This window comes from Polyodon spathula, chromosome 10 (assembly GCF_017654505.1).
Source record: "Polyodon spathula isolate WHYD16114869_AA chromosome 10, ASM1765450v1, whole genome shotgun sequence".
NCBI classification, from domain to species: Eukaryota; Metazoa; Chordata; class Actinopteri; order Acipenseriformes; family Polyodontidae; genus Polyodon; species Polyodon spathula.
This window is the reverse complement of record NC_054543.1, coordinates 36,845,241-36,989,419: the sequence shown is the minus strand read 5'-3', so window position 1 is coordinate 36,989,419 and position 144,179 is coordinate 36,845,241. Positions and strand designations below refer to the sequence as shown.

At 36.3% G+C, this 144,179-nt stretch overlaps 7 protein-coding genes and 1 long non-coding RNA gene across 18 annotated transcripts in view; 6 read left to right on the top strand and 2 right to left on the bottom strand.

Moving 5' to 3' along the window:
- LOC121322290 (glutamate decarboxylase 1-like) overlaps positions 1 to 13,318 on the top strand; it is a 19,630-nt gene extending 6,312 nt beyond the window's left edge. The window contains exons 4-17 of the mRNA XM_041262062.1: positions 376 to 528; positions 1,485 to 1,727; positions 3,316 to 3,406; positions 5,909 to 6,021; positions 6,491 to 6,606; positions 6,760 to 6,839; positions 6,990 to 7,044; positions 7,183 to 7,299; positions 7,774 to 7,838; positions 7,925 to 8,003; positions 8,515 to 8,664; positions 9,602 to 9,709; positions 10,511 to 10,600; positions 10,854 to 13,318. Coding sequence (XP_041117996.1) covers positions 376 to 528; positions 1,485 to 1,727; positions 3,316 to 3,406; positions 5,909 to 6,021; positions 6,491 to 6,606; positions 6,760 to 6,839; positions 6,990 to 7,044; positions 7,183 to 7,299; positions 7,774 to 7,838; positions 7,925 to 8,003; positions 8,515 to 8,664; positions 9,602 to 9,709; positions 10,511 to 10,600; positions 10,854 to 11,027 — 1,634 coding nt within the window. The 3' untranslated portion in view covers positions 11,028 to 13,318. The remainder of the gene's footprint in view (positions 1 to 375; positions 529 to 1,484; positions 1,728 to 3,315; positions 3,407 to 5,908; positions 6,022 to 6,490; positions 6,607 to 6,759; positions 6,840 to 6,989; positions 7,045 to 7,182; positions 7,300 to 7,773; positions 7,839 to 7,924; positions 8,004 to 8,514; positions 8,665 to 9,601; positions 9,710 to 10,510; positions 10,601 to 10,853) is intronic.
- Positions 13,319 to 20,238: 6,920 nt separating this feature from the next.
- Positions 20,239 to 21,318, top strand: LOC121321618. Its single transcript, XR_005950962.1, has 3 exons — positions 20,239 to 20,537; positions 20,897 to 21,031; positions 21,211 to 21,318. It is a non-coding gene; the product is annotated as an uncharacterized LOC121321618 (long non-coding RNA).
- A 1,505-nt stretch (positions 21,319 to 22,823) lies between these two features.
- LOC121321948 lies at positions 22,824 to 25,967 on the top strand. The gene is made up of 6 exons (XM_041261336.1): positions 22,824 to 23,056; positions 23,213 to 23,363; positions 23,460 to 23,620; positions 24,537 to 24,666; positions 25,519 to 25,622; positions 25,962 to 25,967. Exons 1-6 carry the CDS (start codon positions 22,916 to 22,918, stop codon positions 25,965 to 25,967), a joined length of 693 nt encoding a protein of 230 aa, XP_041117270.1. The 5' UTR covers positions 22,824 to 22,915.
- Positions 25,968 to 28,545: 2,578 nt separating this feature from the next.
- LOC121322231 (Golgi reassembly-stacking protein 2-like) lies at positions 28,546 to 42,733 on the top strand. Of its 2 annotated transcripts, XM_041261897.1 has the most exons (11): positions 28,546 to 28,703; positions 33,658 to 33,738; positions 35,407 to 35,445; positions 35,657 to 35,860; positions 36,860 to 36,946; positions 37,306 to 37,436; positions 39,840 to 39,972; positions 40,669 to 40,792; positions 41,183 to 41,269; positions 41,362 to 41,484; positions 41,731 to 42,733. In XM_041261897.1, exons 1-11 carry the CDS (start codon positions 28,641 to 28,643, stop codon positions 42,015 to 42,017), a joined length of 1,359 nt encoding a protein of 452 aa, XP_041117831.1. In that variant the 5' UTR covers positions 28,546 to 28,640; the 3' UTR covers positions 42,018 to 42,733. The 2 variants fall into 2 exon arrangements, with proteins under 2 accessions (XP_041117831.1, XP_041117833.1); XM_041261899.1 differs by lacking the exon at positions 35,407 to 35,445.
- A 1,069-nt stretch (positions 42,734 to 43,802) lies between these two features.
- Positions 43,803 to 61,655, top strand: LOC121321565. 2 transcript variants are annotated; one of them, XM_041260569.1, is made up of 11 exons: positions 43,803 to 44,041; positions 45,462 to 45,600; positions 50,771 to 50,914; positions 50,954 to 51,008; positions 55,853 to 56,011; positions 56,713 to 56,827; positions 57,320 to 57,396; positions 57,933 to 58,063; positions 58,994 to 59,124; positions 60,129 to 60,220; positions 60,533 to 61,655. In XM_041260569.1, exons 1-11 carry the CDS (start codon positions 43,930 to 43,932, stop codon positions 60,854 to 60,856), a joined length of 1,479 nt encoding a protein of 492 aa, XP_041116503.1. In that variant the 5' UTR covers positions 43,803 to 43,929; the 3' UTR covers positions 60,857 to 61,655. The 2 variants fall into 2 exon arrangements, with proteins under 2 accessions (XP_041116503.1, XP_041116502.1); XM_041260568.1 differs by having other exon boundaries at positions 50,771 to 51,008.
- Positions 61,656 to 67,652: 5,997 nt separating this feature from the next.
- On the bottom strand, positions 67,653 to 108,753 carry LOC121322230 (serine/threonine-protein kinase tousled-like 1). Of its 6 annotated transcripts, none has more exons than XM_041261892.1 (24): positions 108,655 to 108,753; positions 108,369 to 108,499; positions 89,085 to 89,206; positions 88,727 to 88,798; positions 84,263 to 84,340; positions 84,010 to 84,048; positions 79,601 to 79,676; positions 78,838 to 78,881; positions 78,317 to 78,412; positions 77,865 to 77,954; positions 77,671 to 77,763; positions 77,402 to 77,512; positions 76,547 to 76,683; positions 76,047 to 76,235; positions 75,660 to 75,726; positions 73,655 to 73,752; positions 73,038 to 73,119; positions 72,269 to 72,360; positions 71,303 to 71,392; positions 70,863 to 71,032; positions 70,233 to 70,368; positions 69,890 to 70,001; positions 69,657 to 69,764; positions 67,653 to 69,381 (listed from the first exon to the last, which is right to left on the bottom strand). In XM_041261892.1, the coding sequence occupies exons 2-24, from the start codon at positions 108,490 to 108,492 to the stop codon at positions 69,214 to 69,216; spliced, it is 2,394 nt and encodes a 797-aa protein (XP_041117826.1). In that variant the 5' UTR covers positions 108,493 to 108,499; positions 108,655 to 108,753; the 3' UTR covers positions 67,653 to 69,213. The 6 variants fall into 6 exon arrangements, with proteins under 6 accessions (XP_041117826.1, XP_041117827.1, XP_041117825.1 ...); XM_041261893.1 differs by having other exon boundaries at positions 108,369 to 108,496; positions 108,655 to 108,722; XM_041261891.1 differs by having other exon boundaries at positions 108,645 to 108,716.
- A 3,103-nt stretch (positions 108,754 to 111,856) lies between these two features.
- Positions 111,857 to 126,154, bottom strand: mettl8 (methyltransferase like 8). Of its 2 annotated transcripts, none has more exons than XM_041261890.1 (10): positions 126,120 to 126,154; positions 125,198 to 125,364; positions 124,633 to 124,724; positions 123,439 to 123,812; positions 122,805 to 122,854; positions 117,417 to 117,477; positions 116,283 to 116,422; positions 114,911 to 115,017; positions 113,994 to 114,059; positions 111,857 to 113,705 (listed from the first exon to the last, which is right to left on the bottom strand). In XM_041261890.1, the coding sequence occupies exons 2-10, from the start codon at positions 125,359 to 125,361 to the stop codon at positions 113,551 to 113,553; spliced, it is 1,209 nt and encodes a 402-aa protein (XP_041117824.1). In that variant the 5' UTR covers positions 125,362 to 125,364; positions 126,120 to 126,154; the 3' UTR covers positions 111,857 to 113,550. The 2 variants fall into 2 exon arrangements, with proteins under 2 accessions (XP_041117824.1, XP_041117823.1); XM_041261889.1 differs by lacking the exon at positions 126,120 to 126,154 and adding an exon at positions 125,910 to 126,111.
- A 164-nt stretch (positions 126,155 to 126,318) lies between these two features.
- dcaf17 (ddb1 and cul4 associated factor 17) lies at positions 126,319 to 134,025 on the top strand. 3 transcript variants are annotated; one of them, XM_041261887.1, is made up of 15 exons: positions 126,319 to 126,390; positions 126,876 to 127,177; positions 127,878 to 127,930; positions 128,322 to 128,412; positions 128,977 to 129,113; positions 129,333 to 129,411; positions 129,649 to 129,738; positions 130,291 to 130,398; positions 130,927 to 131,032; positions 131,293 to 131,435; positions 131,712 to 131,821; positions 131,995 to 132,076; positions 132,396 to 132,476; positions 133,098 to 133,244; positions 133,549 to 134,025. In XM_041261887.1, exons 2-15 carry the CDS (start codon positions 127,040 to 127,042, stop codon positions 133,675 to 133,677), a joined length of 1,494 nt encoding a protein of 497 aa, XP_041117821.1. In that variant the 5' UTR covers positions 126,319 to 126,390; positions 126,876 to 127,039; the 3' UTR covers positions 133,678 to 134,025. The 3 variants fall into 3 exon arrangements, with proteins under 3 accessions (XP_041117821.1, XP_041117819.1, XP_041117820.1); XM_041261885.1 differs by having other exon boundaries at positions 127,878 to 127,981; XM_041261886.1 differs by having other exon boundaries at positions 126,355 to 126,414; positions 127,878 to 127,981.
- Positions 134,026 to 144,179: the final 10,154 nt, after the last annotated feature.

The window sequence follows — 144,179 nt, the reverse complement described above, 5'->3', positions numbered from 1 at the left end:
CAGTGCATTCATACATCATTGTCCGCTTCGCTCAGTCTATAAATTCTGCCTGGAGGCTTAAGTTGCATCAGCTCTTTCCACAGTCCCTTCTAAAGGCTGCTTTTACTGCAATGAAATCTGTCCGAGGGTACTGCTGCACTAAATGACGAATATCTGTTTTTGCATGGCTGGTTTTTAGTGCTGATGTCACTGGGCACAACCTCTTACAGGCAAATAGCGACCATAAATACACTTTCCCTGGACAACATAGGGAAAACTCAAAACAAAGCAACTTACCAAAAGTAAGGGGAGTGTTTTTTTTTTCCTATTAACAAAACACAATGTTGGGCAGTGGTAACAGGCTGCCTCTTACTTCTGCCCCGTGCAACAATACAGGGTTCCTGCAAAAGAACAACAATCTCGAGGACAAGAGCCGCATCGTCAGCATCCTGAAAGAACAGTCTTCTAACCTGCTGGGTTGTGAAAACAGCGAGAGGGAACGCAGGTTCAAGCGCACCGAGACCGACTTCTCCAATTTATTTGCAAGAGGTAACTTTCTGGTTATAAATAAATATAAGGTTTAGTTTAATATGCATACATGAAAAAGCAACAGTTGGAATACTATTACACAAATATGTTCTAGGCAATACACCACTGACATGTCCTAATGTATACTTTAATGCAGGAGCTTTGAGGGGTAATGGGTGTATTTTTTGTTTTATAATGCTTGTTATTATTTACTTGAGTTCTTCCCAATCTTTATGAATTATATTGTAGAACAGTAAAACTGAAGCTTATTAATGATCACTTTGCTTTTGTAATTTGTACTTTGATGGGGGTCGTTTTTGTCTGTGCAGATAAAAATATCAGTTGCATTTGTTTTTAGCGACACTTGTGGGAAAGCCAGCTGTTAAAAACGTCATACCTTTCACATATTTATTTGTTCCAATTCGAAGAAAGGGGAAATGGCAGTCAAGGTGCACTGAATTGGAATCTGTCTTCTATGTTTACGAATCGTTAAATGTTGGTCCTTTCTTATGTAGTTGCGTTTTGCACTGTTGAGTATTTCCATTAAGGTGGCTGTTATAAATGCGATGCTTCTTATAGTCTTCTAATGCAGTCGACCTTATAATTAATAATATATTAATGCACCCCAAGCCCTTAGAGCAAAAGATGAACACATATGATATTTTATTACAATATTTATTGCTATGGAATTTCTAAAGAAATACACAGTATCATAGGGTTACGTCTGTTGAGCAGCATCAGTCAATATTAGCTGAAAAAAGGATTGGGAATTATTAAAAATAAAAAGGTTTGTTTTAATAATTGTTATATTTGAATGTATCTTATCGAAGTATTGAAATGTGATCGATTAAGGAAAAAAGCAGGTTTCAACAACACATATAAAAAAATTACAAAGAGCGTTGTCCGAATTGCATAAAAATTGATGTACAACAAACGAATGTCTGCAAAACGTTTAACACATACTGCTTGTTAAACAGATTTATTACCCGCCAAAAATGGAGAGGAGCAGACTATGCAGTTCCTGCTGGAGGTGGTTGACATTCTCCTGAATTATGTCAAGAAAACCTTCGACAGGTCCACCAAAGTGCTGGATTTCCATCACCCCCATCAGCTCTTGGAAGGAATGGAAGGCTTTAACCTGGAACTCTCAGACCAGCCCGAGTCTCTGGAACAGATCCTGGTAGACTGCAGAGACAGTCTGAAATATGGAGTGAGAACAGGTAAAGACCTTTCGAGCACAGTCACCTAACAAATGGATAGCAGCGTTAATAACTGCACCCTTCATTATTAATCAGTTTTATAATCTATATTAGGTTATACAATTATTTATTTGCAATTGTTCTGTACATTTACTTCAACAAATTGTATCTATCTATCTATCTACCTATCTATCTATCTAGATAGATAGATAGATAGATAGATAGATAGATAGATAGATAGATAGATAGATAGCTTAGGTTTTCAATGGTTTATTTACTAGCCCAAGTATATATCTGTAATGACAATTTGATGGGCCTACAATTATGGATATATAAATTAAATACGTCAGTATACCTGGAATATTCACGCACAGAAAAATGTTCCGGTTCATTTTTTTTTTAAAGAGGTGACATGTGTGCCTCTCAACATTATGTGTACAGAATGACATTATTTATTGTCGTAAGTGTAAACAAATTGATAAAACGTTTGCAGTCTTTATAAATGTGGAGGTGTTTTTATGGGTGTGTGGATATCATCCTGCAATCCCAGTCTCTGCATATTAACCAGTTATATACCTGTCACTTCATACTAGCGCCGAAAAGTTATGGTATACATTTTGAGACCGCGTGGGTTCCGGTAATCTCTGTTGCCTGAACAATAGGTTTTTTTCCCGCACTAAATACTTCATTGAGCCTGAAACCGAATCTATACTATTTAATTAGCACCTTTATAGAAAATACGAAAATACTTTTGCCAGGGCTTCTCGTTTTAATCCTTTGTTGAATATCCACGTATTGTCTCATTTAAAGGCGTTGTTATTGCATCTATCTATCTATCTTTTTTGCCATTTTAGTTAAGAGTGTCTCTTCATATTTACCAAGCAACATGCCATACTGCGAAACCTGGCTGTTTTTTTTTTTTTTTTTTTTCTCAAGCAACACAGTTCCCTTGATAAGTTTGATGGCCATAGCTGTTTATTGCACCCTTGGTAATGCTACTGACAGCTATTTTTCTTCCACAGTATTTAACTAGAGTCTGGCCTCTGGGAATCCAGATATAGATTTATGAGCTGTGTAAAACAGCAGACAGGTTGCAGAAATGAAACACAGCAGAGACCCAGCGGCATGAAGCACTAGATTCTTCTTTTAGTTCACTAACAACCAAACAATATGAAGTAAAAATGTAATCTATTGGTAGCTGTCCTTGGTCCTGAAATGAAAAGCGCTGTGTCGTGTGTGGGTCATTTCGATAAAAAAAAAAAAAAAAGACGTTTTCCTTTCAAACTGTTTAAAAGACATTCAGTATCTATGGAAAAAAAATCCTTATTAAATAAACAATAACCCTGACACTATTTAAACTGTTAAACAATCCTGTAACCATTTTTTTTTACAATTTGTGTTTTATGGCAGATTTTGTTTTTGTTCTTGGTGTGTTATAGTGTTGTAAATAAATACATGATTCATTTTAAAGTAGCTACGCAAATATGTGTTTTAAAATCCCGTAGTTCAACTCCTCACTCTTTCTGGGTCATGTAATAGTTCAGTGTATATAGCCGGCTGTAGAGTCTAGTGTTAAAAGCTGTTGGTAAAGCTCCTTATTTCTCTGTAGGTCATCCTAGGTTTTTCAACCAGCTTTCCTGTGGATTGGACATTATTGGTTTGGCTGGAGAATGGCTCACCTCAACAGCCAACACTAATATGTGAGTTAAAAAAAAAAAAAAAAAAAAAAAAGTTATTCATTTCACGCAGAACCCTGAGATAAAACTTATATTTTTAATATGTTCAGTATGTTTCACAGGTCACCTGGCTTTTTAAAAACTCCTCAGTGTTAACAAAGATGTATCTTGGTTCTCTTTACATTATGTACCCTTGTAAGGATCTAAATGGAGATGGAAACTAAAAAGCTCTTTGGTATGCAGTACTGTAGGAGATTCTTAAGTGGTATAATTACAGTGCCCCCTATTGTGAAGAGAAACAGCCAGAAAAAAAAAAATCTGCTTTATTAAGACCTGTCCATGAGGAATTGTCAGATTTCAAGTGAATTTATACTTTTATTTTTTAGAAATTGAAACGTGAGGCTTTTGCTTCCCCAGAATATGCTAATCATTACTGTTCCATAACGACAAATCTAGATGTCTAAAATTAAATGTGTGTTTTATTTTATTTTATAATTTTTTTTTATTCTTTTGCGCAACACATATGTTAACCCCCTACAGGCAAGTTAAATTGAATATTGATTTACATTTTCCTGCTATACGTGGAGTTTGTGTGATTTCATGTTTTTTTTTTCTTTTATGATATATTAAGCACCTTGAAATAACTTTGGACTTTGAGCCTTTTTGTGTAGGCCATTATTAGCTGTAAAACAAATCAAGAAAAATAATTGCATATTGGTTTTTGCTTAAAAAATATGAGCAGAATGAGATTGAATACTAATATGTAATACATGCAGAAGTTGTCCTAGATAAAGGTTTACGGTCCATTGACTTTTTTTGATTGTTAGCTGGTCTTAACAGACTGCCAGATGTGACCATCCAGGGACTAAATTTGCTCCCCCAAAGCTATGCAAGAACTGGTCAGAGCATATCAGACCATGGTAGCACTTATTTCCCAGGCATTGATTGACTTTACCGTCATATAAAATATAAAATGCTTGTTGATAAGCCCCTATGGAAATTTAAAACTGCAGAAACAATACTTCAAAGACATAAAGTATGTAAAAATGTGTGGCATTACGTGACATGCTGGGTAAATTTCAAATAGTTATCTTCCATTTTGAGCCACTACATAAGGATGGTTAAGATCCATGTATTTCCTAAATCTGTTTGAACTATATATACACTACTTTATCAGAAAGCAGACCTTGTTGACGGTACATATTGTTTAAATTCTCCAATGTAAGATTTAATTGTAGAAATACAGATTCCTTCTACTTTGAAACCCACCAAATCATTCAAAGAGCCAAAAAGACAGGTTCCTGTTATTGCTTTTAACAGTGAGAGGTTATAGATAATATATCCAGTACTATTCTAGCTCAACACGCAAATCCTTGTAACAACACATTTGAAACCATACGAGGAACTACATGTTTAATTACTGTCTAACTTAACAGAATTTCTGTTCTGGAGTGAATTAACCTTTTAAAACCAGGTATTTCATTTCATTTTTTTTTTTGTTCATATCACCTGCAATGAATAGCTGAATGTAGTAGGAAAATAAAACACAAACCTACAGTCCAACAGGGAGCTATGTCACAATATTGAAATCCTTTTTTTTTTTTTTTTTTAAATATTTAAATTTCCTTCATTTTATAGTGTGCTTTCCCTTTTCTATGCATTAGCTTGGTTCTTTGTTAATCTGCAGGTAAAATATTACAAATGACAGAGATGATGCGCCAGACAGCCCTGTGCATCACGGCTTAAGGAGACGTATTTAAAGGCTGACTGCTCGCTTGTTATTTGTAATGACTAATCAGAGAATCGTTATTTATAATTACTCCTGACACTTATTGACTGGCACCTCAAATAAAATTGGCTGGGGGGGGTGGGGGGTGGGGTGGGGTATCAGCAGGATAATTTCACATGAATAATTGCATTTAGATTTTTGTGACATTGTTCAATAATCTTAATTATCTTTGCTGGTCAGCTGCAGCATATGTGTCTGCAGGACTAGTTATCAGACTGCAGTGTAACAGTTATGATCTTCCTTTTGTGTAACTAACCCTGTAAAATTCCAGTCCAGATCCATTAGTCTGAGAGGCAGTCTGTGCCAGAAAGACATGAAACAAAACAAACAACCCTCAGCAGGAGGTCTGTTAGTTGCATGACAGTGAAAGATACGTGTGGTAATATAAATCTATTGAACTGTTTCTTTGTGTTGTTGGGTACATAGGACACTTCATATAACAATCAAGTGGAAAATTATACTTTTCCTATAAATTAATGCAAATATGATTTGGTAAATAATAGTGAAATAGAAAAAAAAAATTACAATGTCAAGTAAGATTTAAATGACAGTTTCCTGCAGAATTTCAAGTTGACTTGGTTTTGAATACAGAGTTCTTCCCATTCAAATTTCTGTGTCTGTTTCAGTGTGTTCCCAGGGATAGTTTGCACACATCTGAAGATGATTGAAATAAATACACCTGTCAGTCTTGTGTTGTCTCTGGATCAGTTATAACAGGAAGCTCTTTGCCTTCCCAGGTTTACATATGAGATTGCTCCAGTGTTTGTCCTTATGGAGCAGCTCACCCTGAAGAAAATGAGGGAGATGATTGGTTGGCCAGGTAGAGATGGGGATGGTATATTTTCACCTGGTGAGTAGTTAATGGCCTCAATCACATATAGTGTTGTCAGATGTCAATGTAAGGGTGATTTAAGGCGGTATTGATAATTGATGTTTTAATTTACAGATTCTTGTTTCAAGATATTTACATTCTAATGACAGATCTCATGAAGCAATTAAATATTACCATCAACCAGGAATGCTGGCATTGTCTTTGAATTGAATACATCTCTGCCACTTCATATCACCAGCTTTCCACAATATAAATGTTCAGTATTAAATGCATTGCTTGCATTGATATGATACTGACTTTTAGGTAAAAGAAAACCCATTGACAATATAATATTGCAACACATAAAAAAGATTTGATTCTCAAATTATGAAAAACCTGCAATACAATCGAGATAGTGTTTTTAAGGTGGCTTTGCAAAGTGAGCAAGAAATTTACTTGTTTACTTATAAAAAATTGCAAAATCTTCTGATTGATAATCTCTTCACAGGCGGAGCCATATCCAACATGTACAGTGTCATGGCTGCTCGGTACAAATATTTCCCTGAAGTCAAAACCAAAGGCATGGCTGCTGCCCCCAAACTGGTCCTCTTTACATCAGAACATGTGGGTCCCTTTGTTTTAATTATCCCTTGCATTGAATTTATAGGAGCCCTTTAAAAAAAAAAAATAATAATTTGGTGGCCGTAATCAATTTTCCAGAAGTGTCGTGCAATCATTAAAAATTATTTTGTGTTTTTTTTTTTTTTTTTTTTTCAGAGCCACTATTCTATAAAGAAAGCTGGTGCTGCCCTTGGGTTTGGAACAGAAAACGTTATTTTACTGAAAAGCGATGAAAGGTATGATGTTTAAGAAGCAAGCACATGATAGTCCTTTTAAGCAGTATAAAACATCTTTACTCTGCATTTCAAGCTAATTGCTGCTTATCTGAGGTGTAAAATATATCTTTCACATTTGTTTGACACCTGTGTCTGTCCATTTTATTACAGGGGAAGAGTTATACCAGCTGATTTGGAAGCCAAGATTCTTGACGCAAAGCAAAAGGTGAGCAACTGTATCAACCATAAACACAATTGCATGATTGTTACTAAAGCTTGTGACTTTATATTGAGTTAAAGCTCTTCACAATGTTGGGACGGCTAATTCTGTGGAATGAATACAATGATTTCTATTTATTTCTAGGGACATGTTCCAATGTTTGTGAATGCCACAGCTGGCACAACAGTATACGGTGCTTTCGACCCCATCCAGGAGATTGCAGATATCTGTGAAAAGTACAACCTGTGGCTGCACGTGGATGTATGTGAACTTTATCAAACTGTCTATTACACTTTATAACAGCAATACTATGAGAGAACAGCTAGCACCTGCAGCCAGTGCGAATTCCTCTACTGCTGACAGTATTTACTTCATGTAACAGTAATCTTAAATGACAAACCTGCCTTAAACACTTTCAACACTGCAGACCTGTAAAGAGGCCTAGGAAACATGATGCCACTCAAAATGGCAGAACACTACACCTAATGGAGTCTAGTAACAAATATATCTACTCTGCAGTTAAAGGCCCTCTATCATTTTTGTATGACTTCTGTAAAAGACACTAACAGTTTTTTTTAATCAGTTATGGTATAGCTGTCCTTTGCAAAGATACTGAAGTTCATAATGTACCTGCATTTTATGCATATTAAAATCACTCATACTTGGTGTATTGGCTGATTAACAGTGATGCCCATTAAAACCCATGCTTTCCATTGTGCTTTCTCCCTCAAACAGGCTGCATGGGGAGGTGGATTGCTAATGTCCAGAAAGCATCGTCATAAGCTGAATGGCATTGAAAGGTATTGAAAAGCTTGACTTTTGATAATGATTGTAGATAACATGCAGCCTATGGACTGTTTTACAAACATACTGTTTGTTGTTATAGGGCCAACTCTGTGACCTGGAATCCACACAAAATGATGGGAGTTTTGTTACAGTGTTCGGCCATTCTTGTCAGAGAAAAGGTGGGTTCTGGATTTTTTAAATCTAATAATCTATAACCTCTGTGCCATGTTGTTTTGGAGCTCACTGATTTTCAAGTTCCTTGAAACCCAAATTCAGACAATAAATAAATAAATAATTTCCAGCTATTACATACATCTGCCCACCGTGTGTCACTGTTGCTCTATAATTTCATCTGAAAAGTACTATTTTTACACAATCTGTCTGATTCTAGAACATTCACCTGTCACACTTTACAGTTAACAATTTAATGTAATAAAGGTTTTTCAGAATATAATTTTTCACTCAATACAATAAAATTCCAAGGTACCAAGGATTACTTTTGACCATTATTGTTTTTAACATTTCCAAAATCATAACAATCACCAAATACACTATTGTGCCACTGATTGTCCTACCACACATAAAATCATGAACCCATGATGGAGCATGACCCCTTGGTGACAGATTTTTATTTTTCTATTGTCAATCATAAGTGCTTATCATGGTACTGATGCAGTGTCTTGTCTGCAGGGAATTCTCCAAGGCTGCAATCAGATGTGTGCCGGATACCTCTTCCAGCAGGACAAGCAGTATGACATAGCCTATGACACCGGAGATAAGGCAATACAGTGCGGCCGTCATGTGGACATCTTTAAATTCTGGCTCATGTGGAAAGCAAAGGTAAATATGCTGCCATCTGCTTGTTAATATTTCTAAACACGATTAGCGAAGCTATGGTTGGATTGTAAAGTTCAGCCTATATTACTCCCAAATTAGAGTTACTACCTGGCCCCATAGTTCCAGAACACTTTGGGATGGGACAGGGTTTTTAAGCTGCCCTTAATCTGAAAGAAATGAACACGTGAATGGAGCACTAAACACTTGCTTAATTTATACTGCTTCTTAAATTGACAAATCATTGTGATAATACAAATCTTACAAAATAAATAAAAAAAACATATTAAATAAACATGTGTGTTTTGTAAAATTAGTATTTCAGTTCTCAATATTTAAAAGTTTATATTTATATCCTGTTAATTAGTAATATATAGCCCTAATTTACAATGACTCTGCCAATTAAATAATAACACTGATCAGGTGTTCACGCTGTCTGGTGTCAGGAACAGTGAACAGCTGCTCAGTATTAATGATTTGTGTGGGAGAAGGCGATATACTGTTACAAACTATAAAGAAACTTTAAAAATATATATTTTAAAAACTATTAATAAAATAAATAAATATTGATGATGGTACTTATTTATTTAATTTGTTAAAAGCTATTATTGTATTGTCTTGCTGCCTCGAGATAATTAATCAACAGATATCAATTTAGCAAAGGTTTAGCATCAATTCATGTGTTGATGTCCTTCAGTTTAAAGGCAACTTCAAAATCCTCTTCTGTCTCGCAGTGTTCCGGAATTATGGAGCTAAGTGGCAACTCTACCCCAAATGCTTGCAACTCAAACTTCATACTGAAATGAATAGTCAAACACAATTGATCACTGAAGGGGCTGGATATGAATTTTAAAGTTCATATCCAGTTAATTTGAAGCAATTAACTCTTGACTGTCTTAAAGTTCATACTGAAATATAACTTTTCTTGCGTTCTTGTTTAAAGGGCACAATAGGATTTGAGCAGCAGATTAACAAGTGCTTGGAGCTCTCTGAGTACCTCTACACTAAAATAAAGAACAGAGATGGGTACCAAATGGTCTTCGATGGAGAGGCAAGTCATCATTTGCTGGTTGATCATCCTCACCCCCCCCCCCCCCCCCCACCCCCCCTAGACTGACTGTGTAAAGCAAAATGAGCAATGCATTATCTATATAAAACATCAGTGCAGAGAGATGTGTGATGAATATAAAGCAGCTCCTATTATCTTGCATGCTTTAATAACAGCAGTAGATTGCTCAGTGGATTAGTAATGAGATATGAAGCCTTCCACCTCTAGGTCGCCCATTTGATTTCATCTAACTGCATCAGCAGTGATTGATGTGCTGGCAGAGTGCAATGATTTCTGGCAGTCTCAGCCCTGTTCCTAGCTGACACAAACTGATATCACCAATCCCTTATCAAAGGTGGCACTTAGTTTCCCTCGGAGTGGGGCCTGGGATGGAGTGGGCATGTTGCCAGAACTATTCTTTCACTAGTTTTCAGGCGCAATACACTGGCATTGCCAGTTAGGTCACAATGCCTCCACTGATACTCTACCTCCTTGAGAACTAAGGATTCAATCACCAGTGCTTTAGCTGGCACCTGACATCATCTCCTAAGACATTCTTTTGGCCGATATGCTTAGGAATGTCTGTAAATATACAGTACAGTAAATACCAGTTGTGGCAAAGTTATCCAAAATGTTATCAAAAAATAAATAAATACATAAAATAAAAACAAAACCGTTTAGGGTGACGATTATAATAAATTAACTACAGCATTTAGCAAGCTCTGCTATCAAGACAGTGTATAATTAAAGTGTATAATAAAACAACCTTTCTGGTGTTTTTTTTTTTTTTTTTTTTTCCTACAGCCTCAGCACACAAACGTTTGTTTCTGGTACATTCCACTAAGCCTCAGGAATATGCCTGATTGTGAAGAGAGAAGGCAAAGGTTGCATAAGGTAGGAAACAATGTCATTGTTGTTAATATCCCAATAACATTTAAATGCAAAAAATGTAACCCGATATTTAATTCTAGTCTGGTGGGAGGTTTTCCAAATGTACCACATACAATTTTGAACCCCACAGTAAAACAAATAAAACACTTGAGGTATTTATAAAGTACCTTAAATGTGTTGTTACTGATTGCACTATGTTTTCCAGTGTGTTGCTGAACAGTGCAAAGGCTTATTCTTCATGTTGTTTCCTGCCCAGGTTGCTCCAAAAATCAAGGCACGTATGATGGAGACAGGCACAACTATGGTAGGATACCAGCCTCAAGGAAATAAAGTCAACTTCTTCAGAATGATCGTCTCTAATCCAGCCGCCACAAAGTCAGACATCGACTTCCTCATTGATGAAATCGAGAGACTGGGGCACGATTTGTAAACAAAGACAGAGCCCTCACTCGCGAGCAATCAGTGTCTTGGTCAAAGGCACATTTTTAACCAGTTTTGACATGACCAGTTCTAACTAGACCTACAGTGAGGTTTCAGGTTCCCCTTGCATCTGGAGCTGTTAAAGTCTGTCTGTAGGTCTTTTGAGGGAAAAAGCAAGCTGCTGTAACTGTAATATCCAGGTGTGTTATGTCAATATGTATTCAAGTTTGTTCTGTCTTTTAGCAGTGACTATACCGTATTAGAATTAATGAATGTATTTAAGAATTCTTTTAAGGTTTAAAAGTATCCATCCTGTACTTGACTATTTGAATAATCCTCAGCATGCGTGCCACATTGAGAGAGAGCTAGGGTCCCTGAACTGTTGAGTGCTGTGGACAGTGCCGTGAATCATCCCTAGAGGCGAGGTATAGCGAAAACATTAGATCTATTTCAATCAACATCATTTCTCTTTCACTGTATTATACTTAATATTGGCGCTCTTGCTATAAATGTAATTACAGAGCCTGGAGCACTACCTTATAGCTTCGCTGTACTGCCCCTTTGGTGTGAGTAAAGGGGATCACTGTAACACAGTCATTGTCAGAGATATAATATTGCTGTGTTTCTAGAGATAATGATTTTGTGTAGATTGTGTATATTATTGGTAATTGCCTTTGTGACACAATAATATATGTAATAGTTTTACAGTAAGAGATGTTTAAGAAAAAAAATATATAGGTATATAACAAAATATTTCCTTATTTATATTCAGAAATGACTAGTGTTAAAGAGTTGTCTAGTATTTTCTTCCATTTGTAATTTATCTTTATTTATATAACACTGTATGGTCAAAGTGAGTTTTAAATGATGTTTTTAGCCAAAGAAACAGTGGCATTTGCTAATATATTTATTCCGTTGCCCTTAAAATGTCACATCTGTGGATATTACAGCTTATATTCTATTAAATTATCACAATGTCTGTAAAAATCGAATATAATTATATAACACCCTAGACCTTAGTCAAATATATATCTTATATAACTGGGATATTTCACTGAGTATTACAATGTATTAATGTTCCTAGTTTATCAAACTGTATAGGTGTCACTTGCACAAGATCCCAGATATTTACCTTTAACAACTATTAGCAACTATTAGCAGGACTATTTTATATGGTAAGAAGCTCAATCTGACAGAAACTATACAAACATATTGAAAATTATTTTTCTTTAATAAGATTTATTAGTTAAAATGTAACATGTGGAGGATAGGATCTGCAGATGCTAAACCTAAAAGCATACTTTGCAAAAACACTGTAGTCTTTACAGCTATAATAAAACAAATATATTTAAAACACTTTATTTTCTTTTAGTTGTTCGTGTTAAAACTGCATTAAACATAATTAGGTATGTCTGGATTCATTATTATATCTCTTTATATGGTGATGTGTGTTGGGAAATCAGAATCCACAATGCATTTGTCAGTTATGTTTTAGAGCCGTTATTGACAATAATGCTGAAATTTCTGATAATAGATGTAGTTCCAAGAATTCTTTAATCAGTTAGAGCTACTGAAGATGCTGCATTTGTACTATGCTATACTAGAAACATGTGTCGTCGTCCCCCCCCCCCTCCCCCTCCCCCTTCTGCACAGCTATCAGATAAAAATAACTTCCAGCTGTCTACTTTGCACCATCTGAAAAGACTTCTGCAGTCCTAACTGCTGATCGCCTGGCTGGTTGTATTCTTACAGTGGTCATGACATTATGACATCACTAATGCATCGTAACTGCTTGTGCTCTTCGTGGGCGCTTTGTCTAAGATAAGGTGCTGACTATGAATTAGTGGGTTGAAATGGGTTAACGGTGATAACATTGTCTGAGCTAAATTACATTTTTCATAATTATGCAGCTAATTTGGAAGCAGGTGTTTTAGCCCGTGAAAATAATTGCATGCTAATGAAAATAAAGAGGCCATATTGCCATTGTGTACCTGAATCAGCTTTGCTATTAGTGATTCTTCATGACTCATGTCCTGTTAAAGATCCAACAACCCAGCTAAGGTACATGAATATGAAGAGCTCTGTGTTTATCTAGATAGCTCCCTATTCATTTACACTGGGAGCAAACTGTTTAAACAAGCTGCTACTCAGCTTTCACCAGTATTTTTACAATAATAAACGACAGTTACAAAAACATGCTATTCTAGAGTGCAGGGATTTGAAAAAGCCTAATTGATTCAATAACATAACTGTATTATATAATATATACTGTATTTTTCATGTTAGTAATATATACTACACACACACACACACACACACACACACACACACACACACATATATATATATATATATATATATATATACACACACACATACCATATTATTCATAAATACAATAGGCGGATTGATTTGAACAGTAAGTCGATATTTTGGCTGAACGATTGAAGAAACGATATATGTAACTTGATTAAGCTTCACTGAAACTTTAACAAGTCGATTCAGTACTTCAAGAATAACATCAGTATAGATAATCATTTTCCACAAAAGTTATTTTCGATACAACACTGTTGCACAATTAGAACATCTGTGCACAATTATAATATATATATATATATATATATATATATATATATATATATATATATATATATATATATATATATATATATAACATAAAAGTTTAATTTACTTGAGAATCTTATGCATTTTATATTTATTGTACAAGTAAAAATCTCTTCAGGCGAAACAAATTATTTCTTTTCTGAGAGCCCTACTGCAGGCATAAAATATAAACGTCATTACAATTCCAGTTGCAGCATCACATCTACCAATAAACCATCAGTTCATCAATTTCAATTACAAGCACTGTTAACCGTTAGTTAAAAACAGCCCTTTGAAAACAGTAAGCCTCACTGATTCTATACATCTGGGGGTCATCCCTAGATCAGTGAAATATTATCCACTGAGTAATCTGAATGAGACTAAATTTCAGGTGTTAAACGTACTGCATTGATTGTTGCTGTACCTGACTAACGGCACGTCTAACATCAACGGGCCTCTTTGGAAACTGGCTCTCTGGAGTATTGTTCTGCCCTTCTCAGACGTTCCTTGGACACGGCTTTTATTGTCTAAATATGCCCGCCAAAAAGATCCCTTGGTCAGCACCTGGCAATAACACATCACTCCGAGACAGGACCAGCCGAGTGTTACCAATCCAAATGGGATCACAGCTGTCTCTGGCGCGCCTGACTGAATGTCTGCTTACTCATTGTGTCTAACTACATTTACCTACTACAACATACAAAAATGTGGTGCTAAGAGAGGATAGTATATAAAGCGTTATGAAAAACCAGACAGCCCCGACAATACAAGTGAGCGGTGTGTATCACAGAGTGGTCTGGATGCTTGTTTTTGTGTTATCTGAAAAAAAAAAAAAAGAAAACATATCTAAATACCATACATCTGGTCGTGTAAGCACTGCGTGTCATTTACTTTAGAAGTCGCTACGATTCACACATTCTGGAGAACAATGCTATATGTGTCAATGTGTTTAGAGTTTGTGTATTTTGAATAAACATGACTTATTTCCTGTCTCTATGGAATATTGTAAAAGCTATAGTTTTAAACGATTGAGGTCATTCACAATAATATCATCACTGTACTAAAATACTATCTCATTAGTGTGCCAATGGTTGAAATTTATCTACTGCCAATTAAAATCACAGCTGAATTAGCTTTGTGATAAATGTTGACATTCGTGTCTTGGTTCTTGATATGTGAATACGCTTGCTGCCTTCAAAGATTCACATTTGAGATCTATATAGAGGATGGAAGATAATGACAGGTAGTTGCTATTGTAATATTAGTACATATTATTTGTTTATTTATTTATTTTGTGTATATTTATCATGCACTTAGATATCTACAGAAGGACATCATATTAATAATTTCAAACATATTTCCTTTTATACTAGCTAGAAATCCACAAACAAAAAAACAAGCAGTGCTTTTCGAAATAATGCCATATCCTATCTTGTGGTTTGAGAAAAACCTAATGAGCTTGTCATTAAAGCTGAAAGCCCTCTATTAGTGCCACTTTTTAGACATTTTCTTATGACAATCAATAATGCTATGTGTGATTAAGTGTTCTTTATGCAGCTGACAAGCAACTTAACAGTGACCCTGTTGACCCTGACTAAAAGTATAAAGCAAGATGACGGTGTTTCACATATTGGCCTGTAATATGAATCTCTCCGATAAAGAGAGTACGATAACAATTAAAGTTACAACGATCCTCTATTATAAAGCATTGAAAAATACAGTATACACACTGAGAAACAAAGATATCTCTACAAAACCGTTTAATGCAGGACTTGTTTATTCACTATGGTGTTATTAGTACCGGTAGGAAAAACAGATCTGTGGAAATATGCACTTCTTTAATTAACCTCACACTAAAGCACACTAAAATTAAACCCTTCATACTAAAGAGATGTTTTGTCTTTAGCACAGACATTGTCCTAGAGGTAATGAAATGTGGCAACAGATACATTAAACAAACGCCATGAAAACATCAATCTGGGGCATAACCAAAACCTATTTCCCCCCCCTCCAAATTATACCAGTTGTTAATTGTGTCAGAGTATATTATGAAGATTTTCATTAACTTCAGATTTGAACAGAAACCCCAAACCATAAACCCTAACTGCAGGACTGAAGATAATCAATTGCTAACAGATATGTCAAGACAGCCCAATCCAACACCGCAAACAGCTGCGGGAGGGGGGGTGGAATGGGGGGTTGGTGTAGCCAGGAAGTGGTTTTGTCAGACTATTATGCCATCTGTATGTGAACCATATTAACTGTGAAGGAAAATTGAAATATTGGTTAGTATTAATGCAAAGACTAACAATGAAGAAAGTATATTATTCTATTATATTTCTGCATAAATCTATATTATTACTCTCTGCCAGGCATGCATATACTTTGTGACTAGGATATCACTCAATCAATCTTTATTTTATATAACGCCTTTCATAGTGGAACACCATCACAAAGCACTTTACAAGATGCAGTAAATACAAGAAAATCCATTATACATGATATACAGTAAAAAAAAAAAAGCATAATACATTAAATACAGTGGAAAGTACATAATACATGACAGTAGCATAATACATGAAATAGTACATTAAATACAGTGGAAAGTGTAGAATATTGATAGAGCAGAAACTGATGAACTAAGGATCTTCTTTAGCAGTTGTGCACCACATCCCATGCTGAGGGTATATGGAGGCTGTCTGTCAACTGCCACACCAATGAAATTGGTTAGAATGGTAGAAGAATTGTACAAGCTTTAGGGTTAGGGTTAGTTTTATTAACCATGTTGTGACATGGCAGAAGCTCTGCTATGCATATATTGTAAATAAAGATTAATTATTTTCAATTTAAGTTTGGCAGGGATGGGGTTAACTGTCTGTTTTGGTCCCTGTACCTTGTTTATTTTGTGCAGGCCTTGTTTGTGCTTATTTGGTGTTAAAACACATGGGCAACTGCACTTTACCTGCAACTCTCTTTATCTTTGAGTTTCACTCCTGCTGGTAACAGCTTGAGCTGTGACACCGTCCTGCCACATTTGGAAAGTGTTATAAGAAATAATAAATCAATGAGCTAAATGAGTGTGAGCAGTAATTTGGGCCCAATGAAATGTAGAAATAGTCCTAGCATAGCAATCGGTTTTCAGATCCTGTAATATAAATAGAAGAGAATGTAGAAAACTAAGGTATTCCTCTGTTGTACATGGATGAAGACAAACAAATGCACAGCTCAGAACAGACCCAAAAGCATATTTTGCTGCTATTTAGTGCTCTAAAGCTGGACAGTTAGACTGAGTGTGATGTGTAAGGCAGGCCTGCCACTCAGTGGCATTGTTAGGAGTTGGCCACTGAGAGACAAATATGTTCTAGTGCTGAAAGTTGCAGATGTTCTTAGATTTGCAGCTCAATCTAAAGCTAACCAGAATTCTCCTATGGGTACAGTCCAGGTTTTTAAACAGTTTTCAGTGTTCTTGTTACGCTTATGACATCAATGTTTTTTTAAATGCATACAATGGAATACAGCAAAATGACAATTTTAAACTGTGTTCTGATTTGTTAAATACGGAGGTAACCATTGTTACTGGAAGTTGTTAAGTAGGATAGCAACATTACCAATGGGTTCATGATTTTACTGTTAATATCCCTAAAGTGAATTCTGTATTGCAAAGCTTTGTGCAAGTGGGTCAGCCAGACAGTATAAATGAGGTCAGATGTAACAATTATCAAACATATTTGGCAGTTTTATGGAGCCAATGAAAGACAAAATGAAAGACCTGCAACATTTCCCTATGCAATTGATATGGAGGTCACTGTAAAATGCTTCCAATTTCAGGAGCCAAAATAGGCTTAGAAAAAGATACAGTGGGTTATCAATGGTAATCTCACAGCAGGGTTCATGAAGCAACTATTCTGTTGATATACAAACTAACCTCTCATAATACATTATCAGTAGCTCTTGGAATACCAAAGGGAAATTGCTTTGCATTTTTCAGCCAGATCGAAAGCACTCATGATTCTGTCAGTGACTATCACAAACACAGTAAAGGTTGAGTGTAGGGATCTAAAGACAGATTGCTTCTCACTGATTAAGACTTGTCTCTGGTAAACTGCAATACATTTCTACAGTTTAGTAAGATGATAATGACTGACATGGAGGTCTTTAACTGAGTCATTTGATATCCATTACCCCTCAAGTCATTCTTAATGATTAACTACCCAATAAGGACCAGCATGACTATTGTTGTTATAAAATGTTTTGTTTAATAGCAATGTTATATACTTCTGTTCTCATACAGCGGGACATGTGATAAATTATATGTGTTGCCATCATACAGTGGTGTTACCAATAATTGATTACCATTAATTAAAACTGATAACATTGTGTAAAGTTCATTATTTGCCACTTGTTTTACAAAAAAAACCAACATGTTCTCATTAGTTTATTTTTAAATCAAAGACGGTTGTCATACAAGATTTCATTAACATTTTTCAACAGTGACCTGCAGCTCTCTGTCTGGTTGATGTGGCTTACAATATTCTGTTATGTTTATAAGAGCCCATCATGTTTCAGTAAATTTAAATATTCTTCTATACAAATGATTATAACAAAGTACTAGATCAGGGCTTCTCAAACTCTATCGTAGGGACCCCCTGTGTCTGCTTTCATTCCAACTGAGTTCTCAAAAACTTAACTAGACCCTTAATAGAACTGATCATTTGCTTAATTAGACTTATTTTTTTAATTGTTTTCAGCTCTTGAACAGTTGCCTATTTCAAGTTAGCTATAACATTTGTAACAAGTAACTTGAACTGCAACTGTTTAAGAGCTGGAGACAAGTAAAGACTCATACACTATTGTTATGCTTGTGTGTATATAATGTGGATCTGCATCGGCAACACGAAACTTTAAAGTTTAACTGGCTTTCAATTGAAATGTGTCGGTTCAGTGAGACCTTAAAAGAACATTATTCAGAACCGCTGTATTTGCCCCGACCCTAGTACACAGTGACTTTATGTTTCCGTAAATCAGATTTGGGAAAGCAATATCAGTATTGTATTCTAATTCTAATTATTACAGTTTAGCAAAGTTGCTGTTATAGAAATTTGATTATTGATCGGTGCAAACAATATTTGATTTTATCACAGCAGATTCCATTAATCCTAATCAATAGATGGATCAATAATATATATTGTTGTAGTGCAAAGGTGAGATTGAATACCCAGTGTTCCAGATGTTGTGAGGCATGTTGATTTCTTTGTCTAAGCTGGGTACAAACATGAAAGCTATTGTGAAAAATACCTGCATTCTGTAGTGTCAGTATATTGCATTAAGAATCACATTAAAACCTAATAATACACAGCACGCTGCTTGGATTTGATTTTTGTAATGTTTATTTGGTACTTTTACTGGTTGCTTTCTTTCAGGGAATGGTGAAGTAACCCACTTTTTTCATACTCCTGGCTGTCTATAACCTTAAAGAGCCAATAGTGAAATAGAAAATTGTAAATGTTTTCTTTTAGAAATGTCAATTAAAAGCCTTGAAACCTACTAGCAGAATAATTTCTTCAAATAAATAGTGGGTAATGTTTGAAAAAGGTTTGCAGATAAGGAAAATGCCTTAAGACTATTTGGAATGTTGTGGAACCATTGGTATTTGTATTAATGGTCCCATTTGTCAATATAAACTAGACATTAACCAAGAAACAGGTTTTATATACTAGAACCTTGTCAACAGCTCTGGGCCATAGGTTGTGTAAATAGTGAAGGAGGCTAGGACAATAATAATAATAATAATAATGTGTCTGAAATTAGTCTGCTTTGTTTTCAGGTCTTTTTTTGGTCCACTCAGCCCTATGCAGTCACGTTGTCATTGCTGAAGTGTTAACGCTAATCATTTTAATGTGACATGCCACAGGAAACTGTGTGGTAACAAACCACAATGAAGGTTTGAAACAGCTTGTCATTGATAGAAAAGTCATATAAAACTGTGGTTTGACTGAAGATTAGATGTCATTTGAACACACACCTATAATAATGCATAGCAAAAATATATGAATATATAATTTAAACTAAAATGTCTCAGGAGGAATGGTACAGAGCAAATGAGGTAAGTCATTTTTAAACATTACTAAAGAAATGATGCATATTTATATGCATTCCTCTATGTGGAGTGTAAAAACAATTGCTGATTTTGGCGTGTGTTATATTAAAATTAATTGTTTTAATAGCCTATTATGCAATGCAATACTACATTTAGAAAAGAGTGTGCCAGGGCATTATGAAATTGTAGTGTAACTGCCAGCTTTTTAGGTTTTATATAGAACCATTCTTATATATTGGACAACATTTATAAATCCTTAAAAATAAAAATGACCTATTATCTAATATACACCTAATAATAGGTCTCAAATGTGAACATTGCAGTACAATTGGGTTCATACTGCTAGAAATCTGAAGAACCTGGACAAAAGGCTAACAGCAAAAGACTAAATGCACCATGCAATTCACTACAGAATGCACAGGAATCCTCTTAAAACTGGGACTAATATATTTCTGAATGCAAATAATAAAATGTACTGTCTACTGTGAAAATAATCCAGATTTCTGTTATTTGTAGGTTTTGGACACATTTTCTTCATCACATCCAGTAGTCTATTGTCCTTTCTCTGGGGCTTTCTTCCACCTGTCTCCCTCAGACAATGCCCTCTATCTGTACCTGAATGATACTGCAGGAGATTCTGGTAAAAGCGTGCCAGCCTTGGAGAAGGACTCAGACTTTTCATCCTCTAAAGATGATCCTGCAGTGATCTATGGAGGTGAAAAAGAATTGCAACAGTTTGGTGTATTTTGTGTTGATCTTCAGAAATTTAAAAAGACCCATAAAAAGAAGGACTGGCATAAAGGCATATTGTTAAAGAAAGTGAGTGAGTATTACATACATTCAAAGAGGTTAATTATTTTCCAAAAATAATTGTGACTATATGTTTATATGTATAACCTTTGACCCCTTACTAATAATATTATTATTTGTATTTGATAAACCAAATAACACAATGACCTTGAAGTCTCATCTCTGTGTATTCAATAAATGTTTCGAGACTTTTGAAGTCTGCAGTGTTTGGGGATCATGAATCTGTACATATGAAATATAATGTATATCTTTACTTGTTTGGCATAATGGTTGATTTACATACAACAAGACAAGTATAGCACTAAAAAAATCTGAAAGGTTTTACCTGAATTTGAATTACATTTTCAATGTTGTTCCACATCCTGAAGCTCCTGGTTGCAGAGTCTGGATTCTACAGAGAAGGAATAGAGTGGTTGTTGGGACATAATTTGGGGTCTGGAAAATTTGGCACTGTCTTTGAAGTCATTGATAACAGTAGCCAGTTTAAATGTGCAGCAAAAAAGGTATGGTATACAAAGAAAAATTACAATAATTGGCTTTTTTATAGTCTCTCAAAAAAATTATTAAATACAATAAAAACAAATAAATCAAATCTTCCTTTATTGAATTCAGTTTTTGAAAAGTTATAGTTTTGCTTCTCAGTCACCACACACTTTCGAACATGTTTACATCTTTTTTTAAGGTGGAGTTGAAGGACTTTAAACAGGGAGAGCTTGAGATCTGGAAAGCTTTAAGTGGTCCCCATGTTGTGGAACTGTTTGGAGCTGTTTTGGCAGGAGAGCATGTGATATTCTTCATGCAAATGGCTAATGGTATAAATACATACTCCAGTATGCACTCATTGTAAACACTAAGTAAGCCAAATGATTGTACTGAACTCATATAAAATGTATTGAACACAATGTACAAAGTACAGTAGCTGAAGTCTATTTGCCGCTAGGGTCCTTGAGTCTAATACTATAGCTAGACAAGAGTCATTTGGTAAGAATTGTTAATTTCATTGTTGCAACTCTGAAGTTCCAACACACTGACAAAAGACACTGACTTCAGACAAAATATCTTTTTTTCATAAGTGCAAACAGTATTTCAATTATCAAAACCAGGAGTGTACAAGAGTCCAAAATGATCAGCAGTGACTGTGCGCAGAAATCTTGGAAGAGTACTTCCTCATTAAAATGACATGCATATATAAAGCCAGGTGTGTTTTGAATAACTGTATTTAGTTTTTAATTATTTAATTTTTTTTTTCAGGGGAGAGGAGGTGGGCGACTTACATTATCAAATAATCTTTTCAGTAAAGTGTGTACAGAAAGGTTATTGAAACTACTTAAAATAGCAAATCTGTAGTTGTAAATATTGTCAGACACCTGCAAATTGAAAGATAAGAATTCATCTTTTTAGTGAATTGTGCTTCTGGTGGAACAAACATAACATTATGCTAGAGTATGTTCGATACAAACAATACCATGTTGCTTAAAAGCATAAGAATATATATATATATATATATATATATATATATATATATATATATATATATATATATATATATATATATATATATATATATATATATAAAATGACTACTTTTTATTATTAATTTTTTATCATCATCAAGCTACATGTATTTAATTTTCTTTGGACAGGAGGCTCTCTCAGCCAGCTAATAAATAAACAGGAACGACTTTGTGAGATGCAAGCTCTATTCTATTTCAAAATGATTTTAGATGCCTTGGAGTATTTGCAAAAGCAAGATATTATTCACAATGACATCAAAGGTGAGCTTACTAAATGATTACGAGTTTTTTTTTTCCAGTTCTTTGTTAATCAATCAGTCAATCAATGTAGTGTTGTAACACAAACATATCATTTTTCTTCCAATTTAAACCGGAAGTTTAACCTTAACTGTAATTGTGTAGCCTTTAAAAAACAACAACCCATTCTGTAAATGGGATCTTTATCTGTGGTTACTTCATCTGTGTTCAAATTGTAGGTGACAACATGCTCCTCTCAGACACAAGACAGCATCTTTTCCTTTGTGACTTTTCTTTTGCTGAAAAACTTTGCCCTGGACAGGAATTGATTTGTAAAGGTGAGGTGGCAATCACAATTCTATGTGTAAGCAGCTGAAGATGGTTTCAGTAAATACAAAGTGAACATTTAAAAATAAACTATTCAACCATCATGCACAGAATAGATGGTTTACTTTAAAATATGAATACTTTCTGTGTATTTACAGTTAATCTTAATATTAACCCAACAGAGTACAGAAGAAAGGAGAAACAGGTATACAAACTGCAAAGTCTAAACTTTCCCTAGATTGCTAAAATAGCCTCTACTCTCAAGTTCTATTTCCCAAAGGCAAGTTGCAAGGGAGGACTCAGACACACATGGCACCAGAGGTTGCTAAAGGCACTGGTCACGATGGTAGAGCAGATGTGTGGAGTGCCACCTGCACACTGCTTCACATGATCAACGGCAGGCACCCATGGATAAAGAGATACAACCACCTTCCATCTCTAGATGTGGTGGTAAGTATAGATGCTGTTTATTCTTTAGTGGGGATATGAATGAAACAACATACTGGCACTGACGGTGCTTCTTGGTTTAACCATTTGGCTAATCCAAATGTATAGATAACTGGTTGTTTTGAAAAGTCCTTATGTAGATTCCCTTTTGATTTCTAGGTGGCAAATAATAGCCCACCGCTATTTGAAATTCCAAAGAATTGTCACAGGGAAGTGAAAAGACTCATTAGGTGGGGGCTGACAGTGGATCACTATAAACGCCCATTGGCCGGTACCTTACGAGATGAAGTTGATACAGTTCTGTCTAAATGTAAGAATTGTTAACAAATATAATAAAATGCATACTGTCTGTGTCTATTTGTTATAATCTTGAGTTGTGTTTACTGGCAGTATATTTTTCTTCCAGTTGGATATCTAGCATCCTCACCTATTGAAGAGAATTGTGAAACTCTAGAAGCCTGTCAATCCTTGGATATGAAAGACCCAATCGATCCAGTAGAGTGTCAGTCATTCAGCTTCAGATCAAATCCAATGCATTTTTTGCTGGACCAGGATGAAGCATTAAAGGTAACACTTTCATCTGTTTTTTAGGAAATATTGTTTCTTCATATTTGTTGTTTGTTTAATTACAATCTTCATTATTGGTTTTAACTTTTGATTGTAATTGTCTTGTTACTTCAATATTATATACACCTATATCCTATGTACAGTGCATTTCAAATGGAAAATAGCTTTTTTAACCTTAAAATGTTTTCAAATTTGAAGGTACTGATAAATGCACGCTATAAATCCAATCAGTCCATATTCTTGTGGCACCACAGAACCTTTTGTCACAAGTAATCACATTGTTAAAATAAAAGGCATGCATTTTCCAAAACGATTTTGATTAGCAGTAAAGAACTGCTGTAAACCTTTCACTTGGCAGATAAGTACCTTTCAGAAAGCCACACCAACCACTTTGCAGTCCATTGTATATCATGTGTTTTTCACATATATTATGAGCTTTTGATTTGTATATTGCTGTAGAAATTGTGTGACATCAGTACTTGTGGCACAACCTATCTGAAAGTAATATATGATTCATATGATCTGTATCAAAAAGGGTAAATTAGTACTACATTGAACATCTTTAGAGACTAGTAAGACAGGCAAGACTGCAAGAAGAGCAGACGCTGTTGTTGATCTATATGTTAAGAGTAATATACTTTAAATCTGTCTTTACCACAGATTACAATACTTTCCAAATTGGTCATTAAGTGTGATAGTATTATTGTATTACAATGTGTCATGAGTCCAGCTTTCTAAGAACTTTGAGGAATACATAGCCATTTTGATCAGGTTTCATGTGAATTAGAAATGTTTCAAGCAGACAAAAGAACTGTGTTTATAATTTCTTTGAATAGATACCAGTTCTTGTGCCAAGATGTGCTTGGAACAACCTTCATTTATACAGATATGTATTTATTATTTGTTTTAATAACAGACTAAAGATAATTTTTCAGAAGTCCCTGAAGCATCATTGAACTGGACCAATAGCCAGGGAGAAGGTGGTAATAAAATATCACATTCCCTGAGAATGGCAGTTGAAGACGACAGGTTGGAGATTATTAAAGGTAGGTTAGGTATTTTACTATAGGGAGTCTTGGTTTTAAGAAAACATACTTTGTGTATTAGCATTAAGAAAGGTCAAGGTAAAAATATTCTTTTTATCATCCACACTTTGGAACATTTCATTTCTCACATGTTTAAAATGCTACTGTGTGTGTTGAGCATAATTCTCTATTGCTGCAAATCTTCACAGTTAAGAAGGTATAATAATTAAAGCTGCACACCAATAGTGTTTATTTTTCAAACCACCTCATTCAGCTTTTAGGAGCTAGAAATAATCATGGTGATAATAATCTAAAATAACAAAAGAATATGATAGAGAATACACATAATAGCATATGAAAGAAATTAAATATTTAAGGAAATGAAAATATACTAACTGTATGTAAAGTATCTCTTTAGGCTTACATTAACAGTATACCAGAAAAGTTGGGTTAGCCAGGTTCTTCCAATCATTTGCTTTCTATAAAGTCCTTAGTCACAGTGGTTTGGTTTTGTGACACAGACACCAACACCACATGCCCTTAACAACCATTAGCTCAGAATGACATTCATTCCCACTAGCCTGGGCTGGAATTGATCCAGTGACCTAGAACTGAAAGGCTTCATATTCCATATTCCTAATCCCTTGAACTGCCTGCTCCACATATCATCTCAATACAGGTGTAACCAAGCAAGCTAAACCAGCTTTATCAGATAACACCAATGACTGATTGATCTGTCTGGAAAGCTGGACTGCACCGATGTTTTGAACATTTTAATCAAAGACAGAAATACACAATACTAGTTTGAATATTCCAGCAATGGTACTGACATATAGCTTGTTTGTTTGTGTGTTTGGTTGTCTTTTATTTAAGCTTTTCAAAGAGACAGGCTATCAACCTGTAACTCTGCAGAGGATCTAGAAGAATGGATAAGCCTGGTCGACAATTCAGAACTCTTGTTAGAGGACGATGTTATGGTCAGTATCTGAAATCAAAATTATTTAAGACTAAAAGCCAAGAAGACGGTAAATAAAATAAGCAAACCCTGGTTTCAATGCTGAGTCATTAGGATCCTTCAAGAACTATCTAGATTAGGTCATGTGATCAATTAGCTACTGAGCAAATAGGTCACATTGACGACTCTTGTTGTTAACTGTTGATATATTATTATATTCATTTTCAAATTATCTGTGTAATTGTTTTTTTTTTTACATTATTGTAAATATTTGACTATGTACAAAGCAATCTTTGTTGTAGATCCAGTTGAATGCATTGTGCAGTGTGAATCTTAAACATCTCTCTTCTATGTTCTGCAGGAATAATGTCAGAGCACAGACTGGAGAAGAGAGTTTTTCATCTTTCACAGCGTGCACATAGTTATATACAGATAAAGATTATTCCTTGTGATATGCTATTTTGCCCTATTTATTATCATCATTAGCATCATGTTAGATTGGTTTTACTGGTGGAGGTGATACATGCTGTTAAGCTGGGTCATATTTTTTTAAAGCATTATCTCTGCTTTTTAATTACTTTTTTAAAACTACATTTAATCTTTTTTTTTTTTTACTCATGTTCCTTCCTAATATCAACATTGAATGACCGGCCACCCAAAAGCAAGATAAAAGAGCAGAAAAAAAAAGATTAAGATCATCTAAATACACAATGTCAAGAATAAAAACAAAATGATTGTCATCTTAAGGAAAACTGTCCGCTTTAAAAAAAAAACTTAAAAAATAAAACACACACACAACTGCCCTGTTATTTACTTGCACATATGCATACTGTGTCTGCTATGAATTTTGTCTTATTGTTATATATCAATAAAAATGAAATAAAGGACAGAGTTGTGCAATATATTTATTTTCATTTATTAATCTGATTAACTTGAAAATGGGACATGAAACTCTAACCCTAAAGATTTCTATCAGACCAGTTGATGCCTAGTCCCTAGGCCCCAATGCTTGAAATACTAGTTCGCTCTCTGTTACTCAGGTCTGTGGTTTTGCAGAAGTGTGGATAACAGATTGGGGATTGAAAGGTTAACAGTACAGTAGACTAACGACAGTAATAGTAACTGGAAAAATGCTGTTTTGATTTAGCGTTGCTATAATGTAGTCATAAGATTAACCCAATAGAAGTACCATGTACACTTTGTATTTAACAAGCATCAAAACACAGCTGCCATGCATGTCATGACTTAATGTGTAGCCATGCTCTCACCTTACATGAGCACTACGTTCGCAACCCTGAAATATATATATATATATGGCATTCTTCAACATGCTTGTAAATTTTAATCATGGCTCTGAGTGGCAAATACGTTGAAAGAGAACACACATTGCCACTATCGGCAGCCAAGAGTGTAGTCTTTCAAAGGGATAAATCTGCAAGTATTTAAATCGTTCTGGGTCGATTACAAGGCCATGTGTTCTGAAGGAAGTAAATACTTTTACTGAAAGCCACTGAAAACAATGTAATCATTGAACTGCTGTGTGTGTGTGTATGTATGTATGTATGTATGTGTATGTATATATATATATATATATATATAGATATATATATTATATAATAATATATATATATATATATTTTATAGTTTTTATCCAAAGTAGCCAACTTCCCAGTGTTTCAGTTTAACATGTTTAACATGCCTTTGAGGTGTGTTTGAAAACAAACATTGGATGCTATGGTAACCACACATGTATATATTTGATTCTAATGTATTTCACTCTAATGTCATTGTGATATCATTCACTATATAGCTAATGATGTACAATCTATTGTTCTTTCTATTTAAACCTTCAGGCATCATGGTATCTATTCATCCATTTATTTTCTTTTATTCTTCTATACTGTACATTATCTAATTGTATTTTTTTCTAAAACCACACACTTTAGGTAATCTTTAGGTACTGATGCATATCAGTAGGTTTTGAGCAAAGATCTGTTTGAATAGATCCTTGATCAATTTTAACCAAGGTGTCTAAGAATTAAATTTCACATTTTGTCCTCCTCAAATCCACCGAAATGTTAGTGTGGATATCATTGATATATTGCAACAAGAGTAATTTGTGCGCTACAGGTGCTGACCAGTATATGGTAACTGTATGTAGTTTCAATGGCTTACCAAAAATAGTTTCAGATGACATTCATAGTCGTACTCTCAACATTTTAAAATGGCTCAATGCATAACTCCTGCTAATTTGTATTAATCAAAAATGTTCTTTATTTGTTAAAAACATGGCGATAAAACAAACAACGTGTTTCGACATCTAACGTGTCTTCATCAGGTTTACATTTCATATGTGACATTAAAGATGTTTCTCGTATTTGTATCCAGTCTCTTGTACATTGCTATTAAGCTACAACACGTTCTTTGCACATATGTCTCAAATTAAAGTAAATATTCTGAGTAAATATTTAACCCTTATCTGGTAGCCTACTGTATTAATGTATTGGGAGGGGTAAGAAAAGTCCCCTTTTTTGTAAAATCGACCAAAGCATTTGCAAGCATGTATTTATTTTATTTTACACGAAGCAACTCAATGACAATTAGTCTTATTTTTTAATACATACAGACCTTCAGACGTGTCTAAATTACTTCAGTCAACCCACCCCCACCCTTTTTAGTAGTTTTATTTGTTGTTTGTTTTGTTTTACTAGTTCTTTTCCTGGTTAAAATGGAGTGGGGATAGGGGGATTTTAAAATTCCAATAACGTGCATATACATTGACACCAGTCAATCAAGCAACCCGCGATTCTCAAAAGATTAAGCGACTTTTTGCCTACTGTAGCTGTTCCAATAAAACGCCAGCCTATTTCATAGTTGGGGTTTGTCGATCCCAGCATTCCATGGTTCTTTATTCCAAGTGCCACGTAATTGCGGAATTGTCCCTTGTTGCTGACGGTTACGTTGACTGTTGCACCGTCTGCTCTGGCCTGAACTGAGGTGGAATACATCTTTATTATAAAGATTAAAGAAAGCTGGAGACATGGGGGGCTCGCAGAGTTTCGAGATTCCCGGCGGAGGTTCAGAGGGTTATCATGTGCTCAGAGTATGCATTTTATGTTCTTTTTTTTTTTTTTTTTTTTTTTCAAAAGATGGGTAGTTAGTTTGGACGGAGTACAAGAGGGCGTCTAAATAAAGTCCACCATCCCCAGAGCGATTGAGCCAGGTTAGGCAGTGTACTTAACCCGAGGACAGGGATTTCATCGCGGCCTAGTATACTTACTGTCGATGTCGTAACTTAATTTTCAAGTCACTCATTTCATTTAGACGATATAGCTTTGTATTCATGAATACAATAATGTGTCATAGTTCTTGAATTACATGTTGTTGATGTACATACGTGGCTTTCATTTCCCATGCAAAACTACCAGTGTTACAAGAAGTACAGTGTCTGCTGAAATCCCATGTTTGCTCGTTTCAGATTGCCAGCGTGTCGTATAAGATAAAGGGTTATCGCTTGTTTGCACTTGAGAAAAAATAACTGATTTTGAAGAGCTGTAATGCACGGTGCTTCGGTTAGTGTTATGCGGTTGTGTTATTATTCTTCTTGTGCGGTTTGGGCACCAGTAATGAGTTTCGAAGTTCATGTTTTATAAAACAACTCGAGTCATTAAACTGAATTGTAGTTCACCACAGTGTAATTTACTAACTATTTGGAGTAATATTAATAGTATATTTTAGGGTGGTATGAAAGTGACGCATCATAGATGTACTGTAAGAATTTGGCAATCCCAATCCTACACACATTGTTTTAAAAGCTGTTGGTATAAATCCCCAGTTTTGCAGTCTCTTTTGCAATCCACATTTGCTGAACAGGTTATTTATACATGTATAGGCTTCATGCACACAGTATAGCTCTTCAGTCCTCAGTTATTTAAGGTAAGAGTGTTGACATTTTATTGATATATTTAGCATTTGGAAATTAGATCATCTCTAAACAAAATTCCTCAGTGTTTACTTAGTGAGTGAAACAAGTCTAGTTATATTGAGTGATCTGGTAGTTAAATATTAAAATAAAGTGTGTCTATGACATTTTGGAATGTCATATTTTTGAATGGCAATTTGCCAAGGCTGCCAAATAGTTGTGCACACTCTAGAAGATTTTCTCCCAGCTGTAATTTTTTGGGAGCTGACAGGAACTTTCCATGTTGTCATCAACATCATCAGCTGCCGGATAACCCTTTCTTAGCTGTTTTTTGCCCAGCTAATCAAGTCTCATCAAATTTGAAGTGAAAGAGAAATGTTAAGCCTTGCCTATAAATATAGTCTTTTGTTAATTATAAATGTGTAATAAATTAGTTCTGGAAGGTTCAGACATTCTGCTGCCCTGGGAAGTACTTGGATGTAGTGGAATCCATCTTAACTTTGATGTCAAGCTTTAATGTTGTTGAGTATCACATGTTTGCATAGGCACCAGGTACAGACCATGCATTGAAAACTGGTTTTCCGACTTTTGCAGAAATCGTACTGTAGTTTCAAACAAATTTGAATACGTTTTCAAGGGGCATGACTACAGCTAGCCTATGTAGCCCAATACAACATACGATAAAAAGCTTTGACATTTGACATTTTGGGGGTATGGGTAAGGACCAATAAGATTTGTTAGTTTGTGGGTGATGTCCTTTTTGACCTGATTTTATTTGTAACGTTGTAAAGTTTGTAAAGTTTACAAAGGTCCCATGTAGCAGTGATGGAAAAGACTCCCATTGCATAGCAGTTTGAACCACTCATGTTTTCACTTTGAGTTTAATAAGGTACACTTGAGCTTGTTATATACACACTGGAACTAATATAGCTTGTAGTAAAACCTGGAATGGTTGAAATTGCCATGCGATATCGTCTTACTTACGTCCCTGTGTAGTATCTGGAAGTATATAAATGAAATGAAAGCTTTGTTCAGGATTAAAAAAAAAAAAAAAAAAAAAAAAATACTAAGTTGAATGATAAGTTTGCAATAAAATTTGTTTAAGCCAAGTGCAAGTACTTTTCTTTGAGACGTTTTGCATAATGTGGTTGCACCCTTGATCATTATTCTTTACAAATCACCCAAAGATATGTTTGGATAGCTGTTAGTGAGATCTACAAACATTAAGCAAAATATGCTGGTATCCAGAGATTTGGGATTTTTGGCTGAGATTTGAAGTTGCATTTGTCATGCATTCGAGCATTACTTATGGCCACTTTGGTGAGGTTAAATTACCATACAGTTCTATCCAAACTGGCTATTTCTTCAATTATCTGTTCTCTGAGGATTGATCTAGAGCAGTGGCTTATAACTCAGTTAATGGAGTGCCGGTATCCCACCTGGTTTTTGTTCTAACTATACCCTAAATTAGTTAATTGGACCAGTTAAGCTTCTAATAAGGTGCAATAAAGTACTTTAGGGTGCAGTTTGAATAAAAACCTGCAGGGACACCAGCCCTCCAGGACTGAGTCGTGCATCTCTGATCTAGAGGAAAAAGTAACAATGTGGGCTTCCAATGGCACTAGCTTGGAGCTGAGGGGTTATGAACTTGCATACTGGACTTGGGACTTTATTGTTATGATGACACATTTGAAACTACCAAAACCTTACTTAGTTGGATTTTAAAAACCAAAAAGTCATAGTAAAGTTTTTTTTTGTTTTTTTTGTTTTTTTTAAATAAGTTGTTGTGCCTACCTATGGGGATAATTGGTTGACTGACCTACCGTTTGTGAAAAAGCCTTCTCATGCTAGCCAGTCAGTCAATTTCAGGCACAACTGAAAGTCTTTGGTTTAGGAGGTCTTTGATGACAGTCAGTCAGGTGTATTTCAAAGGTGATGTAAACAGGGAAGATTTTTTTTTTTTTTAAAGAAAACTAAATTCCATGTTTTTTTAAAACCCAGCTAAGTAAGGTTTTGGTAGTTTGAATGCATGACAAATGCAACTTCAAAAATCCAAAATCCTCGGGTACCATAATATTTTGCTTGATGCTTGTAAAGCTCATCAAAATCTATACAAACATCTCTTTGGATGATTTTTTGAAGTCCCCTCACGCAAGTTATGGCCCAAACTTTGTACAAATAGCAAAACTTCTAATTTGAAGGGGATTTAATGGCCAGTGGTGGGACTTGAAACCACATGTTTTTCACAGAATTTGGAAGAGTGGTACCTAAGGGTCTTGCAGCAATACTTACATTTTAGGACCCACATCCCCTACAGGGTAAAGGGTTAGGCTGAAGTTTGAATAAAACTCGTCAGTTACCCCTCATCTGGCAATTTTCCAGAAGTGAGTAGTATGCAGCTAGTATTTTTTTTTTCTGAAAAGCTCTATTCAATACGAGTAGAATGAGGTGCTACGCATGATGGTAACATCTAAATTGCACCCAGGGTGATTTTTCTGGTCAAGGCCCCATTCTCACCTTAGGTTGATCTTTGCAAGGTCACATATCGAATGGGATATGTTTTGAAAAAAAATCATTTCTGAACTCATATCAGAAAACCCCCATGTGAATTTTTCTATGAAAATCTGAGACAGTCAGGCAACGAAATGTCCCTTTTCTGGTTGAGTTGGTGTGGAAGGACCCCTGTGTGACGTTATCACGCAAATAAGTCATGAAACAGCAAAAGAATCTCACCTTATTCCTCAGCAAAGCCGTACCAAACCACACACACACACACACAAACAGACAGACAGACAGACAGACAGACAAGAATGCAAAATGTGCTGCAAATGTAAACCTCTCGTATAGCCTGTTATTAATGTTGTAAAGCACAACTAACCAAACGTGTTGATTTGTTAGCAAATCGGAAACTACTTTGTTATTATTATTATTATTATTATTATTATTATTATTAGTAGCAGTAGTAGTATTAGTAGTAGTCTTAGTAACAGCTCCGCCTTTTCAGCCACACAGAACTGGAATGAATTGTTAGCATTAATTGGAATGTTGCGCAATAAGTAATGGATATAGTTAACAAACAACATAAATGTACCATATGACTTTAAATAAAGACTTTTGTTTGCATGTTTATAATATTACAAAACATCCACGTTTCATTATAATGTGTGTGCGTTTAGCGGATTCTGCTCCTGGCACTTCTACCGCAGCTACAGACCAGCAGTCACTGGCTTCTCAGAGCAGAGGCAGGGTATAGGGACTGGCAGATACAGGAGCATTAGGATGCTCAGCCTGGTACTCTGCCTATAGAACTCTGCCTATAGAACTGCCAGTACATGAAGCTACTCGGGAACCTCGTATGTGTTTTTACATATCCACCTGTTCTCAATCTTATATTCATATAGGCCTAAGGATCTATAAACCTCTTTAATTAAATACACTTTCAGATATTATGCATATCTATTTAAAGAGTAAAACTTAGTAGAAGTTTTATATACTTAGAGTATTACTTAGTAGAAGTTTTATATACTTTTCTCTGTGTGTTGGAAGTCTTCAAGGGTCCAAATCAATCAACCTGACCCGACCACGAACTGACAATTATATACCCGACCTGATGTAAAATTCTTATCAGGCCTGGATCCGACCCGGCCTGAAAAAACAGTGAAACGCTTTTCTTTTCCCCAGCTTAGTATGTGTATTGACTAGATACCGTATTAAAGCAGTGTTTTTTTTCAGAGTCATGCATGACGCTCTCCTCATGATATTCAGAGTCGTTCTTTTCCTAATTACTAGGCAGACACTGACATTTCAATATCCCCTCCCCTAGATGACTACGAATTGAGTAATCTGCGTCGGTACAGCCGACTATTTTTTCCTAAATCAGAACAGCATAGCAACGCATTTCCTGAAAAGTACGGCAAAAGCATTGTGAGGAATACTGCCATGACTTGTCCATGTAAACGCCGTCACTTAGCTGTTGAATCAAATGATTTTGGATTGGTTGAATCACATGGAAAAGGCAAATATCCAGTGTTATCCAATGTCCACAGTTATAGTGAAAAGCCATCGGCAGTGCTCTTTACTTTTGAAAATGTTCTGTGGATTTCAACAAAATTACCCAATCCTCCTTTAATTTCAGGTACAAGAGAATTCTCCAGGACACCGGGCAGGGCTGGAGCCATTCTTTGACTTCATTGTTTCAATTAATAACACACGATTGGTAAGTTCTTACATTTTTGTGATAGTGCTTGAAGGATTTATGAAGTCATAGTAAATGTTTATGTTTCAGCACAAAATACAAATGCTTTAGTGGTCTGCTAAAATAATCATGGCATCTGGAGTGTATGGGAAAACATAAACAGGTAATTTGTACAGAATTATTTACTTCGTGTTTCAGTATAATTAATGGGTGTACATGGAAGCTTGTAGGTATTCCTCCTATCTGTAAATTGTGAATCTAATAAAGAAGCATGCAACTTGTTATGAGGTATTGTGTGGGTCTTGGTTTAAGGCACAATTTGTAATTCCACTTAAGAATTAAAAAGTCCTCCCATGATGGTTTGAACACTTTTGTAGACCTAATGTTGTTGGTGCTGATGTACCAGTCCTGTGTCTGTACAGAATTAAGGGCTCTTTTCATTGTAGTTCTGTGCTGACAGACACTTGGGCATGGAATCAGTAAGGGTTTGTATCATAGCTGGTTTAATGCAATTTATCAGGCTGGGGTCTTGTGTTGTGGATTTGCCTGTCCCAATGAACCCTATTCTGAAGATGTGATCACTTGCAACATCCTTGGATAGGAGAGAGCAGTATGTGCTTATGTTGTCCTTTTTATGGTTCTGTACCAATTACAGCAAAATTATAACGTTACACTAGGGTGTTCTGTTAATCAGTTTATACAGTATAAGATGTACTTTATCTAAAAAATATACTTTTTTGTGTCCAGCTGTAAAATTCTGAGAAAAAAAGACAATTTAATATCAAAAATAAACCTATATATGGGATCCTTACTCAAATCATTTTGAATTTAGGTTCATTGTACAATTCTTTGCAAAAAACCACTCTGCACTTAACATTAAAAACATGATTGTCTTCTTAAGTACCCACCTCTGGCCAGAATGTGATTAATCAGTTGCCAGCACTGGATAATGTAAACACGAGTAGAGACATTGATGTCCTATTTAGGGTTGTAGCCAAAATAAATAGCAGAGAAGTAAAGTGCAAGGCTCCTTTTCAGTGTTCGGTGAAAGACACAGTGATGTTCTCACACATTAAAACAAGTAATTTTCAATGTAGTAGTAGAAGCAAGACATTTTGCATCGTAGCTTCCACTTAAAATGGAGTTATGCAATAGAAGTGTACTGCCTGCTGATGCAAAGAAAGTTGAAATTGTTGCATTGTCTTTTTTAATATTGGTTGCATTTAATGAAGTATAGTAAAACCAGTCAAAAGTCTTAGTATTTCCATTAATGTGCCATTATAAGGGGTTTATTGGTACTGCAGTTTGAAAAGCCTGTGATAAGTGGGTCAAAAGTACAGTTGCCAAGTTTACAAATAATGGCAAGGTTAATGACCCCTACCCAAACTTGGTATATGAAGTTCACTAGGCTGTTCATACAGCAGTGGCGACCAATCGAAATGCATTTGTTTCCAGGTGCATATTGTTTCCAAGTGCACATGTTTGGCAACATTTACATGGTACTACTGAGAGAGACAATTCTGCAGTAGTGACTTCCAAGACCAGTATTTTGTAACTCTTTCCTAGCCTGCATAGTATAATTTCCCTTTCAGCATTCCTTTCAAGGTCACTACTTTTGTCTTTTTTTTTTTATTTGCCATTTATTGAGCAAATTAAATGTCATGGAAGTTCCTTCTTTTTCTTACACAGGTCAAGCAGGGAATTTCAGCTCCTTCTAATGCTGAACCGGTGAGCTATTAGAACCATACTTGGGAGCTGAGTGGGCACTCCATTTTGACTTGTTTGCAATTTAAAGTGAAAAAAAAAGCAAGGAAAAGAAGAGAAAATTGCATTCAAAGAAAATATATGAGCTGTATAATATAAATTCTGATTCAGAATGCCCCCCCCCCAGATCTTTTTCTAGTTGTTAAAAAACTTTTACAACTTGTTGTTTTGACAGAATAAAGACAATGACACCCTTAAAGACCTGTTGAAAGCGAATGTGGAGAAGCCAGTGAAAATGTTAGTGTACAGCAGCAAAACGCTTGAGCTGAGAGAGACTACAGTGACCCCCAGTAACATGTGGGGAGGGCAGGGATTGCTTGGAGTCAGCATTCGTTTCTGCAGCTTCGAGGGTGCCAATGAAAATGTCTGGCATGTATTAGTAAGTATATTTATTGCTAGATTTGGAGCCTAGTGATGACAAACATCAATGTCAATTCAAAATTGTTGAACAATGCTGTTATAGTTGACTGCTGTACTATTTTTCTTGTACCGTATTTCTACTGCAAATGCATGCTCATATTATGCAAAGTAAAAAATACATTTGCCAGTGTTTATTTTCTTTTGGCTTGTATACAAGCAAAAGGGGCATTGTGTATTTATTGTCAGCCTGTAACAATCTGAAAAAAACCTACATCTTGATAGTTAGCAACCTGTAACCACTTACAAGCGCACACTCGAGTAACGGTGCTGTGCTTCTGTTTCCAGAAATGTGTACTGTGAGTGAAATAACAGATCAGTATTTATTCTTTTCCAATTAAAATGTAATAGTATTTAGTTTTGTACTGTGTGTATTTTGAATGTAATTCGGTATTACAGTTACAAACAGGAGTTTCTTATCTCCTGTTGCATTATTAACTCGGATGGAATAAATTTTTTGAAGCAATATTCACTTTGAGCAGAATACACTAAAAGCAGTAATTAACTTTGCATGTTTGATTGTTTTTAATTGAATGTTTAAACTATAGGATTAAGTGCGTTGAAAGTTTAAATATATATATATATATATATATATATATATATATATATATATATATATATATATATATATTGTTTGAAATCTTTGAATCCAATCACAAAAGCCATCATGAGAAGCCCTTCAGTAGAGTCCTCAATTTATTTTTATGAAACATTTGTGTAATTGTCTATATTAACATGTTTGTGTATCGCTGTATAAGGAAAAACTTTGCACCATCTGTTTCATTCACTATTGCAAGTAATAATATTGTATTGGCTGGTAGTGTGATCTGTGTACTGCAATTATTAATTCTTCTGTGGAGGAATGTGAACAACACATGTATCTTGACAAAACCAATGAAACTTGGGTACTTTTCATGTCTTCTATAATTAACTTTTTGTCTTTTTGTTTATTTGTTATCAGGAAGTGGAGCCAAATTCCCCAGCTGCACTAGCAGGACTGCGACCCCACACTGACTACATTATTGGTGCAGACACTGTCATGAATGAGGTAGAGGTAGAATTTCTTTGAAAGAATGTGGTTCGTCTATAAATGTGCACTACCTTCCTTCTTTGCTGACCTAAGTTACTTTTTTTTTTTTTTGGTAACTATAACAATAATTGGAATTAATTTGTATGAAATTGCAATACATCTTGGATTTAAAAATACATCTGACTTTAATTAATTATGCCTAAGAGCTTTATGGTTTGTTATAAATTACTTATTTGGATATCATAGATCCCAATTAGCACTAATCATGGACTTTCTTACCGAAGATAACATTATTTTGGCCAAGATTAGTGCTTATCAGGTCTGTGAAACCAGCCAATAATATTTTTTGTTTTCTAAAAATGTTCCTTTTTTTTCAGTCAGAAGATCTGTTCTCGCTCATAGAGACGCATGAAGGAAAAGGCCTGAAACTATATGTGTACAACACAGACACTGACAATTGTCGAGAAGTTGTCATAACACCAAACACTGCATGGGGTGGAGAGGGCAGGTAAGAAGCCTGCCAACCTGTAATTTAAGTGTATGAACAGGGCTCTACATTTAGATTTTTTACTACTGGCCCCTTGTGCAACAGAGGTACTGTTTTTACTGGCCCGGATACAATTTTAACTGGCCCAATAAGAAGTACAAAACGGTATCACCCTGACTGGCAAGTTAATAACAGAGTAATATATTAGGTTGTGTGTCAGTGCCATTCAAAAATAAAATCAACAGTCTTATGGATTATTTGTTTAACCATTCTGATTATGTATATACCATAAGTTTAAATGGTCATAGCTGATCTATTTTTGAAATTTTTAAACTGTTATTGTGTTAGTTTATATACTGTTATTTTTGGCTTCAGAGTTGCTACACCGTCAGTAAGTTAAAGGGCGGAAAAAAAAAAAAAAAAACTCCCAGTTTTTCACTGTGGAGATCTGGTTGTCCTAAATTACATGGACAGTGTGAGAAGCTGAAGTTCTGCTAGAAATTTTGGCCAGACACCAAATGTATTCATTAAATTAGCGAAGTGCTCCCCAGTGCTTTCTTCCACAGCAATATGTAAGAATCTCAAACATATTAAAAACCAGAGCAATACATCAATAGCTGCCATCTTTCAGTATGCCTTGCAGGATATTGTAAACATCCAGTTTTATGCAGATTTCTGTATACCCATAAAATTCTGGTTGCATTCATGGAGATCATTCTGCGCAGATTCTGCCATTTAGCCAATGAGTGCCTTCATGGAGAACATTCTTAGAAGATCATTGGTTAAGTTGGTCAGATTCTGCACAGAATGATCTCTGTGATTGCATCCTTTGTATCCCTTTAGATTTTACGCCTGTGTAGATCAAGATTGCTATACGTGAACACTTAATGTTTCTGAACAGTATTTACATGTAATAAAATTAGTGTGTTTTAAAAGAAAAACACAGTTTTATAAAGTTACTTTTAATCAAGGGTTTTGTGCATTGAGCAACCCAGGAGGCTGAGCGTACTGTAGAAAATCAGTGGTGTTAAATGTGCTGTTTTATTTTGCTACAGAATTAGTTTAGTCTTGTTTTCAATATTTGTTGCAAACTGCGGCAGAACTCAGTGGCAGTGCTTGAGAACACAGCGGGACTCTGGCACAGGAATATTGCACATTCACGTTCAGCTTTGAAAAACTGCATCTGCACAGGCATGGAATCATGCAGGGATACAGAATTCTGCGTAACACCTGTTCACACACCATGTAAACGAGCAGAGTGCACTTGCAAACTGCATTGTGAACACAAATGGACTCGATCCTGAAAAAAAAAAGATTGGTTTTCCTTTCCATATGTTTAGTAACCAAAGGGAGCCCATGTCTCAAATAAAAAAAGTGGCTAAGCGAAGCCTTTCAATATATGCTATTGTAGTTATTTCAGCCATTTAACACACACATTGGCGTCCTTGTCAGAAAATGAAAATACTGTATGTGTACAAATGATACTCGTTTTTTTTTACAAGAAAACCCATAACCGAGCTGTTACCATATGGTAACACCAACGCTAAGGTTAACAGATTTATACTATTATCCTAATAATAAACACTATTCAACAATAATCATAATAAAAATAATCGTTCTCAGATTGTTGTCGCTTGTAGCCTCTCCCAAGTCGCACCAATCTTCCTGCTGATCCGAACGAGTCCTGTAAAGATTGTGAATGGCATTTCTGACCTGAACACATTGTAACCCAAATCAAAACTTTAGACAATTCGATCCCGTCGTCCAGCTTCCATGTGGTGTACCTGGGTATCCATCGGTGCATCTTTTTACACTGCAGACACAGCAGCAGACAAACACCTGCTATCCTGCAAACTATTGCTGTGAGACTGGATATGAGGGCAACTAAATACTGAATTCCCAACAAAAAAAGCTGCTGTTTTATCTTCAAGTCTGAGTAACTGACATTTTTTTCACTGTCATCAAGAAGCCAGATTGTCTTTCTCCCACTCCCCTCTATATTTTCGGCAATTTTTTTTTCATAATTTCTTTCTTTATCATTATTGTTGTAAACACTTTACTTTTGGCTTATTGGTGCAGTTGGTTGCTTCGTTGTAAAAATAAGTAAATTAAAAAAAAAAATGTACACAATTGCCATATCCAGGTAACAAGTACATAGTATCAGATGCTGACTGTACAATTACGCCATTACCTGGGGGAGACACATTTTCCTGCGTTCATGAAACGGAAGCCTTGTGCACTATGCTATATACGTTATACAGTTAAAAAATGTTACTGGCCTAGTTGGGCCTATGGTGCTTCATAACTACCGGCCAAACTGCGATCTCTACCGGCCCTGGGCCGCCAGGCCATGGTTAATGTCGAACCGTGATGGATAAACCAATTTTTTGAATGACAAGTTTATAACACTGTTTCCTATAATAGTCTAGGCTGTGGAATCGGCTATGGGTACTTACACAGGATACCTACACGTCCATTTGAAGAAGGAAAGAAGTTAACTCTACCAGGACAGATACCTAGCTTTCCGGTCAGCCCAGTGAAAGACGGCTTTACAGAAGTAAGATATTTCATGAGTTATGTGGAGTAAATAACTATTTAAGGAAATACTGAGTTTACATGAAACTATTGCCACATGGCTATGTTACATCAGGGAGGTTCCACTCGTGCACAGTTTTTAAAAAGTATCACTTGGATCACATTGAGAAACATAATCTAGAAGAGATAGACCCTCCAGGTTATATTTAATGTCCTTGAGTATTGTCTATGACGATACAAATGAAATTAACCATTTTTGGAATGTAGTAACTATTTATTGGAATGAAATGTCAAAGCTTGTACTTCTCTTTTGTCTGGATATGCACAGAAGTATCTAAAATAGAAAATAGAAATGAAAACCGTGTAAAAAACCAGAGAAAACCAGAGACCTTAACATTTGTAATAATCATATTAAAGAGCAGGTTTTTGTGTTTATAACAAGTAACATGTATTTTTCCCCTGATTTTCTGTTCAGACCATTTAGCTTCTCCTTGAGATGTTACCAGCTGCTTTAATTATATTGCCCTGTGTCATTTTTTTCATTGAAAGAGGAGATCAGAGTATGCCTTTAGAGGACAATTACAATGCCTTCATTATAATGCATGCCTTGTTTTAGTGCAGAAAGTGACTCAGAAGCACATTGCTGATCATAATTATAAAGACTGTTTTGAGGTGTATGGCCATTGCCGTTTATCAACAAAATGTACATCTTTCTTAGGTTCAACTCTCTGCTGTTAGCCCAACACCTGCTGTGCCTTCTGCATCTGCAGGAATAGAAGAAGGGCTATCAGGCCTTTCCATTAGTTCAGCTCCCTCTGCTGTAACAGATGTACTCAACACAGGTAAATATTTCTGTATTCTGAATGTGAGGCGGTATGAGTTCTGTTGACAACCACAAATTTTGCCTCCAAAAAGGAATCTCCTGAAATTAAGTGACTTTATGATTACACAATTAGCTTGGCTGTATGGTGTGGAGAAAATGGTCAGAGGAAGGAAGCATCATGGGTTGCAGTTTGACATGCAATTAAAGCAAAGGCTGATTATAAGTTCTATGAAAGAGTGACAATGGCAGTGTTTTAATGTGGAAAATGTTTTTGAAGGATGCATGACCATTTTACTGGTTTGGATTTCCCTGTGAAGTTTCCTGTGGGGTTTGCTTTGTCTTACACAGGCACTCTTGTGCAAATGTTATAATAAACTGACCTTTTCTTTAAATGTTTTATTTTAAAAAGGTGTCCCAACAGTACCGCTGTTGCCTCCACATATAAATCCTGCTATGGGTACAATGCCACCTCTAAACCCTGCTACTACATTGCCTGGTAAGGATCTTTGTTTCTCTAGGAGAGTAGCCGAGAAGATAATGTTAAGTATGTACTGAAAAGATAACATTAATGTTCTTTTATCTACATAGGTTTCATGCCATTACCATCTGGTCTGCCTAGCCTACACAATTTGCCAGATTTGAATATTGCTTTACCAAATCTTACTCCAGTTTCATTACCAGGAGTTGGAAGATTACCTGTGCCGACAGTTGGTAGGTTTGAATATCAGCTAAAAATTGAACTTGCCATTTCTGCATGTATTTGTTTACCGCGTGTAACCATCAGAACCTAATGCTACATTTGAGCTGAGTTTTTTCTTCTTTACATTAAACTACATTGCAAGTATGGCATTTTTGGAATCAGGTTTATGCAAATATTAAAATCTTAATTCTAAATACTTTTCTCTGCTTCATGAATACATTGGATAGTCTGTTCACTAAAATGTTCTTGCCTGCCAGGTCTCTCCCAACTTCCTCCACTACCACCATTGAACCTGCCTGGTATGGCTCCTCTGACAATGCCTACTGAATTACCCACCCAGTTCCCTCTGGTCACTGGTGTAACAACTGATCCAACTAAATTAATGTCATCTCTTAATTCTGCTGCTGCCACAGCTCCAGTGGAGCAAAGTCCCACCCTTATCTTGGATGCAACATCAGTTTCTAATGAAACAGAACCAACAGTAACCAGTGGAGCTCAATCTTCTGAATCCACAGATGCACAAGCTTCTTCAGAATCATCCTAACGATCGACGTGACACAGCTGGATTTGTTTATCATATTTATTTAGCCACAGAAAATATTCTGAAACCCACAAGGTTATGTAAGACAGAGTAGCCTATTTGGATTTAATAGAATCCTGTAAATATGGAGAGAAAGGAATAATTTGGTGTTTACATTTTGGCAAAAAGGGTGAATTAAAAGCGGAAAGCAAATATCCAAAAGTATGTTAAAAGAAACCTCCAAGCATAATCATCCAATAGGTTTAGATGCATATTTCATCATAGTATATCTACACAATTATCAGTGCCTTCTCAGCCTATATTCTGATGGCTTAGTTGACATTTTCTCTGAAATTCCCTTTAATTTGGTGGAAGACTACAGCGTGATTGAAAAAGGTTACCTTTTTTGTTTTGTTTAAATGGATTGTAAATGTATTTTAACACAATGTATTTAATTCCATCAAGGATGTTTTATTACAAATCAGCATATACACTGTTCGTCTTACATCTCTTTATCCAGTCTTTGCAATCCACAAGATTTTTCTTTTGTTCAGTTAATATGAAGTGTGTGCTGTATCTTAAGTATGCTGCTGAAAATGTTTTGCAACCCACTGCATAAAACCTTTGGAGAGGTGGAAAATGGAACCAATGGAACCAGAAGGTGACACTGTAGGCTGCTGGTCATTAAAAATGTTCTAAAACCTGTTAACCTATGTAAGCAATAAATGAATGGAATTTTACACTGCTTGTTTGAGTAATTTAAGTTGTGGTGTGATTTAATCTGCAAATAAATCTGAGGTGTATTTAATTGCAAAATAACATCTTGTTTTAAAGGCATGATTGGTATTTGGATGTTTTAACATGCAGTAGCCTTCAGAGTAACACGCACAACAGAACAAGATAGAATAATGGCTTTTCTGTTTCAAGGATTCCATTTTGTTTTAAAGATTTTATTTTCTGGAAAGATTAGCATTACTAGTACTGTTGGAGAGGAATTGGAAATATTGAAATGGAGCAGCAATGAATCCTAGCAGTGGTTGGTAACCTTTCCTCATCTGATGACAAGAAGAAACTAACAGCAGTGGGAGGTGGAGAACGCTTTAAACCTTTATGTGCACGAAATTTAAATGTGTGACTTAGACAGTACATGTGTAAATGCAGTTTCGTGCAGATTTACAATGCCAATATAACTGGGCAACTGCTTTTAGAAACGGTGGGGTGGCCAGTAATTGCTTTATGAAGTGCTCTGCGTTATATATTTTCCTTGGCTTGACGAACATCTCATCTTACAACTGTAACTGAAACCAGTTGCTATCGTTACTGTTACATAGGCAAAACACGAAGTTGGATACTGTAGGCAGATAGCTGCTGCCCTCTACAGGACGAACTAACTTCAAGGGTTGTAACACATTAAAGGTTTAGGTTACCTTTATGCTCTGTCATAGTTTCGTCTTAGTTTAACTTTTTTATTTATTTATTTATTTTTAATCAGAATTGACATACATTTAAATAGTTTTGCAGATTGGAGCCAAAAAGCCAAATTGGATTTGCACCTGCTACAGGTGCGATATCATGCAACTATACATAATATACACGACACAAAGTACAGTTGTCCTCCATAAAATGACAAGACTCACGTGTATTATATTGAGAGAGAAGACAGTTGGGACTAACACAATTGAAACGAATTTAAATCTAGATCTCTGCTAATGTGTTTAACACGTTCTTACCCCTCTTTAGGTACCTCCCCTGCACTACCGTTCTGTTACACCAGGTGTGGTAATGACAGTACGGTACTGGGGTTTCCAGACACAGAGCCCGAAGGTTTCAAAGTACGTATTCACTGCGCGCTTATTTAAAATACATTGCATTTCGGGACAATTTCTAAGAAAAACAACCATCATATTATTCTTTAACTTCGAACGCAGACGGAGAAATGAGTATCAGTGGAATTAGCCCCGCTGGTGAAAAGATTTCAAATTCCAGATCCTGGAGAAAATCGTGGGATTTGGACGGAAGCATTTTATCAAACAGACAATCAGGAACAGGTTTGTCTTTTTGGTTTATTTGGCACAGTATAGAATATCCATGGTCCTTTGGCAACTGGTCTTGGCTGTGATGTGTAGTGTTTTAAATGTTCTTGGTTATGTGTAGTGTGTTTGTGTGTGTGATTTTCTTTTTGATTTATTAATATGCTGTTAGTAAAAAAAAAAAAGGAATCTTCCCAATATTAATTATTCTAAGTTAATGTAGTTAAAGCCCAGAATCTGGATAGCAGCGCGCACACGTTAAAGTAACTTAAAACGTCAAATAATTGTCAGCTCTCAAATAATCGCAAATATTGTAAATAAACGCCGAGTCTCTGTCATTGCTATTGAAACTGCGGAGGAGCTTGAGCGGAATGAACTGCTAATAAGTGACAGCGATGAAAGTGACTCAGGATTAATACATAATAATAATAATAATAATAATAATAATAATAATAATAATAATAGAAAACGCTAAGGTAGGCCTACGTGGGCTACTGCATATTTATTTGTTTAATGCAGTTATTACGTTATTAAAAGTTTTGATAATTTTAAGCGCGTGCTGAAAGTAGGCCAGATACAAACCTCTTGGTGTATTTTAATGTGTTTTGTTGTATTAACAATGTACAAGTTTGAGATTAAACAATACATTATTTTTGATAATGATACGTATTGCTTTTATTGTTCATTTTTAAAAGCGTTTTAGAAGTTTGTATTATTATTATTATTATTATTATTATTATTATTATTATTATTATTATTATTATTAACAATGGTGGATCTAATTATGTTTTTAAATACAAATTCGTACTTCTGCTTGTTCATTTTCCAATTTTTTGCATACAGTATCCTTGTGAAACAGTGCATATAAAAAGACCGTAATAGTGCTGTCGCTTTATACTTAAGGGTGTACAGTACAATGTAATTTTGTTGTAAAACAAAACTGTTACTTAATTCCCACTGACACACAACCTTTTAGCAAAGTTGCTGGAGTGTTTAAATGGAGTTACGATGCTGCTACAAGGTTGTGTGTTCGCGGCTTATCAATGACCGCATGAAGCACGTGAAGCTAGAGATCTATAACCACCGCTAATAGCCGGTCTCCAATACTCGCCGGGTCTGCTGTTGTAAATATAACTGAAGTTTTATGGTAGGTTAGTATTGCGTATCGATAAAAAGAATATGACTGTGAAAATATAAACGAGGGAACAAAACTACCTAACTTTGCATATAGGTAGCAGCAGAAGCATTGTTCGCAGCTTGATTGCGACATTTGGTTTCTGACTGTTTTTGAAAATGCACATGCCTTGATCAGTTTGCAAGGACTGTTTTCTACCAATTCCTTACGTGTATTTTGTTTATTTTCAATCCAATTCCATTTTTTCTGAGTTTTGTTACTTTTTATATTCGTGTTCTAGTCATAGAATATCCTCTCTTGCAGAATGCTACCCAGAATCTGATTGTTTGAGGGAAGATAAACAGATCGCTTCAAAGGCGGTTCTGTTTGTTATTAACAGTGCGAGGAAAGGGGCTGTCCCCTTGTGCTCAAGTATTGCTGAACTACTTCGAGAAAATAGACGGTAAGTTTAATTCTGTAATGAATTAAGATCTGTACTTTTAAGAAAACGATAGTTTACGAATGTAACCCGGGTTCCCTTTCAATTTGAAGACTACCAACAACTATACTTTTGGGTTATGCCTGCCACAGGTCAGGTATTCACTGAGCATTTTATGTCAGAGCTGCAATAGGCTGCTCTGAGGAGTGAGGTTCCCAGAGATCACGTTGTCTTTTGCATCGAACCCGCCAATGCCAGTGATGTGACCCCGCAAGGTTTGTCGGTCATCTTCTCTTTCAGGGAACGTGGGTTACATTCGTAACCTATCGTTCCCTTTCAATTTGAAGACGACCAACAACTATACATTTGGGATAGTATGTCAAAGCTGTCGCTAGGGACATCTCGCTACCACCAACTAATCTCTGTGGTGTGAGCATGCAACCTCAAGGACTCTTGTGTCTAATGAAGGCATAGAGGGGTCTACCACATTGAGTCGGTAGAACCTGGTGAATGTATGTGGAGTAGCCCAGCTAGCCACAGTGTGGTCACCCTCCCAGGTGAGGGTAGGACTGCATTAGTATTTGCAGTCGAAACTGTGTCCACAATCCAATGGGACAGTCCCTGCTTCAAGAGGGCTTGACCTAGGGTCCTTTCACCATGACAGACGAAGAGCTGGGGGTAACGAGGGGGGTGGGGGGGGTGGGGGGGGTGTACCTCCACTGACAGGCATACAGTGACCTTGTGGAATGAGACCTAGCATTCTGCAGTGTACTGACAACTGCACCTGTTTTTTTTTTTTTTTTTTTTTTTTTTTTTTTTTTTTTTCTTCTTGTTTTTTTTTTTTTTTTTCTGAAGCTAAGGCGGACAGGGTCCCATTCAGGGGCCAGACCCACAGTTGGAGTCTGCCCAGTTCTGAATGCCAGAGTGCGCTTCTCGCCTGACTGGGGAGATCCATGTGCAGTGGAATCTCCCAGGGCTGGCCTTGCAGCAGCTGTCTCCCGGAGCGCAGTTGGCTCAGGTCGCCACGTGCCGCAGTTGGGATCCGAACTGTCCAGGTCACCGTTTATATTAGGGGCAGACACCAACGCCTCATCCTCTCCTGTACCGGAGCATGGGAAGGAAGAATCACAGTCACCCGTCGAGACGCCTCCCTCTCTTGGTGGGAACGGTGCAGTACCTTATCGCGTCCAATAAGGCTGACTTGTCTGCATCTGGGACCCTGGCCTGTGACAGCCAAAGCTGTCTGCACACCACTACGAGAACCACAAGGCTTTTGCCCAGGGCTTGCCCTTGGAAGCCTGAGATTTGCGGAAGCGTGCCCGAGACCAAGCACAGCTCTGAGGCTACTGCTTAAGGGACGGGCGCTGATCACAACATGCCATCCAGGTAGGCCGTCAGTAGACCTGCCGTGTTGGCCAGGTGCATTACTTGTGCTTCGGTTGCGTATGCTTTTTTAAATTGGGCTTCTAATCCTACATTGGCTGTTAGGGCATACAGGGTCCTTAGACAGACCTTCTACCAGAGAGGCTTGCCATGGTGGAATCCACTGGTGGGAATTGCTCTAGTCCCAGCACCCCCGCACCTTCCAAGGAGGCCAGCGCGGCTGTGTGTTTGGAGACACTCGGCGCTGAGACCCGTCTGGGCCAGAAAGATTGTGCCTCCTCCAGAAAATCCAGGAACACTAAAACAAATTGGCATGGAAACTGCCTTCATATTTTTCAGCAGTGATCAATACAAAACAATATAGTGGACAGCACTTAAGTAGGAATTATTAATTATTCACAAGTGATAAGTATACATAATTTAGGGCAATATACAGGGGCGGAGAATAACGCTAAAATGATATAAAGTCCTTAGTGTATGTCAAAAAGCTTCATGACCATGGCCTGTATAGAGATTAAATGAGTTTAAAAGGTCCAGATATTTAAAACACACATACAATACAGGGTGAATTGAGCATCAGCATTGGCTTGGCAATTAGGTATTTTACACAACAATGCACAGCTACACGGGTCACCATTGTCTGTCTGTCTGGATACTTTTCATGGAAGGCTGATGCCCAGGACTTGCATACATGAACACTAAGTCCACATGTTCATCAACACAGTACGGTATGTGTTCCTGGCACACCACCAAAACACAGAACATTTTACAATGTATTCTCACAACTAATGGGATTGGTATGCCTCAGAATGAAAAGCTGCAAAACAGTGGCTCATTAAAATTATGCTTGACTACACCGATTACCACTGGGGGAAAAATAATGCAGCTTATTACTTTTAATGATGGGATAATGTGGTGTGTATAACAAATGCATTCTTGGACTGATTGTGTGCCGTGGATGTTTTATGGGTGAGCCCTTCCTGCCCAATTGAGAGGACCTTGCCTAAGGGAGTCACGACTTGTTTGCACATTTGTTAGTATTAACAGTTTTGAAGTAACAGAATCATATTTCAGTATTAATGATAAACACAAAACACATAATGATGATAAGTATAGTAATCATAATGGTTGTCATGAACTGTTATGCTAACAGATGTTGCATAGTTATCCACAAATGCATATGAAACATCTTGACAGAAAATTACAGAGCAAGGGACAGTGACTGCAGCACGCAGATGTGCTTTCCGCTTTGTTCTCAGCCATGTTTAACTTCCGATATTAAAGAGTAAACTGGTTCTCTCTACAGCTGTCTTTCTGCTAAATTCAGTGCTGATGTGAATTACTAACTGGTACCTTTTTTCATGATTTACAACAATGATTTGGATCCACCTGCTCAAGTATAGAATCCGGTTAACATTCATCACCCTGCCACTGCCCAGAGCTACTTGGTGCAAACTATGAAGAGGCATTGCAAAAATGAAATGTACCATTTTCACAGGGGATCGTGGATAGTATGAAACAGCATGCCTCCAGTTTATAAAAACAGAATCACAAATACTGAATACATTACTGAGTGAGTGTGTTAGTTTGTAAGCAGAATCCATTTTCTTTTTATGGAGAAAGATCAGAATACTGTTCATAGTACTGACTTCAGACTGAGCCAGACATTCTGAGGAGTTTGTAACAGAGCTGCGGGGGGACAGATTTGCTTGCTAAGATCCCTTACACTCCCAGTGTCATTTCACTCTCACCACGGGTTCCTATAAAACCACTAACAGGCAGGCTATACAGTTTATAAACAAGTATAAGTTTGTGTTAAAATATACCGAGCCTTGTTACCTAAAATGTTACTGACCTTTATAGACTGTGTAAAAAGGAAAGCCTGATAAGTTCTATATGAACAGTCACATTGTTCATTAGCGAGCAGTTACCTTTTGAATAGTCTTTATTCAGTTTTCAGAGTATTACTCTTGTGCAATTTGTACCCTTTGCCCTGAACCAAGAAAATAGGCATGACAAGGTTACACGATAATCTCAGTTGTTTGACGCACGCATTCATTGTTACAGATAAACCATTTTACTCCCAATTCACTAGTAGATCTGATATAAAAACCATGAGAGAAAGATGGAAGGGCTGGGTACAAAAAAAAAAATACTATGAGTGACAAAACGTTACAGATAAATCTGTAATAACCTTAAGTCAACCAAGTCAAATGCTTTGACTCATGCCTTCACCACAACATTGTGGAATTGTGCAAGTTACACTAGGCGAGTGTGTCTGTACAGTAGCAATACCTTGACAGGACTGGAATACAAATTTAAAATAAACACAACAACTGCAACACAGAGTAAGTAAAATACTATTTTATCAAACAGAACTACAGCTTGACAATGGCATCATATTATGTTGGGCTAACTTGACATACTGTTTCAAATCTGTGAAACTGCTTATTAAAAAAAAAAAAAAACCCGTCTCTGTGGGAGATGCGCCTAATGCTGTTAAAGAGCTCCTCCTAAAGACCCAGCAGTGAGATGTCTGGAAGATTCTCTCCTGCTTCACTGAGTGTGTGCTTTTAATCACTCTGGCAACTGTGAGGTGACTGAACCTCCTGCTGTGAACCTCCACTGAACATTAACTTCCTGTATTCTTCAAATTCATTGGAAATGAAAAACAAGTGAGCAAACCTGTCTGCTAACACTTTGGTTGTTCAGCTTTCTTAATGGAAAGAGATGTAGATTATCTTGCGGCTTTCCAGCCTGGCTAGAGAAGATGTATTTGAAATAGAGAGGTTAGAGTCCAGGTATGGATGGCTATTTACCACTCTTTTGAAAAGGGCTCAGCATACTTTTTTGAATGAATTGTTTTGAATGACGAGATGATTATATCTAATAGGAATGCATGCATATGTGGTTTCTAAGCTACTGAAAACACATTTAGGTAAAAATGTCAGTAGCACATATATTTACGATGAACCACAGTGTTTAATTAATGCACATTAAGAACATTCAGGAGCAGGAATTGTATACAGTAGCAGTATTGCTCTGGGCAGATTATAGTTGAGGCTGCCAAACTAGTATACCAGCTTTTGCTTGCATATATTTAGGGAAGCCGTTCATCAAAGTGGAGAAAAAGACATGACAACCAGTTTATCTATTTTCCTTCAGACAGTCTTTACTCAATAGTCATCTTTAATGTTTTACATTCCAGCGTTAATACTAGGGTCATTGAGGGTAAGTTTGTGGTGAAGGTTTGTATTTTAAACTTCAGACCCCAGTGAAAATATTATTGGAAAAACATAAGTTAAATTCACGCCACCCTCATTCTGAATTCTCTGTTCAATAGAGTTATATATTTAGCTTTGTTGTAAATGTAATTAATTATATTTTTGTTTTTTGCCTACATTACTCGACCCTCACACAATATAAAAAATATAATGCTTAAGAAATACATAACTATGTCTTCTGTTTAAAGGTCATTCTTGTCACATTTTAACATCATTCCATGTATTGATGTGAGAGGAAACTATTATGATTCGTTCACTTGAAATATAACAAGACTAATTACATTAAACACTGCTCAAAAACATACCAGAAATCTCTCTTTTTTTAAATTCTTGGATTGTTTGAAATATCACTCACTACTCAGTGTGCCTTGGGTGCCTGTCACTGTCTTGGTATAAGTGGGCCAGTTCTACTACTTCTTGGTAAAAACATTATTTTTGTACACAAATCTCTGAAGACTTAGAATTGTAATACAAGGCTGTAGCGATTTCAGGTATTTAATAAAAACACATTTCTCATTTCTTCCTAGATTACAGAAAACTGTAGAAGCTCAAAAGAGATTGATCAAGCTGCTGAGGAGCACGCCGCCAGCTTTCCAGGACTGCAGTTCCACTGACTCCCAGACCTGCCCTTGCTGCAGCTCTTCTTCTACCAACTCAAAGACCTGCCCTCGCTCCAGCTTCTCTTTTACCAACTCCCAGACCTGCCCTCACTCCAGCTCCTCTTCCAGCAGCTCCTCCCCCTCCACCCTGCTCTCCACCACAGAGGTATACAGGGCAGGGGTAACAGCAAAAAGAGTTAACAGAAAACTGGAAAGATTACCTAGAGTTTTTTTTTCAAGTTCACTTTTCTAACTCATCTCACGTCCTTTGCAAATTTGGAAGAAAAAGAGACGTTCCTCTGAGATGTAAAGGAGTTTTAGATAAGGCCTACAAAATATGTGCAAATATCACAAGGCTCAAGTTTAAAAAAGTTTCCGCATAGAAAGAAAGCATTTATTACCAAGCTATATAGTAGTTTTCCATTGATTTCTAACCTTACCGGTTATACACAATACTTTAACTTGTAGTTTAGTGCATGGTATGTGTCGGCTTATAGGCAGAAGAGAGGTTTGAGCTAAAAGTGAAATGTTTTGTTTCTTACTGAGATGGTATATATTTGCTAGCTATGTTTTATCAATATAAAACTGTATTTATTTCATCAAAGCAGGCACTGAAAAACAGACTAAATAATGGGTAAATGTTTGTGAGCAATACCCATAGTCATGATATTTGGCAATTCTTTTTAAATTCTCAATTATCTTTTATCAGCTTTTTCTAAAATGAAATCCTTGAGTCTTAAGATCAATGTTCTTAATACCAAGATAATATTAGGTTAGTTGAACATTTTTACCTGCTATAGATTGTAAGCTTCACTAACTGTAATTTAATTATTTGATTTTATAAGTAAGGTACTGTTTGATCTGCTAAAGAGCACTGAAATTCCAGACAAGCAAAGCATGTTGCCTGCTAAAATGAAATTAAGTCTTCTGCAATTTGAGAACTTCGCTTTTCATCAGGGATTAGCAAACAATTGAGGGAGGCCAAGTGTATTATTTCAAATATAGAACAGTATACATATCTGTGAAAGTTCGATGGAAAATCATAATGGATGAAAAGGTTGCCCATTTTACTCCAGATAGATAATCTTCAAATATATGAAAAAAAAAATTGAATGAGCAAACGTCTCACAAGATCAGAGCTACACAAAAAATCTATTTTACTGAAATGATGAGCGATATAAGGTGGACCTTTGTTGTATTTATTCAGCAAGAGACATCAGGCTATATTCTCAAACTGTTTACTCTAGATTGTCATTAGCGCATTCTTTTCAAGAAGGAAAATTACACCAAGTAAAGTTTCCAAACCATAAAGAAGCAATTCAGACGTTTAACAGTAGAGCTTATAAATTGCCTGAGGGTGTATTTTTTGTTTTTTTAATGTATATTAGTTTTTCACTTCTTAAAAATACAATTTGGGTTAAATAGATTTGAGAATCTAACTCACAGTCTTTAACTGATGGGCAGGAATAGCAAAGTTTAAACCAAAGATATTGGCTTTAAAGGGCAGCAGAAAATATAAACATAATGAAATCTACTGGACAATAAAAATGCTTGTGTTACTCCTTTGCTATTTAAATTGTAGCACAGCCACCTGGTGCCATCAGCTGGACATAGTTAGTAGAATAGAGAACCTAATCGTAAATTAACATTGATCTCCAACTACATGCAAAAATAAAAGAAAACATGCAAGTTACAGTAGCTTTGCTGTCACTGCATAGTTGAGTTTATTTCCATGTACCTTGTAATAGCAACTGTATAGTGTGTAGAGAGAAATGCCTTAGGTGCTGCAGTAGTAAAGAATCATTAACTATGATTATTTTAATATATTATACTAAAATAATGAGCTAATATGGCCTATTTATTTTGACCTTGATTCAGCGCTGGAAAACACTAATTGTTAAGGATGGTGAATTACCAGCAACCTTTAAAAAACTGCCAGTGTCTCTGTGAAACCAACATTAGAATACTAGGCTTGGGGCTTTTGCCTAGAATAAGATTATCTATGTCACCCACCTGGGACATAGAGAGTAGTGTAATAAACAATTCACGAGGCGTGAGCTGGGGGTAGAGATAGGGCAGAAGAAGCAGAAGGGAGCGGTTAGTAGGACAGAGTGCCGGCTAGAAAGGACCGGACCTAGGAGAGAAGAGCAGGCGAGGCCCACTCTAGTAGCAGACCAGTGAAGCTGGACATGGAAGCTAGGATAGAAAGTGGTCACTGACTGAGGGCGGCGATGCCGACACGAGCCCAGGGGCGAAGGACCCAGCAACCGTAGACAGGATACAGAAAGTGGTCACTGACTGAGGGCGGCGGTGCCAACACGAGCTCAGGGCCGAAGGCCTAGCAACCAAAGACAGGATACAGAAAGTGGTCACTGACTGAGGGCGGCGATGCCGACACGAGTTCAGGGCCGATGGACCTAGCAACCGAAAACATGTACGAGGGTTATGACTCGTGGAGCCGCCCCTCAGAGGAGGATGGTCCCGGGAGACTGGGACACGAAAGGAGATAGAGAGGGAGAGGTACCCAGCATCTGAGACTTCTGTAAAAGGCGCTCGTTATACCCCCAATTGGCCGAGACTTTACGCTGCCTGGGACCTGAGATAAGAACAAGGCATAGAGGTTTGTATGGAACTCGAGCATGAGTAGCCACGTCCCAAACTGAGACAGAGTATAGAACAGCCTTGAGTGAGGCAAGATGAGCGCAGGAGCTACGAAAGAACAGAGTGTAGCCGGGGGTCCGCTCTGACTCACACGGTGAAAACCCCCCTGAAGGTCAAGTGAGGCTGAAGCCTGCCCTGAGGTCGGGGAAATGATGATCACTTGCCCCCCAGAGACGACCGATGCGAAGGCATGTAAGAGAAGGTGGAGGAGGGGAGGAGGAAAATGAAACGCTAGACAGCAAAGGTGCAAGTGATCAGGGCTTAAATAGTAAATAGGTACTAATTGACAGGAAATTGGAAACCCCCTTGCTGCACGCCTCCTGAACTACGCAGGCTAACATTTAGATACATATCTGTAAGTTCTTTTGGCAAAGCATGGATGATCACATCATATCTCAGAGTATAGGTTCACAGGGTGTTCAGAAAGTGCCATACCAAAAATATTCAGGGTCAGTTTCGTACATATATTTTTCAAGTTACATATTGTACCTTTTCCCTTTTGAGTTTTTTTTGTTGTTGCATAGCAACACATTCGCTACTTTGACCTCATTGTTCTTTTCTATCCCAGTGTTCTTTTATCCTGGTAGAATAGGAGGCTGGCAGGAGTGTGGATTCCTTCTGCAGGTCCCTCAGGCTCTTTGCGCTGCTCTCACATGCTGCTGACGGAAATTTGATTTTGCAGTATGCGCTGGCAGAAAAGAATGTTATTTGTACATAGGATTAAAAAGGAACAGCTCAACCCCCATTGTCTGAATTATGAGGAACCAAACTAATATCAATTGTTGATGTGCCAAACTCTTTCAATGTTAGCCGTGTTTACCTCTTGAGGGCAAATACTGAGAACACTGCTGTAAGCAAAGCTTTCATGTTGTTCTTTTGGAAACTGGGTCCAGTTATTCAATTAATTAAATTAATTAATTATAATGCATCATACTAAGGCTTTTTTCAATTGGAAAAAACATCATATTTATATTTAATCATGATAATACTTTTAAGTGTTTAAATATTTACACAGTACACTCATAGAGGTCCCTCTCAGGTACTTTGCACTTGTAAAGTTTTTGCTCTATGAATAATAAGTGGATGTTATTGGGTAGTTTTTAGGGTGTACAAATATATGTGCTAATGTAGATTTTTAGGATGGCGTATGTCTGTGTATGGCAGACTACCGACACAAGTAGAAGTAAACGGACCAAGTCTGAAAGCTGAAGTCTGTTTAAGCACTGTGTGTGTCGATATAACATTGTGGCAAAGTGGTTTGTAGTGCTCCGGTGTATAGGTGAGTTGAGGTGCTCCAACAAAGGACAAACACGAAGTCTACCGGTCAGGTTTCTTTTAATGCCCTTTTTAAACCGGGTTTCAAATAATAAAGCTGGCTCTACCCAGCAATGGGTATTGCCAGTGAAAACTGGACCCAAAATAATAAAGCTGGTTCTACCCAGCAATGGGTATTACCAGCTACAAAACAAAGGGGTTGCAGTCCCGAAATAATAAACACAAAAACACGTCTCCAAACTGGGTGCTCTGGTGCAGGTGCGGTGCTCTGAGTGCTGGTGCTCGTGCGCGTTCAGGTCCGGGCTTCTTGCTGCAGCTCCAGCTTCGTATCAGCTGTCTGGCAAAACAAACACAATACTCTTCAATGAACCCACACTTCATTCAAGATTCCGTCCTTGTCTCCTCCCATTAACCACAACAAAGGAGCCGATTACGGCGTCACGTCCCCCTAAAGTACCTTAAGCCCCGCCCCCTCCGATAGCTAGTTCAATCACGTCTCCTCCAATTCATCACTGAAACTTCGCTCATCGTACTAGGGCGATGACTCCAGGTACCGTAACGGCGCCCTCTTCCTGAATGGCCGGCTCCCGACTGTCCCCAGGATGAACTGCCCGACCATTCAGTAGGAAGCCCGCAGCTCCTGTTGTACAGTGCCCTCACTGGTCGAGAGGGAGATTTTTGATTCGGATTCATTCGCTCTCCGTCACAAACATACAGAGACGTTCACCATCTTATAACTCAATTATAAACTGATTTATTTAATACACAGCTTAAAGAGCCACCTATGCTTGTCATCTAATTATTACCAACCTTTATTTTATCTATTGTGAATTTCATTGAAAAGAGGGCAGAGTTTGATGAAGAGAATACCATTAAGGTATGCGTCTGACTGTGATGTCATTGTTTTGAATGTATTTTGCAGGAACGGAATTCCGAGAGATGCCTTATGAATGATTTTTTGAAGTGGCACAGCTAATGTTATGAATAAGGTTTCTCTGTGATGCGTGGTGGAATACAGGTGACATGTGTGCTCTGATTGGCTGAAAGATCTCTGTTCTTTTTTATGACACTCAGGACCGGTGGAGCCCCTCATCCAGCTCAAGGCGACAGAGTTTATCCTTGCAGGGAGAGAGTCGAAGCCCCCACTCTTCCGCTCTCCCTACTCTGGTTGCCTTGAAGGAGTCAGCAGACACCTTGACCAAAAACAGACCACAGGGCAAAGGGGTGCTTTCGGTTAGTATTATTTGTGAGGGATTTTCATGCTTGTGATTTGCTTCTGTGTTTATTGCCCCTCGGGTGCCTAAAGCCTGTCCTGGAGCTCCACCCTCTTGCTGATTGAGCACGGTTCATTTCACATTTCACAGGTTTCATTTCTACAGCATGATAACATCACCAGTTATTGTCATGCTCCAGTTAAATTCACTCATTTTTAGTCTTACAACTTACTCTCATCCTACTTAATATAACTTTGGAAACAGAAGCAATGGATTAGAAGGTTTACATGCAACTGAGTGGCTGTAAAGAATTGAAATGTTCTGATATATAAAAGAATGGTAGGCGACTAACATATAGAACACGGCAATGCACGTTTACAGTGTTGTGCTTTTAGTAGTAAAATATATTGAGCATGTACGATGTAGTAGATTGCATATTTTAAAACAACATAATATACACTATTGTAACCATTTTTGCTCAGTCCCTTTGAAGTGATATTAAAAGGGTTGGCTATACTGACCAATGAATAAGCTTCCAATATGAAATGTCAACCGACTGCTTACAGTGTTGCAAGAAAAATCCCTGTTGTATGCACTACTACATTTTGTGATGGAGGCAGCAGTCATATCGAATACCATGGTTTGCCCTGTGTGTGTGTGTGTGTGTGTGTGTGTGTGTTTTATTATTTTGGGATTTACTTTTGTTTCGCTCATATTCAGACTCATGCGAAGGATAATGTTGCTACGTTTCCTGCAGTCCAGGCTTCCAATGCAGAGCACTGTCCCAGGCCTCAGAGCGCCCAGAGAAAGAATGCAGGAATGTTACAAGAGGAAGGTACGCTAGGAATGAGAAACATTTAACAAATAATTTTGGTACAACGGAACGCATTTCAAAATGACAAAACAGATTTGATCAAGTTTATTCTCACCTCAATAGGCAACAGTGAGTGACTTGCGACTTTATCAGCTAGTTTCAGACTATGATTAACAATAGTCTTTGAGTAACTTGCCTAAGGTAGCATTAGGTAGTACAGGCTTAGTGCTAATCAAGGTGTGTAAAACCAGCCACACATGTTTGTTTTTGTAAACCCTGCTGCTTTGCTACATCAGTTGCTCACATAAACCATTTCATATTCACAGTGTGATGGAAACTAGTAATTATTGTTTATAATTATTTGGCACACAAGTGTTGCTGAACTTCTTGTTCAGCAAAAACAAATCATTTCACTGCTACAGTGTGTAAACCAATGGCTATATCAATGACCCAGACCATTTACTCTGACTTAAGGTTTTATGGATGGTTCACATCAGTTTTGTTTTTTCCCAGTTTTCAAGTATGGAGGAGGTATTCAAACACTCTCTTCCAATGACCGAGAAGTTACAGAGAATGATGTGAAACACCAGGTTTGTTTGAAACATCCCAAGTACTGACTAGTAAAGCTATGGATAATTTTGTACAAATATGTAGCAGGAGCATGGACAAGCCTAGGTCCTCACCCAGACCCATACTTTACATGCAGAGTAGTCAACCCACTGCGTTAACTTCCCTTTTCATATACAGTATAATCTGAACATGTAACTTGAAAAGTGTTCAGAGAGTGGTAAGAAAACAAGTACAGTGCTAGTTATTGTCTAAAATATAAACTGGAAAGATAAACTATATAAGAAATTTAGTTTTCAAAAGTGAAGAAGCAGTCATATACAGAAACTTCAGAATTGAGATGTCTGAGAATCGCTGTGATTCACAAGAAACCCAATACACACTGGCTTTGCCAGTAACAGGGCTTCATTGGCTCTGATTCCTGAGGGTGCATTGACTTGCTGCTGTTCATAAACAGCTCTGGGAATGCACAGAGATTTAAACCTGTATCTCCAGTTGCATGCTTGCATCGTTCTGTTATGTATTGCATATTTGTAACACTTCCTTTGTTCTTTATCAGCAAAAGGGAAACAACAAAACCAGGCGACTTCTGTCAGAGCAGAGAGAACAAGAAATGAATTTTTATCTTCCGGGTCACAGCTCCGAATCTAGTTGCTCTCTGGGACAGCTAGATGTATCGTCTACGGACAGGTGAGGCTTTTCTTTAGACATGAGCAATCAGAAGTTTTCTTCCATTTGTTAATAAAGGCTTTTTTATGTTCATCCTCCTCACAATGAAGGATATTTGATACCCTTTTTCATTTTAATGTATTATTTGCCATAGAGCAAATTAACAGACTACGTGCTTGGGGGCTTATTTACCTGAACATTAGTGCATTAGTGCAGAGGGTTTAACCTTGTAATTTTCATTTTTGCCTGTAAGCTAATTACAGGGTGAGCAATGCTTCATCCTCTTCTAGTAAAATATTCTTAAACCTAGATGAACTGCCAGGTAACTTGAACTACTGTCTTTACGGATGTTAGTGTTGTATGGGTTTACATGAAATCAAACATATAGTAAAAGAAGAAACATAAAACTGCAAAAGCTTCAGTGGCGTTGCCAAAGTCGACTCACCTCTTTTTTTTATGTGTAGGCTTACTAAGCCCTTTGTTGGGTCCCTTTTGGAAAAGGATAGAAAATAAATGAGACTTATCTAACATTTAGTTTCATGATATGGCTTTTATCACTTGAATGTGTCACAGCTGCATGCCTGCATTATAACAACCACCCATGGCATTTCTTTATCTTGCTGGAATGCTAATCAAAGCTCTCATATAATACCACATTGTAGAGTGATTTTTTCCAAGTGTTATATTATAAGCAAACTGGAATTTGAAACTTAACAATGTGAACTGTAAAAGTTTTTATAGGTTTGCTTGTTTGTATTTATGAAAGCGTGTGACTTGTATCTTGTTGGATTGATTTTTGTATAAATGAGCTTCAGAAACTCTCCATATGGGGCTTAGGACACTGTTCCACTGGCTCCCAGAACACAAATGGCATGTTCCAGATCTTGATTAAGCATGGTCTGGTCAGATCACAGTTTTCTTCTTTCGTTTGCTTTGTTCAAACCTTTAAAGGAAGCAGCATTTGAAGCTGGATGATCGGGTGCTGATAGAAAGGAAACTGAAAGGAGTTGTACGGTTTATTGGATACCTGGCCACTACGAACACCAAAGAGATCTTTGTTGGTGTGGAGTTAGACATGCCCTGTAAGTAATACAGTTTTGCAGCCCCCCCCCATCCCCAAGGTTTTAAAATATATATTACAGTCAATGGAAAGTCCCCCTAAGTGTGTGTGTGTACACTGCTGTGCAAAAGTCTTAGATTGTCTTAGTTGCATTTTTCTACTCCGATGCATTATGAGCATCAACAATTTACTCAAAGCTTCCACTAGTGTTTTCTACTATTATATGCATTATATTGCATAAAGAAGGAAAAACATTGAGTGAAATAGCTTGCATCACTTGATTTTCAAGGTGTGGCTTCCAAAGCATAATCAACAAGTACAGAGAAACATCATCAGTAATTGACAAACCCAGGACTGGAAGACCCAAAAAGCTGTCTAACAAGGATGAGCAATACTTGAAGATAATATCCTTAAGGAATAGAAAGAAGACAAGCGTTGGATTGACAACAGAACTGGCAGAAGGCACAGGTGTCATTGTCCATCAAATCAACAGTATGAAGGTCACTCTTGAAATCAGGACTTAAAGGATGTGATGCAGTAAGGATACCTCTGTTAAGAAAGGGGAACAAGACTAAAAGGCTAAAATTTGCACAAAACAACACAAAATTGGACTATGGAACAATGGTCAAAGATGCTTTGGACTGTTGATGTTCAAATATTGCTCATCTTGTTAGACAGCTTTTTGGGTCTTTCAGATGATGTTTCTCTGTACTTGTTGATTATACTTCGGATACCACACCTTGAAAATCAAGTGATGCGAGTGATTTCACTCAATGTTCTTCCTTCTTTATGCAAGTCAAAGTTGCTATAATAGTAGAAAACACTAGTGGAGGCTTTGAGTAAATTGTTGATGTTCATAATGCAACATGTCTAAGACTTTTGCACAGCAGTGTATATATTGAAAAGAAATAAGAAATACTGATAAGATAATTCAAGTTGAATTTCCTCTGTCATTCCTGTACTTTTCACATACGCTACAAATAATTATAAAGGCAAACAACTGAATGCGTGTATTTAACCCTACAGGTGGAGAAAGTGATGGGGAGATATATGGGAAACGATATTTCACATGCAAACCCAACCATGGCACCTTTACTCCAATATCTGATATCCAAAAGGTTTGTTTTTACATATCATTCATTAACAGGCGACAAGAAAAAATACATTATTTTTGTTTGTTTGAAACTTTTTCTTGCATTTTATCTTTTAAATGAAAATGGAACCATAACATTAACCATAAGAAAGTGAACATTTCTTAAATATACTCGGTGATCAGTTTTTAAAAAAAAGGCAGCTTACTTGAGAACAGAAGATGGGAATGGAATTGTTATGAGGTGGTGTTGCAAGTGCGTCAGAAAGTTGTCCACATTTTGGAACCTGTTATATACTTTATTTACTGAACGGACTTTAACAACACCTTTTCTTCATAGCTTTCTAAACCAACTGCCCTGCCTGATTCAGGAAACACAGCAGTGAATATGCCAGACTCCAGCGACTCGGATTGCAGCAAAAGTACCTCAAGGAAGAGCTGCAAGAGATCACTTCGAAGGACAAGAAACCAGCTGCATATCAACGCCTTGGTTCACTGTGAGCCACTGATCAGAATCGCTAGTGACAAAAGCGCCGAGGCACACAGCAGTCCTCCAGTGCAGAGGAACTACAACAGAGCGACACCACTCCCTTCTCTGTCTCCTGGCTACACGACTGAATGCTCAAGGCCAGTGGACGTGAAGGGGTTTCAGAAGGTTTTTTAATCTGCATAATAAAAAACGGGGTTCCTTTTTCTGGTATCGTTATTTTGTTCATTGTTATTTTTCTACTGATATTAGGGGAGCAAGTTTATCATTTCTACTTGTATGCTTCAGAATGAGCAGCTTCTCTGTACAAGCCTGAATAATAAGTAAATTGTAACTTGGAAAATATACATGCCCAGGCTTCAGATGTTTAAGAATGATAACTTTTTGCAATGGCAACTTAACTGGAAAATGCAGCCCCTACAACTAAACAGATATTTCCCTTCAGTGGCTCACATGATCCTTTAATATGACATGTGCGTCTCCCTCCCAAGTTGGGTAGAGTGGTTTAATCTGTATTGTTTAGTGTAAAGTTAGGGCTTCTGATTTTCGGTTTTTATTCATTTCATTTTTCTGTGCTTATTTTTAGCTGTTTTCGAGTTTAATGTAAATTTTGCGCTTTTTATATTGTTATAGTGTTTTCGGTTACTTTCCAAAATTCTTGGACGTTTTTTTTCTGTCACAATATATATGTATGAACTGGACGGTACTTGCACACTTCAATTGTACCTTCTTTCCTTTGCTGTCTTCCACAACTAAATCGTTATGGTCACAACCATATTCTTCTGATGTTTCTGTGTGTTTAGTCATTTTTTTGAATTTCAACACAATTTTTAATTCAGCTTTAAATTGGTAAAATAGGTTTATATCACTTGAGGAGGAATAGTCCTCCGCTTCTAGTAACTGTAATCTCGTTTTAAATCTTGCACGCATGTTACAAGTCCTCCAATAGAAATGTGTGAATGTGCTGTCACTCAGTATTTGGGGTGGGTTTAAAGTATTCAGAACAAATCAATGTGAGATACAAGTGAGGAAGGAGGGACATTGCCCAGCTGCACTGATAAAGTTTTTTTTTTCTTTTGAAGGTTGTAACCACACTGATTTCTTAAGTCTTGTACAGTATGTTAATGTTCTTAATAGTCCTTATTAAAAATAAACAAAATATTTATTTTCCAAAGCTGTTCTCTTTTATTAACAGGGTCGTTTTAGTTACAGTAGCAAGCGTTCAGGTTTAGCTAACCTTTCCTTGTATCTATACACTTAAAGTTGTTCTCCCTACCATAGAGAGAGAATGGGTTGTGGTACTGATTAGCTGTGATCCTGAGTCTCAGCCAGGCATAGATTGTCACAATCTTGCAATATAGAGTTAGCAGTGGTTTTCCTTATGCCAGGCTGTGGAGTGCTCCTCTGGTGAGTGTGCTCAAAATGGAAATGCCCCTGTCACAGTGTGATGTGAGCAGATATAGCGTACAGGAGACACAAAGGATCAGGCTCCAACAATTAGTTATAAGGAACTATAAGATTGACTTTGGGAGGTGGGACACAGCTATATCTTAACCTAGTAACATCCCGTTACAAGGTTACTGTAACTATAACGTACCACAGGTGTCACTGCTTTTTAAAAAGGATCTGATATGCATAATCGGGAAATGCAATAGGTAGAATCTTGTGCTTGAGCCAATCTGGCATGGGATACTATTGCCCAATACTATTTGATTAGTCTTATAAGATTCCGATTTTTTTTTAGACATTTCAAACGTTTTAATATTGTTGCTAGGATAGAAAACATAATGCTACAAGATATTTTTACATTATTTGTAAAACACTTTTTTTTTTTCTTCTTCTTCTTTTGACTCCAGTTGAGGACAATCCAGTTTGGCAAAATGGACATCATAACCTTCACAATGGACCAAGGAACTAAATCTCTAGCCAACAGTGATACTGTATAACACATTTAACACAGAGCTATAATATTTAAAGACTTGCTTTCAGTTTCAACAGCCAGCTATTTTCCTTTTGGAAAGAAAATGTTAGAAGCTGTAGTTAAATTCCTGGGGGATATCTGAAACTGTCAAGTTTCAGCAATGAATAAAGGTAATATAAGATGGTGGATATAATCAGTAAATCCTGACTTCCATTTGGAATATCACACAAGCGATCTTCTATTGTGTGCGATTGGCTGGAGTGATTCCATTTATAGAAACACAGGAGCAATGTTACCCAACATGACCTAGCTGGATTGAACAATGGTATGAGGTAGGGTAGTATTGCTTCATCTTCCTTGGGACAGTATGCAGAACAACATACAGGTCTTCAGCTACTTGACTAATTACTTACTATATAAATAAATAAAATATAAATAAAAATTAACTTTGTTATTTCTGTGCAATCAGGTGGATTTCGGTATTCTTGCAAGAAAACCAATGTGTACCTTCATTAGCCTCGGTTTTACGATGAAAGAAAAACTATTTTCTTTATTAACTGTGAAAAGAGGTTACTTAACCCCTCTTCATATGTTTGTAGAAGGCAATAGTACTTTTGCACTTGTGTGCAGTAAAAAATCTATTTGCTGTGTTGTTTCCTAGGCAGAAATCCCAGAAAGATTAATGTATACTGCACTTAATCCAGTTATAAGCACTATATAGTAAGACCATTGTTCTGTTTTTGGTATTGCTTTGGGTTTAAGAGATGTCTAATTGTGTCCATTCCCTTGCTTTTTTAGTTTAGTTTTTTTTTTTTTATTAGTACTCCACATAAAAATAAAAATCAATATTCAATACTAACTTGTTTGCGTGTCAATTAATCCTTTTAAAGATAAGCACTAATATGTACAAAAACTATATTTTACGAAATATTAGGTCTGATCTAAATTAAGCCTCTAGAATTTAGTCACTCCTGAAGCACCATCAAACATAGGTGAGAAAAACATATAACCTTGGTGATTGTCAGGTAAAGTGTGCAGTTATTTATAGGCAAATATATAACAAAGATTCAAAGCACTGCACTTGAACACTAAGGAAATTCAAAAAGCCAATTCTTGGACTTGGTTTTAAGAAACTATTCACCAGCAAAGACATTCTGTTATTGCCAGCTGGGTTTAAATAATGAAGAAAACTCAGTGAATGAATTTTGGCAGGTGGAATCAGAAATTCACTCTAAATGAGTGCGCTGGTAGAGGATTAGGAAGACCTAAATGCAGAATACATTTAGGAATATTGCAGTCCAATTGTGCAAGATCCACGTTTCTCAACTCCAGAAGTGTGCACTCTCATTCCTCCTTCATTTATTTATTTTCAAAGAATTGGTTAATGTCCTTTACAGTAAATGAAAAAGCAGGCAAGCAAGATGGCACAGTAGGCTAATTCACTAGGATACTGTGTTGTTCTCATTGGGAGACTGGGTTCAAATCCCAGTGAACACCTTATTTTATTTTCAAAGAATGTGTTGAGTGTACCAATACTTTCCTGTGGGGCAGTGAGCTAATCCCATGGCCTTTGCTTCCTGAAGACGGCAGTTCAAATCCAGCTCCTGGAGTTGAGTTCCTGAGGTAAATCAAGGTGGTGACTGTAAGAAATTATGATGGTTACACTAACAATGTTGATTGTGTTTCCACATATTAAGTCAGTGAGACACACATTAAGACCGTAAGAATAAAGCACTTGGCAAACAAATGAAGTCAGTTAACAAAAAAAACAATGAGAGACTAAGTTAGAAAGAAACACTAGGTGAATAAATGAAAGTCTGGTGCCTCATTTGCCACGATCATGTTCTTAAAATAAACTTGAGACCAGAATACAGTGGTACATTCACCTGCACAAAGACAGATGAGTTGTTACAATATTTGTTTGTTTAAAAAAAAGTTTCATTTTGTTTCCCAGGTTCATTTCCTGCTGAAGTTTAGTGGTAGTGTTTTTTTTTTTTTTTTTTTTTTTTTTGAGCAACCTGATTACAAAAAATGTAACAGAGATCAAACATGTTTTCTTGAAAAGCTACCAATTTAGTTTTTACATTTACTTTGGTCTGTAGTAGTCTTCATGCAAGTTATACATTGTTTTCTTTTTTAAACATTAGAAAACAAGTAAAAAAAAAAAATAAAAAAAAATGGGGCTGTGTAAAGTGTTAAGGTTGCTAAGGTTCTCCTTTCCAGTGATGTGATGTTGAGGGGTATTTTTAAATGCAATGATTGTTATTTTAAGTGTTGGCCAGGGGGCTGGCATCGTGTTTTGTTTATATGTGACTGGAGTGTAACCAATGTTCCAATTCCAGACACGGAGCATTAATACAGTTAATAATACCAGACATTGTGTCCCAACAGCTACAGTTAATACAAATAGTACACTGGGGGAAGGGGAGTACAGGGGTTTCTCCTGGTAAAGGCACAACCACATGGTGTGCAGAGGGAGTCATGAGTCAGGGAAGATCAGAGGTCCCAGAGTCTCTCTCTTGCTAAAGCCACTGGTGTGTAGTGTGCAGGGGGAGCCAATCAGCCTGAGGAGCACTAGAGTTGCCAAGGCTCTCTCCTGGTAAAGTCACAGTTGCATGGTCTGCTTTCATTTCTTATCCAGTGCTGTTATCGTGTGGCCATTTCATAGAATGGCCATTTGAAGTATATATTTTTTTCTTTTTTTTTTTCTTTTTTAAACCAAAGACAGCTAAGTATCTATTTGAAATTACTCAGATTAACCATAACCCCGTGCAAAAATAGACATTTATGATATATTCTTAAAAACCCTAACCAGGTGGCAAGGAAATGGAACTGTAACATCTTGCCTTTGACAAACTGATCGGATAAAACAAGCTACATTAAAAGTACTTGACTCCTGATTGGTGAACACAGTTAGCGAATCAAACTGATACCTAATAATACCTAATTTGCATAGACCCAAATGGCTGTCCAGTGTGCATACCGGTTTAAAAATATATTTTATGATTAATAACATTTTTGTAGTACGGGGTCCACATATATTGTTCTGTGCCACAGGGAGGGGGCAAGTAGATTTGTTTCATGCATTTTGTCCCTTGGACAATCAATTTTTTTTTTTTCAAAACTCCACACCCCTGAATACACATACATATAAATAAATAAATGTATTTTTAAAGCTTACATTAAAAGTATATACTTATTCAGAAATGAAAGTGAGAAGTAAAATAAATAAAAAAAATAAAAAAGTTGAAAGGTGGCAGGAATCTGGGATCGGCTGCCATGTAAACTTTTTTGCTCAGGAACCCAAACTGAATGAAGTGAAGATTCAGATTCCACCTGAAATAAGAATGTAAACCAAATAAGTGAACTTGAACTGATGGTTTCACAAACCCATAGATGTCAATACTTGAGTGAACAAAACAGCACCTGCCAAGCAAAATTAGGTAAATAATTATTTTTTAGAAAGTCAGGACAGTAAAATAGGGTCTGTGAAACTTGATGCAAGTATCCAGTTAAATAAAGTTGAAGTAAAATACTTTAGTTTCAAGTGAAATCCTTTTTTTTTTTTTTTTTCTTACCTGTGCACAAGGGCTGAAATAAATGCTGTACAGCATGTCTTGTCTTTTAATGTTCTTGTTCCGTTGGATCTCAACTTGTTTACATCAGAAAATCACTCCCTTTTAATACTACAACGACGACTACTACTAAGCCTAAACACAAAACCTATGAAAGCAGCGACACAAAATACTTTCAGTACGAGCACACACAACGCAAGAGCTCTTGAACTTGAGCTATTTATCCACATTAGTTTTGGGTTATTATGTGATTACCAAGCATTTAATATGGTTGTAATTATAACATTTACAAAGCAATTTGCGTTCGTGTTTCGACTGCTGCTTCGAAGTATATGTTACTTACCATGGGGGGCCACTGGGGGGGGGGAATGTAAGAAATTATGCTAACAAACACAAAAGCTAATTCCTTGTTATATAAAAAAAAAAAAAAAAAAAAAAAAAGAAGTTTAAAAAAAATAAAAAGGGGTGTCTGTACAATTGGTATGCAGCTACGCAATGCAGACCAATAAAAAAATAAGGACTTAGTTATTAAGACACAAGCGAGCCCTCCACATATTTAACAGTAAGGTATTTATAATAAAGGTAGAGACAGTGCTCACTGTTTGAAGGCGAGGCTTTGTCAGCGACCAACCCCACCCCCACCCCCCCTCCATCGCTCGCTGCACAAGTGAAACAGGAGAGAAATAGAACTGCACCAGAACTGTTTAATTCACAGTATTTGTTTGTGGACCATCTGCAAGCACCAATGGGGTATGTAATGTAAAAACAACCGCCTCAACGAAATTGTGCCTTATTTTTTCAGGTTTGTTTTGTTTTATGTAAAACACAAAAATGAAAAATTGTGTTCACAAATGTGTTAACCCCCCACCCCCACCCCCCAGATCTGCATTAAAAACATGAATTTAAAAAAAACTGCAAATGAGGTTTAACATTCTAAAAAAATGGTTACATTCTTTCACTGATGAAAACATTTAATATCTTTTTTTTGTGAATAAAATCTGAAACCTATCAGGCATACAAGATTTTTTTTTTTAAATGGCTTACTTTTGGTAGGATTCTATCCAAATCAAGGACAGGCAACTGTTCTGTGTACATTGTGTATTAAGTAATGCATACAGCCAAGGCCATAAAAAAACATGAGTGCTTGAGTTGCAAATGCAACCCATATACAATCTATCCATTCTCGCCTAATGTGAGTGGCCAGAGGTGAAAACGAGTGTCGCCACAAAATGATACATTTATTGGATAGTAGCCATTATTAAACTTGATCAAGAGAATCATAGAATACAGCTGTGTATTCCTCATGGAATGGTTAAGAATGATGCTTAAAGATAAATAAATAAATAAAAACCCTGTATGACTGATTTGGAATACGAAGTACACAAATTACAACTACTGTGTTTAAAATGCCACAAAAAAAAAACAAACAAAAAAAAACTATTAATGTTAAAAAGACCTGAAACCAATGTATTAAAAATTCATTTTTAATGTTTATTACTCTTTTGGCTACGTTCTCTACAATTTCAGCAGCACCTTCAGAGACAGTTATTCTTTTGTATATACAGTGAAAAGGAAGCTTGCAACATCAAAACCGTTAGCAAAATCTTACTTTTTAAACATTAAAGTGAAACCTGTGGTACCAGGTTCTCCTTTACAGAAATTACAAACAAAGCATTCATTCAGTATAATGGATAGGACACCGACCACAGAAATGTACAGAACATATATACCATGTATGTATTTACTGGATTTCGAGGAATAGTTTGTACTGGACAAGGCAGTTTTAAAATTCACAGTAATGGTAACAAAGCAGGTTAATGGAAAACAGTGTCTGTAATTAACTTGTTTAGTGTCAGGTTTTCAAAGCATTTTGACACCAGGTTAATATTAAATAATGCAAGACCTCCTACTTGGTAGCAACGAACTGCTGCAACTGTCTGAGGACTGACCAGATAAAACAGACATCCGAACTGCCAAAAGCATAATGAGCTCTTGCTTTGAATGTTTGTTTTTGTTTTCCAACAAAAGTTAGAACATGCCTTGATTTTCTTGTAACTTTTTTGTTGTACAACTTGTACCTCAAGTAGATCATACAACCTTAGTAAAGGTAAAAGCGACATCAATAGCAGCAAATAAATGCTTCTGAAGAAATAGAAATGAAAATATTCAGTAAGAAAAAAAAAGGTTGTTTTAAACACTTTACAGGATTTAACTGCTGAAGTTTAAGAATAACCAGAAATTATATCTGTACAGTATTATACAATCACGCCAACAGATATTAAAAAAAAAAAAAAAAATCCCGTATAGGATACTATACATTGCCTACATTTGGTTACGTTCTGTGCATTCTGCAAAACAAGACCCTGCCTGGGCATAAATAATACTATTTTTAGACTGCACACTCACATTACAGTACAGTTCTACAGCATTTCCCATGGCTATTCAAACTCTGAAAAGAAATTTACAAAAAACAAAACGTTTTACAGAAGCCATAGAAAAACAACTGTGGTGTTTTTTCATAGTAAACATATTACTGAGTTAGAATTATGCTGTCAAACTAAGAACAGTTCATGAAATAAGTGACTTTGCTGTTTTATCATTCACCCCCAAGCAGGCACCATTTCCTCTGCATTAAAACAGCACGCTTGCATTTCTCCCTTTTGTTTCAAGTGTTTGTGCCTTTACTGACACACCTCTGAATCAACCAGCTCTTGTTTCAAGAGTCTGTACCTTTAACAGACACCAGTGCCACACTTAGGCTATTACCACAGTGTTCTAAATCACTGTTACCTTTAAAAAGTCTTCCATTACGGAGGCACACATTACCTTCCCCCAAATACAGCACAAGCTAGTCAGGAAGGTGCCTGTAACTCATCTTCGATACATCCATTCTTTTTTTTTCTGAATTCACAAGGGCCGGCCCAAACAGATCTGCTCAAACATGTCACTTGCTTCCACACACAATTCTTCCACACCAAGTCTTGCAGGAGGAAGCTGCTCGAAACATCACACCAGAATTGGGTCGACAGTAAGAACCCTCAGTAGGAAATTATACTTGAAGTGGGAGGCATAGAAGGTGCTCCCATATGCAGATTTCCTGAAGAATTGGACCTCCTCATGTGAGGAAGGAGGTAGGAATCACTAGCCAGCTGATGCACATCAAACCGGTCCTCTTTTCGATACGCCAAACAGCGCCTTATAAAGGCCTGAAACAGAAAATAAAAATACATTAAAACTATTACTTGGTCAGAGTACCTGCAAGAGACCATCTGCACTGCTGAAACATGCATCCAGTCACTGAAGTACTAAACCCATCACCACACAGACCATATACGTTTATTATGATCATGGATAACGGTGCAAAAACACACGTAAATAAATATTCTAACAGCAAGGCATTGAGGTTAGTTTAGTTTTTTTGTACTGTGCTATAGGATGTGGAATGTTTGGTATTTTCACATCAAAATTCCAGTTGTATTACCTTTGCTTCATTACTAACAACTGGCTTGACAGGAAACTGAACTTCTGTGGCTTTCAATATTGTGTTTTCCTGCAAGATGTCTTGCTGGGACTGGTTGTGGCCAAATGGCTAAAAGACAGAATAGATGAACGTTGAGTTAAGCAGATAAAGAATTCATTTTATTAAAAAAAAAACAAAAAAAAAACACACAACACAAAAAAACAACAATTTCACAAAGAAATTCAACAACCTACCTTTCTTCCATATAGACATTGGAAAAAAATTACTCCTACTGACCAGACATCAACTTTGTTTGAAATCTTGGGTGGTTCTTTGCCAACTACAAAGCACTCAGGAGGCAAGTACCTGAGAAGAGACAATTTCAAGTTTAACATTCAATTCAATTGAAAAACCAAAAGCACCACATTTTTTAAAATATTTAATGTAAATCCCAAAAGCTGCACTGATGAGGTGGTCGCTAATGGACTATTATGCAAGACAACAATATTATACCCAAATTAGGTCAGATTATATGGTTACATGGAGGAATTGCTAGTGTTGTAGTCGAATACTATAAAAACGAAATAGATATTTTACCAATAGGTGCCTGCTCCTTGCGACGTCAAATCCATGCCATCAACCCCATAGTTGTCATCGTCCATAATTTTGGACAAACCGAAGTCTGTGATTTTTATTTCACCACAGGCTGTCCCATCCACCAGAAGAATGTTGCCTGAACACAAAATGTTTAAAAAAAGTTAGACAAGTATCACCAGAAGCACCATATACACAAACAATCTAGATACATATACAAATCTCACCACCTTCTCTTATTGCAGTTTGAAATAATGCACAAAGGAACAGTATTTAGTCCTACTAACATATACCTGGCCAAGGCTGTAAACAGAAAATCAGCATCATGAAAAAGGTTCACCATAACATACATGTATGTATGCATGTATGTATGCATGCATGCAGCTTCCCCCCATACCTCCCCAGATTCTGATACTCTCAACAACTTGCATTCAAAACTAAAAATAGGAGTTTATGAAAAAAGCATTTCTGGTGGCATAATCGAAGGGGAATATCGTATCAGACTGAATTGTTTGGAAACAAGTAAAATGGATTTGAAAAGGTTATGTAACATTTGTTCAGGAGATTAGGTTTTCTTTAGCTAAAGAATGGCAAATCCCAATTTGTAAGGTTTGTAGCCATGTTTGTACCCACCTGGTTTGAGATCATAGTGAATAATAGGTGGCTTGATTTCATTAAGATATCGTAGTGCATTTACAATCTGCATTACTATTGACCTGGCTTCTTTTTCAGACATTAATTTATGCTGTTTCAAGTAGAAGTCCAAGTCGTTGCCTTCACAGTATTCTAACACTGTACAAAACCTGAAAAAAATAAAAATAATGACTGAAAAAAAAAAAAAAAAAAAACACACAAGCAACCAATGGTGTTACCTGCGTAAAAAAATGAATAGAAACAGAAAAGGAATACAGTGCTAATAAGCTAATATCAGTAATAAACATTGAACTAAATGATAACAAATGCCCAGTCATGTCATGTTCAGACTTTCTCACAGAAAGCAACGTTGCCCAACCCATGAGTTGACTTTCCTCACCGAACAAACAATGAAATTGGAAATCTGCTTCTATACTTACGTGTCTGTGTCCAGTGAGAAATAGTCATATAACTTCACTATTCGAGGATGATCCAGTTCCTTGTGTATCCTATATTCTCGGCACGCATGTCTACAAGAAATGTAAAACTACTGTTAAATGTAATCAGAAGCATTCTGGTGGGTCATGAAGAGTGGTATAGACACCATTACTGTAATAATTCAGCCATCACTTACACATACATTGCAATAAACACACATTTCACAGTACAATTCTCTTTTGGCTTTTTTTTTGTGGCTTATTTGTTAATTGAATGCCATGGTTGCTGATTAAGTGCTTTCATTACACTGTGCAAAAGATGATATTACAGAGGTAAGACAATGAAAGCACACAAACCTCTGACTTTTAAAACCACCAAGCATCTTAATTCAGTAAGCTTCCTCCCTGGGACTGCTGAACAGCTCTCTTCATTAGCCCCCTCTTAATACCTTTTTGTTTTGGTGACCAAAAAACAGTAATTTCACTATTGTTCTCTGACAAAATCAAATGCAGCAAGTACACACACCTTCGTATTCCTCCAATTTTGTTTAATAATGTGTATTCATTTAAAATTCTTTAAGCTATGGCCAAAAGTTTTGCATCACCTAGAATTTTAGGATTGAGAATTTTATTAAAAAAAAAAAAAAAAAAAAAACAATTTAGATCTTAATCATAATTTACATCATGCAATCAAATAATTTTTTTTTTTTTTGTTAAGTATATGGAAAACTACTTAAAATGTTGACCTAACATTATGCAACAAGTTTCATTTGACTTTATGAAGCTAAAAATAGTTCATTCTATAGGGTGATGCAAAGCTGTTGGCCAAGCTGTATTGTCAGAATGATGGACTTCATAACATAGCCCTGTGCTGTTCTTTACATAGTGCATTAGATCTATGCTGCGCCGCAAAAATACAAACTGTCCCAAAGAGCACCACACATAGGAGGGCATGAACAGATTACATACTTGTGATAGTTCTCTTTCTTCTCTTCTCTCCAGTTTTTATTGAGTTGGTGGATCTTCACTGCAGCATATCGTTGCTCAAACAAATCAAAGGCCTAAATGATAAAAGCAGAACCATCACTAGCTGCAATAACAAAGTGGTTGAACATGTTTTTTTCATAATTAACATTCAAGTAACTTCTCCAATTTGCATCACTGTACTAAATATGAATATTGTACACAATATAAATATAATAAATATTAAAACAACATGGCACAATGGGCCCTTTAATTTCAATGGCCTATGCTGCATGCTAGGGCATGCATTAATACACAACCAATGCCCAGGTAAGGATACTGGGTGCACCACCCCCAAAAATGAACATTTGTTACATTGGATAAATTATCACAACACAACTGGCAAGACTTCAAACTTCTGTGCATCAGCATAGGCACATCACAAAATCTTGGGATAGCCATTAGTTTGACATTTAGGGCTATGCCACAATTAATTTAATTAAATTAAATATGCTAGATTATTAAATCTAGATTCAATTATTCAATTACATGACTGAATAGTGGATACTTAAAGTCTACAGTATTTTAAAACATAAGTAAAAAATTGCTAGTGGTGGTTAATCACTTTAACTGTCAATTGATGTATGAATCATTTTTAATTACTTTATACTCTTAATACATTTCTCTTCTTTGCAATCTCAAACTTGTGTGGCATATTGCTTACTAGCATCAACATAATTTATTAAATGCAGGTTAACAATTCTGTTCCACAAACCTTATACACTTCACTGAAACCCCCTCTTCCCAGGAGGTGCAGTAATAGATACCGGTCATTCAAAGTAGGGTGATCTTTAAACCTTAAGATCAGAAAATGGGTTTAACAGAGGTTGTTATAAGTCAAAGGTTTTTACTGTCTTAAGAATTCCTAAACTCTGATAATAACAATTGTGGATTTAAAATTTTAGGATTAACTCTCATGCTATGGTACATATGGAATGAAGAAATATCCACAATTTATGGTTTAGTATTATTGAAATAATATGAGCTTTCTGCCACTTTTACAGTTGTCTGTTACTAAAGAAAAAGAGTTTATCTAGCATGTAGATGTCATCAAATTATGCCAGCAGTTCAAAACATGTTCCTTGTTTTGCAAAAGCACAAGACATTGCTGCCCTCCCGAAATAGAATTAATCTTATTGTAGACAACAAATGCTCAGCTTTAAATCAGTCATAGGTAGAAGAGTTGCAGCTTTAAAAAAAAATGGTTTCAACCAAGTACACTCTTTAAGACCACCATACATAAAACAATCACCACTGCTTTAACATGTAAGCTGTACGTGTAACCCCCTCATCAAGCATTTGGTGGAGAACAGGTTTTATTTTGAAACTTACTGAGAGTTATCTTCATTGTTTATTCTTTTCAGCTCCCGTATGTGAAGATTTCGTACTCTCTCAAGACGTTCCAGTTCTGCCTGGATTTCTGCTTCTTCCTATAAATCGTTTCCAGAAATAATTTTAACAACTCTTTTCTCCCCCCTCCACTCCACCCTCCCAGAATTCCAAACTATACGAGGTGGCAGTTATTCAAAATTCTACTTTTATATTTTCCTGTTTGTTCTAGTACCAAATATTCATTTCTGATTTAAAACAACTTCTGGTAGGGTCATTCCTTTGGTAATTAGCACAAAAAAGTGTCAAATAGTATATATACCAGCCATTAATAGACTGCTGACCCTTTTAAAAAAGAGAAGACAGGCACGTTTTGGTCAAAAGGGGATTTGTAAGTAAACAGGTATTGCTAGCACACTAAAACGCAAGTGGCATATAACTAGGCTTGCTACTTTCGATTTAAAAAAATAAATAAATAAAATCGGTACAGCTCTTTAAAACGTTGAATTCCGAAAAAATATGAGTTAGACTGAAATGTATATAGGGTAAACATCAGAAAAACCATTTTTTTATTTTCTTAATCATAATTTTGAAACCATCTCTAGTTTATGTGGTTTTTATACTTGTCCCATTTCCGTTGAATGGTTAGGGGTCGCTGTCACTGTAGTTTCACTATCATGTCATTTCATCCTGTTCTGACCGATCTCGTTGACTGATGCAGCGCTAGAATGCTCTCATTCGTTTAAATGACTGTTAAATCATCAAGACCTGCACAGACTGTGCACTTTCATTTACCAGCTACAGCGCATGTCGTTCAAATCGTCTACTTTGAAATTAGCAGGTTAAGGTGTAGCTAAACTTTTGCTACAGGTATACGATGACAGTCACTACTTTGATTTCAAAATGGAACGCAAGAGTTAAAAGGAGTACTGTGCACAATACCCTGACCGATGGCTGAAGTCTGCCTTGCCTTCCAGTGACACTGAAGCAGGTGAGTAGGGGGAGCATAGATTCCAAATAAGTGCAAATTAGACCTATGTGTACAAATCAGCACTCACATATCCAACCCTATAAAACTGACTTCAGTGACAGTTAAAACGAGTGTGACGCATATCTGATTTCATGTGTATGCAAGGTGAGCACATTGTAAACCTGCCCCCTACCACCCAAACAACCCCCTGCCCTACACACACACACTTTGTACAAAGAAATACGACTTGCATTTGAGGAACTGTGCAGGGAGACGCTTGCTCTCACTGAAATTTGTTAGCGCACGAGTTGGGGGAATAACACAGCAGTAAAAGACAAAAAAGACACAATGTCAAAAATGCACAGCTGAAAGGACTGTGTTTTAAAATAAGTAGGTTTCCATTTAGATGTACTGTAGTTGGTTTGTTGGTACGGAACTATATTTTCAACAGAAGTAGTATTTTAACTCAGAACTATAAGATTCTGAAAATATCACAGAGAGACAACTGGACAAGTGGACTATAATACAGTACATACTTTTAAATCAGGTACGTATTGTAGCAGTATGTAAGACTCCCCATTAACGACCCAATAGCAAAAAATCTAAATGTTACCATGCACAGAACTGCTTAAGGTTCTTTATCTATACAAGGTATAGCTCCGCTGTGACCAAACGTTACTTCAGTTAGAACCATGCTTTTGTTGCATGCTAAAGGGCTTTCGCTATATGAGACGTGTTTATTTATTTATTTATTTTTTTAAAGCTTAAAAAGGTCAATTTCATTCTCTGCTTAAATGGAAAAATAAACAACGAAAAAAATCTGGTAAATTCTTTAAAAAATAAACGTCTATTAAATTGTCAACTTGGCAAAATAAATAAATTTAAAAATCGAATAGTAGCAAGCCTACATATAACTCACTTTTTGTGCATAGCACTTGCATGTTACACAATATCGATGTATTAATCTAGTACAGTACTTAAATTATTGTTTCTTTAAAGTGAAGACTTTTTTTTTTTTAAATTTAAAATAAATCTGACCTTTTTGAGATGCCCTAATCTGAGTTTGAAGATTTCTTCCTGTTCATGGTACTCCGCTACAGTTAGCCTGGCAAAGAAATAAAATAAAAAGTTAGACTCCAAAAATAGTTGTATAGACAGTACAAATCCAGTATCTTAGTGTTAGGTCTTGTCTGGAAACAAAAAAAAAAAAAGTCACCCCCCAATAAAGCAGTCATATTAGATGACAGGTCAGAGGAAAGGGTTAACACTTCGACTGATGAGTTTCCATAACATTGAAAATATGAATAGATGTACAGAGCTTCCCCATGGGAGTTTCTTCCATTTTAACTTCTAATAATATCCACAAACCCATTAACTCTGTCTGTGCAGATTCGGTTAGGCAGTATGACGTGAATTGACACTTACAGCTGCGGTAGACTGGGCTTCAAAAATGGATCATTTTCTGCACCATTCACAGCCTTGGTTTTCCGTTGCTTTGGCTCAGAATTTGCAGTTGGCATCTGAGAGTTATTTGTTGTTGGAGGTTTTCGCTTAGCTAACAGCTTTCTCTGCCTTTCAATTTCTTCCCTCTGTTGATTTATCCATTCTTGCTGCCTGCCGCACAGCAAAAAAAGAAATTAAAAAAAAAACCTGATTTAAGAAAATTCTACGAAAATGTGAGTTTAACTTACCTCCCTAGTTTGTAAAAGTTTTTTTTTCTTCTATAAATATGTTTTTTTTATACATATAATATACATAGCAGAACCTTCAAAAAAAAAAAATATATATATATATATATATATAATATATATATATATATATATATATATATATAATTAAGACAGTAATAAGTCATAAACTATATTATGGCAATAACCTGAAATAACTGACAAATATTGAATTTCTAAAAACAGCAAAGAACTCACTTTACAAGATTTTGAAATGCAAAGCCATCTGTCCACTGTTCTGTGAAAGAAGCCCCATGTCGTACTGTAGTGAAGTGGCCCAGGCGCAATCTGTCCTGCATGCTTTTCTCCCTGCATGCCTGTTTGTCCTGTGTACTCTACATTTAAAAAAAAAAAAAAAAAAAAAACACACACACACGTAGACATTTGTCTTGTGAACTTCTGCAATTTAAAAAGTAATCCTGCTGACAGAATTGGTATGGGCAACTGGCATGCAGAAATGTCAAGCCATCACAGTAAACAAACCATGCATTTCATTTATAACCCCTGTTGAAAACGTACTTTTGAAAATATCCTTTAATATACAGTAACGCTGAATTTAGGTTATAAAGCAAATATATAAAATTGGTGTTTTAAAAGATACATAGATTCAGATTTTTTGGGCTAGGTTGATAAAGCTGAATTATTTCTGCTCAAACTGAATTTTTGAAAATGTTATTATGGTTAAATCTAGCTCACCCAAAAATGGTACATTTATATATAAAAAATAATAATAATAATAATAATAATAATAATAATTAGGATTAACCTAACAGATACATTTGTTAATGTTGTGTAGCTATTAGAGATCACTGATTTACAGAAACAAATGTCAAAATAAAAGGTATTTTAAAATGTATGCATTAAAATAGGATATTAAAATGTAAAGCTCCTGGTATATTATTGAAACAGAAACCAATTTCATCCTATTGTGTGGTAATAAAAGCCCAATTAAGGGTAAAATTCTACAAAAAAATACATAATAATAATAATAATAATCCCGAACATTAAACCCCCCTAACGACAGAATGCTGCATATACGTCTTACAAGATTACCTTTTCAATTAGCAGCTTCTTACTCATAGTGATGCACTTGTTTAATCGTTCCTTATACTTTTCAAGTAACTTCTGTTGTTCGTCTATTTGTTTCCTGAGATCACAGTTTGCCTGCAAAAAAAGAAAAAAAAAGTAAAAACATTAAACTTTGTAAAACCTAAAAAAAAAAAAAAAAAGGTTTAGCTCTAAAGACATTTTTCCACCAGCAGCTTCAGAACTGATCAGCAGTAGTTCTATAATAACTGTTACTAGATCAAGCTTTGTCTTACCCTAAGCAAATCATCTATTCGTCCTTCCTTCTTCTCAAGGTCTAGGTTTTTATTACTTTCAAGAGCAGCTAATTTCTGTATCGTAAGGTCAGTCTGCATTGATGGGGACAAAGAAATCTCATTTAATGATCATGTTCATGAATAGTCACAAATTAAAATGAAAAACAAACCAAAAAAAATGTACAATAAATTACCTGAACACATTTAAAGGATAACTGCTTTGGGTGTACAACCACATGGTCCCCAAATGACAAACTAGTAGGTGACACGCTATTTTGTCTAACCTAAAACAAAAGAAAATATGGTTTGATAAAAATTTTCAAAATCTGCAATATACAAACATTCAGCTATATGTGAACATACTCCCAATCAGCATCTCAAATCCACTGTGTCATGTTATTCAAATTCATTACACTGCATAACAGCTGATTCACAATAGACAAAAGGCATATTTAAAATTAAGTAAATACGTTAGATTCAAGAGCAGATATTTATAAAGTCCCCAATACATTTAAAGTTATTTAAATATACTATGCAACCTTCTCTCGTTTTACGTAGCCCTATATAAGCAATTGGTTTCTATTGGCTGAACAGCAGAAATGTATAGCTTGAGCACTATATAGAACATCAAATCTGCAGAACTCACCATGGAAGAGGGTGTGGAATGTGAATGGGAATTTTGAGGAGATCTGATTACTGGAGGTATGCCTCGTACTGGACTAGAGCCATTCCCTCCTTGGAACTAAAAAGGCAAATGCCAGGAAGAATCAGTTACTGTTCTTTTTTTGTTAGTTTTTTTAACGTTGTCTGTTAAACAGATTTGCAACTAATAAGGCCACAACCTAAAACATCCTAAAAGCCTGAAACATGTATTTTTGCAATATGTGTTAGACGTTAATTTGTGTTTTGCAGACAATTATCGAAGTAACATACAGTACATACACTCCACCACTGTAAATACAAAATAAAGTACCAACAGAGTACATCCACCAAATGGAAGGGTTATGTATAAACGTGCGTAAAGACAAACCGACAGGCATCTCCTTACACCCAGATAGGATGTTCTGTTCTCTAAATATATGTGCAAATGAATGTATGACACATGCACGTACGTACATATGAGCGCCTACATTTTAATATAGGAGGTAATAAAATAAAAATACTTACATCAAAGTAATCACTAATTTTGGGTCCACGTGCAGAAGATTTTCCTAGCAGATAAAAAAAAAAAAAAAAGTTGAAGACACCATAATACAGCTTTTTTTTTTTTTTTTTTTTTTTTTTTACTAATTTACTAAAATCAGCATAAATCAGGATTTGTCCTTTTTGTACCACAAGTTTCACTGATTTAGCCATAGTTCTGCCTCGTATACCAGCAAGTTTCCAACTAGTTAAAATCTTACTGTCACTCACAATGTCAGTTTACTTTATTCACATTTTTCTGTAACTGGGCTGGCTCCCACATGTAAAGCAAATTGAATCCCCAATACTGCATGTATTCTGTAATACAGAAAAGCTGCATCTCCAAGTCAACATTAGTCACCACAGGCAAGAAAGAAGACCCGACAGACTTTCTTAAAGGGCGGTAACAAATGCAGTTGACGTGCTTCTGTAGGCAAGGGCTGTCTGGTGCAGAATTCACTAACCCTGGATGGTAATGGAATCATGTAATTGAGGTCAATTCTAGAGCCACATCACTTCTCTGGTTTTTGGATACAGTATTAATCATGTATTCCAAACTTCTTTGAAGATGACGACTACCCACACCATGATCATAACCATTGGAGTTAAGCAGGGGAGGTTTACAGAGAGGTTAAACTCCATGAAAACTTTTAGCAGAGTGAAAGAGTACCCTTTCTCTTTTTGGTCAAAGGTCAAAACAAAAGAAAAAATTATTTTGTTTAAGGTTAATAAACGTAAATGGGGTCACCTTGGTTGCTTTCCGTCTGGTTTTCTGCTTTCCTCTTTCTTCCCCTTGAGGACTCAGATGGCTTCTTTTCAGGTGTCTGCAAGAGACAAAACATCACCAAAAAAATGTAAAAAACAAGCAAATGAAATCTAATCTAAAAATGCCTTTAAATTTATATGCAGTGCAGATGATTACAAATAAAAGTTAACTAATATAAGACCTTTCCCAACCATGGCAGTTATTTTTAGTTCCATAAATATATCAAACTAAACAAAGTTACATTTGTAAATACTACATTTACTGGTCTGGAAATGTATATAATTCAACTTAACTGAAGTTTCATCTGCTGAGCAAGAACACTGATACACATACTACCATTTGAGTTTTCATAGCACTTTAATAAATGTCAAACCTTATAACAACAATTGAAAACAAAACAAAGCTTTTGTATGCATAGGATTTTCTCTCTCCATAGAGAACTGTACTATGAAAATCAGTCATATTGCTAGTGGGCCTGTTCATGTTCAATTCCAACTATAGTGCTGTTCATAGTATATAGGACACTTTCCTCAAACATGCGGACGAACCCATTTCCTGCTCTCCAGTAAATATAAATATATACCTTTTTTGTGAATGGCAAGAAAATGCTATAGAATTCACCTTACTGGAATGGTGTTATTATTACATACCATAAAGCATAGTCAAATTAATCAGATGAAGTACTGTCAAAGTATCTACCCTGTAAATGACATAACCACCATATTGCAGGTGTCAGTATAATTTAGAAGTAGATCACCAAGAATTACACCTCCCACATGGAGTAAGATCTTGGAAATAAATTAACGTGCAAGACTCAATTCAAACAAGCAAGTTCCAAGATCTTACAAAAGTAATTTAATTATGTATTGTAAACTTATTGTGCTTAAATGTTCACAATGAATAAACCAATCGGCATTTACAGGCTTTTATGAAGAATATGCCACACAACATGTAGTTCCTCAAAAGCTGGAGTTTGGGTACAGTCAAAGTGAGAGATATTTACCACTCTCATTACTGAACTGCTCTAAAAATAAAATCATATGGTTCCATTTGAGAAAGAAAGAAAGAAAGAAATAGTTAGATAATTAGGGGTATAAATCGTTTAGAGTTTAAATGTTAGTAAAGTGTCAAAAGTTTTTAATTTTGCTTAATCATTTAAACTCTGCCAAAACTGTGCAGGTCAAATACTGAGCGTCGTCCGACTGCAAATAACAGCTATTTTTTTTTTTTTTAACTTCCTTCTACATTTGTCACGTGGCATCATTGTCATTGGATATTCACCTCCCAATAGCCAGCATGCTTTTGGTCATGTGACTAGCCTGCTTCTACTGAGGTTTGATCTAGCGTGGAGGAGGTGGGGACCAGACATGCAAGTGAAATGTTAGGAAATGCGATAAAATTCGGGCTGAAAACATAACACAGTTGATTTTTGAGATGATTGCAACCAATTTCAATTGGGGAAGATACTGGATTCAACTTTAATGTGTTTGTTGAGCCAGATTACAGAAGGCTGTGTTGATCTTTTTTTGTGCTATTTAAAAAGGACTGAGACGAGTGATAATTATTATTTTTTTATTATTATTTTTTTTTTTTAAAAACAGAAGATTGCTTCAATTTTATGTTTATTTTTTGGTCTTTTTTCCTGTCAGATAAGCACAAACTATTGCTATTAGTAAATTATTATTTATTTTAAACAGAATATTGATTCTTTGAATTAATGTGATACTGTACTTTGAATAAAGTTTGGTGTGAACATAACTAGTTCTTGTCTCATATTATACAGTAAATAGGATAAATTAGCAATTTGGATTTTAGCACTGCATAACATTTCTGTAATAATGCAATTAATACTCGCCCTCTAATCAAAACAGACCATTATCGTACCGCCGATGCTATTATTTTTTCATATTGCTTCACTGTTTTTATACATTTATATAGGGCTTGATTTAGTCATTTGATTTAATTGTTTTGTTTTTTTTCTGTCAAACTTCTTAATGGGCTTTTAAATAAGCCTTCATTTTACATGTACAAGCAGAACGTACAAACAAAATAGCAACATATTAATAAGCGCCTAATCTTTATTAAAGCTATAATGAAAAATAAAGCATTTTGCTGGACACATTTAAATTAATAAAGATGAGTTGCTTCGGCATTTAAATGAAAAAAGTAAGACCTACAAAAGCCCATTTATAGTGGTTTCACAGAAGAAAAAAAACATAAATTAAACCAATTTTACTATTAATGTGCTTCTCAGTTGTGATTGGAGATACACAAATGGATTAACAGGAAGAAAAGTCGATATAAAAAACCTATTTATAGACACAGTGGTTTGCAGAAGTATTCACCCCCCTGCAAAGTCTTCACATTTTGCTGGCACCTGAGTGCACTCCACAACACTTTCAAATTAGACTTCACATGTAAAATCTACACAAACTACTCCACATTGATGACATTAAAAAATGCATATAGACTAAATAAGTAAGATTTACAGAGAAAAACAGAATAATCTCAGTTGCATAAGTATTCAACCCCTTTGCTACTGCAGCCCTAAATCAGCTCAGGTGCAAATGCCTATTTGAAAAGGTCACAAAATTAATGAAATGGTTTCAGCCTGTGCATACTCAAAGTGGTTTAACTTGTAGATAATTTCCCTCAGGTATATAAAGACTTCCAAGCTGCAACTCACATAGTGATCCGACAAAGCAACCACAAAGACCAAAATTGCTTTTGAAACAAGTCTGGGAAGAAGTGGTAGAGAGGCACAGAGCAGGAGAAGGGTACAAGAACATTTCAAAAGGCACTGATTATCCCTCTCAGCACAGTGAAGTCCATCATTAAGAAATGGAAGATGCATCATACCATCCAGACACTACCCAGATCAGGTCGCCCTCCCAAACTGAGCAGCCGGGCAAGCAGGAAACTCGTTTGGGATGTCTGAAGCCACTCTGAGATCTGCAAAGTTCTGTGTCTGAGATGGGAGTCAGTGTTCACACATCAACAATAAGACGGTCCCTACATCAAAGCTGGCCTGTATGGATGGGTGGCAAGAAAAAAGCTATTACTCAAATAGCCTCATCTTAGAGCACGTACAGAATTTGCGAAAAAGCATGTAGATGATATGGCAGACATGTGGAAAAAGGTTTTGTGGTCACAAGAGACAAATTTAACTTTTCGGTCTAAATTCCAAATATTACGACTGGCACAAGCCCATCACTGCACGTCACCCAGTCAACACCACCCCAACTGTCAAGGATGGTGGTGGCAGCATCATGTTATGTGGATGCTTCTCTTCAACGGGGACTGGAAAGCTTGTTAGGATAGAGGGCAGAATGCATGGTGCAAAGTAAAGTCAAACCCTTGAGGAAAACCTGTTTGAGTCAGTCAAGACTTCACATGAAATTCACATTTCAGCAGGACAATGACCCGAAGCACAAAGCCAAGTGGTTGAACAAGAAGAGAATTAATGTTCTTGAGTTGCCCAGTCAAAGTCCTGACTTGAATCCATTGAAAATTTATGGCGAGACTTGAAGATTGCAGTTCATCGATGATCCCCAACAAACTCATCAGAACTGCAGCAATTTTCCCCGTGAAGACTGGGAAAAAATGTCACCATCCTACTGTGCAAAGCTAACAGAGACCTATCCAAAAAGACTCATTGCAGTAATTGCTGCAAAAGGTGCTTCTACCAAGTACTGGCTTAAGGGGCTGAATACTTACACAACCAGTAAATTTCATGTTGTACATTTTTTTTGCAAGTTTTGCTGACATTTAACCTCCTCCTAATATAACAGTGTTCAGCTTAACCACTACAGCTTTGACTAAAAAAAAAAAGTTAATTTGAAAAACTGTGCATACATTAATTCAACACAAATGTGACATTATTGGTACGGGATTAATACTTCTGCAAACCACTGTATATGCGGTAATTTATACAAAGCTATTTATTTTAAAATGCTCAGAACTCTTGCAGCTACGCACTTACCCCAAGACAGCCGACTTCCAGTTCTCCTGCTGTCGAGACCGCACATACTACCCCCTTTACACAGCGTCTTTTCAAAATGTTTTTATTTTAACGCTTAAACTATATCTTTTAAAAAATGTAAACGTTAAATTAAATGGAATCTAGCACCCCTAAAATAAATTTTATATATAAGGGGTGCTAGATTATATATATATATATATATATAAAACAGAGATATATATATATAAAACAGAGAACACCAGACGGCTATGTTTGCAATGGTATTGAAACATTTTACCTGAAACACAATTCATCATAAAACACTAAAAAAATTATAGGAATACTTAATCATTTTCTGTTACTAGGTCCTACTCTGAATCTATTGCTTGACAACTCGAAATCTTGGAGGGGAATACAAAGCGATACATACTGAATAGGCTGGGGAGCTCCCTCTCTTCACAGCCGAGCCCTTTAATAGAGGAAAGGAAAACACTGAGTGTGAAACCATGCTTGTGGGACACAAGCATAAGAAATGTAAAACCAGAAGAAAATTAAGTTTTACATTATTTATTTATTTTATTTTTTTTTAAAGTAGTAATGGCAAATTGTAACCAGGCTAACAGAATTAAAAAAACGATGACAGTCAAAAAGATGTGCAGAGAGGAAGCTCATGTATAACCTACACGGTCATTGCTGGCATTTTTACGTCGTCTCTGATGTTGGACTTGAGCAAGTGAAAAAGAATCTGGGCTGGAGATTGACTGAGAAGAGAAAAAGAATCATAGGACAGTTAAGTCAAGCAGTAGTCTGAAAAAGTATATCAGGACATGCAGATCTCAGAGCAGATAAATACTTCAGTTTTCCTTTTGTAGTTGACTGTAGAAACCAACAAGGAAAATCTCATTTTTGGAACTACAATGTAATTCATACAGTAATGCAGGGTTAGAAACTAATGCCCATTCGCCTGAGGCAAAACGAAACTGATGAGGATTAGTTGATATCTGTGTGTCAGTAGGTCAGTGGGCATAAGAAGTATACTCATTCAAAGGCTTGTGTTTAAAAAATGCAGGCAAAGTCCATTTTCTAACGGGGTGTAGCAGTGGTGAAAAAACATTTGTAATACTTACAAAACAGTCATTCAGAACTGAAACCTCCCTTCATCTCCCCTCGACATGCCAAATTTTGCATTATTTTGAGATGTGAATGTGTGAGCATTTCATTGAATTGGTTTAAGATTAGAAGCACTACGGCATTCATTTTGCCGGTTTTTGGTTTTAAAATGTAATTTTCTCTACTCATGCAACACATGTGCAGCTTTGCGTTCATATACCTTTCTGTGCGTATGTATTACATATTCTCACAAAGCACCAAACGTGGGAGTGCAGAAATAAAGGAGATGTATTACATTATACCTAAAAGCCCCGGGAGCAGTCACATTGACGGCCACACAGAAAACAACTGTACTGTGATTATATAGAACGGTATTCTACCTTATTACTTTTTTTTTCCAGTCCGCAATGTATTTAGCAATTGCTCAGTTGCTTGTGCATCTGATAATAAACCGATTTCTGTTGCGTTGCTTTGTAAAATTTATATATATATATAAAACTAATTTTACAAAGCAACTTAATATATATAAGTTGCTTTGTAAAATGTTTTATATATATAAGACTTCTGCAGGGCTTTCAGGTATTAGTATATCTCTGGTCCTTCTAGTGTTAATAAACAAAATTAAACTTTTTAGTACAAAAATGAGGAGATTTATACCAGGTTGACTCCCCCACAAAAAAAAAAAAAAAAGGACGATGATTCGCAGAAACCACAAGGAATATGACAAGGAAGAGGCAGCGCACTTTTCAAGTAACCTGGCTTTCACAATTCGTAAGTCTACGCCTTCAGAAAAAAAGATGTACTGCAAGGTTTGTGTACAGTATGACCAAAGTCAGAGTAGCATATTTGTCACTGGGTCGTCTTTCTTTAAGACTGAGTAAATTTTAAAGTGCATGAAAAATCAAGTAGGTCATCATAACTGTGTGAAACTGATGAAGGCCAAGACTGCCCAACAAGGCACATCAAAAGCATAACAACAACTTCACAACATAAACACCTCTGTGATTTTAAAGCTAAAAGTGTTTTTTAGAACAACTAACGCACTTGCAAAGCATGCACGACGGTATTCTGATTCTGAATGGAGGTGTGACCTGGATGAGGCAAAAGGAATAAAAGTAGGAAAAAAGAAAAAAAAAAAAAATTCTAAAACAGGCACAGGAGTGTATACGCACTATTGCGAGAACCCAGCGTCCAGCCCAGTTAACCAGAATGGCTCTGCTAAATATCTGTCGGTCAACTCGGACGGGTCTACAGTTCCATTACTAAGGCAGTGATGTGCTACATGAAGTTTACTGTCAACGGTTTTCTCAACACAGACTTTATTGGAGTTCGGAATGCGGGGAAGGCAGATGTAGAAAACCAATCAATGTACCTGGGAATAAAAAAAAAAAAATATATATATATTATATCTATATATATCTATATAGTATATATATATATATATATATATATATATATATATATATATATATATATATATATCATCCAAAGTGTGTGTGTGTGTGTGTGTGTGTGTGTGTGTATATATATATATATATATATATATATATATATATATATATATATATATATATATATATATATATATATATATATATATATATATTAATTTTATATTTCTTTTTTTTTCTTAATTTTAAAAAATAGCATTTTTTAGGAAAATAAAATGTAAGCCTAATATTTTTATGGACCCCAACAGGTGTTGCCGATTCCAACTCAGAAACTTCACAGGAGGACTGGTAATTTGAAATAATTTCTACTGTAGCAAGTTTCAAAAGGTACTAGTCCTTAAGACTAGTACCATGTATTTTGCTAGTTTCTAACCCTGTGTAATGTATTTGGGGGAGAAAACCCCCCCCCAAAAAACCACACATATGACCTGATTGTTTCAGTATAAACATCACTGTTGTTCCAGACCAATTTATAAATCAAAGCTTTACATAATCGAATTTTTCAAAAACAAAAAGTAGTCAGCAGTGGTATATTTCTTATTAAAACCAAACCACAGAAATCAGCAATATCACAACACTTCTTGCAATCATCTCTTCAAAAAGACAACACATGCACACCAGTAATGCATGTCTGGACTGTACCATAAGGTGATAACCATTGCATCTTTAATGGTCAAAAAATGTTGGAATTGATTTATTAATTGTGATTGTGATTTAATTAAATTGATTTAATTTAAAAAAACTAAACCAAAAAAAAAAAAAAAACCCCAAACAAATCCATTTGTATTCCAATTTCCTGTTAAGTGGATTTCAGTTTAGACAAACAACTATCCCAATTACAATAATGACAGGTGTTGCTTTGATTGAGAATATGAACAGTGCATTATTAGAGACGCTGTGACGTATCGTTAGCACCTGCGCCTGTGGCATCTGTGCAGATTCAGCAGCTCCTGCCCAGAGAGGGCAGTGCTTGTTTACTTGATCCCAATAGACCCCTCAGCCAGTGATTTATTACAACAGGAGGTGTGCAACTGCACAGAATCTCCTTAATGCATGCTTTATATTGCTGGGTTTTCACGTTTTTAATCTAAGCTCAGATAGAGGCTGCTGTACACTTAAATGACCAGCTGAATTTGTATGCACAAAAACCTCAGGAGGTCAATATACTTGCATCCATTAACAGACCCTAGTCAACAGCAATCAAAAGAAAATGCTTTAGACATCAAGATTAAATTACTCCTAATTGTCAATTAATTCTTTCAAATACATTACTTAAATAAAATCCATATACATAAGTTTAGTATTTCTTTTCAAGTGGGAATTTAAACAAATATACTGGTAATACTAATTCAAAATGAACAAAAAGAAACAGTAAAATAAGTAACTTTCTGAAATGTTTAGATACTTACAAACATGAACAGTTCCTGTGTAGTTAATTATAATGTATAATACAAGGCTACCATTGGTACAGATACACTGACTTCCTCTTTCTACTTTACAGCTCCTATGCCATTAACTGTAAGTAGGGCTTCTGATTTCCGGTTTTAACCGATAAAACACCCCCCCCCCCCGATACAAAAAAAAAAATGAAATCGGTGGATAGCAAATAAACACTGGAAAAACTGTGGAAATGGTTAATCAATTCACATTGACTTTACCCCTTTCCCATTCAAAATTAAAACCTACTACACAAATAATAATAAATACATTTCCCAGTCCTGCTGGGCAATATCCTGCCTTCCTGACTTGTATCTATTACTGATTCGTTCTGAACACGCCCCAACTACTGAGTGACAGTACATTCCTACACTTCTATTGGGGAGACTGCTTGCAAGATTTAAAATGAGATTACAATCAGGAATGGAGGCTTGTTAGTGGGATTTAAAGCTATATTACGGTTAAGATATGGAGGATTTAAAACAGAATTGTGGCGGAACGTAAAAAAATGTCTACACACAAAAACCCCAGAAGAATATGCCTGTGACCATAGGGATTGCCTTGTGGAAGGCAGCAAAGGAAAGGTGGTACAACTTATGGGAGCAAGTACTGTCGAGTTACTATACATATTTTGGACAGAACAAAAAATGCTCAAGCATTTTGGAAAGTAACCAAACACACTAAATTTCATACAGTATATCAAAAACAAAAGCCCTGAAAAAAAAAAAAAAAAAAAAAACGATTTACATAAAACTCGAAAATAGCTCAAAATAAGCACCGAAAAATACAATTAATAAAAACCGAAAAACAGAAGCCCTAGTTATATGCCACACACAGTCTATCCAACGCATCCTCCTCGAAACATGGTACAGCTTTTTATTACAAAAGCACTTACGAAAAGACTAAATCACCATGCTCTTCCAATAGACAGACTGCTGTCACCAGTGTAATGTGGCAGGAATAATCCTCCACTCATTGACATCTGGATGCACAAACTTAGCATTCTAACGTTTCATGCGGTTTCATGAATATGACTACAAATGACCTTACATTTCAGAAAATAAATGTAAAACTGCAATACTTTGACAAATGAATTTTCCACACAATTACAAAAAGGCGTTCAAATGTAAAATAACTAGCTGTACATACCTCCGACTCCTTGTCACTTAAGGAACCAAGACTTCCAAAACTGTGATTTGAACATTCGTTGTTTGTTAAGGCCTACAAGGAAAGAGTGATCAGTCAGTGTGCATAATCTATATGAGCAATTTCAAACCCTATGGTCTGGGGAAAATTCAATTTGGTTGCGTTTACCCATTTCCAACCCCAGATAATTCTTTAAATCTATAAACAATGTATTTTCCAGTGCACTACATCCTAGTGTTTTATTACATTTTTTTTTTTTTTTTTTTTTTTTTTTTTTTTTAAAGTATAAAAGTAATAAAGTATAAAGCCCACTTAAAAATGATCAATTTGTGAACAAGCATTGCTGTAGGTTTGCACTTACCTTAGCTCCAACACTCCCGCTCCCTGTGCTGCCTCCAGTGCTGCCACTCACTCCACCAGTGAACCTGGCTTCCAATAACTCTTGTCTTCTGGGATCAAGGCTGTGCAGCTCATCCATAGCACCTGAAAAAAAAAAAAAAAAAAAGTTTAACAACTGTTAAAATACATTTTAAAAAGAGTTCACAGGCTAATAAACGCAGTCTTTTATTAGCAACACTGTCGACAGTAAACTCCCAGAGTTACAGGTCTGGAAAACACCAAATGTCTGTCCATACAGATCTCAGCAGTGGGAATATATCAGGCCTGATGGAGCTGAAAGCTGGCTGCCCAACTTGGCTTCGTGACAAAGAGTAGCACTGCATCAGTACCAGTATGTCTTTCATTAATTGTGACTGAACTACAACATTATCCCCCCAGAACTGGACATCTAGTCAAACCAGCTTGATTAATTTTCTCTATCAAAATACTTTATGAAGATATACTGTAAAACAACTATGCTGTACTGTAATTTTAAATGTTAATACACCAGGTGCCATATTCATAAGGCATTTATTAACAAAGAGGAAAACTCTGCTGAGTTTACCAAACACCCAAATTATCTAATTGTACCCTGTGACGTTATTCACAGTAAATATTAACAAAACTATTAACTTTTAATCCCAGATAGACACCAAAAAGATCTATGCAAACCGTAAAAAACAACATTGTAAAAGTTTTCTAACACTTACATGAATGTTAAATTCTTAAATTATACTGACAGGATTTCTATGGGTTTCCAATATTGCTGTTTTTATTATTATTAAAAACAACAACTCTACAAACTATTTAAAACTGAACTTAAACTTTGCTTTCTACCGAACATGTACAAAGTAGTCTAAATATTTTAGGTACATTTATAGGGAGAAATGTTAGAAATGTTTTCATCCAAGTCTTTGTGTCCAAACCCCTAAACTTCTACTGCTCAGATATGCCTTTAGGAAGGCAAATATCTCTTTGGCTACTTACAATCCTGTTATCCACAGGGCCATATCCAGTAAGGCAACAGCGCCCAGCGTGCAGGGCAGTCATGCAGAGCCACTGGCTAGAGCACTGTAATTTGGCATGTTTGTAGATCAGACCTGACCACCATTCTAATGTAAACAAAGATCTCCCTTCTAGTCTGCCATCCAAAAAAAGGCTGTTTAGATCAGAAGTACATCTGTCCAGTATCTCCCAGTCTACCTTGGGCTGAAATGGAGATTCCAGCCAAACATCAAAGGAAATAAATCTTTAAGACCAAGACAGATAACAAATACAACAAAGCCTTCCCTTGTGAACAGCTGCCATTTTAGGAGAGGTTTATTTGGTCTTGTTAACAAAATCTATACAGTTTATATCATTAAAAAAAAAAAAGTGTAAGAGGCTGTGGTGGAAACATGGATGCTTGTTTTATTGTTTGTGGCAGAAAACCTACAAATCCACAGGGTTCTAATACAAAAGCAGCAGCACTAGGCATACTCCTGTGACTTTACTGTTGCTGAATACCAGTAACAATATTCCCAAGAGGTGAGAAAGAGCTGGTACTATAGGGTTAGACATCTAAGATGGATGCCAAAGAAGGAAAGCAAAGAGTTCACAGGCTAATGAAATGCAGTCTATATCATGACAGCAAACTGCAGAAGCAGATTACTCAGGATGAACTCAAAAACAGTTCAAATGGAAAAGAAATAAACAACTGTATCCTGAAAAATCCTCAGAGAGAGAAAAGATAGTGTGCAATATACCTATTTGTACGTGTACATACTAGTTACAAATCAATATTGTGCATTATACTTTCACATTGTGCAAAACTTACAACACACTGCTAGTAAAACGTTCTTATCCAGACAGAACACAGCTATTCATATCCTGAATTGGTTGTGCCATTTAATTTCTATTTAAAACGTGTTCTTTCTTGGGTTGCCATTACATTTTTTTTGTCTCCTTATAAAAGCAGGTTACCCTATTACAGGTACAAGTTGTAATATATAAGGCAAATATTTAATAAAAATGGCAAGACTGGGTTCCAGTAGATACTTTCAGGGCTTTTTTTTGTTTTGCAAAAATGTGGAATGATCAGAAAGAAAAGTAACAATGGAATCTGCTTGACAACTATAAGATTGTTTGTCCAACACAGCAAAACATGCAAACTTGCACATAAATCTATTAACAGCCAGTGGGTGGGGTTTCAGAGAAGACATTAAATCTGCAATTGTGCATGCTTCACTCACAAGTTATATTCAATTTCATATCAACCAGTCAAGGCGTTCAGAAGCTATGGCGTCACATGCTTTGGAAACAATCAATCAAACTGGAAAACAGCAAGCCAAACTAGAGTAGATAATAATGATCAATAAAATTAAGTAGGGCTGCAACAAAGGGTACATTTTGACCTTTGAAGGTTCAGAACACATTACCAAAGGAAGGTTCGAAACCTGGTACTAATTTGCATAATTTACAGGTGACCTCATCATAGCTACTATTTCATATTTGACTGAAAATCCTATTTTACAGGTAAGCCAAACAAATGGAATAAAACATTAACATGTAGTTAAAAAATACATTATATACAACAGTAATCATGTTTGTATAATTTAAATAAAAATACATGTTTATGTACACGTAATTGATGCTGCTTGCAATATACTAGTAAGCTTGCATTGCAGCAGCACCAACTGCAATGGATTTAGGCAAAACAAAGCTTTAACAGTAATCATTCCAAGCAGGTTATCAGTCAGTCACATTTTACTACTACTACTAAGAACAACTTACTAGGCTTAACGATAACAATCAAATTATTTATAGATTGGGAACCCTCGATAACAAATCGTTAATATTTTAATGAAATCGAATATTCCATGAACTTAAAAACATGTCTTGCATACATTAATTTACTATCAAGAACGTAATCTGCTTCTACATGTTACTGATGCGTCTGTAAACAAATACAGGATGATGCAGAGACCAAGAGTACCTGCTTTGTTAATTATTTTATTTTAAATCAGTCCCAACTGTTGCTGTCCGTCTTGAGCGAAAATAATAATATTTAACATTAGTAGCTTGTCACATGCCGCTGTTTAAATTTTTTTTAACTTATTTTATTTACTTACCTTTTCGTTTCGAAGAAATGCACGATCCACAACCTTTTTTGTTTTTGACTGCTGTCTGTCTAAATGCCGCTGGACGTACATGATCCAACGAAACATTGCAGGTTGTACAAAATAGTTTGCCAACAGTAGAATGCAAAATGATTGTACACAATCTGCTGCAGTAATTACTGTAGATTTTTTTTTTTTTTTTTTTAATTAAATTTGGATGCTCACTAAATGTTCACTCGCTTAACATTATCATTTGAGATCTCCTAGGATACTAAACCTGCCCCGGATGCCCATATCTACCAATCAGTGAGGACAGCCCAGAGTGGTTATTGGCTGCTGTTAAGTGTCAATCAATAAATCCTGTGTAGTTTTATTTTTTTAATTGAAACAAGCTTATAAATCACACCAGGAACCTGGACCGATATACATAACTTAATTGGATTTAAGTGCAGGGTAAAAGTACACAATAGACAATTTTTACGGTGAAGAATGAATTTCACTGTTCACGGCCGTGAAATAGGTAGGGCCTTAATAATGTACTGTCTGTATAAGTGTAAGCGAATCCACTTGGGTGAAATGCTTCTCTGAGCACTCCAGTATGTGATGTGCCTACACATGCATGAAAGAGATATTCCACATATCTTGGTTGCGATGTGGGCAGTAAGTCAATTAATAACAAATCCACACACATGTATAAATGAGATACTATACATATTCAAATATGGAGACGCAAAACAAAATTATCAACCAGAGTTTTTGCTGTCGAAAGTTCTGTTGCTGGAAAGGGTAGGCTATCTCTAATGTACTGTTTGGAAAAATGACCAAATAGTTGTAGTCACTTTAGATAATACAAATCTAAGTGGCTCTGCCAAGTCATGTAAAGTTTTGATTAAAATATGACAGCAAAGTGAAATGCATCTCTGCAGCCGCGGCACACTGGAAGAGACTGCTGCTTTCGCCGGCAGAAGCTATGCCATGTAACTCATAAATTGTAACCAACAGCAACTTAAAAAGAAATGACAGATCAAATTATTTCCATGTGAATAGGCCATAATGTTAACCCTTTTCGGTCCCATATTACAATTTTCCCTTTACAGTGCAATGTCAGACCCTGTCCGACATCATCAAAAAGTCGTAAAGCACAGGTCTCAAGTCATGTTTTTTCTCCAGAAAATACCGAGAAAACCTTTCAATGGCCAAGGAGACCGAAAAAAAAGGTGAGGCGTATCTGAGCAATACAGATAGCCCGTGCACCACAGAGATAACACAGACCCATAGCTGCTCCCGCATCCAGCGCTCAAAGAATATCACAGACATTTGCAGAGCTTTTTGAGATGTTATAGTAATAATGCCTTGGATCACATTGAGGAGTTTGGTGATAAAAAGAGTGATCAGGCGAGGATTTATCAGTATCAGGGTTGCCAGATTTCTACAGTGTTTATATCACAAAGTCACTTCAAAACTAGCCCTTTTTTTTAAAACTGAAACCAAGCTTATTGCTATTAACATGTATCCCTATGCATAAAAAACCAAAAGTTATCGTAAGATATATAGTATAGAAGTGATAAAAATGACAAGCCTCAGCACCGCTCATCCACACGTCATTAAAAAATAAAAAAAACATACGAAACTCTGTAGGCACAATCAACATTCATACCAGCAACCGGATTACAGTGTGGTTCCTTTAATGCTGCTACTGTTTCCCAAAAACAGTTCAATCTTTTAAAGTTATACCACCAATCTAATTAGATGATCACATCAATTAAACATCCACATCAATTAAATGCACCTTAACAAACTGCAAAAAAATAGAGCCTACAACCTACCTTTTTTTAAATAAACAGAAAAAAAGCTAAGTTAATTGAAAGTATGCCCCATGCATTGAAATATAACACATAAAAGCATTAAACTTCTTACCTTAAACTTCTTACCTCCTCAAGCAAGGACTGGCTGTTAACATCAAACAGGTGTATCTCAAGTCCATTTTAAATATGTACAAAGAAAAAAAAGTATGTACAAAATAAAACATTTTTACTTTGTTTTTTTCTTCTTATATTTGTTTTAGTTTCAAAAAAGCTCCTCTGAGTCGGCACCATCTTCTGCATTATTTGCTTCATAGATGTCGCCTGTAAACAGTGACAGCATTGCTTTGGATGGCTGAAATTGGTTGCAGCACATCTTATTACGCTGCATATATGCTCTGACCCTAAGAATGTTTTCCAACAATTTCTCTTGCATTCGGTTTTGTAGTTTGGATTGAATTAGGGCCATTTGTGAAAAAGCTTGTTCCACTGATGCATTGCTAAATGGTAGGGCTAAAAGAGATAAGGCAAAAAGACCAAGTTCAGTGAAATCTTTATCACCAGCTGCATCTGTGTGTTTCGCCACTTCAACCCAAAACTCTCTTTATCTCTTTCAGAAACTCGAACATGTCATCACTGCATTTGACATCCTCTGCTTTCTGAGGTTCGATCTTTGATTCTGACAGTTCTAACTGGAACTTGATCCCGAAGAAGTCCACTGCTGAAAGTGGCAAGCTGTTTCTGTCAGACATTATGTCAAAATCCATTACAGATGACCATGTTGGAAAATCGTGAGGTTTCATGATTCGTTGGATAAAACTGCCGTAAAATGTCATTAAATCAGCAAGAAGTTTTGCTGGATTGGCGCTGTCAAGCTGAAACAGCTTGTTTATTAGGCTGACCTCACTGACAACGGGCTGAAGAATAAACAGATACATTCTGTTTACGCGGTCTGAATACATCTGGTACAGTAGTTCAGCACTGTAGTTCCTTTCAGTGTCTTAGTACTGAGAAAGGACTCGATCAACACACTAGCTAATTGCGAGCAATCTTGTGTCAGAAAGCTGCAAAATCTTCAGCGGGGCTTCTCCAACATTAATGGTGGCATAGAGATAACGGTGCTTATTTTGACGCTGAGTGCTGTGGAAAACCACGAGTACACCTGTGATACCATGTACTCAGTGTTTCGAGAAAGTACGTCCATTGCTTTAGATGCACAGAGCTGCAGTAAATGACAAACACACTTAATGTTCACAATTTTGGATTCACCTCCCTTAACTTTGTTAGTACCGAATTATTTTTCCCACACATTGTACTGCAAATGTTGCCAGACCAATGCATCTTTCCTCTTCCAGTTGGTTTTCCTTTAAGAATTTAAATAAGGCTGCTGCAATGCTGTGAGAATCACCGGCCGGCAAGCTAATAATCCCGGCAAACGATGTCACGATACGTTCAAGTTTTCTGCTGAAGTACCTTAACACCACACAAAGTTGCTTCTTTGCACTGTTGTCTGCGCGTTCGTCTGCTATTAGACAGTATGGCTCTTTGTCGATGTCTTCAAGCATCTCCTGATGAACAACGGGCCCGATGACAGATTTTATAAGTGCTGAGCATTTTATTCTATGAAGACTACTATCCTTCTGTGCAACTTCCCTGACTATGCATCCCAAATGATCTACAGTGAGGATGCTGGAATGGCAATATGATTTGGCAATTTTGAGTCATCGCCAGGTACACTGCTAATCCACTATTTTAACCCTTTTTCTTTCTCCCAGTCTTTGTAGTATTTTTTTTCCGTATTTAGCCCACTTACCCAGTGGCATCTCTGCTTCGTTACTTTTCTTAAACTCCTTTACTTTTTCCGCTTTTTAGCGGTTTGGATATTTCTACCGTTTCTTAAAATGTCTGCTTTTCACTGTCAATTAACACAATCGTTCGTCTCTCCTGTCCACTCGCATGGTTATGCGCAGTGGTGGTTGTGGTCATGCGCAACATGTTATTTTATAGGGAAACACAGTTTTACATTGTTTGTGTGCACTGCAGCGGGTAGGCTGCAAAAGTTTATTCATTTTAATAAAGTTATTCTTATATATTTTATATATATATATATATACACACACACACACACACACACACACACATACATATAAACTAGCCCAAAAAACCACATGACCTTTTAAAAGTAGCCCAAAACGTAGCAACCAGCAACTCCTAAATATTTCTCGTGGCTGTCTTTTTAAAGTAGCCAAATTCCGCAAGAAAACCACAGACCTGGCAACACTGATCAGTATGCACGTCTATAAAGAGGTATGTGAAAAATACAGCGAACAAGGGGAGGGGCTTGGCTGGAGATGCACTACTGATGTAATTTTGTCATGCAGTGCCTTTTAAACCCGTTTTATTCTGGGGGGGGGGGGGGGGGGGGAATTTAAACAGCACATGTGAAAATAAATTGGACCCGACACGCCTGACAAGGGCTGAATAAATTGACTGCAAAGAGTTAATGTGTGATTTATAATGTTGACACATCGTCAAACTGTTTCTGTTAAGAGAAAAAAAAAAAAAAGGAAAAAAAAAAGCACGTTAATGCCGCCTGACGAACCTCAAAGTTTAAAACTACCTTTCAATTCCTGGTTAGTGAACGAACCTCTGAACACAGTCCTAAAATTAACCATCAAATATAATTGGTTTTAAATACTGTGTTATTGAAAATGTATTATAAAATGGGAGTTTCACCCGCAGATCTTTAGCAGGGGTACTCAGTATCACAGGCACAACATGCTGTGCTAAAAGCTTGGGGACTGTCGCAGCTTTTAGATCAGAAGCAACTAGCAGGTTTACAATTGTAACAAGCAACTTTCTTTTTAACAATCAGCCTAAAACAAGTAAACAGGACAAGTAGCATTTTTTGGCTATACACTGTCAGGGACCCCATTAAAAACTTGAATTGCTACCTAGATGAACACTAGAAATTCAACAAACTTATAGATGGAGCGACAGACAACCGTCTCCACTATAGCGAAACATATCCCCAAGCAAAGGATAATTTGGGTAGTATGGATTACGCTTTTTTTTATTTTATTTTTTGTTTAAAATGTTCACACACTTGAGGATGGCCTGACAGCTCTTTCTTTTGCTACTGGTGTAATACTAGGCCTTCCTCACATGCTGAATCGTGCATTTGGAATAGTTCACTGAGGGCAGAGACTACTAATGGGACATGTCACATGGCTCTAAATTAGCAACAAAAAGGGCAAGGCCAAAATAGCCTTCAGTTTGATACATTGCAAGGCCACTAAACTGAAGTCAAGGACAAAGTTTAGAATGCTGTGTAATTTTGCTTACGATTCATATATAAAGGTAATTATTGGCCACAGAAAAAAAACAACACAGTTTGACTTATTAACTATTTATATAAACTATATGAATATAACTTAGATAATTTAGATATTTTATTTAACATCATGTAATGAAAGAAACTACAAAATGATATTGCAAAAGTCTACTGGAAGCCATAATAGTAGTACAATATATTTGTTCATTTCAAAATGTCCCATTTTTCCATTTGCCAGTTTTCGTTGTACTGTGGAAAACTACAAAACTGTAATATGTTAAAGTAAATTCAACTTTATGAAGCAAAACTAGTTCATTCTATAGCTGTAGATTTGAGGCTGCGAGGACACAGCTCCCTGCACTGAAGCCAGCAAGGTTTTTATCGCTAATCCATGGGACCATTTTTGTTCAATTTGAATGCAATATATTCTACTCTGTTCAACAAAAACTAAACTCAGAAATCTTATTTCCGCATCTAACATACAAAATGCCAAGGTGCTTCAGGGTGGTTTACCGCTGAGCTATGACAAAACAGACTTTCATGAAAAACGGGACAACTAGCTAAAAGCAGGACAAAAGTGAGATTTTACAAATCTTGTGGGGACACTTGGGACATACTACCTAAAAAGAGGACTGTCCTGGGGGGAAAAAAAAGGGAACGGTTAGTAGCTTTATATATGGATGAACTGAAAATAATAAAACTTATCGTAACATGGACAAAATCATAAAACACTAATACAACATAGAATAGTATTTCCTACAGTTTTGCTTTTGTTGTGGTAAAAATAAGAAAATTAAAATAAGGGGACAACGGCAATTGAAACATATTCAAGTTACAGTATATATATATAAAATCTGAAAGAAAATCACTTGTAAGTAATGTAAATATTTCTAAAATACTGACCTGAAAAAATTATCAAGTTTTGTGCACTTGTTTTGGAGATTAGCATGACTGTGAAGAGAGATACATAGAGGGGCATTGCGGCAATTGAGAAGGGCACCCACGGCAACTGCTACATGGCCAGCTTTAATTTCATGCCCTGATTTAATTAAGCTGTAGGCTACGGAAATCTACAATTAACATGACACTCACTGAGTAAAAGGAGGAAACATCCTCGGTAGATCTGCTAAGAATAAAGATCTCCATTTACAATCTACTTAGATTTCACATCAGTTGTTGTTTATTTACTCGTACCAATTAACACGAAGTTCATCATCAAACACAAAAATCATTATGTTACTACTCGTCAAACATAATTCTGTTCTCCAACTAAAGACACAATTCATGCATATGTGGCTTCATCTAACAAAAGGTAAGAAAAACAACATACCTGGGCGCAACTCCTGGTTATAATGACTGGGGGAATATTGTTATAAAAGTAGACAAGCTAATCCTGTTAAACATACAGAAAATATTTGTATTATATGTAACAATCTAAAAGATTTTACATGGCTAATGATCCACAGAGCCTTCCGAAACAAAAACAAATCTATTAAAAAGATGCATCAATAGACTTATTACCTGCCTAGCAGATAAAGTAAAATCAATCTGCATCCAGTTGTTTCATTTCTACAACTTGTCATTCAAACCTGAGACTAGCTGCTATTTTGTTTTTGTGGTGACTGTATTGCCGCGGACAGGAAATGCTATTCTCTTTTTTTATCTGCTATACTAAATTGAAACAGATATCTTGAATGTACAGGTCAGCAAGAAAGAAGACTTCAGTCTACCTTGGAAGACAACTTTCAAAAGCCACGTACTAAAACAGAGATTTTCTTTTATCAATTATTTACATATTTTCTGGGAGAGAGATTAAACCTAATTTAAAAAGATAACATTCAATGAACTTTACCTAACATTATAGACCTCATATTGATCAATCAGGTTAAAGGACATTTCCTGTCCATTTTCATATCCCATAGAGTGTGGGTGTGGTCTAGCAAAGTCAGGATGCAGCCTTGTTGGAAATGCTGGTGAATTACCAAAATGACACAGTTCTGATCATCTAATGACAAGTCATACGCTTCTTTAAGGAGACTTCTAAAAAATATCAGTAAAAGATCAATATCTTTAAAGTAGAATATACTCCGCTGTACAACAATTTGGTAGTGAATTTTAATACAACTTTTGGTTATGTAATATGCATTATACAAATCAAAAGACCAAATGTTGCATGTGAGTGACAGTGTGATTTATAGCATTCACACATTGTCAAACGGTTTCTGTTAACAGAGAAAAAAAAAAATAGTGCGCGAATGCCACCTGACGAAGGTTAGAGAACGAACTTTTGAACACATACCATTTGTTGGCACACCTTTTGGCAAACCGAGTTAATTAACAACAATTATTAGTGTTGTAAATTGAACCCTGACATTGATTATCGTGCAAATTCTAACACTGATTATTGATTATTATCGAGTTAAATGCTTAAAAAAACTAAACAAAAAAACCACCACTTCCCTCACAGTAACAGTTTAAAGCAGGGGTCGGCAATTCACTTCAAGTGGTTTTGAGTGAAATATTGTGCGATTTGGTATTTCAACAAAACAACGAGGGGCGGATACATTTTTGGAGGACTGCCTATTATCGCTGTCAAGTCTGTCACTCTCACTCTTGATGTTTTAAAGCTGATCGCAAAAGGAAAGTTCAGTTCTCACTGAATTTGTTGCAATGCAATGAAACATTTAAAATACAAATGTATGCTACATAAATAAAATTTTAAAAAGTTATTCTGCATTCCTGTGTATGAGGATTCTCTCTCAATACATTGGCACAAAAAAAGCACTTTCCAATTTTCATATTTCTGTTATCACTAGGCTTTGCCTTGTTTTGTGAAAACATAACAGTACATTTTTTTACCGAGTTCTTTCACCTGTGACTACCGACATTAAAATATTGCCCTTAGTGTTATCTTGAAGCTGCGTGTTTCTGGTTTGCAGTTTGTGAAAATGTTCTTTCGTGACCAGAGGGTTTGAAACCATGACTGCTCCACCTCCCTGTGATTAGCATCACGGTCACATTTTGGTTGGGTGCATGGGTGACTGGTATTCCTTGGGCTGCCTCTTTTAGAACATGATTCTGGTAATTGGGCTGTACAATTTGTTTAATAATATTTTTTTCCCCCGTTTGGATGCCATGTGGGTTTTTTTTGTTTTGTTTTCTTTGTTTTTTTATAAGCAGCGCCGTCCGCTGATTGTTTCTATTAGAGCCTCTGTCCTCCAGTTTGTGGCATGCATATGTTACGTGATCAATCTAAAGAGCTTTCATTTGGCAAAATGAAATCAAACTAAACAGTATGGAATGACTCATCTACCAGCACACGTTGAATGTGCTGGCAGTCTTACACAAGTACATTTTTCAAAGCCTTCGCCACCATGGGGAACTTCAGGAAAACGTTTTGCTTGTGGCAACGTGGCGAGTGGCTAGCGGGAACCTAGCATTAAAACCTGGGTTAAATAAATAAAACATTCAGATGAACAGTAACTTGTATTCCAAACAGTTTTGAGATATTCAATCTTTTTTATTTCAAGGTCTTTAGAAAAAAAAATCCAAAGTTCCACAATTTTACAATAATCCTTTTGTATGACTTAAGGTTTCCCATAGGATAGTATGTAGGTTTTACAATATAAATTGTGGGACACCGTACATGTCCAGTTTTACTTGCGACAAGTGGAAAAAACATTTCTGTTGTATATTCCTCAACTATGGAACAAAGGTGACAAACGGGTTTTCCACTTATTCTTACACACGTGTGATCAAGTGGAAGTCTTTTAATGGTGCAACAACTATATCATTCGGAACAACGATAACAAAAGCAAAACTCCACACTCACATGATCACAGTAACGTTTCTCAGAATATTTAAAATGTGAGATGATGCATGTTTAGTATAGTTTTTATAGTAATCAATAATTAGCCTACAGTATATTGTTTGACTACAACTAATACAACTCACATGCAGAAACTACTACTACTATGCAGTTGTGAATTAAAAAAATGGTTTAGAAAACCTAACATTTATGCTATTTAAAGAAGAATAAAAACAGCACTAATTATAGCCACATAATCGTAGGCCATTTTGATGTTTTGAAAGGTAGAAAACAGGTTTCTCAGTCGAACAGAAACAACAACACTATGGCAAAAACCTAGTATCCCCTGCATTGAATGGTGTCCATGAATTGCTAGGGAGTACGTCATCCTAAGACGCAGACTCTGTATCTACCTGCTGACAACCACAGACATAGAACATTATCCTGACAACTACTTCCACAAAGCGTAACCACGTGCATGTCCTGCCTCACCTGCAGGGGGTTGCGAGGATCTCCATTTCTTTCCCCACCCCGCCCAGCCCCAGCCCTACCCCCCGCTCCTTCCACCACTACACTGTGAAAAATTCCTGGAGAGAACACTGTGTAGACATTATTCTTGAAAATGTTTCTTTGTTATGGCTTATCCCAGAAGGTTGAGATGCAATGTCTACTTACAAATATACATCTTCAATATACAACACAGTAAAACACCACAATCCAAACGCGAGAAGCAGCACCTTCAGAAACAGGAGCCATTCATTAAATACCAGCATCCAAGTTAGTTCTGCCTGCAAAGGATGTGCTTTGCAGAATGCTTTAATTCAGCTCTACAGACAGTGTTCTGCAGTGCCCAGTGCTGTACTGGGAAATCACAGGGGTTTTTCAATTTACTGACTTTTGAATTTGCAATGTTTTTGTACTGTATGAATACTACTTCACTTTGACCTGGTAAATCCAACATTTTTAATTTGTCAAAATTAAAATGACAGATTTCAGGATTTTAATGTTGCAACGTATCATTGCAAATCATGGTTTAAGATAAATAAGGATGCATTCTTTAAAAAAAAAAAAAAAAAGCTGGTGTCTAAACACATGTAACATGATAACATTAATAATGCACAAAAAACTATATGTAAGAGTTTTAAAGCTAAAACTGACTTGTTTCACTTAACCTAACTGCCACATCTTGTTATTTTCTGTATTCCATCAAGATTACAATTACTACAGGTTTGTTTTTTAATAGGAGACTCAACTCTCTTCTCCCTGTACTACAAAAATTACTTTACTTGCAGCAGACTTTTTATGGCAGTATTTTGTCAGTATAGAAAAGAATGTACTGACATTCATTAAGTGTCACAATAGTGATGCTGCTCTATTTTAGTTCCAGTGGTTTCACATAAAATAATTAACAAAGATGCACCCTCAAAATGAGACCGAGCCAGCTGTGAGAAGAAGAAAGGGGAGGTGATGGGAGAATTAAGCAAGATTACAGTGTAACTAATGAAAGTACAAAAGGGTTACTAACATTGTAATGGAAAATAGCACTTGCCAAATTTTACCATGCTCGCACTGCTTATTCAGGAAATAAAAAAAGTTTTACCTACCTACCCCTATTTTGTTTTCCCCAGTGTAACCCAAACCACACTTTTCTTTTTTTTTTTATTTGGCCTTATCACAATGCATTGTTCCCATTCTTTTTACTGTGCACCTCCTGGCACTAAGCGACGACAAAGACGTACTGTATCATTGGTTAAGGACAGATAAACAGGGAGGGGCGCTGTTAGACTGAGCTCAATATGACCGCGCTCCCAGGATTTTTTAATCACACGTATTCACTGGCAACGTCACTGATTTTTGGTCTGTGACCCTGTGCCAACTCAAAAAATGTTTAAAGAAGGAAGAGCAGTCTAAAATCGGCAGCGAAGTGTTCTAGGGTTTACCTAATGTTCAGGTAAGCAATGGGTGCACAACAATTCATCCCTGACAATAATAATATTAATGTCAATTTACAGTTCTCAAGTACTGCAGAAAAGACGAGATTAGACAGAATGAAATTGAATTGTGACAGAACGGGCTCAAAATTGCAATACTTTAAAATGCAACTGTTTAATACACATTCTAACTCCTTTCATTTATTCAGTGTATATAAATTCCTAATTTATTTAGACATTTCAATGACCGTTGCTGTTTTGTAATTTGGTGTTAAAACCTCCAAAACACTGGTGCTAAAAATTAACACACAATAGGTAGATCAGTTTTGCTCAAATTCTTACATCATAAAAAAAGCTGAGCAAGTAGCTATGACATGGTTCAAGTAGTAGCTCCTTGCATTATTTAAAACGAGTAGGAGAGATAACATAATAGTGAACAAAACAATCTTCAGAAGTGCATCAATTTCTGTTTTAATTTCTTTTTGTAAAATATTCTCACTACCTTAAGTGTTCTGCTTTTTAACTAGTAAAACGTGTGCGTTCACGAAATGTGTACACTTAAACAACATATCGATTTTTTCCCCATGAATCAAGTGTCCAGCAATGTACCATAACAAAACTGCAAATTCACTGCAACTGTAAAATTTCAAAAACTCTCAAAATGTAAACATCTAACCTTACGTACATCCAGCTGTTCATCACTGTGATGCAGAGCACTCTCCATTGCCTGATTAAGTTTTTATTTTAATTTAATCCATGTTGTTTGTACAGGTTTTGTAACAACTGCAGACCAAATAATTAATTTGACCACTGTAGTTATTAAACTCCAGCCATGGGTAAATCGTCAGCCAGTTTGCCCTTCCCCTTCACTGATATCGCGTATAATGCTGTTGTATCATTAAGGCTGTTTCTAAGCCTCTAGTCTAACCTATGTATTAGTTAGTGGTGTGTGACGTTAGTAAATATTTGAGTTTAGTAAAAATACCAAGAGTATTTATTTTTTGCAAAATTACCTGTTGCATAATATGCTCTGTATTTCTTTTTTGTTGTTTTTTGAATGAGTATTTAATTTCCTTGGTGTCCTTGGGTTGAATATATGTTTTGCCTTTTTGCCCCCTACAACTGCCTTGGTGCTGCTGAATTGTTACGTCCAACAAAGGCAAAATTGCCTTGGCCTTCATGACCCTAACTTCATGCCATGCGTGTCCAGTATAAAATAAAACTAAACTGCCATGGGTCAGCTTCTGAATGCCATCAGCACGTACACCAACTCTAGCGTAATTCTGAAGAGGTGAAGTTTTGCCACATGTGGATTTCACATGGAATGAAAATCAGCCACATCCTACACGTGACTTCCAAGTTATTTCAGAACAAAAATGGCTACAGCTTTTCTATTATTCTTCAAAAAGAATAAAGTTGCTTTATTTTAGCAGTTCGATATATTATGTCAGTCCATCTGATGTAACCTAGACTAGGGCTACTGATTTTCCACGATTGCATAATCACAGAATTGGCATTTTGGGAATGGAATTCTCCTTTGCAACTGCACCTTAAAAAAAAAAAAAGTATTTTACCGCTGTTATTCTAAAAAAAAGAATGGATTGCTTTGAAAACTAGACTACCCAGAAGCCCAGCAATGACACTTGTATAAACTGTCTGTGTATGTTTATTTGGATCACTGGATAACGAGTAAACAGGAGGTTTTGTGGGCGTTATGCTGAAGGACTGTCTGACTCTGCTGCTGCGCTGCCTGTGTGCTGCGTGAAACGAGTTGTTTAAAAAAGCAACTAGCTGTTTTGTGAGTTCTGTTCTATGGAAAGATTTGAGTTGTATATACAGAAAAGTACCTGAAAAAAAAAAAAAAACCCCCCCCCCCCCCCCCCCCCAAAAAAAAAAAAAAACGATCGTCAACACCCTATTAAAAAAAACTAAATTAAAATGTATGCATTAATTTATTTAGTTATCGCAAATCCGTTACTCCATCACCCACAAGGAAATGACACGGTGGTTGAAGTGAAACCTTTAGTTTTATAACTTATTTCTAATTTATCACGAACTCCTAAATAATACGTACTGACTTTTTTTTTTTTTATATACTCATGTTGCTATATCGTGCTCACTACTCTAACTACTGTTGTAAGAACAGAAAATTGTAGATTCAACAATGAGTGGACCAATAAATACTTATTTATTTTACCAACCGTACCAAACGCAAAGCCAACGTGTTTACTGTGCAATGAATGTGTCAGTAATTAAGGAATACAAGATGAAAAGGCATTTTGAAACCAAACAAGGAGCTTTTGGAAATACGTACCCAGAGGACACAGTAGTTAGAAGCTCACAAGTAGAAGCGCTGATCTGTTCAGAACAGTTGTACCATTAATGTCACATACATTTTAAAATATTTGCAATTTCTGTTAAATTCTCACAATGTTATATTATTAAAGTACTATTCATATGGTAGAATGTACAAGTCTTGTTCAATATGTGAACATTAATTTATGTAATATTTATTATTGCTTAAAAAAAATTGCAGAGTAAAACACTCTGGCCTGTCGCCTCCTAACTTTTTTCCAATCTGGCCCCCTTAAATAAATTTTTAAAAAAAGCTAGTTGAAGAGCTCTGCTCTAACTAAGGCAACTCTGTGTCCAGGGTATACAAGAAACACATGCAAGCAGTTTTACAGCAAGTACAGCATAAACCAGTCTGCGTTGTTGCAGATGAAACTACAGATGGGACTAGAGACTTTTAGATGACGTCAGACAGGGTCCAACATCGGAACGGAAAGGGAAAATTGTAATTTCGGACCTGGTCCGACATAGGACCGCAAAGGGTTAAGAAAGATTTCTCCTAAAAACTACAGTATCTCAGGGACTTGAATACAAAAAAAAATAAAATAAAAAAAATAAATAGATTTTTTATTTAAAAATGATGTTCAAATTATGTTGTTAATTCTTAATAAAAATTGGTAAAAACAGAATTGGTCATTTTGAAAAACTGAATTTGCCATTCTCAAGAATGGAAAATCAGGAGCCCTTCTAGATGTCAGAGATGCCTTTTTTTTTTTCTTTCATAACATTGCAATGGATGTTTTTGTTTGACTAATAAAAGAAACACAGAATAACAGCACCCCAGCCACAAGCTGTATACATGTGTAAACACTATCATCATCATCATCATCAGAGGATTACCTCTTGAACCATAACGTGGTGCGTTTTATTGAGAACCATTACAACCTACCTAGCAACACGTGATAAAATACGCCTCTAATCAATATGGACCCGGCATTCCCACATACATTCTAAATGAAAGAGTTCAAAATGGCTGAATCCACAACAATGGCTCAATGCATACTTCTCTCCAAGGAGGGTGTTATCTAGATGAGATATTCAAAACACAGGTCATAAAAAACTGCAAGGCCTACCTTTACTTTTAAACCACAAGGCAAACAGAAAGCAACAATGAAGCTGGAAACAACAGGACTCTAACTCAAGGGCAGTGTATGAACAGATACAAATAACCCCTCAATCAATCAAGGAAAAAATGTACACTCAAATAGCCTAAATGCCGACTATTGAGATGGTACCAACCTACAAAACAAGACCTCAAACTGTGTTCAACTCATGTACTATGCAGTACATAAACTGTATTTAGGCCTAGATACTGCACTGTAAGGACGTAGTACTGTTCTTAAATTATTATTATTATTATTATTATTAATAATCTTGCTCAGAGACACAGTAAAACCCTTTGAAATAAACCAAACAATAAATATTTGTGCGTCTATTGTCCACGGTCAATAAATCACTTAAATATCTTAAAATGCATACTTGCAAAAGATAACATTTGAAGGTTCAATAGCTTCAATACTACTGATTGAGATTGACTAAGATTGTACTGGTATCTATGTATTACTGCACACCAAACTCACTACAATGCAAGTACAGCCCAAACTTAGTTAAAATATACAGAAGAAATATATATATATATATATATATATATAGGTAGATAGACGCATACATACATAGATGTGCGCACACACACCTTTTCAGCAGTAGATTTTCCAAACTAAAGATACATTTTACTTAAAATACCCTTTATTTTTTAAAAATTTGACATTACAAAAATGAATGTCTAATATCATGGATGTATAACATTTCCAATAACAGTATCAACACTTCACCCTGTTTGACAAAGTTACACTCGCCAAACTCACTACCACCTTATGACCTCAAGGGCATTTTAAAACTGGCCATATTGATGCTCTGCCAAGCAAACTGCAAACAGGTTTAAGATAAATGAGGCTTATATCAAAATAAATGAATACAATTAAAAACTAGATAGTTAGGCCAAACACTGTGAAAACCTGACTAAATTAAAATAACTATTACAAACTGCATGTTCAACCAGCATCGCGACAAACCCCCTAGAACTTGACATAGTAAGTGCATGAACTGCTCCACCATTTTACTTGTGCAAGTCTATACATTAAAAGTGCAAATGGTTCCAAAACGGAATAAAGACCAGAGCAACTCTACTACTAATACATGCACTCCTGAAATACAATAACCTAACAGCTGAACGTATGTTTTTTTAATGAAATAAATATTTGCACTAAGCAATAAACTACAGCCAAAAAAAGACGTGTCTCCGTACACCACCACGATAGTATGCATTGTGCATGACACAGCTGCAATACAAATGTGTCACCCCAGAGCTGATGCCAAAAAATGGCAATGGAAGTTCCTATCATTAGTTACGTGTTTAAGCTCGATTACCTGTATTTTTTTTAACACTCTACAAAATACCAATTTTGCAAAACTGATCCTCATGTAACAAAACCTATTGGTCCTCCATGATGTCAAAGGACCCGACCCTCTTCATGTCGAGCATATATATATATATATATATATATATATATATATATATATATATATATATATATATATATATACTATATATATACCATTACTTTATATAAATTGTTTTATTTAAAACCGAAACCACTAAAGCTACAATATACTATAAAAACGAATATTCCGTTGTCTAACATTCCTAAACTCAAACTGCGAATTCGTCTCGTTCTCTTTTCGGTCTGGCCTCTTGAGATTTTTTTCTTAATACTCCATACCAAGCAGACCCCTATTGACTAGCTGCACTGTACAGTACCAAAAGCGGCCTCAAAGTAACTCGCCTGGTACTCGTATTTGCATGCGGCTTGTAGCTCCGAGAATAAAAACATCTAGCATTTTTTAAAGAGCACACTTAGAAGATGTACATATTTTGGTATTACCTTCCTTGGTTTTTACAGGTGCCGTGTTATTGTGCTGAGAAGCCGAGCCCGGTGTTGGGGACGTGGAGAGCTGGGACCAAGATGGCGTCCCCTCCAAACTTCCACTGTTACTTTGGACACTCATCAAGCTACTTTTTAGAACGAGAAAGCAAACAAGCACAGCCGTCAATCGCAATAAAACTCCACGGTTCCCGTAACCCGCAAGGCTCTAGTTTTATTTCATTAACTAGGAATGTGTTGTCAGACTCGTGGATTTTAAACATTGTAAAAACAAACCTGCCCACACCTCTGCAGTGCGTCTTGAAATCGCCTGTCTGTGTGTAACCTTTGCAATACAGGCGTCACGCACCGCTTGTGCAAATACTATCGCGAGGCTCGTGCACCTAGGGCAAAAATGCAACTGATGGAAATGGCAACAAAGAGGCCACCCAAAATGTGTCATCAAATTTTCAAGTCAGCATCTTTTGAAGCACACACATTGCATGCATTAGTACCCCCAAAACTCCGTTTTAAACTGTCTGTCCATTATAACAGCGACCATCGATGCTACTACCTGTATGCATTTCGGCAACCAGTATTATTATATTACTTATTAGGCACATGTTTGTTCTGTTGCTTACCAACCTCCTTAAATGACTATATTGTGCAGGCATGCATGTTCCCAGGTTTAAAAAAAAAAAATACTAGTTGACAGACATCCAAAACACAATTTTAAAACTTTGCAAACAAGCAAAAACCCGAATAAAAAATTAGAATTAAAAAAAAAAAAATTATAATAAAAATACAAACTTTCATGCACGGAACTCACCAATAAGGCATTCGCAATCCCACAATCCCGTATGATTGTCGTAAGTGACGTACTTTAACCACTGCAATGCTGCTCAGTACAACAGTGCTATAACTGCCTAAGCTGTCAAATGTCTTTTTTTAAATATTTTTTTAATCTGAAAGTGGGTTACAAAATTAGTACTTATCTACTGTCTTATAGTGGGAAAATATGTTCATGTTTGACAAAATATTTTCATGATTTTTATATATTTAAATTATGAGTTAAATATAAGTCATACAGTGTGTTTTAAACTGACTTTTTACTTACATTTTTATTGAAGTATAACAGAAATTAACAAACAATAACAGTCCCATTGTGAACTAAATTATCAATAAAACAATAGCACTACATCTATAATTTACCAATAGTAAAATTCCATTGTATTCATAAATACACAAATACAACAAATATAATGACTGACTAATAATAGTTGATACTAAACTCCTGTTTCCCATGACTTACGTATTACTGTAATATTATGTCATTGATAAAATGTACTTGCCTTTTTAAAAGGATGAGTTGGCTTAGGTCTTATGTAACTCAGAGAGTTGAACAGGACAATCATTAACTTGTTCTCTTGGGTTAAAGGTCATCTGGTCATTTTTAAATCAAATTAAAAAAAAAAAACTCAATTTATTTATTCTTTTTTTTTTAGGATGAATACAAAGAAAATATCCTGTAAATGGGGAATTGATAGGTCATGTTGCAAATTTCTAAATACATATTTTGGGGGGTATTTCAGTGTTATGGATAAATAGATATGTATTGTGATTAAAGTGATTTTGAGAATTACTTTAATGATGGACAACCCTGTCTATACACAGCTTAGTTTCAGTGTCCATGTGACAACGGCTGCTTACACCACTGGGACACCAGAGCACCTTCATTTTATAGCTTGCCAAAGATGGGAATGTTGCCCATAAGTGACAGCCACAAATGCATCCATTCTTGAATTTGAACACCATTTTAATTTGCTAAACACACTGAAGTTTGAACATGTTTAAAGATGGCACTCACATAAAAAAAAATGGATGGGTCTGCATAGGATTCAATATACATACAAAAAATAAGAATGTGGCAACAAACAAGTTCATTTCTGAAACTATATCCTAGAGTTGTTCCATTAAAGTTTAAAGAACTTGCATAGTAAATATTTCATTTTTGGTTGTCACTTATAGATTATCCTTGTCCTTGTATTAATTTAACATTTCCAGGTTAGATCATGTGTCTTTTAAAAAGGGTGGCCAATGGAGGAACAAAACAACATGTAACATCTTTTAACGAGTCAGTAAAATGAAGAGCATGTTACACACACACACACACACACACACACATATATATATATATATATATATATATATATATATATATATATACACACACACACCATGCAGCAGCCCACTTTTGTAGATGAGCAGGTAGGTTGTTTCAGGATTAGGATTATGTTAAATTCACGTTTCAGGCAGACAAAAAATATATATACATACTAAGAAGTTCTTTTGAACATGTTTTTTTATTTTCATTGAACCTGTAGAATGTTCCCTCAGTGGGTTGTCTTTTATAGCCACTGAGTAAAGTTGCTCAAAACCTGCCTATGTAATTGTTTGTGTGTAGGGTATTGGGGAACACATGTCATTTTCAATGGTGATCCAAACTGTACAAACAGCAAGTCACTCATATAGTGGTAACCAACTTGCCATCTTTAGTTGATTTAAAGCCGAGTCTGTTGCTCCTGGGCCACTGTATATTTGAGATACCAAATCTTTAAAAGGGTTAAGTTACATTTAAATATTTGATTCTTTATAGATGCCACAACCCAACCATAAAGATAATATTACAAAAATGTAATTTAATTTATAGATCTAATTCAATTTTTACAAAGAAAATAATGTTACTAATCAATCAAGTAACAATTACAGTATTAGTCAGTAAATAAAACAAGTTGCACAGTTACATTGCAGTATTATCAGGTACTGTTACTTTTCAGAGGTTGTTTCTCTTTGAATTTACCAGCATAAAGAAAACAACTGGCCCACAGCGGCAAAGACATGTTCACAAACTTGCTAAGTTCTGCTTCAGTTGGCTATTAGTTTGCTGATACATCCATAATGCTTCTCAAATGAGCAACCCAGACTTACTTTCTCACATACAGATAAGCTTCTTTTTTTTAAAGCAGGGCTCAGACCAAAACTTTTGTCTCAGGATTGCATGGTTTAGGACTGATTCAGCATGTCATTCTGAGAAAAGCAGAACTCTTGACACATCCCCCATTCAAACAATACTGTACCGTTAAATGATTTTATTGATCGAGCTTGACATTCACCAGCCATTCAGAGCAGCTTGGATTCCTGATTATTTCCTTACAGTAAATGTACTGTACCCTGGAATGTTCTGTTTGTTACTGCTGCAGGACATGGCACACATTCATTATCTTTGCTAGAAGGATAAGGCTTTGTCCACTGCAGACACCTTCATTTACAACTGCATAAAGAATTGCTTGTGAGAAACAGAACCTTACCAGCTGTTTTACTTTACTAGTACTGGGCCCAGCTGCTGTTTTAATACAGCTTAAAAATTATAAAAATAAACCAAGGTCATCAGGTTGACAGTAAGTAGTGTGCCGGTTTATAACAAACATAAAGAAAAAAGCAAAAGAACATCTTATTTAAGTTGCTTTATTACAAAATGACCTATTTATTATTGGCACCTCTGTTAGTCTGTGGTCCATAACATTATACTCTTTAAAATCCCACCCAACTGTGGGCTAAAACATTATATTAATGAATATAAACGGCTATGCTGATTTGTTAAACCACAAAGACAAGTATTTTATTGTACATACACCTGTATTTTGAACTAACTAGTTATCACACTAGTCTTAATTACCCCAGTGCTCGTTAAACATACCTTCATCTTTTATGTTCAGTATAATATTATTCCTGTTTTTATGTATTACTTTTTTTTTTATTATGTTTTATTTAACAGCTGTATAATAATTAATAATAAAAAGGCCAGACAAGGAACCACCATATATATTACAATAAATGTTGTGATAATTTCCTGTAATAATTATTATTGGAATTATATGTCACGATTGTGCTGTATTTAATTTTCTGGATGCATTTTAGTTTTATTAATTTTTTTACTCTGTGGAAAAGCAGTTATGTTTTCCCTTTGTTCTTCATGTGGAGTGTAGGGATATTATTTCCAGCTTTGGTAATGAGGTTTCAGACTGGTTACCAAGGGTTGCAGACTGTTTTGTTTTTACCAATCAGCGAGTCGTTGACATCTAATGTGTTTTTTTTTTTTTGTTTTCTTTTTACGTTTTTAACTGCTTAACCTCCAACACATTTTTACAGTGTAAAAAAAAATGCATCCTCCATCTTCCACAAGAACAGATTAATGTTAGCGTATATAATACAGCACTTTTAAAGGCATTAGTAAGCAATATCGGAAACAGATCATTCCTGTTGCAGAGGAAACAGTGTAGGTATTGGAAATGTACAAATCTGCAGCTAAATTTGCTGGTGTATCTGGGCGGTTGGTATTTGATTTTTTTTTTTCACAATTTCATTACCTTTTCACAGGCACAACATATTCTATGGAACATACATGAGGTATTCCCAATAATCTACAGCCTATTGCGCAAACCCACATAATTGCACATTTTTATGGGCAATGTTTAAAGTATGAAAATGTTATACATAGATTTTTTTTTTTTTTTTTTTGCTGTACACTTATGACCCTGGACATGACTACAGTGGCTTGCTTGTTTGTTCGAACCAACGATACAGTAAAAATAAGCAACACCTGAAAGCCATCTGTCAATATGTACTGCACAATAACCCACTAATACAATAACACAGAATGAAATTTGTGAGCAAGATTGCATTTCAGATTTTTTTTGTGTGTGTGTGTGGATGGCCACATTATTTGGAAAAATCCCTTTGCCCTGACTCTGCTTGCCTTGTTTATGCAACTGTGATGCCCAGCCGGTGTTTGTGTATTTTGTTTAAACCTTTTATTTTGGTCCTCGTGCCCAGTTTCTTTGTCCCCTTGTTCTTTGTTTGATTTTAAGGATACACGCTTAATGCAGCTTCCTTGTGTACGAGTCTCTTTCCTGCTAGTACCATGCTGTCTGTATGCTGCTCATCACACAAGACAATGGTCTCTCACAGGGGCACTATTTATTTCAGTCGTCGCTATTCTGACAGCCCCACTTGCATGTGTTGCGTCTGTCAACGTAATCTGCTACTTCTGACCCTCTTGAAGGCAGTCTTTCTCACAATCCTGAAGACCCCTGAACTGAATTGTTTTCTGCAGGGCTGTGATCAGGCCTGGTCAGTCACTTTTCTAGGGGTCAGAGCGGGCCAGTGGTTTCTGGTACTTGCTTTGCATCCACACTCGGCGCATGACCACCCCTTTCCCCCGATTCACCTGAAGCCGTCGGTCCTCCAAGTTTTGGATTTCATTCAAACCAGCATTCGAAAACAAATTGTGAACTTCAACTGTTCAAAGAAAAAGAAAGCATGTTTACCCTTTCAAACACATCCACAGTTACCGTGTCTGATACTGACGTCAAGTTAAATGTGTTTAACCAAAATACAATCAAAACGTACGTGCTTCTGCTGAGAATACCGAAACAGGATATGATTGTCCACAAAAAACGATAATTTCTTGTTTATATTTTTAGTTTATAATAATTTTTTTTTTCTTTAGCAAATGCAGTCGGACCTTAAATTTGGTTTAAAAATAAACCCAAAGAGTTATTTTAAATAAATAATAATAAAAATGACCTTTTGTAAAAAAGTAGACGCAGGTGCCATCTCCACGGACGTAGAAATTTTCAGACAGGCAGCGGCCTAGAAAAAAACAAACAAAAAACAGCTACAGGAAAGACATTGTGGTGTCAAAATACTATGATAAAACATACAGTATACACAGATGCCACCATGTTTCCCTTACAGGTGGGCTGATTAACTTTTCAAAGCAGTGGTCAAGGCTTACTGACTTAAATGTAGATGGGCTGATGGAAAAAAACTGGATCCACCTGTGCTAAATAACGGCGGGATTTATTGCCCATTGTTCAAGAACGGTGTCCTTCTAAATGGACTGATGCACCAGGGAACTCATGTATTACATGTTATTAAATATTATTTGATGAACACCTATACTGATACTATAAAAATAGAGTCCACCATTTCAGTTGAATCATGAAGTCTTTCCACCATTTCAGTTAAATCTGAAGACTTTCTAACAGCAACTAAACTACTGGTGAATGTGTTTTTGTTTTTTGGGTCCTTTTCCTACAGTATGGTTGTGTGCTCATCTATCCATTTCATTTTCCATTTCATTTTCACCTTGTGTCTTTAGTCTTTATGGGGTGAGCGTGCTTAATTAGGAAATTTCCCACCTTATGATATGCTGGTAAAATGCCTCCATAATGAGCTTTGTTAGAGCCTGCAAAAGTGCTGGACAGATGAACCAGGACAGTAGCTCTTAGCTGGCCCAATGTCAGTAACATGACTCTTAGTGGCAGTAGCAGGTTAATAACATTTGATGTCTATCAACGCTATAAAGGCTAAACAGTATCTCCAGGAAGTAAAAAAAAGGATCTTGAAAAACCACGGGCCCCTGAGAAATGAATGCATTAAAAGGATTAGAATGCTTCATTAGGTTTTCAAAATGATAAAAAATGTAAGTCACGAAGTACCTCTTTTAAACCGAAGTTGTGACAGATCATATCTGCCATAATCTCTGAACAACAAGGTTCCCCCAGGTTTTAGCAATTGGGCCAATCTGTTTACAACTCCCTGCATCCTGTAGAATATGAGCAAGGCACATATTAATGATGAACAAGGTAGATAAGTCTTAGTTTAATCAAAGCGTAAAATGTAATTAGAGCGCATTAACATGGTCCCTGGCTGACCAACACCTAACGCAACTGGACCCTACAACCAAATCCATCCAAATGATTTTCCAAATATTTTAAAAATGAACAAGCCATGCAATTGTGTTACACCCTGTACCAGGTTACATACTGTACCCATTATTTATTTTCAGAATTGATGCAATACGACCCTATTACTTATATAATCCGGAACATGACTGCTAATAAAATCAAATATGTGCACTTAATCCCATTCCAAATAGACACGTCCCTATAATTGGAATACAGTAATCCCAGGAATCTGTTTGGTATTCTATGAAAAACTATTCCTATCATACACTGCAGGCAGGCAGTAAATATAAACCTGTCTTCTCTGCCAATTCATTTATAGATTTGAAGAACAACAAATTAAAAATCTAAATATGAATGCAGACTATAAGAACTCTGAAGCGAGACTTGGCTGACGGCTTATCCATATTCAGAATTCAGATCATCTGATATCTAATAGCAACTTCCTGACGCAGTGAAATGTCAGAGCTTATTACAAAGCACAGTGAACCAAGCTTCTCAACCATTAGGGTTTCCATTAGAATATATCTAGATTCTCTCTGCAGCGACCTCCTTAAACAAAATACATATGTATTATACAGATAATTTTAAGGACATTTCATACATTTTGTGGTTTGTTAAATCCATTATTCTGCAAAAAGTCAGTCTCCAACACATTGCCTTTGTTCTTTCTAAGTACAGTCCAATGACATTTTATTGAGTGCACAATGCAGTCATTACCTGCTTTGTCGAAAAAAAAATTATTTGCAGCTGCATTAAAAAGGCAACACAATCTGTCATCTTCAAGCCTTACAAATGTAGTGCCATTTGAAAATGGAAAAAAAAAACAACTGGTGTACCAAATACTGTAATGCTGTTAGAAAAACTGGAAAAAAAAAACAAAAAAAAAAACATTTTTAGATGCTTGTCTTAACTGTGGCCTGGTGCAGAAAAATGCTGATTTAAGCAGCTTTTTACAAGCAGAATGACTGCATCAGTTTATCAGATCTACCTGAAGTGGTGCTGTATCTAAAATAAACTTAAAAATTAGATTATCTTGGGGTATTGTGACAAACTCACATTGCTAGGAGACAACAGCTGATGAATGAACTCACTGAACTAATTCTGTCCTCTACCCTTCCCGTACCTCTCAGGGTGAATGGCGGAGAGTACAAAGACAAGGAGAACGATATCCAGGCTCTCATCTGGAAAGGGGAAGGTGGATGCTTCTTCGCACACATCATGAACAAAGGCATGACACCGAACTGGACTGTAATTCTGGTGGGTCTATTTTGGTAAGAAAGATTTAACAAAGAGTAGACAGTGGATACAGGATAGCTGGTTAACAAAATCGACTGGAGTCACTTTGAAAATGAAAACCTGAAACAAAACGGAATATGTTAAAACAAACTGCACACCATTTGAGTAAAATGCCATTTTTTTAAACTATCACATGTGGTACAATGTCAATTTCATATGTACATTTGATATATATGACATACAATACGGTATGTATATACAATATTTATATTGTATATTTGTATTTCAGTTTTGACAAACACTGTTTACATTTTGACACAAAATACTTGATATACAAACACCAGTTGCGGCTTTAATAGAAACCGTAAATAACTCCTTCACAATATTTATAATGCTCAAAATCCCTAAATGCAAACTACACTATATAAATAGAGTATATAAGAATTTATTATCATTGCGTTATTTAAGGCAACTGTTAGGGTTTCTCTTATAACCTTGTGTAGATGTTTTCATCTAAGTATTGTCAAGTCTGCGTACATCTTCCAAACCTAAAAACTAATGAACAGTATTTTGTGTTACAGAATGAGGGGTTCCTTCCTATTCTTGGCCTCTATTTTTGACCACTGTTCACCAAACCCACTGTATTGAAACCCTAAGGTAAAACACTAATGCACTCAACCACAGTGCCCATGCATGTTACAGAGAGTACTGCAGGGCATTTCAGTAGCTTGGTCTGTGTTTACCCTTTTAAAAATGGTATTTAATCTGAAGCAAATCTTACCAGTCTGAATGGCCTCTATAGTTCAGCATCTCAGCAGATTGCTGTATTTATGTGGTACATACTGTATAGTAAAATGTTGCCGGCTTCTGTCACTTGATAAAAAGGAGTGAGAATTACAATAGCAGTGGTTTCTGCTGTTCAGCACAATAGACTGCATCGTGCATCATTTGAGCAGCCACTGTGACTGCCTGACAGGTTACCTACATGATGTGAGGTCTGTGTTCTTGAATTAGCACCTACCTTTACCAGCTCCACTGCCTGAGGTGAGAAGTCACAACAGTAAAGAAATACACCTTTCTCTCTGCAAGAAAACATATATATTTAAGTCACTAATTTATTTGTGAAAACAAAAACCACACTGCCACCCGATATATTATGGTACTATCAATGTATTATGCACTTTCCACTGTACTCTCAGTGTACTATTTCATGTATTATGCTACTATCATGTACTTTCAACTGTATTTAATGTAGAATGCATTTTTTTTTCTGTATATCAAGTATAATACATTTTTCTGTATTTGAAGTATTATGGATTTTCTTGTTTTTACTGCATCTTGTAAAGCGCTTTGTGATGGTTGTTTACTATGAAAGACACTATATAAAATAAAGATTGACTGATGTCATGGTTACCACTCCTTTAATGGTAAAGCACGATATGCATGAAGGGCGTCTCTTGTTATAACATGTCATCTCGTGCAGTAAGGACGAGACAACTGCAAAGCAAAGGTGAATTGCTTATACAATCTCTTATATAAGGCATTATGTCGTGCGTAGGTTGTCTCCTTTTGTATAAGGGATGTCATCCCGTGCCGCTTAGGTAAGAGGATCGTGGAGCAAAGCTATGCACAGCATGATCTATATGCAGCAGGTGTCCTGGAAATGTATCTAACTATTTTTAGCATTTCTAGTGAGCACTGTCTGATAGAAGGATGTGAAACAACTAGTCAACTACCACAGCATCATAGCATTTTTATTCATTTCACTGCTGCACTGTTTTCCCAAACACACGTCTCGCATTTGTAAACTGGGTAGCTCTGGCCAATGCTGTATCGTGACCTTTTGTCTAATGAAACATGTATTTCACTTCCAGCTCTCTTTTCATTATTCAGTGCTTCTAGATATGTATACAGAACAGAATATGTCATTCCCAACATTCATTGCAGCAGCCCATGTTTGCTAAAACACCGCCTTCCGAGTACTGCCCTGGTCCTAACCCCTGCTCTGAAACCTTGACGGTGTGGGTGCAGGTTTATAATGCTGGCACATATCCAATGCTCTTCCACACCCCCACCTCCGCCTCACAGTACTCACAATAGAATTGCGTCTAGGCAGAATAAAAGCCGAGCTGGGGAACTAACCTGTAATCTCCCAATAGGAAAGAGCATACCTACAGCAATGTACCATTGGGCCTTGATTCATTAAGAATATATTCAGGATCGCAACAGATCAAAAAAAAACACATAACTGTGGTACATGTAGGAACTCCTCAATTGAACACTCTGGGCCTACTTTGAAAAAAGCTTCACAGAAAAGTATTTTGAAAAAAGGTTGATCCAGAATAAGGCAAAAAAAAAAAAAAAAAAAAAAAAAACCCTATTATTTCTATTATGTTACACGTCCTTTTATAAACAGAGGTCGATTGCCCAAGTATGTACAGTAACTCAAGAAGGCAGCAACTTCCCACATTGAAACACAACAAGCTGCCAAAGTATCTGCTTTTGTCATGCGTCTTGTGTTTTGTCAAACCGAACGCTCTTGAACAGTCCAAACCATGCTGCAAACATTGCTGCAAACATCACCACAACGTGGCTGCTAGTGTACTTTAAAAAAAAAAAAAAAAGTGGTACTTCATCTAAGGTTTTATTCATTAAATTAAGTACGAAAGTCAAGGTTAAATGCTTCCTTAGCATTCAAATAACTGCAAACGCTTTTTTTCTTTGCCATGCCAAGATATCAGGACAAAATGTTCTATGCAGAGAAGGAGGTTGCTAGTAGTGACATCAGAGGCTGGCATTAATGTCTGGCAGCAGGTTTGTGCAACATGTCTAACTAAGACTTGTAATATAAAAGCCATTCAAAAAAAATAATGAAAAGCCACCACATATACTTGCAAATAGAACAAAATAAGGCATAGTTATGCATTGTTCTTCTAGTAGATAATTAAAGTGAACTTCAACATAAAGTGCTTTTTTAATTCCAAACAGATGTGGACACTTCAAGGAGCAAGCTGACTGGGTAACAAAAAGTTCAGATAAAAAAAACACTAATTGCACAACAGCTATCAGGGGAACTGTAATGTTTGCAACTCTCTTAAAGGGTTCCGAAAAATATAGCGTTACACGTCCCCACTGTTGCTATAACCTTTAAATAACGTAACTGTTAACTGTTAACATCCTGACGACTTTTTACACTTACAACTTTAAAGTCTATTTCAAAGCTTTTTTTTCAAAATGGCCGTCTAGTGCACTGGGGTTTGAGATATGTCCTCTAAATCACGGCAGAAAGAGCGATTAAAAAAATAAAATAAATAAAACATAACAACAAGTTCTCTGGCTTTTCTGTTCCGTACCACATCATGGATTGTTATTGCTAGGCTACAATGTGGGCAATAATCCTTACACATCTGTGACAGAGATTGAATGATTCTTAGTTAGATCTCCCTCCCGTCCTGTGATCAACAACACTGCACTTTTGTTTACTGTATTCACCATAAGCACTAGAGCACGCACTGTCAACTGATGTTTGTGTATGTTACATGTGGGCCAAACCACAGATTACAAATAAGCAATACACACCGCTGTATTGCTTCATTATCATTGTTATTATTTACTGCTGTTTTGCCATCAGGCCATCGCATTTAAAAGAAACCATTTAACAACATTGCAGCTGGATTATAATTGTCTGTCTGTTTAGTAACCACTTTGCCACAACATCACATTTTGGAAAGAGCTTTGAAACAAACTTTAAAATTGTAAAAAGTTTACAATGAAATTAACAATGAAAAGAAAAATTGCAGGTACATTCAGTTCCAAGAAGGGACAAAACGTGGTAGAAATGACATCAGCACTTCCATGTTACCAATCCAGATAAAACGTGATCAGTGGAATGTGAACGTATTCGATTTTATTGTGTAGTCTCTGCTAATTCTAATTTGTGGACTGTGTCACTGCAGGGAGGGCTCCTCCCTTCCTTTCTCTATAATATTTAAGTGCTGGGGCTGGAAGAAAAAATGGAACACACTGAACATACCTATAACACTGTTATAACTTACTGTGTAAATGGTCTATCCTTCAAATATCCCTCCAGAAGAATTTGAATAAATTATAGACCAGCACTGGCAAATATGCGTCCCTAGAACCTATTTATGTTCTCACCCTGCAGCTGTGCTTGAGCCTTCACTCTGTGGGAACTTTCTTAAACAATGTTACTAGAAATTTAAAAAAGACATGTTCCTTATTAAACAATATAAAGCTAATAACCTTGAAGAAGGGCCAATGGAGTCCTGCCATACAGCTAGTTTCAAGTAGATTTACAATGTCGCATGCATTAATATCACAGCAGGTTAATATCATTAGATGATGCTTTGTTGCTAATATCTTATTAGATTCCTAGAAAAAATAATTAAACATGAAGAAAAAGAAAAAGCAAAGACTGTGGTGTTATTATGGATGCTTATACTTTGTTGGCCGACTAGGTAACTGGTGACTTCAATGACTGCTCTGTTTATATCATGCTATAACACCTCTGGCCACAAAGCCTATTTGTTATTGGCCATTGACAGCACTGAGATAACTCTTTGGTAAACACCATTTAATCATCACAACATAGTTTTAAGATAAACTGCAGTATTTTTTTTTTTTTTCATCAGTTGCCGAGATACTCAGCTTGTTCTTAGTTAGAATATCCTTGGACATGCTTTTAAAGTTGCATGCAGTTGTTTAGATGTTTTACACAGGCCCGTACTACATAGACTCTGATGACATTTAGCTTATCGAATCCAGCTGTGGCAGAGACAATAGCATCACTTTGCAGCCTGCGCCACCAGGTCTTTACCAATTGAGAGAAAAACTAGAAAACGATATCTTTTGAATTACACAACTTTCCAGTTTTTAAGAAAAAAAAAAAAAAAGTCATGGTTTGCGTTTGTTTTCGATTTGATTTCGGATTCAGTTTCGGATTTGTCCCAAACACCTATTGTTTGAGCAGGGTTCAGATTCGGCCGAATACTTAGGATTTGGTGAACCGAATCCTACATCCGCTCAGACGCACTCATTTTAATACATCCCTCCAATGTGTGCAGTTCATGTTTAAATAAAAGACATAAATCCGGTAGTGAAAGTAACGTATTTAATAACAGGTATTGAAGAACAAGAACACGTTTGACGAACTCTGTTGCAAGCTTTATACTGGTGGCACACACTGCCCCCCCCCAACACAGCATAGGCACATCACACTTTTCATGGAGTAAAGTTACGCAGTAAACCTGTAATATATAGTAACGGCAAACTATTATAGACTTTTGTGCTTTGTTGCTTTGTCTGTGAAATGTGGTCTAGAGATCATACCGAGATTAAAAAAAATAAAAACTCAGTGCACAGAAATATACATTTTTTGTAACTTTACAACTGTCAGATGTGCAAGACGGTTGAACAATATGCTTTAGTAAAAGACATTTTACGTCACTGTAATGTGCCAATACAAGCTGAACCATTTGCAAACTGCTGTTTTATTAAAATCATTTGAAATGCGTTACACACACGGTGCATTTAAATCAACGTCGGATTTTATTTTACATGGAGATTCAGGTCACTCACAGTAAGTTTTTCCTCACAGCTCTCAGATCAGGTCACCCAGGATGAAACGTCATAAAAGAAAATAGTGGGTTATGGCAAAGATGCAGCACTTTTTTATAAAGGTAAAACGGTTCTGTATTTTATATTTTATTTCTGCTGTGGGTGGGTAATCTTATTCAGGGATATATTTCCATTCTGTAATAAAAACACTATTATCTAAAAAGGCTATAAAAACTATAGATTGTGCTTGTCCCTTGTTAGTAGCTGCCATTATGTTTTTCATTCAACAGTTTCCTTCAGTTTTCTTGACTCTGTTTGTAGATTTGGTATTCGGTTCAGTATTCGGACAAATCTTTTGATATGGATTCGGTATTCGTCCGAATCCCCAAAACTTTGGTGCATCCCTAGTGACATAAGCACTCATACCACGGTTGTCGGTGGGTGCATGTGACAGATGCTTCCTAACCCATGGCTATAGTTCTTGTATAAAATGATTCTGTGGTGGCAAAAAAATATGGTGCAGAGGTCCCAGCTCAGCAGCTTGCAGCATTGTGACTGCATGCTTTGGCAGGCGCTGAAGAGCCTCGACACTTCTAGAGGTCCAATGACTAATAGCTTTAGAAGTGTCAAAATAAATAACTGAAACAAACAGTTCATTTCTTCAAGCTCTAGTACAATACTGCCATCTTTGTGAGGTGATGCTGACAGACAGAAAGAAAGAAATGTACAGCGTACACACAAAGAGACAGATGCATTATTACACAGACCAACCATAAAAGATACAGTATGTTGCTAGGTAATACAGTTACAAAGCTGTTCGATTCATACTTACTTCAAGGCATTCACAATAGGAAACACACTGTTTCCAGCACCGCACCCAACCTAAGAATAAAAAAATAAATTAAATGTGTCTTTCAAAAATGAATGTAATCTAGGAGATGCTAGATTTAAATTACAGCTTGTCCTACATTTAAAAAATGCAGGATTAAGCATGGGATCGAACTCCTTTGAAGGTAACAACTTACACATTATTTTATTACAAATATATTCTTCAAAGACACTAACACTCAAGTCTATTGGTTTTTTGCTATTGGTTGGACCTCTACTTAAAATTAAAGCCCACTGTTTGACTTTAGGTGAAAACACATGATCTCCTGACCTCCACCAACCCTAAACAGCTGTCAAACTGTGGGGAAGCCACAATGGGAAACAATGGAAATGAGATGACGCCACTCCACAGAACTAGAGCAATATTAATAAGACGATTTTGAATGCAAATTCTTTCTAAAGTTTGATTGAACAGCACAAGGCAGTGAACCCATGAACCTTTTATCAAATTTATCAAAATATCTATTGACTGTGGCTTCAATCACAGATGTAATATTGTCGAGACATCTTTCTTGCTATTAATGCTTACTAAGCCTCTCCCCCACCTATAAATCTTTCATCAAAATGCTTTACTCTACCTCGAAGATCCTGAATGCTGCTTCACTACCTGGGAAGGTATCCACATATTTCCACGTCTCACTGTTTCTTCCAGAGCCTCCACAGGAACTAACACCTCCATAAATCACTCCTCCTCTGTGCTCAGTGTGAGGACTGCTGTGTGCAGAAAACCCCTCTGATTGCTCAGGCCGTGGGTCCTTGCTGTTGCAGAGATTAGACCTACTGGCAGGAACGGCTACATTACACTGCCCTTCCTCCACACCCAGCCCCTCTCGTCTGTGAGACAGAAGCTCTGGAAACTCGAAGAACAGCCAGTTGCGGTCTTTGAAAAACTTGTTTTGATGTGTCCTATAAAACTCATCCCAATATTTAACAGCTTCTTTATCATATGTATCTAAAATTAAAAAAACAATAAAATAAATAACAGAAGATACAGATGTCTTTGTGACTACACCCTTAAATTAAATGACTTTTAAGAAACAGGACCAATTCGCAAAGGCACTGGTGTGTATGTATAAAACAGATTCACAATTACTAACAAATTCAGTTATTAACTGTGCAATGTATGAAAACCCTCAAAGTCCTCCATTAAAAGGCTGTTCTTACTGTTTCAAATAGTTCAGCTGTATTTACCAGACACATTTTGAATTTTGTGGATTTCAAATACTAGCACATGTAGAAAACTCAATAATACTTTTACATTCTCTATATAGAAAATATTAACAAAAAAGCCTAAAAAGCAACTTGGCGTTTGAGAGAAATATCAGCGTTACCTTAAATAATGTATTTTTTCTTGCTCACTTTGTATAATTTCGTGTTTCAGTCATCACATTCTGATGACTTTTTAAAACTCACTTTCAAGCACTCGATAGAGCTCTCGTGATCATGTCTAACTCCCAAGTACTTCGGCACACCAAAGTGTAACCAATACACTGCCCTCGTCCCTCTGGTCTAATCTAGTACATCAGTAAGAAATACCATAGAGAACAAATGTGGCATTTCTAACATGCAGTAGGGGTGGTGTTGCAGGGGGGCAGGTTAATAGCTACACTCTTTTGTAGCAGATGTAGTTAGACATGGGCACTATATATAAGCCACAGGGGTGTTTTAATTGTAAATACCAACAACAACAAAAAATACATCTGCTAAAATGACCGTGATATTTTGCACCCATATCAAGTTGCTCTTTAACAATCTGCTCTAATCCTATTTACCTCGTTCCTCGAGAGGAATCTGCACACAGGAATTTTCAATGGCCTTCTTCCTTGCATCTTCTTTTTCTTGATGTGACCACTGGACATGATCCCTGTAAAAAATGCAATTCTGTTGAAACTTTGTTTGAACTCTATGTGCAACAGTTCAGAACTCAGGGCATAACTGATCTAGAGAGCTGCCGTTTGAGATTTCCAGGTTTCTTAACAGCCCCAATAACTAGGAATTACTATTTTTTTAATGTCAGTTTTTAATACTAGACTCTGGTTTTAATTTCATTAATACACACTTAAAATGTTTACTACAATTAGTTTAAAAAAACACCATTATTAATATGTTACTGCAATGACTATTCATTTACTACAAGAAGATAACTAGGAAGAACAGATTCACAGAGATGCATCTTGTCATGCTCTGTCCCTGCTTACAGCTGAGACTTTATTTTGGTTTCATGACAGATAATTTGCTAACTCTAATGGAGCACAGATTCTGAAATCAATAACTTTAAAACACTTCTAAAGAAGCAGCAGTTTTAATATTTAAGGGAAAAAATATCCATAAACCCACCACATATTATGTTCAAACACCTTCTTGGGATCAGTTAATATCCTTGCACCAAGGGGTGCGGTGGGTCGGTCACTACTCCAAAGTCTGCACTGTGGTCCAGTTTTTCTTTTCCATGCAATACTAGACAGGGCATGAAAAAACGTGCAATGGCTCTTCAGCTTCATTTTCTGTGGGAGAAGGGGGAAACTCTTAGCATTACTACAAGTATTTCAGAAATAACCTCGTTTTGAGAAGATGAGTGGCTTTTATTCTTTGGCTCAATACCTGTAAACCTTCATGCTTAATAAAATGTAATCGTTGAATTCGTATGGCGCTCATGTGAGCTGAAGATTTTCCTAAACTAGATCCTATAGCAGAACAATGACACTAGTAGCAACAGCTGACCGTGGGGGAAGCTCTCGTGAACGACTCCATTCTCTCCTTCACCTGACAATACCACCCTGTATAAAGTATTGTTATGATCAACACGTTTTAACATCAATCATTTTTGGGTGTTGTGTGACATTCTAAAATGCAATATTTTAAAACCTGATTGATCAGCAGTCTAGACCCACGCTTCTTAACTTATGTGACACTTTATTTAAGATCGGTTATAACCGCTTTTACAACTGTACACACATGCAGTACGCTTTACTGTCAGTCTGTATTCACAAACTCAATACTTCTCGCACCTCCCCAGTGAAAAGTGAAATATTTCAGTAATATACTGCACCTGACAATCCTCTCCCTTAGTTTGGCTAAGGTGTCTCATTAAACTCCTAATAAAACCTGGATTGGATCACACTGCTATGCAACAGAGCATTATTTCCAGCTCTGCAATCAAAATAAATTCTTCATGAACAAAATATTACAGAAGGTGCACCCACAAACATTACTTATGCATTATATGCAATGGTAATCATGCTAGACAAGTTGTATCTACCAAGGGCGTCGCAACGTTGTAAACCTGTCACACGGAAGAAAACCGGCTAAGGGGCATAGGGCGAGGTTAAACATCGGAGCAACGTTGGTGGGAAATGTAGTCTAATTTTTTAAAACACATACTGCCAGAAAAGCCACACAAATGTGTTTGAAAAACATCAATTCCCATAAGGCAACGGGCTTAGTGCTTGTGCGTTCCAGGGGTTGGTCTGGTCGCATCTCTTGATAGTTAGTTCCACGGTTTAAACAATGTGATCGCTTTGAGCGTGAAGGTAACTTGGTCAGCTTTTCCTTCGGTAAATGAGCCTAACTTAATGTTAAACAAATGTCGTCATAAAAAGAGGGCTGTTTCTTCTTATTATAATTATGAAAAGTGATCTACAATTGTATTTATAATTTGCAAGATAGCAATAAGTAGAATGTTTTGGGAAGCACGTACACATCTCTATGTAGAATATTTATCTGGTAGACATAATAAAAGACTAAGTGTGCTATCTGCTTGAATTTACTAGTATACGTTATTAAGAGTAAGAAAATGTCCCTATTCTGACTCAATTTTGTGATGCTAAAAGGTTGACTGGGGTGATGAAATATGACCGTCAAGTAATTACATCTGGCAATAGGCATAAGTGTAGCTTCAATTAACTTCCAGTAGATCTGTTATTTTGTTGGTATTATCAGTGGATAGTGAATATATTCTGAACAATTATTTTAAAATGCTCTTCTTTTTTTTTTCTTTTTTTTTTCTGAAACCCAGAATTTATAAGATTGTGCTTATTGTGTGTGTGCTTTTAGAGGATAAATGAGTTGGAAGCAGACACCCCTACAAAGCTGCTGTTAATGCAAGCGCGATCAGATAGTTCTGGGGAATGAGTTCAGGTGCAGCAGGTCTCAAGGCAGCAGCAAAAAGGACAGTCAAAGATGGGTCCTACCCTGCATCGGAGAAAAAAAAGAAGTGTCTGTCGCTCTCTTTCCTCAAGATCAATGGGCATGTTTAAGAATGACGCTGGAACGTTGTACCGAGAAAATCTGACAATCCTGCGGCGTCTTGTGTGCCAGGTAACTTTTTTTCGGTTCACAGGTTGTCTTTGTTGTTTATTCTGCAAACAATTACGAGATTGAATTCGGAACAACACAAATGCTTTAGATTACCTCGATACTGTGAAATAAATACATTTCAGGAAATCAAATCGGCAAACATGACCGCTGAAGGCTGATAGATAGATAGATACCACAAAGCTATGGGGAAATGGAAAAATACTCCTGTAGTAACACTAGCCTGCCTAGAGCTCCAGTAACACTAACCAGCCTATAGCAGTATCTGCACCAATATGCTATGGAGAATGAATTAACTTAAGTCATTGAATGGATGCAAGTGTCTTTTCAGAAAGAGTGATGCAGGTAGTACTGATGAGTTTTTGATGGCCGAACCAGATAGTTTCATTCTCATCAAAGACAACTTTTCTTTTTCACCAACATTTGAATTCCAGGGTAAAGACTGTGGACTATCAGGGTCTACAACTTTACCCCATACTCTACCACCCAAGTAAAATTAAGTTTTCCAAAAATGTTCTTCACAAGGAGTTTGCTCCCTTAAAACTAATGCAAGAAACAGCATGGAGAATATGATATGAGCCCATCCCTGTCTGTGTATTTCTGAGACTCGGACGGAGTAAAATCTCTTTTTGTATTTAATGTCAAAGTGGTCTGAATGCTTTTGGAGCAATAACCATACAACTCATTTGTCATACTTCTTTAGGATACCACTACATTCAGAAAAGTTTGGACGAAGCAGTCTAAATCCCCTATCGGGTATGAAAAAGGAAGAATTTACTTTGAAAATTACAGGTGCTGTTACAGTAGGTAATGTAATATTCTATCTCCTAGTGGGTTTTATTTACCTGCCCATTTACTTTGTGTGTAGTAATGGAAAGTAACAAGCATTCTCGTTCCTTTCTGTCATTATTTGTTAAAAACCCATGAAAAAAACAAAAACTAGAGTTGGAAATATGACTTCCAATATAGACGAGTCCGGTTTGACTGTAAAATAGACACACTATAGTTATCACATGTTGAGGGTGACTGTTTAACCTATAGTAAATTGATAGTAAAGGCATGACGCAAACCACTGTGCAAATGGAAACTCTATTCCAACTTCTGAAACCTGAATATCCTGAGGTTGAAAATGTTTCTGTTCTCACAGCGTTGCTCTGAAGCCAGAACTTCTCTATCAACTTCCAAAGCGTTCCAAGTTAGAGAAGATTGAAGATGCTTTATTGTGTGAATGCCCGCTGGTAAGATTTCTTCTTTTTTTCAAAGGTGATTTACTATTGAAAATAATATGAAGTAAGCTGACAACTGGTGTAAAAAACACACTAATATTAAGTATATACTAAATGTCTGCTATTGTTGAGCACATTGCTTAATTTTTTATACAGTTACGTTAACAAATTGCGGGTTTCTCTATAAACCACAGTTAATCTATTAATGAGATTGTAACAACCTGTGCAATGTGTGCTTGTCTTGTCTTAATAATCACAATAGTACAGAAAAAGTCAATTCTTACTGGACAAATGTTAACAAATAACCAGATCAAAGAAAGTTGTGCTTTTATAAAAGCAAAACATCTTTTAAACTGGCAAGGAGAGAAAGGCTATACCACCCCTGATACTTGTGGGCTAGTCTTGCTTTATTGTTCTTTCAGATCACTTTATATTGCAGTAATTGTGTAATGAACGCTAGGTGGCAGCACTGCAGCAGAAACACATGTCCCCAGTCAAAGTTAAGTTCTAGTGTACAGTAGATTGAATAGAGTTGCTGAAGTGCTAGGTTCACATTTTTGTCTTTCTTTGTTTAAGGGAGAAACACTGCCAAGGTCATCGGACCACAAGCCCTGCCTACTGGCACTTACAGCAGATAACTGGCTTTATCGCTTGTCTGCCAAAACAGGAACGCTGTTAGAAAGTGTGTATTTGTCTTCTCAGTACAAATTCAGGTAATGCTTTTCATTTAGCTGTTGCCTTGTTTTCCTCATAACCTTAATTAAACATTAATACTGTAAACTTTTGTGATTAAAATAAATAAATACTTGAGCCGAAGTGAGAAGTTTAATACACAATACTGTTGTGTTCAGCAAATAAGGGATTTTAAGTAGAAATAACAGGCAGGTTAGGGAAACATAAGATATGTTTACACTCCCTTTGGTTTTTAACAGGTACTTAGAATGGGATGTGCCTCAGGAAACTATGGTGCTAAAGTCAGTTCAGAAGAAGCTGGAACCAATGACTAGACATGTAAGGATAATCAGTATGTATTGTTAATTGTGACGTGTGTTCACATGTAATAAAACCGCTTTAACAATCCAATGTATTTGAATGAGTCAGTCATTAAGAAATTAAAAAGTTGATTCTTCATTATTTGTCATTTCTTCATAATGCCCCTTCATGTAATCGCATGTTGTGTCTTAACATTGTGCTCTTGAGTAAATGTATCCATGTGTGTATCACCATGTTGTGCCATTGATGTTTCAGGCAGGGGTTCTGCAAGCTGCACTGCTGTGTTTGGCTGTATTCAGAGTCCTGCCTCTCACTCTACTGGGGATGCTGGAGATCAACAAAACGGTAAGATCCAGCCCGTATAAAAGCAGAACAAAATAGAGTAAAGCATAGTGAAATCATGGTAAAGCAAACTGTAGGTAAGCATTGGAAATAATAGTGGGGTATGGTAAAGCATAATAACAAACATGGCATACCAGGGTAAGCTATGGTAAATGCAGAACATTTGGGCGTGGGGAAACTACAGGGCAAAATGATACACTTGGTACACTTTTGGTACACTTTTATAAGGGAATACTACTGTGCAATAGGTGGCCGTGCCAACAGAATGACTAAGTATAAGATAATGAAGTTTACAAGTATATTTGGGAGAAAGCAGCAAAAGAATCAGTTCTGTTAAGAATGGAAAACTGGGTTAGCAATATAGGGGAATGTTTGATACTGTCATGGTCTTGAAATATAAATAAGACTACAGTACTGCCTAGTGTACTTCAAAATATCGCTTCCATACAACAAGGCTGTGTGTGCAATATGTTAAATAAACTACTGTTCCTATTAGAATGATTGACTACAATTCCCCTCAGTGTACTGATGTTAATTGTGGATTTTTCTCAACAGGTTTTTGGGAAAAGTGTTGTGGATGCCACAATATCTCACGGGTTGCTTATTGTGACTCACAGCATGGGGCTGGTCAGACTGTACAGCTTGGAACACATTACTGAGCAGGTAGAGGAATGTGATCCATTGAGGCTCCTCTCATTGACATACATTATTCACAGTTTAGATTGTAATGTAACTCAGTTGCATGTACTGAGCAAAATATAAAAAAAATGCATGATATTGTTATTTTATAGGACAGTTGTTTTCTTGTGGGGTTTTTCAACCAGCTGAAAAAGGTCCTTCTCCTTCAACAGTATAAACAATCCAGGAGCCAGTGAGCTGTTTAGCAGCAATAATTTGAACTATGCATCATGTGCAGAGTCACTTACAACAACGTCTCACCTGAAAGACGGAGCATGAGGCGGTTAAGTGACTTACTGAGGGTCATGCAGTGAGTCAGAGGCTGAGCTGGGATTTGAACCGGGGACCTCCTAGTTACAAGCCTGTTTCCTTAACCACTGGACCACACAGCCTCCTGAATAGCATCAACACCAATTGTCAAATCCAGGTTTTGTTAGATGAGTAATGAAACGAAACCCAAACTAACATATACTATAATATAATCTATCACAAACTTGTGTTTGCCACTTTCAGTTCATGCTAAAGAAGTTGGTACTTGGGGAGAAGTCTGAATGGAATGGAACCACTGGTTTGGTTGGCGAGGCTCCATTTGGCATACCTTTAAACATACAAATAAAAGGTAACGTACTTTAAAAATATAGTTTTTCTTTTATTATTACCAGGAATCTGGGTGGGAGTAAACCTGGTCAGTCATCAATTCTGATCTGAATACAGTTGTGCTGTTACAAAGCAGTGGCTGTATGACTAGATGTAACACAGAGCTACAGTAGAAAGTGGTAGTATTTAATACTAATAAATTTCCATTGGTTTTGTGGGTAACAATGTGCTTGTAAGCAATAACGTACATTGGTAATCCTGATTTGTTCTTGTTTTGAACAGATTGCCCTCCTTTACTGTTTGAAGTATCGTGTCTGGAAAATGCCTTTCAGATTGGTGGTTTCCCCTATCATTACATCATCACTCCTAACCAGAGAAGACAGAAAGGCTCTTATCATGTTTGTTCACTGAAGGACAACACATTGGTAATTAGCATTTGTTAACACAAAGCCTATTTTTAAAATGTGCATCCTCTTCTGTTTAGAAACTTTTCTTAAAGAGGTCAGTTTCAGTGAAAAAAAATATAACTACAAAATTCCAAAAAAATAGACATCTGTTGGCTGAATTATGTTATGATGTTAAAACTTTGAACTCTCGTGTCTCAGAACTATATATTTTACTAGTTCTAGCTCTAAGCCAGTGCATTTAAGATTTGCATTAACCTTAATTGTTAATCTCTTCATATTATTTCAATTGTGTAGGCAAAAAATGGAGTCCAATTTATGGAGTGCTGCTCACTGGAATCTGATTGGATATATTTTCATCCTGATGATTCTGGGAGGATTGTGCACGTTGGACCAAATCAAATCAAGTGAGTAAGAAATGTAAATGAGTTAAATCAGCAAAGCCTGACATTGCTATTCCCAGCAACTTATCTACTAAATGTTGGTCTGGAATAATAAATTGGCAACATATCTGCATTTCCACATTTAAATTATTCTTTACATAAGTTCAATTGAGAATTAATGCTGAAAATTCATTCAGTGTATTGAAGGTTAAAGAAGCACAGGGGAGCCAGTGTCATGTTGCACAAGACTTTATCATTGCAGCTAAGAGAGAAGATACAGTAAGTTCTTTTCAGTTGTACTTTATGAATGTCTGTTTTTTGCTGGCTGAAGTGGGTTTTATAGTTTTTAACCAGAAGGATACTGGTGCTGGCGGTTGTTCTAAGAATTTAAAAGGGAAGCACCTACTGCGGTTATGGGATCTAAAGGGTTATTTTTTTTTGTCTTGTGCGTCATTATTAAGTCAAGACTTGTGTTTCTTCTGAACGTAGCAGTCTTGTAGTTTCAGCTGTTAGGGTCACTTTTGAACCCAAAAGGTAAAATAGCCAGCACTAGATAGGGTCCCGTTTCTTGCAGTATTGAATTCTTATTTAACTGCAGGTGAATGCTGTCACAGTCACAGCTTCGGGTCGAGTGGTGAAAAAGAGATTTAAACAACTTGATGATGACCCGGACCAAAAGGTAATTTAAGTGAAGATGTTGCCTTCTTGTTTTAAGTGTGCCTGTGCTATTTTATAGCTGGTTTCAATCAGCCAGATTGGCTCCACCTTACTTCAGGACTGACTGGTAGTGATTATATATATATTAATATATATATATATATATATATATATATATATATATATATATATATATATATATATATATATATATATATATATATATATATATATATATATATATACACACTGCTGTGCAAAAGTCTTAGGCGTGTTGCATTTTTCTACTTTGATGCATTATGAGCATCAACAATTTACTCAAAGCCTCCACTAGTGTTTTCTACTATTATAACAACCTTGACTTGCGCATATATATATATATATATATATATATATATATATATATACATACACATACCGTATTACTTCAATTTGGCATCGCAGGGTTTATTTTAAATTGATCAAAATGACTGCGGCCTTTAAACGAGGGCGCCGATTATACGAGGGCGGCCTTTATTAATAATACTATGCTTTACAAACACTGCAATATTTTATCACATGATTTAAGGCCTTTAAGAAGCGGTGCTATGAGAGGCTTCGATCTGCAACACTATACTTATGTATACATGTGTTTTCTAATTAGACCTTTAGGATTGTGGAGTATGAAGATGAGTTGGAGCTGTTAGCAGTGACCCAGACAGAAACTGAAGGAAAGGCCCTCATTGGTCTCTATGACAACCAGACTGGTGCAGTAATAAAGGACATTGCTCTGGAAGAATCCTGGGATGTGGTAAGTTTGTACTGCCCTACCATGCTGCGGTATATTAAAGTCATTTTTAAATTTAGAGACTCCACTTAAAAAAACAGTAAATAATAAGAAAATGAATCATCACTTTTAATACATAGGTCATTCAAATTATTTCAGCAAACTGTAAACAATTAAAAGGGTTCACAAAACAATATCCTTTATTCTTTGGTCATGAAATTGCTTACAGAAAGCATAAACATGATAAAAGTAGGATGCGAAAGATAATGACATTTCAAACAAACCTAGGAATGCACTAACAGTCTCTTAATTATTATTATTTTTGTAGACCTACAGTCATGACATGTTCTTTGAAAGAGACACGATTGTGCACATTGAACAGGAGCCGAAGAACAACTTCAACTGTTACGTTTACAAAATGACCCGAGACACCACCGATGAAAAAGAACAGCAGTAACCTTGATGTGTGTGGACGGTGAACTATGTGTGGAGAGGAGTCTATTTTTTTTTGTTGTTTTAAAAGACACCTTTCTCTAAATACTCTTTCCTACCAGAATTATTTTGTTAGTAAGTGTTATGCATAGTCAAAAATATAAGTGATTGAAATGTTTTTTGTAAGGGTTATTTAGTTATGCATCTCTGTTTTGTAGATATGTTTAATGCAGGGTATAGTTTTATACTATTTTTGACAATGAATGATAATATTTTTGCAATATTGTTTTGTACAAGTATATCTGCTGTTGTGCTGGTAATTATCGAAGACAATGCCTGTATGATGTGTAAATACAACTTTCTTAAAGTTTGATTTAAGTGTATTCAGTTGCAGATTCAGCACACATAAATAAATTAGACTCCATCAGAACTCTGGCTTGGGATTAATTCAATTTGATTCGCTATCAATTTGTTATATTCAACTAACATTTGTTATAGCAGTAATAGAGCTACCGTATAACGACTAGAACCTAGTGTAGTGTGATCTACAGTATTCTAACTTTAAGTGTGAACCCACCTATAAAGTTACATATTGATTACTTTATTAAAGTGTTCTTCCAAAAGTATTCCATTTAATTCATAAGGGTTTCCATATTTAATAATTAAATCGGATCAATTTTAACACCACATCTACCCCATAGCCTTGTTTGTAAATCTCCCTCCCGACCTGTGAGGGTACTAAACACAAACCAGAGTTTTTTTGACAGGCTGGCATTACAGTTCTTTTCCCCGGATCGGGAAGTCAGTTAGTCTGGAAAAAAAGGCGAGACTCCGTTGCAAGAACTTACCGACCTGGAAGGGAAACAATGTAGCAGACGCAGATTATAAAGGCAGCTGCATTGGTGTACCCAAGGAGTCATGCGTGCAGCATATAAGGGGGTTGGAGAATCATAATCAGTTCCTTCACTTGGTTTTTGAACTTGAACCTGAAGGACCGTGAGAGACGCAGTAACCATAGCTGAAATAAGAATATTAACCATAGCTGAAATAAGAATATTCGTGAGGGTTTTGTTTGTTTGTGTCTGTTAGTAATTGTCTGTGTTTTCAAACCACCAGACAGCTAACACGTATCCGGAGCTGACACCTTGGGCCAGTACAAAGCTGGATCAGCACTTTCACTTGTATCACTGTAAACTGTATTGCACCACAATCACTAATTCACGCACTAAACTGACTTGTGTATGTGTTTTGTGCTTAATGTGGGGATACAATAATGGGACTGTTATTTCGGGACCAGCCCAGGGATTATAAATGTAAGTAATGCACGCTGCTGTATTACGTACCAGCATTATTATTTGCTGTTTGTTTCGCCGTCAGGCACTGGACATAAGGAATAAAATAAAACAAACATTTTGTACCTGGATTACAATTGTCTGTCTGTCTTTGACCACCTGCACCTGCACACTATTAACCACTTTGCCACAACACCAGACACAGCATTCCTGGATTTGCAGTATTGCATAATCTACTGTAATGTTCAAATACTATGGGTATGTTATTGACATTCATGCTGTAGAAGATCAATATACAATCAGCATACTCTGTGATAGCTGTCAACAAACCTGTGCAGTTCTTATTTGTTACTAGCCTAGATTAAAAATATTACTCCAGAACCATATTTCTGGAGTGTTTATGTAATTAACGTAACAATTGCTATCTGGCACCCTTGGAAACTGGGACATGTTTTAAGTTTTGTGGGGAAAAATGTTGGGACACAATCAGGGTGGTTCAAATCAGGTCGCCAAATGCGACCTTCAATATTAATATGGCCAGTAGATTTTACCATAAAGTCACCACATTGCCAACTAAGCATTTAGAGTATACACAACAGAACTTCGGTTCTGTAATGTATTTTCTTCTGTAATGGCTTTCTTCTTAACTGTCAACATCTGCACCACCCTACTGATTTTGCAGACCAAGTCCTTTCGTGGAACCAGGCCCCTATTGTTTCCATAGCAATGTGCACTCAAGATAAGGTAGAACAGTGGGAATTATCGTTAGGAAATTCATTCTGCGTTGTCTGCAGTTCGAAAGAGACGACTATTGCCAACTTAAAGAAAATTAAGAAACTAAAAAACTTTAAAAGCAAGTAGAGTCCCCTCACCCCAACAACAACAAGGGATGAAAGGCTTGTTGAGGCTTCTGCTGCCTCAGGACAGAAAGAAATGTGTTCACTTCCCTGGAATTTTTATATAGTTATCTTCCCTAGTATTTGATTGATATAGTTCTTTTTCTGGACATTTTATGTATAACCTTCATTCACTGGCCTTTTATGCACACAGAAAATAGTTACCTGGCATTTAATGGAAAGAGTTCCCTGATATTGTATTGTATATAGTTCTCTGGGATTTGATGGAGTTAGTTCTCTGGTACATTGATTATATATAGTTCTGATTAGTTCCGAAACTGATTATCAGTAATCATAAAATGAATCAATATTAAATCTCTGTAAAGCACACAGGAGACAGACTAACATTTTAACTGTGTTTTTTCTGTCATTTAGGACCTAATGGGAGTCCATTAAGGATAAAAGAGGTGATAATCACATTTAATTACAAAGGTAATTGGACAGCAACGGCACAGGTGATTATTGTTAACGGGCCATGCTATAACAGTGTGGTCTGGCAAAGCGAAATTCTGTCTTCGGTTCTTGCCAGCTGATCTGATTAGAGTCAATCGATTCAATGGGATGTTATAAAGCAAAGTCATCCCATAGGAATGGGCCAGTGGGTACCTACTAGCCTCGTAACACCTAAATCTACTGTCTACGACTGACGTAATCTCTACCCCTAAACCTAATCTCTGCATCTAAAACTGTGTTACTGTTAAACTAACTGTTACTATTATTTCAACACGCTTGTTTAGCACCCTCTAGTGGCTACTACATCTGGTGTCCATTAAAGCGCTTGATCTGAACCTACCCTACCTGTTGGAAGGCTAGTAGGTACCTACTGGCTCATTCCTATGGGATGATTTTCCTTGATAGCGTCCCATTCAATCAACTGATTCTAATCAGATCGGGTCCCAAGCTCTGTGTGTGTGTGTGTGTGTGTGTGTGTGTGTTGGAGTTGTTTGTCTGGTTAGTCTGTAGCATTCTGGTCATTCTATCTGCGATAGACTTTTTCCAGGAGGAAGCAATTGGAAACAGGAATGTACATAGAGAGAAACAAGGCTGGTAGAGGCATAATACTGGAGCCTATCTAAACAGCGTACAGCAAGGAAAAATACCCTGCTCTGGAGCCAGCATGGGAACAGATAGAAACAGAGCTTACATCAGGGGAAAATACCCTGCTCCAGCGCCATCACGACAACAGGTAGAAACAGAGCTCCAGTTCATCCTCCAATACAACCACAGCCAAGGCCTTTTCCTATAAAGTTCTTTTCACCTTTCAACATCCCAGTGCCTGTCACTCCCTTCCCTTTCAAGCTGCTTAGCCCTCGAGTCATCACTGCCAATGCGCCAGTACTGCCTGAACTCCAAAGTGTAATGAATGCCAAGCCTATTATTCCCATACCCCGTGTGTGAGGGTAAGCATGGACTTGTTCGGGTTCGAATGTAAATCAGGCCAGTTAACTCTGCAGAAGCAATGTAGTGTCTGGCATGTATGTGTCTTCTCTTTACCTATGACCTCAAAGAGTGTGTAAGCAAGAAGTCTGTGAGTATCTCATGTTTTGAAAGTGTTTTAACTGTTAACATTTCCGTCAACTTGTTTTTAAAGAAGAAAAATAGATGGCTTGTGCATCTTGAGAGTGTGTACGCCTTTTTGTAATCATCGATATGTTCCCTTCAGTCACCATGCATAATTGTATTTTGTTAAGTTCCTATCTGCATTTTTATACTTTAATGTGTGTGTGTGTGTATATATATATATATATATATATATATATATATATATATATATATATATATATATATATATAAATGTGCTCTATTTAACTTCATGTTCTCTTTCTACACCACTAAGATGAAAGCTGGACAGTTGGTCTACAAGAATGTCTTTAATTATGTCCCATCTGACCAAAACAGTACAATTCGGAGACACATGCCATTCACTGTACCCATTCAGTGTCATTTATTATATGTAAGGAACCTCCTTTTGACTACATAATTGTACAGCATTGCTAAAGCTGACTTTTTTTTGTATAAATAACCAGAATACTGATATAAGAAAAGTCACTTATTTTTTCAATATAGTGCTTTTATGGCTATTACTGTTTTCACATTAAATTAACTCAAAACATCAACTGACTGCTGCACTGCACCTTCCCTTTCCAATTACTGCTCACGTTCAACTGGATGTTCTAACCACATGCATTGCTATGTTTACCTTGAACTATCATTTTGCATATTGTATGCTTCCTATACAGGTTCAACAAAATAAAACAAGAAGTTCAAACAATCAGGTGTCAGTCCCTTAAAAAATGAATACCCAATGTTCATCTATCAAAAGTTCGACTTGCAAAGATTTACCCTGGTACTGACTGGACTTGAAGCAAGTACAGGCAGGCTCCCGCAGTCCTCATTCGTAGGTACTGGTCTTGCTCAAGGTTGGCTTCTTCTTGGACCTTCATTTTTGAAGTCTACCAGATCCTGCAGATCCCACTTACTGCTTTTTAATGTAATTGATAACACCCCTGTCTCCAAACTACAGGCAGATAGCTTGGTGTTTGATAGAAGGCTGACACTCTCAAACTGGAATTAAGCTGCCTTCGCTCTTTCACCCACTGGGTGATGGGAAGATCTTAAACTGGAGAAAATCAAATATACGCTTAGTGGTTCCATAGGATGGTTGTGTTCTTTACAACCTGGAAGATGTTCTTTTCTAATTTCAAGCAGCTTCTTTCTCCATCATTGAAGTTGATCATTCGAGAGTGTGTTTATTTTAATATATGCAGGGAATCATTCTCGGATCCAAAGAAAGACTCAAAGTTTTACAGCTTTCATGATTATTAATACCTCATTGCACAGGTGGTTCCCCTCCCCTGTCCCTGGCACTTAACCAATGGTAAAGGGACAGCGTCTTGTGGTTGCAATGTTTTTGTCTTGCGTGCAAGATGAGACTGTATATCAGGTGTTGAAGTAGCCTTAAGAATTGCTTGTCAGTACTGTTTCTAACTTGTTATATTTTGGATGTTAGCTAGCTACCTTTGCGTTATCTTGAGCCTTTCAATTTCCCCAGCTATCAGCTGTTGTCCATCAAAGATGTCTCTGTTGGTTCGACGCCCAGACTTGTGACCTTGACGATCTCCCTGTTTTTTAAGAATATGCAGTTGTAGATAACTTCCCCCACTCCCTCTGTTAATCTTTTTTGAACTAATAGGGTATGAAATTGTGAGTTTAGCCACTTCAATGCACATAGCATTTGCACCGTAAAAGAAACATAGCACCCAAATGAAGCAGAACAGCATTTTCTGTTATTTCTCTTTTCCATGTTACAATCATAAACTTCCTTCCAGTGTACAATTCAAACAGCTCTTTCTACTTGTCTCTTTTTAGTCTCATATCTTGTAAAGCACTTTGTGATGGTGAACCACTATGAAAGACACTATATAAAAATAAAGATTACTGTTAATTTACAGTACTGAGTTAACTTGATCTAGGTTTTCTAACAGATTGAAAAACTAAAACAAAATATCCAATGTTAAATAATGTATAGCAGTAATGCATTATCATGTCTTATTTTGTAGACATTGATTTATTCTTGAAATATCTACTCCAATAAACATCATGTATATTTGTATTGTAGGACTGTTGGGGCTTTTTCATCTAATCTAATCTAATCTAATCTAATCTAAACTAATCTAATCTAATCTAATCTAATCCCGGTGCTCACTCGGAGCCGTCTATCCCAGGTGCAGGCGCACCGTGTTAAACGCTGGCTCTCTTTTTAATGTCTGGGAAGTCAAATTGCAATCGCCGACACCTGCCGACAGACTGCATTGCACTCATGAAACAGGTGTGTCTATTCACAGTTCTAATGAAGCGATAAACGAAGTCCATTACAATATGTTTTTGGCTTCATGTTTGCAACTACACTAAATAGTTTCATAAACTTCTATAACCTATTTTACAGTGTTACTTGCGTTAAAATGTCTTTATTCCTTTCACTATCTTCATTAAGTTACAGTTACAAAACCGGTGACAATCAAGAAAAAGCAACAAAATTGGTACATGTGATGACATTTCAATTGAAAATGGTGATGGAGCACCAAAAGTTGCATCAATTGTCCCATCCCCCAGTAAAACCTCAGGAATTTCTCCACTCTCCTCCTGCCAATTTCTTTGCCACCCCGTTCAAAGCCTGCTGTTTTGTAACCTGGGTCTGTTAGCACCAGTAGGGATGGCAATCGAGAATTACAGTCACTTTTTGTTTTTCCTTGTCATGTCCATATTAATTGGTTTCTTGTCGATCCTGTGCGGATTAATATGGTTTTTTTCAGTGGAGAGAGGGACTTGCATGAGACGAAGGGTGTGCAGAATTAAACTGGCATTCAGTTCTGACTTGTGACGGGATTTATTTTCATTCAGGGGATCGGTATGAATAGTCTTTTCTTTACCGGTACATTTGAGGATTTGACTTAGTTTAATGTACGTGTTGTTGGTGGTGATGTGTTTTACTTTGTATTTATTTATTTTTGTAATGCATACGTAATCTATGTGTTTACAAGGGCAGACGCTACAATTGCAGAATTTTTTATTTATTTATTTATTTATTGGTATGCAGAGTAAGTAAATTTAGTCTTGCTTACAGAAATGTCTTCCCGTAGCTGGCTCTTCGCACTCTAAATTCAGTATGTTTCAACTGCTTAGATTATGTTTTTCTCCAGTTTCCACTTTATTTTTCCCCTGTGGATCGTGTGCTTTAAACAAAATACAAACGGTGTTTTATATAACATAATAGATTTGTCTGTTTGAATTTCGACCTTCAACTTTATCCAAAAAAACAAAAAAAAACAAAACAAAGCTGTAGAGAGCGGCACATGTGGGTTGGGTTAAATTACAACAGCGCAACTCAAGTGGACCTCAAGCACTGTAAGTATTCCCACAACTTGAGAAACAAACTAAGAATCATGTCCCCATTTTAGGAGGAGTGTTTTAGTTTGTGACGTTGAGGAAACACCAATGTTTAAGCCTCTTACATGCGTTGAATCCAATTCACTAAACAGACTGCACTGGTAAAAATGCTGTGGGCTCTATATTTACGTATTGAACTGCGACAGTTTTTTGATTTTAGAAAATACGTGAATATATTATAAACGGTCAGTTTTCTTGAGCCATTTCCAACAGCTTTTGTTTATTATTACATTTTTATTCCCTAGTAAAAATCCTGCCTACAAAGCCAGCCCCAGCCCACTGAGTCAGCTCAGCGAATACACATGTTGTAACCACAGCATCTGCTACAGTCCTGAAGGTTGTGAAACAGACTCTCCTTACATTACACTTTATGCATGACCCCCAAAAAGCCATCTCTTAGACATTTTGCAATGGACTGTAAACATTTGCATAAATGACCGACGAGCCATTTCCTAAACAGTTATATCAATTTTAAAGAATTGACATAAATATTTAGAGCTTTGCTCTCTGCTATAACTGCCGTTTTGGACATTAATCATTTAGTGTCATTTGTTTAGTGAACAACTTTGCTTGCCGTCGTGAAATGAGAATTTATGACATTCTCCTGCCATTGTGTGGAGAGTTGATAGATTGCAGTATTTCCAAGTATCAGAACAACAACATTTCTATTCACATTTGTCATAGAAACTCAAAACCCAACAACAGAACTGTTAATTCAGAAAAAAACATTACCCTAGCCATCACAAATGAGAACCAGGTGATGTTATTTTGTTTTATTCACTGAAGTTTTTCTATGACAACTTGCAGGCTGAAAAATTGTGATATATACAAACATCAATAAAATTAAATGAAATCAGTACTAATGTTACCCACGCTGGCTACAAACCAGCATAGTAGTTGTGTAAAAGTATTACTATAAAACACTCACTTTAAACTATTGGAGACATATTTAAATGATAGGATGTGAATTTAGAACCAACCTGTATGTACGGTACTCATTGTTTTTGTGTATGCAATACCTGGCCATCACTAGTTTTAATTGATATAAAATAACTTTAATATTATATAGAATATATCAAACATGTTTCAAAATAATAATCTTAATATAGTGCCTTTCATAGTGGACCACCATCACAAAGCGCTTTATAAGATATGAGACTAGGGTGTGTGAACTATGCATCAGTTGCAGAGTCACTTACAACAATGTCTCTCCTGAAAGACAGAGCACCAGGAGACTAAGTGACTTGCTGAGGGTCACACAGTGAGTTAGTGACTAAGCTGGGATTGGAACTGGACTGTTTGTAACCTGCTGGTTACAAGCCTGTTTCTCTAACTACTGGAACACACAGCCTATATCCTATTGGCTGTAGTTTAAAAGGACTTTACACATAACCCTCAAATTTAAATAAATCCCATGCCTGAATGTTTAAGGTAAATGATACTATGTGTGCATCTCTTTGCCAGTAAATTTAGTCCAAAATGTTGCTTATTACCCATTTATCCTGCCATTCAACCCACAACGTGAAACATTTAAAAGTGTATCAAACACTAGATCAATTTATTTTGTGATGGTCTGTCACAAGCAACGCTTCAGTGGAAGATTTTAAAAGTGAAATTGATTATGGACTTAATGTCATTAAGCCGGAAACTTTATAAATGTAATCCTTTTTTTTTTTTTTTTTTTTTTGGTATGAATAATGATTTTCTTCATAGGAACTAATTCCAGATGCATATAGTTTTATAACCAGTACTTTGAAATAAATTGCCTATGACATAAACTTCCTATCAAGAGTAATTCCATTCCAGTTCGTTTTACTGACGTGTATCTGTTCTGAATGAAGTCAAGAGGCCTCGTGTAATGGAAGTAAGGCAAGACGACCTCATAAGTGGTGCATAAGCACATCCAGCTCCTCTGTTAATGATAAGGCCAGTGCAGATTACATATCAATGAATCTAGGACACGTTTCCAAAGCCTTGTGCTGAACTTAAATGTTAAATGAACCCCCACAGAAGACACTGTTCTTACAGAAGGGGGATGGGGTTATGAAATGTGTTGCAAAGCTGTTACTGAATACAGATTAGCTAGGCCTCTTACTATGAGCTTCTCTCATCTATATTCAGGAAGGCAGAGTTAAATACAGTATTTAAAATATTGTATTCAATATTTTTGTTAAAGTGTGCATTAAAAAATCATGTGACTACTAAGAGCACTATTAATTCATTCTGTTTAGCTTCAGGGCAGTCCTTTGGAATTCTATTTAACTTTCTATTGTCTGCATAACTTGAAAGTTTCATTCTGTAGTGCAGTATATAACCATAAACACCACAAAAGTCTACCAAACCATTATAGTAAAAAAACAAAACAGAACACTGGTTTATATATTTTTTAATTAAGGTGAGAAATATTACACTGAATAAGAAAGAAAACATATTTCTCAAGTTTTATATCAAAATTGTAATTAAAAAATCTGTTAGATACTCCTTGTTTCTTTACTAGTTATAGAACAGTTGCAATGGAGCAGCAGTGGCATTCCAAAGCATTATATCCTTTAGACTCTTCTAATATTCATAGTATACACTTATTAATGGCTTCCTCCGACCCCCAACCCTTCAAAGTTTAGACACAGCATGACACATGCTGTGAGATGTGACAGATCTCAATTTCAAGTGGCCATCCAGTTGTCAAGGCAACAATTTTTAATGCATTCCAAAAGGAAATCCATCTCATTTCTCTAATCAAATCCTATTGTTCAGCATACTTACTTGATTAAAACTTTAAAAAATGTTTTTTTTTTTTTTTAATTTCTTTTAGGTTTTCTGTTTTTATGGACTTCTTTTAAAAAGATAAATTCCAATCTTAATAAAGCACAGCAAATTGTGGTAGGAAAATTAGTCATACTTTAAATGGTTAAAACCTAAGGCATGATGTCTTTATTATTATGTTTAAAACATTACATTTTAATTGCTGGAACAATTTGTTACCACATTATTTCATGCTCTCTGTATGTGGCCTTTGTGTAGACAAATGACTCTTGTGCTGTTTGTTATTCCTTAGTTTCAGTTCAGCACTGCCCTGATGTGAGTAATTATGATTTTATTTTTACATAAAGGAATCCATGACAAACAAATATAGTCAAGATTTCTTGGTTGTGAAGAGGTTCAGTCTCTCATTACTAAAGCAGATGAGCATTTTGCACTTTTTGTCTACTGGTAGCTAATTCAACTGGCTGCCTCATCGTGGGAACATTTATGACAGCAATAATGGTACAATGATTTGACTATGATCAGCTACCTTGAAATGTGTGTTGCCCATATTTTGTATTTAAATAAAAACAATGCAGAATTACATGTAATACTCATATAACCTGGTAGTTGAACATTTAACAAAGGTT

Bases quoted from the DNA above. Each gene is read 5' to 3' on its own strand.
- LOC121322230 (XM_041261892.1), bottom strand. From the start codon at position 108,492: ATGAGTGTCCAAAGTAACAGTGGAAGTTTGGAGGGGACGCCATCTTGG. The intron at 84,049-84,262 runs GTAGGTTATACA...CCTCTATTAAAG, and splicing joins AAAATGCCAGCAATGACCGT to GGCTCGGCTGTGAAGAGAGG. The intron at 77,955-78,316 runs GTGAGTTCTGCA...CTTTTGTTTTAG, and splicing joins ATTCCACACCCTCTTCCATG to GTTAGACAAAATAGCGTGTC.
- dcaf17 (XM_041261885.1), top strand. From the start codon at position 127,040: ATGGGTCCTACCCTGCATCGGAGAAAAAAAAGAAGTGTCTGTCGCTCT. The intron at 131,033-131,292 runs GTAACGTACTTT...TGTTTTGAACAG, and splicing joins TTTAAACATACAAATAAAAG to ATTGCCCTCCTTTACTGTTT. The intron at 133,245-133,548 runs GTAAGTTTGTAC...TTATTTTTGTAG, and splicing joins TGGAAGAATCCTGGGATGTG to ACCTACAGTCATGACATGTT.
- LOC121322231 (XM_041261897.1), top strand. From the start codon at position 28,641: ATGGGGGGCTCGCAGAGTTTCGAGATTCCCGGCGGAGGTTCAGAGGGT. The intron at 28,704-33,657 runs GTATGCATTTTA...CTTTAATTTCAG, and splicing joins AGGGTTATCATGTGCTCAGA to GTACAAGAGAATTCTCCAGG. The intron at 36,947-37,305 runs GTAGAGGTAGAA...CTTTTTTTTCAG, and splicing joins CAGACACTGTCATGAATGAG to TCAGAAGATCTGTTCTCGCT.
- LOC121321565 (XM_041260568.1), top strand. From the start codon at position 43,930: ATGAGTATCAGTGGAATTAGCCCCGCTGGTGAAAAGATTTCAAATTCC. The intron at 45,601-50,770 runs GTAAGTTTAATT...ATTTCTTCCTAG, and splicing joins CTACTTCGAGAAAATAGACG to ATTACAGAAAACTGTAGAAG. The intron at 51,009-55,852 runs GTATACAGGGCA...TATGACACTCAG, and splicing joins CCCTGCTCTCCACCACAGAG to GACCGGTGGAGCCCCTCATC.
- LOC121321948 (XM_041261336.1), top strand. From the start codon at position 22,916: ATGGCACCAGAGGTTGCTAAAGGCACTGGTCACGATGGTAGAGCAGAT. The intron at 23,364-23,459 runs GTAAGAATTGTT...TTTTTCTTCCAG, and splicing joins TGATACAGTTCTGTCTAAAT to TTGGATATCTAGCATCCTCA. The intron at 23,621-24,536 runs GTAACACTTTCA...TTTTAATAACAG, and splicing joins ACCAGGATGAAGCATTAAAG to ACTAAAGATAATTTTTCAGA.
- mettl8 (XM_041261889.1), bottom strand. From the start codon at position 125,948: ATGAGACACCTTAGCCAAACTAAGGGAGAGGATTGTCAG. The intron at 125,365-125,909 runs GTGCAGTATATT...CTTCTCCCACAG, and splicing joins CTAAGGGAGAGGATTGTCAG to AAAATGAAGCTGAAGAGCCA. The intron at 117,478-122,804 runs GTAAGTATGAAT...GTTTTCTTGCAG, and splicing joins CCTATTGTGAATGCCTTGAA to AGAGAAAGGTGTATTTCTTT.